Genomic DNA, 144179 nt, shown 5'->3' on the forward strand with positions numbered 1-144179 from the left:
CATGGTCAGCATCGCTATAGTCTTTGTTATATATATTCCATTATTGTGAAACACATTAAAAAATCACACAATTTATACATAGTGTAAGATATATGGATGATATTCTTAGCTTAAACAATAGTTTTTTCAAAGCACAACTTATGGACATCTATCCCCTAGATGTACTTAAAATAGAAGACACGGGTGACACAATTATTTTACTAAATAGAGAATCTTTTACAACTAGTACAACTTATCTAATGTTAAAAATTACTCTACTAGAACCATATACATGAGAATTTTCAACAAGATATAGTTGAAAATGAGATAAATTTCAATTTACTACCATTGAATTTGTCAAAGAAAAAAGTTACTGCTCTTACAAAAATGCGATTAATACTTGCTTAGAAATTCTCTACCTTATAATGTACTCCTCTAGTAACTCCTTCATAGCATATGAAGAAATCTCTAAACTGATTAACAAGTTTATACACAACGGGTTTCTAAAACCTAAATTAATGAATATCATTATTCAATCTCTCAATAAAAGTGATTGGCCTGAGATTATATCAAACAGAAATACCATCATTTCTTTGATGAGATAGTATGCCCCACTCTATGGGTCTATTGTCTCATAGAGTAAGTGTGTCTGGGTTTGGGCGGGAACACACACACACACACATTGTTCATGGACAAAATATTAACTCCTATTGCCTCACATTGTTTCTGGACACTGAGCTAGGGAGTTAAAACACGGGAACTTACCTGCTAAGTTATTATCTAAACCTCTCCTCATTAACAACAGCTCAAAGCCCACCTTGGCACTATATTCTAGCTAGGGACAAATCTCTAGTTATATCGAGTTTATTTGTTTTTTTACAAAGACCAAAAGATAGTTACAAGTTTTTTATAGCGAAAAGCTTCATAAAATTTGAAAAAAAAGGGAAAAAATTTAAGTTTTTTCCCCTCCCCGCGATAAACCTTGCACTGAGTAGTTGAAAATCTTTTTCTACCATTTCTTTTTTGATAAATCTCTAACCCCGACAGTGAAGATTTGCAATGAGAAACATAGTTTATGTTTCGCTTTGACAAATATCTTTATGAAATCCCTATTGTGGTGGATACTCCTACTCAAGGTGGGAGCCAAAACTAAATTAATTAAAAATACTCTAAAAATAAAATGATGATGATGACAGCATGCAGGAAATAATTCTACTCTGCAAAAAGCAACTCCAAAGAAAACGACTTGTGTGGAAAGATGCATAACAAACAAGCGATCCTACTAGGCTCAGACAAGCTCACGTTCTGGGCCTTTCCTCACTCCTCATTGAACACACACACACACACACACACACACACATTCATAAAATCTAATATCTAACCAACCCAAATGATTTTCTCATATTAAATTGATCATAATGTGGGAGAATAAACGGGAACAAGGGTTAAGATATAGACATGTGCTTATAGATCTATCTCAACACGGGGCCAATAGTAAAGGGGCCCAAATGAGAGATGGTCTATCAAAGAGCAAGGCTAATCAATGGAGCATAAGACCTTAGGGTTAGCTCCATTGAAGACCTCCAATAATTAGTGTAAAAGTCCTTTGACCTTAGGTAAGCTAGGGCTAAGCTTGAGGTGGGAACCCGGCCCAAGCTTAAGGTGCTTGTCATGCCTGATGACTGAGATGCTTGAGGTGCTTGATGATTGAGATGCTTGTCGTGCTTAAGATGCCAGGGTTGTACTTGAGGTGGGAACCCGGTCCAAGCTTGAGGGGAATTAAGGGCCAAGCTTGTGGTGGGAACCAAGCCCAAGGTTGAGTGGATTGAGGTGTGCAAAATTCAATGTCAACCCTACAAGGAGGGGGCGAGACCTACATGAGGGGGGATGAGAGAGAACACACACACTCACACAAGGCATGCCTAGTACAAATAAAGCAAAAGGGACACTTGTCAAGTTCCTTGTTATGTGGCCCTCATGGTGTGCTTGAAGCCTATTGGTTGGACACCCAAGGGGTCCAATGATAATTTAGAAGATTTAAGTAATTATTTTTGCATTTATTAAGTCCTCTCTTTCAAAGGGGAAAGGGGGACACTTGTCCCAAGGCTACCCTTGTTGCTCGTAATGCCTCTTGCTTGTGATTGGCTAGGCCTGAAAGGGTCCAATGAGCTACAAGGATGAGCTACAAGGGGGGGTCAACCAAGGAAGCCAGGGGCTTGCTTAGGGGTATACTCTCCCACACACACTCTCATTGTGCATTGTGCAAAATGCAAGAGCTCCCTCTCCTTCCCCAAGCAAGTAGATGTTGAGAGCCTACACCAACACTCTTGGCTATGGAGTGCAAATCCAACCAAGAGCCATGCTTCAATGCTTAAGCTTGCCATCTTCTTCATCTTCATTACTATACTGTTATGTATGCTAGCAAGAAGAGTTATGATAAGTGATGAACTAATTCTTTCTCTTATAAATGTTTCTTCTTCCTCTTCCCTACCCTCATTCCCTGCTAGCTCTCTCCACCTTCGAAGGTGTTTGAGGTCTTGGGATAATTAATGCTTTCCCGAAAGTTTATGTTATGCTGGTGATGCATGAAGTTTTCCATCTTCATTGCATCACCTAGGTCACAAGGAACACAAAGATTGTATTGTAACAAGTCTCTCTTGATGGGAGAAATCATAATACAAATGCATATTGGAGGGGGACTGACTCCACATAAATCCGGTCCTCAGCTGTTGTCATGTTCTCTAAATTCTCTCTCTTGCAAAAGTATCGTTCATGCCAAGTTAACTAATTGCTATGTTTATGTTGCTATCTTCGGTTATGTTCACCCGCTATGCTCACAAAGTAATTTCTCAAAAGTACTCTCCTTAATTTCCACTACTCTCAAGTTAATAGGCCAATTCTATTACACACACATAAGCGCTATTGCGTTATTTAAAGCCTCAAAGAGCTGTAGCGAACAAGTGCTCACCAAAGCTACACTCACTCGCACATTCAAGGTATTATGGCTTGCTTTTCTTTTAGTTATGTGCTATTGCCGAGAACTTCACTCGAGCCCTTTTGCCGTTAATTCGCCTGCAAGTAGTAGCCTAAATCTAGTTGCGGTTACATTAAACATATATACACACACAAGCTTACATTTAATGCTTAGAAGCATGTTCTGCTGGACGGCACATTACATTAATCAAACCACCATACCTACAGGTATTGGAAGGAACACAGAAAACACGCAATCTACTTCGTACAAATGGCAAAAAATTCAATAACCTATGATAACAATGCATCGGCCTCGGCTACCCAGGTGGTTGTCAAAATTTTTATTGCTCTCCAAGGCTTTACTTTTACTGGTTATTTTCCAACAGATTTCTAGTAAGCATTCATACTTGCATTGTGCATTTGAATACTATTGGCCAAAAGTAGAAATTGCCCCTTTAGTTGATAGCTTTGTTAGTTTTTTACATGTTTTGCCTTCCATTGCAGAAAAAGTAGCATAGTATTTAGTAAAAGTGATAATTAAAAGTCCTTTACTTTTTATTGCCTCAATGAATTTTTCTTTTAAAATTATATATCATTGAGGTCAACTTTGAATAGATTGCAAAGTGTCATAGTAGTATCAATTTTTTGATTATGAATAAGCTAAGTAGCTTGTTGCCTAACCATACTACAAAATGTTTGATCACCAAAGCTTCGATTAAGGAGTGACAATCAATGCTTGTTTACTGGAAAGAGATGGTCAAGCAAATAAAGCACTAACTCCATTTAACATATTACATAAAGCACTCTAATAAACATTTTTTCAAAGTTTGTTACTATAATCACGAGTACTTCTATCTATCTATTAGCTAAACATTATGCATGACACTAAGCATAAATGGTCTACTTCATAGCTATGTGTGATAGAGTATATTCCTACCCTTAATCGTGGTATGAAATATTTCAGAACAGAGTTTGTTTACACATCATTAGAGTATCTCCTCTAGCCAACCATAAGCATATATAGCTCTAGATAAGAAATTTTTGTCTTCTTCAAACATATCTGAATGCATGGATAAGAGGGACATGAATAACAGTTGTTGGGTCCATCCTATACCTGCATTTCATGCGTAAACAAAAATGTTGACGATTTTTTTGTTTGCATGATGGTTGTAGGTAAGGATTTTGACTTTTATTTTCTTTGATTCAAATGCTGTTCGACCAAATTAAACAAGAAAATATGTACTACTGCTAGTTCATTTTTTTATTCTCAAATGTAATAAAAACATCAAAATTCTATTTCAAATGTACATATAGTTAATGGAAGAAATGTATGTACTCATTTTTATTTACCTTTGTCAATTCTCTTTTTGAATCATATGGTTCAAGTTATGAATAAGGTATATAAATTAATACTCCAACACACACACACACACACACACACACACACACACACACACATAGAATATACTTGATAGTAAAAGATTGTAAGAGAAGGAGATGTAGACATGATTTGAGAATACACAACATAACATAAGAGTGGAGAGAGAGGAATCTTCCACTTGAATGGCTTCAAGATTGTAGCCCCAAACTCCGCGACATCTCTTATGGCGTTTGGTATTTTAATTTTTATTATTGTCTTATTGATGCAAAAAATTGGAGACCCTTCTTTACATTTAGTTCCACTTTAATCTATGAGTGGTGGCTATTACTTATTGCACCACCCTCTATGGGGTGAGTTCTCACTAATTATTTATAAGGGAGCCATAATGGTTTATTGACAAAATTAACAATAACACTATGTAAATGAAAATGACCGAGAGAATTATTTATTGCCGGTGCTTTCTCCTCAACTCCCAAAGTTCCAATTTAGATAACAGAAACTCACTATTTGTAAAAATAAAAAGATAACATAATAATTAACCATTACATGCCAGCTATCCCAATTGTAGTTAACTACATATAAGGCGAGGCTGCCCAAACTTGTAACATCGATGGTTGAGGGTGGTGTGTAAAGCATGTGAGCGTTCAGGAGGGTGAATGGGGGGTTGATGGAGCTTATAGCCCCCTCTCCATCTGAAAGCTTTGAGAGCCAACAAGGACTTAGAACCCAATCTCTAGATGAGATTTTTAGGGAATCTTGCACACTTGGTTATGATCAATTGGATCTCCCATGGTCTGAGACTATAGTGGATTGTGAGGTCAAGATCCGAGATCCAATGACCTCTTTCATCATCCCATATCTCTCCCTACAACTTTATACCTTTACAATGTAGTTTGAGTGCTAGTCGAGCATACCCCTTTTTGACCTCATTAGTGACTATAGAAGGCCACCAAATGGAGTCAACTTTCGGGATTGTGATGCTGTCGTGAGAGTCCCAGTTGATGCTGAGATTAACCTTGTGTATGTTCCAGCGTTCCAAGGCCACCAAATGGAGTCAACTCTTGGGATTGTGATGCTATCGTAAGAGTCTCAATTGATGCTGAGATTGACCTTGTGTATGTTCTAGCTTTCCATAGAGAGCACATTAAGTCAAATCCTCTGGGAGAAATAGGGTGGTTGCTAATGAAAATGGTGACGATGGGAAGCCCCTTCCATGTGTGAGCAGATGCCAAGTAGAACTTGTCCACTTTTCTCAATAGGGTGTAGCCAATTCTTCCTTAGGGTTGAGGATAGCAGATATCACTGTTTCAACTGCCAACTTGTTAGCAAGGCTGTTTAGTGCGCGATTGTTTGTCCTCCTTTCTCTTTGGAAACGGATAAAATACTTTTCCCCTCCTCTAAAGCCTAAAGCGTTGCTTTTCAGAACTCGTCGCAGGGATCGAGAAAAATCTCTCTCCATTTCCATTGGGCGGCCGGCCATTTGCAAGCTGAAGTGTAGATCCTCCTGAACAATTTTGGTTGTGTAGGGATTCTGAGGAGCACAGTAATCGAGCGCGAGAGTTGAGTTTCGCCATTGCTGTCTGCGCCTCCCAGGTCAGCCCCCTTTCAAGATTTTCTGCTAAAGCTAATTCGATCACCGGTGGGTATGCTTTCAAGAGCTTTCCCCGCACATGATCTTAACTTCGATCAGGCCTGAGCACCTTTTGCCTTTCTTCTCTTCTTTGTCATTTTTATGTTGCTCAGAAGTGAGAAGTGTTGAAGACGATGGCAGCTCCGTCATCCTTTCAGTTTCTTAGCTCTGTTCGTTCATTCCTGCATTTACGTTGCTAGAAAAAAATTCCCTAATCCGGTATGCGGCAAGCTTGAAGCTTTCTCGTTATTAGGTCTGTGTGGTCTTCAGAGGAAGACCTACTACTGTCTCCTGTGTGACTTTGCAAGATTGCGCCTCATTTGTGCCATGTACATGACAAGTTTTACTTAAGGTGCAACGTGCATTGTGCAGCATCAATGTGTTAGTACTCTTGAATTGCTTCAGTCTTTATTGTTAATGTGGTTTGCCTTGCGCATTTTGCTATGTGATCTGAGCATTGATTTTCTTTACAATCTGACGCAGTGACTGACATACTTTATCTCATCTAGATCAAAACATGGGTAAAGGTCCTGGGCTGTTCAGTGATATCGGCAAGAAGGCAAAAGGTGGGTTTTTATGCTGAAGAAAGTGACACTTAGCGTCTCATTTTTTCCAGTTGCACATAGGCTTCAACTGTACCTATGCACTGCTGTTTCAAGGGATAGCCTGGGGGTGGTTTTTTTTTGGGGGGGGGGGGGGCTAATTTTGTCTGTCTTCATACTTATTCTATGATCATTCTCCAAGCGTGGAGCAAGATTCTATTTCATGGACACTTTCTTGATATGCTTTGGAAGCTGAAAGACTTCTGTGAATCAATTTGCATGTCTTGGGAACTCTCAATAGAAAATTTCACTATTTGTCGAGAAAATGCATAGGTATGTGTTATGCAATCCACGGATTAGCAAGCGTAGCGGAGGTTTTCTTGCATTCATTTAGGTACATATGTGTTTCTTTTTTATGAAAGAAGTTGTTTCTCTTAGGATAGAACATGAGCTTTTGCTTGAAATTGTCATTTCTGATGTGCATCAATTTTTGTTATCTTAATGTCAATCCAACCAAATTTTGAAGAAGTTTCCATACTTATCATGATCACCCTGAAATGTATTCTGGCGTGTTCGAACTTTGGACAGGAGAAATGTTTCGAGCTTTGAAACGTTTCGCTAATTGATTGAAACACATGCGGTTTCGCTAACAAGCTACCACACTTGCTAACAACAAGTTATCGTAGTTGGAGATTTAGTACCCCTTAAATTTGTATATGCACACTTTGATCGCATGTTTCATTGTGCTCTATCATTAGACTAAAATATTTTGTGGTCAAACACAACGCTTTGAGGGTGAAACGTCTCGCGGTGACGCTGAAGTTATATATTATTATTACTTATGAAAGCTGCTTTGCAAGTGCACCTTAATATGGCTTGGGAGGAGTGGTATTAGAGCATATCGCAAGAGCAAAGGCTAATTGCAGGGCTTTGTAGGAGTGCCTTTAAATCTTGCATGTTTGTGCATGACTCTCGCACATGTGATAGAACAAGTATAGGATTGTTGGAGACTTTAGCATAACCTAGTTCTCTAACTCGGCCAACTTGAGTTTTAGTAGATCAAGACATCTGTGCAAAGATCAACGCGGTTTGGATGTGATTGCTAAGTAAGTTACAATGATCATGATTCTTATCGAAGATCTCAACGGGGATAGTGATGTGAATGTTCAGCGACTGTCGTCTTCATGCAAGTGCTCGATGTATGTGATTTATCTAATACGTTGGTAAGTGTTTACTGAACTAGTTTTTGTCTTATGTCTGTATTGTAGGCGTAATTATTTCTTTCAAAAGGGGGTTATGCTACAAAGTGATTATGCGGCATGGCCTTAAGATAGAGCCGGATAGAAAGGGGTCAAAACCCTAGGAAAAGATATAGAAGTTTTACCAACTTGTAGATTATGGCCGAGTGGCCAGAAGGGAGTTAGGCTTGAAAATGTAACCTATTCCAACTTACGGAGAGATCCACTTTTTGAGACACATAGTCTCTACGGAGGGTTGTCAAAATGGATCCGACCAAGGTTGAGACCATTCGAGTTTGGCCACATTTGAAGAATGTTCACGAAATTTGAAGCTTCTTGGTTTTGTGCTCTTACTATCGTTGTTCATTCGAAAATTTGAAGAGATTGCTATTTCTCTACATGTTTTTAACGCAGAAAGGGGCTCCTTTCACACGGGGATCATTTGAGATTGCAGCCTTCAAGACTCTCAAAGAAAAGTTGACAATTGGTCTAGTGTTGGTTTTGCTAGACTTGCAAAATCCATTTGAGGTATATTGTGATGCTTGTGGTTGCAGTCTAGGAGCGATTCTAATGCAGGAGGGTGATGTTATAGTTTATGAGAGTAGAATGTTTTCAAGGCGAGATCGGGTTGCAGAGATTTATGAGAAAGAGCTTTTGGCAGTCATCCATGCTCTTACTCAATGGCGACACTTTTTACTTGGAGCTGATTTTACAAGGTTCACCGATCACCAGAGTTTGCGATACTTCTTGTCTTAGAAACAACTTTTGGACAAGCGGATGTGGTGGGCAAACATTTTGTCTCAATTACATTTTCAATCTGTGCATGTGCAAGGATAGAAGTATGTGGTGGCAGATATCATGAACTTGGGCACCCAGAGGTATTGGCCTTAAAACTTGGCGCCCCTTTCAGTATTTCTTTATTTTATTAAATCGTGAGCAAAGTACAACTCCCGTAGGTGACGTGGGATCTCAGACTTTGCGTCCAGACGCTTTGAGAAGTGAGGCCCTTAGGCCCTTTTTATTCTTACAAAGGGATGCTAAAAGCAGAGCTTCCAAAAGCAGTGAAACTTAAAAACAATTGTCCCAAAAGCAACTGGCTCAAAATTTGCCAATAAAAACAGCCAGTTCAAAAAGCCGAATTTCGTACAGCAGGCCAGCAGCCTGTCAACTCCATTTGCGGATGTTTGTATCGTCTACCATGTTAGTTGCCATGTCACATGTGCGTACTGTCTGTCCACGTTAGCAACCATGTTAGCCATTTTGCTCGTTGGCCATGCCACGTCATCACTTTGTGACATACCCCCCTCGTGGAAGAATTGTAATCGTCCTCGATTACGCTTGCAAAACAGACAGAGGCCATAAACCGTTTCAGTAGACATTGATTTTAAGTATCGACACTAGACACGACACATCTAGCACTTGTAGATAGACGACAGTCACATGACTGCACATTACATCACAGGACAAATTGATCACATAAAAATTCATTCCAAATCTCAGACCACGTCTGTCAGCAACGTATTTAGTAAATGCATCTAGATCCATCTCGGGCCTTATTGATGTCGGATTAACTAATCCCATATTGCGGTCACGTCTAGAGATTTTTGACTCGAGCAGTGCCGTGTGCGAGAAAGGGATCCCAAGTCGAAGTGCTTCTCTAATAAAGTCATTCAATAGAATACTATCAGTCCATCAGTATTCTTGAAACCCATAGGAAAATCAGTTACCTTATTCCATCGAGGTAATTTGTGACAAAGACGTGGAGTAACTTTCCTCTTGTGCAGTCTCGATTGCACCACAGATTCAACCCGCTGATCTTTGGGAACTCTTGGAATAGCCATTGCTAGACCAAAAGTGCCGAGATAAAGTTCCAAATTTGAGGAGGTCCTTCTCCTCCATTTGTAACAAACTTGGACACCCCAAGTCTAGATTCTGGCGCGACACAATAGAGATTGACTTTAAATACTTCATAAATAAAGATTCGCCACGGCTTGGCGTAGTTCCTTGCCAAGAGAGATCGGCCCCAAAGACTGGCGTCCCTTGTGGTATTTCTTTTTATATTAATCTTTGAGCGAAGTACAACTCCCGTGGGTGCTCGCTCTCAGACTTGGCGTCCAGATTCTCTGAGAAGTGAGACTCCCTTGGGCTTATTTATTCTTAAGGGATGCTAAAAGCAGAGCCCCAAAGGCAGCAAACTCAAATGCAACTTGATTCAAAAGCTGCCAATAAAAGCTAGCAGCGCCAAAAGTGGAATTTTCGTACGGATCTGCCACGTCAGCAATCAGCGCGTTTTATGGCCGTTCATACAGGAGTCGGTGCAAATCATGACTGTCCGTACAGCAGCCATGTTAGCAGTTTTCTTACGCTTCATTTTAAAGCCTAGTGTCCCTTTGGCTCCTCAACAATTGTGTATAAGTTGGAACAACTTGATAGTTGGTCATGCCATGTCATTAGTTTGTGACACCATGCATTTCGCATTCAATGCAAGATGGTTCTTGTCGAAGATCCACTGTTCACTTTCAGTAAACATTCCTGGGACAGGAAGTTTCTTGATTGCCTGTTTTATTGGTGACTCAATGGCTTTCTGCCAATGAGTATGCACTTCATCCATTGGGTGCTGGGTCAAAAATTTGGCATTTTGTGGATCCTTGGCATATGGAAGCATCTGCTTTGTGCTTTGGCAACCTGTTGTTGACGTTGCATCTCCATGAGTTCATACTGTTAAGGCCAAGGTGGCCCGTACTCGTTCTCTGTTAATCTGCTTGAATCTTTTGTATTGCCTCTCTCGCTTTGGAGATGGCAGATGGAGTCATTTGATTCTTTCGAAATCCATTTGTGCCGCGAGAAGAGGGATCGGATTTTCTGGTAGAAGAGAAATTGGCCGTGCTCTGATACCCCTGTCTCCGTTGCGACACGAGAGAGAGATTCACAAAAAAATACTTCATAACTTAAATTACAGTTTAATTCGAGACATCACGACACGACGTAGTTCTGTGTCAAGAGGTATTGGCTCCCAAACCCGACGTTCCTTTCGATATTTCTTTATTCTATTAAAATCTTAAGTGAAGTACAACTCGTGTAGGTAACCTCTAGGTAACCTTCGGTCTCAGACTCTACGTCCAGAGGCTCTGAGAAGTGAGGCCCTTGGGCCCTTGTCACAAAGTGATAACGTGGCGGACAACAGAAACCCTAAAATTCTTGCGAACCCTAATTTTTGCCAAAACCCTAAATTCCGGAAATCGCGGAGGCGGATAATTTATTTATTTATTTATTTATTTTTTTTTGGGAAAATGATGAGCGACGCGAATTTTGCTTTTGCTTTTTTTTATAAAAAAAGAGAAAAGACTCTCTAAGAGAGAGAGAGAACTGATGCTTTTGATTTTAAAAGCTTTTGGGGCTCTGCTTTTGGGCATCCCTTGTAACCTTTAAATTAGTGGTGAGGGCCTCACTTCTCAGGGCATCTGGACGCAGAGTCTGAGAGTGAAACCCTAACCGCTCTCTTGTACTTTGATGATTGATTAATATAAAAAGAAATACCGAAAGGGGCGCCAGTCTTTGGGGCCAATATCTCTAGGCACGGAACTCCGCCGGGCCAGTGCAAATCTATTGTGATCTGTGAATTGTTTTGAAGTGGTTATTTGGTGCTGTCGCGGTTGATTCTTGACTTGGAGTGTCCAAGTCTGTTACAGTGGTATCAGAGCACGGCCGATTTCTCTTCTACGGGAAATCCGATCCCCGAATTTTTTTCCGCGGCACCTATGGCTTCAGGCAATGATCAGTCGACTCCCTCTGCATCTGGAGATGCGGGCTGGGATCACAACGAAGATTCAGATAGAGAGTATGGCCCGCCTCGGCCTACTCAGGCAGAGCAAAGAGAGATGGAGCGTCGTCAATTGATTGGCGATGCAACAAAGATGATGCTCAATTTTGCCAAGGACTCGAAGATGGCAAAATATATGAACCAGACCTCTTTGAAAGAGGTACAGATGGAGTGGCAGAGAACCACAACACCACTCCCGAAACCCGCTCTCAAAAAACCTTGCCTCCTGCATTTGATGCGAAGTGGATGGAGGAGGAGGACCTAGCAGATACTCCTCGGATTGTGAAACTTTACCTCGATGTTTTGGGTTAGCAAGCGACGCGAATTTTGCTTTTGCTTTTTTTTATAAAAAAAGAGAAAAGACTCTCTAAGAGAGAGAGAGAACTGATGCTTTTGATTTTAAAAGCTTTTGGGGCTCTGCTTTTGGGCATCCCTTGTAACCTTTAAATTAGTGGTGAGGGCCTCACTTCTCAGGGCATCTGGACGCAGAGTCTGAGAGTGAAACCCTAACCGCTCTCTTGTACTTTGATGATTGATTAATATAAAAAGAAATACCGAAAGGGGCGCCAGTCTTTGGGGCCAATATCTCTAGGCACGGAACTCCGCCGGGCCAGTGCAAATCTATTGTGATCTGTGAATTGTTTTGAAGTGGTTATTTGGTGCTGTCGCGGTTGATTCTTGACTTGGAGTGTCCAAGCCTGTTATAGCCCTTTTCTTACTTACAAAGGGATGCTAAAAGCAGAGTCCTCAAAAGCAGTGAAACTCAAACACAACTGCCTCAAAAGCAACTGGCTCAAAATTTGCCATTAAAAACAGCCAGTGCAAAAAGCGGAATTACGTACAGGAGGCCACGTCAGTAGCCTGCCAACGCGTTTTACAGGCTTTCTATCAGCGCCATTTGCGAACTTTCGTACTGTCTGCTACGTCGGCTGCCCGTACTGCGTGTCCACGTTAGCAACTATGTCAGCCTATCTGCGCGATGATCATGCCACGTCATCACTTTGTGACGGCAAATGAACTGTCTCGCAAGCCATTGGTTTTGGCTATTTCAACAGTTCATCACCACAGCTTCGAGGATATGGTAGACCAGTATGCAATAGATCCAAATTATGCAAACATAGTTGATCGATTACAGACCGGGGAAGTGGTTGTAGGCTATTCTCTCAAAGAAGGCTATTTGATGCGGAAAAACTTGTGTGTTACACAAGCGTTGCGGAATAAGGTTTTGACAATGTCACTGTCCACCTTTTTCGGGCCATCGCGGCATAAGGTGTGGAATGGTTTTTCTATTGGTGAGGCTCAATAAGGATGTGGACGAGTTTGTTCGCAGTTTGTTTAGTATGCATGAAGGTCAAGTTTGACAGGCAGAAGGCCCCTTCCTTGTGCAACCTTTACCTATACCAAGCCGACCTTGGGAAAATATAGCAATGGATTTCCTTTTTAATCTTCCCAAGACTTATAGTGGGCATGATGACATTTGCAAAGTTGAAATGAACACGAGGAGTGGATCTCTCCCGGCTACACACCGTCTACAAACACGCGTCGGACAAACTTCTTGACCATAGCCACCATCCGGTAGCTCCCTCGTGCTGAGGCCATCGCGAGGACGTAGGCTTGTACCTGTAAGACCGAGCGTCCCATACCACCCGATCTCACCTCCTCGAGGTGACCTCGTGCACTCCTAGCCTCGGGCTAACCACTGGCACTCTGCCAGTGGGGATCGATAATTGCAAATGAGGCCTTGGCCTCCCTTTTATAATAATGGTCGGCCACAATGGCCGTGTTCACACTATGTCCGCCCGGACATTGGACGTCCATCTCGACGGCATCTGGGGCTAGATCCCCTCTCCTGTGAGCGGGACATAACATACTTCCCCCTTTAAGAACCATTGATGTCCTCATCAATGAAGTGGGGATACTGAGCTTTCAAAGCTCTAACTGGTTCCCAAGTAGCAAACCTTTGAGATTGACCCTTCCATTTAATTAAGTACTCGTCATAAGCCTTTTGGCTTGAATGATGGGTACGATGATCTAAAACTGCCTCTGGTTCTTGAGGAATATACTCAGTTTGCATATCTTGCCATACATTTTCCTGGATATGCACAACAACGTCGGCTTCGCCCTATTTTACTTTAAGGCTGTTGACATGAAACACTGTATGTACACTAACATCCAAAGGAAGAGCCAGCTTATAGGCAACTTGGCCACTTTTCTTTGTGACAAAAAATGGACCACAATATCTAGCTGAAAGCTTATAACGCTTTTCCGTTCGCATGGTCTTGGAATCCTTGGGTATCTTCAGATAGATCCATTATCCCACCTCTAGAGTCCTGGGAGATCTCTTTTGATTAGCATAAGTAGTGACTCGATCACGAGTCGTTCTTATACTATCCTTAGCCAATTCAAGTATTTCTTGCATGTCATACAAGACATCACGAGCCTAGCGTTCTTTGACTTTTTCTAAGCCAATAGGAATTGGGAATTTAGGCTCCATACATCAGCATGAATGGGCTAAATCCAATAGCAGAATTCTTGCTACTATTATAGGTAAACTCTAATTGTGGAAGATACCTTTCCCAATCAGACTGCCTGTGAGAGACATAGGCTCTCAACATGTCCTCTAACGTTTGATTCATCGTGTGAGTTTGTCTGTCGGACTCAGGATGGTCAGAAGACGACATACTCAACTTCGTGTGAAGATGAGCAAACACATCTCCCAAAATTGGCCAATGAACTTAGTATCTCGATCACTGACGATATCCTATGGTAGACCATACAGCTTATAAAGCTGATTGACAAATAAAACCGCCAACTCATGGCTTTTTATTGTCGACTTCATTGGTATAAATTTCGCCATTTTTGTAAGTCTTATCGACCACAACCCAAATGGCATCATTGCCTCGACTAGTATTTGGCAAACCAACGATGAAGTCCATGGAAATACTTTGCCACTTGGCATCTGGGATTTCCAATGGACGTAGTAGGCCAACTTTCCTAAGGCACTCTGCCTTACTGACGTGACATTGAGCGCACCTCTTCACATAGCTCTCTATGTAAGAGCGTATTCTTGGCCAATAGAAATATCGCTTGACCAAAGCTAAAGTTCTCTGGATGCCTGGGTACCCAGTGTTAGGAACATCGTGGCATTCAAACAACATCCTTTGTCGAACCTCATCGATTTCCGGCACGCAGACTTTTCCATTTTTGAACAATAGTCCACCATGAATGGAATATTGTCGCTGTCTCGTCTCTCCAGCACGACTCACTTGGGTCTCCGGACCACCCAAGCCTGTACACGAGTCATGCCCCGCTTTTCGACCTGGTTCCATATCTTGCCAAAATGGTTATCGGAACGACATAGCCCTCGGAGAGAGAGAGAAATTCGTTGAGATTCAGTCATAGACAAGGAACGGTGGAACCTTCGCAACACTTTCAACAATCTCAAATGGCGTCTTCCCCGTTTCCACCAAAGGTAAGTACTTTTCCCTTTGAGTCTTCTGATCCGAGATACGAGACTTCAATAAATCTAAAACCACCGAATTGGCAATCTCAAATTGCCCGTCAGTCTGCAAGTGGAACGATGACAAGGACTGCAACTGCGTGCCAATGTTCTCCCAAATTGCCTTTCAAAACAAACTCATAAATATGGGGTCTATGTCGCAAACAATCGTCTCAGACATGCCATGTTATCGGAAAATTATCGTGACCATTCTGTGTTCTCGACAGATCAAAAATGAATTCCATTGCAATACTTTCCCAGGGGTAGGTGGGTATGGGTAAAGGCTGTAACAATCCCTGTGCCTTATGCCTGTCAAACTTGACCTTTTGGCATACTAAGCAACTGCGCACAAACTCTTCACATCCTTTTTGAGTCTCGGCCAAAAGAAGTATCTCTCTACCCCCTTCATGGTGGTAGCAATGCCACGGTGACCCGTAAAAGGTGGACAATGGCATTCAGTCATAACCTTTTCCCTCAACGGCTCTTTAACGCACAACATAGTCTTTCTCATTAAGTAGCCTTCCCGAAGGGAGTATCCAGCTACTGTCTCCCCATCCCGTATCCGTGTGAAAATATCTGCAAAATCTGTATGTGTGGCATACTGATCAAGCATATCCTCGAAGCTCCTATGATGTATCGCGGAAATAGCCAGAACCAACGGCTTCCGAGACAAGGCATCTGCCACCACATTCTTATGTCCCTGCACATGGACAATCTAGAAGTGAAACTGTGACAAGATGTTCGCCCACTGCATCTGCTTTTCCGAAAGCTGCTTCTGTGACAAGAAGTAGCGCAAACTCTGATGGTCTGTAAATACAGTAAAATCCGCTCCGAGTAGGTAATGCCGCCACTGAGTAAGAGCATGGATAACCACCAAAAGCTCTTTCTCATAAATCTGTGCTGTCATCTCCGGCCTAGAGAACAATCGGCTCTCGTAAGCAATGACATGGCCTTCTTGCATCAAGACTGCACCCAAACTACGACCACAAGCATCACAATATACTTCAAACGACTTCTGCAAGTCCGGCAAAGTCAAAACTGGTCCCGTAGTCAATTTCTCTTTCAAAGTTTGAAAGGCAGTCACCTCTGTGGGTCTCCACGAGAAAGGGACTCCAAGGGGAGCAAACTTTGCAAACTTTCGAATGAACCGTTTGTAACACGAGCACCGTCTCAAGAAGCTTCCAACTTCATGGACAATCTTCAAATCGGGCTAATCATTGATATTGTCTATCTTGGCCGGATCCATTTGCACTCCCGGCGCGATTCAGATCTGATGATATCCACGTTTCAAGTCAATCCTGCTAAAGCACGAGGATCCCTGTAACCTGTCGAGTATATCATCGATCCTAGGAATTTGAAATCTGTTCTTGATGGTGATTTTGTTGAGAGCTCTACAATCGATGCACATCCTCCAAGATCCGTCTTTCTTCAAAACCAACAACACTGGAGAGCAATACATTGAAGTACTAGGCTAGACAAGACCCTTTTCCAAGAGGTCTTGCACTTGGTTCATAATCTTTTCATTCTGTACTCGGCTCACACGGTAAGGTGGCCGGTTCGGTGGCGTGCTTCCAGGTATCAGATCAATGGTATGATCTTCAGGCCCTCTCAAAAGCAATCGGCATGAGTGTGGAGAAAAATCTTGGCGTTCTTTAGATCAGGTCAAAACATATTCAACCTTTATCCATCGTTCAGTTCTCTCCCAAAAGAACGAGTAAGAAACTGCAGTTCATCAAGTACAATCTCTGAGCCCTTCATTTATCAAAGTCGCTTTCTCGGCCCGGTAGTCAACCACGGTGTAGTTCTTGTGGTACCAAGGGATTCCGAGTAGAACGTCACTCGCGTGCCCTAAACACCCCTGTCATTGCAAGCGAAGTTTGCCAATGCTCGGTGTAATGGCAACACCCCGTCCGGGTGCCAGTCGAACTACCTCCGCCTGTGGCGTCAGTCTGTTGGGTGTAATTCCAAATCGAGCCGCCAATTCCAAGTGAAAAGAAGTTGGCCTTGGCTCCTTCAAAAGAGCTTCTTGATCCTTCACTTTGCCCCAAAAAGGGGCAAAGTTTGTACTTTCATTCATTTGATTCGGTGCATGTCCCATGTGGTACCAGTTCTGTTTTTCTATTTGCCTTTTCTGCCATGTTCCTCAGCTACTCTCGAACTCTCAGGCCTGTCGTCATCTTTATCATTCTGTTCTTTCTGTGCCTTTTTAGGGCACTTCGCGGAGATATGTCCATGTTCACCTCATCCAAAGTACTTCCCCTCTTTGATGAAGCGAGCTCTCTTCTGCTCGGCTCGTTGTGTCATGGCCTCATTTGTGGGGTAGGTCAGACTGCCAGAGTGAATGGCAAAGCCCCGCTTCGCATGACTCATCAACTCCTGAATAGAAGCTGACTTCTGCTCCAAGCAATGATCTCGGATCTCTGTTGGTAGACCCAAGGTGAACCGCTCAATCTGTTCTCTGTACGAGATCTTCTTGAATGAAGAGGCGGGTAGAAAAGAGCTCCAGAATCTTTTACAATAAGCATTGATTGTATCTTTCTTGGTCATCCGAAGATGGTTCCAAGCAGCTCATATATCTCGTTCATACTCTTGCATCAACCAAGAAGAAATAAAAAGCTTCTTAAATTTCAGCCATTTAACTGGCGCAGTCTTGTTTAAAAGAAGCGTGGACCACCAAGTACGAGCATTCCCCTAAAAGTAAGAGGCAGCTCTCTGAATCTTGGAGTTTTCTGAGTAGCTTCCTCCCGTGAAAGCGATGTCAAACTATTGTATAAAAGACAAAGCCTTCGAAGCATTTGAGTATCCTAAAAATGTATCAAACTTGATCGACTGGTTGGCTTTGTAAAAATTCTTCTTGTTCGCATAAAAGTTTCCGTCATTGGAGTCTGAGCTGTATGGAGACGAGTCCTCAGTAGAACTGTCAGTCTCTGGGCGAGATTTAGCCTTCTTTGCCTTTTTCTTGCCCTTTTCGAAGCTTTGTTTCTTGCTTCGCTTTTTACCTTTTTGGTCTTCTTCGCTCGAATCTGAAGAGCTAAAAGAATTGTCAGAAGAAGAAGAAGAAGAAGAAGAAGAAGAAGAAGAAGAACTGGGTACTCCTTCAAATCGAACACGCTTCTTCTGTTTCTTTGCCTTGTCAAATGTCGATTGACGACCCAAATGTCCCGGAAAGTCAGTGCTTGTCTTCTGCTTTTTGCCGTGCTTTTTGGCTTTCTTTTGCGCGTCAAAAAGCTGAGCAATCCGTGCATCAACCACCTCTCGTAATTCCTTCTCTGAATACTGTTTGTGATCAGAAGGTTTCTTGAGAGCGGGTTTCAGGGGTGGTGTAGTGGTTTTCTGCCATTGCGCATACATTTCGTGAAAAGAAGTCTCGCTCATATATTTTGCCAATTTCGGATCCTTCACAAAATTGAGCATCATCTTTGTTGCATCGCCGATCAATTGACGACGCTTCATCTCTCTTTGCTCCGCTTGTGTAGGCCGAGGCGGGCCATACTCTCTACCCGAATCTTCGAATGATCCCTGCCTGCATCTCCATATGCAGAGGGAGTCGACTGATCCTTGCGTGAAGCCATAGGTGCCGCGGAAAAAAAATTGGGGATCGGATTTCTCGTAGAAGAGAAATCGGCCGTGCTTTGATATCACTGTAACAGACTTGGACACTCAAGTCAAGAATCAAGCGCGACAGCACCAAATAACCACTTCAAAACAATTCACAGATCACAATAGATTTGCATTGGCCCGGCGGAGTTCCGTGCCTAGAGATATTGGCCCCAAAGACTGGTGCCCCTTTCGGTATTTCTTTATGTATTAAATCAATTGTCAAAGTACAAAGAGCGGTTAGGGTTTCACTCTTAGACTCTGCGTCCAGATGCTCTGAGAAGTGAGCCCTAATCCGTGAATATAAAGATTACAAGGGATGCCCAAAAGCAGAGCCCCAAAAGCTTAACATCAAAAGCAGTTTCTCTCTCTCTCTCAATGAGAACAAAGCAAATTCTCTCTCTCTCTCTCTCTCTCTCTCTCTCTCTCTCTCTCTCTCTCTCTCTCTCTCTCTCTCTCTCTCAATTTTCCCTTGCGTAGCAAAAAGCCAACAAAAATTGCATCGCTCATTGCTTTTTTTCAGGCTCCGCAATTTTCGGGATCTTCCGTACACGGCTGCCACGTGGCACTGGCGCCAGCTTTTAGGGTTTTTCAGCCACCTAGGGTTTCAGCCAGCAGTTAGGGTTAGGGTTTCAAGGTTTCTGAAAATTAGGGTTTTTGCTACCGATAGCCACGTCATCACTTTGTGACATACGAGTTTAACATACCACTCGTAGTTGCCTTTTGTGGGGGACAACGAGCAAGGGCTTTTGAGAAGTACCGCTTAGTTTCATCTACGTGGATAGGCTCCTTGGTAAACAAGAAGCCTAAGAACTGGATGACAAGAACCCAGAACTGGATGAATAAGGATATCCCAACGGTTGACTTTAGCTCCGTTAGCTACCACGCATTGGACAAGTGGGACGAGAGGCATTCGTGCCTGGCGTTGGAGCCCTATAAGGAGGCCGGCTTTGAACAAACACGTGGATACCTGTTGCAGCTCAATAGGAGCACTATAGTGAATAGGAAGGAGGAGAGAATGCTGGCTCTCGCGAGAGTAGGTGGGCTCAAACTGTCGGATAGCTACATGCGCGGACACAACATTTGCACGCTGTGCTCCCAGTTAGAGGGTCTTTCGCTTTCGCATTTGCTGATGAACTATTCGGCGGTTGATGAATCTAGGGGGAGATGGCTGGACCGATTCAACTCCACCTTCAACGTAATCGGCCCTTTGTTGGACCCTGAAGAAAGGACCATTATCCTCCTTGATGGGGAGGCTCGCGGGAAGCGGATGCCCTTTTGGGTACGTCGTGATCCGCACTCGAGGGACGGAACCGCAGGGCACGTGCCTGTGGCGAAGTTCCTCAGTGAAGTTGTACCCCGATGAAGTTATCTCCCCATCTGCATAGGCGGATGGGGAGATAATGCTCCCCTGCCTATGCTGTTATTTTGAATCTGATCCCTTCCGCGGGAAATGACAAAATTCTCCCCAAGCGAAGCCAGATGAGCTACAAGAGCGTCCAAGTACCATTCCCTCCCCGGGGGGGTCAACTTCACCTAAAAGGGGTTGAGAGGTGCAAAAGGGAGACACCACCAACCTCAGCGGATGCCACCTGTGAGCCGACGCCTTCCAAGCGGGTATGGCATTTCCTAGGGGAAAACCATCGCGTTTCAAAGGCAGTTTAGTTAGGTGAGCGATAAGTTACCTGAAGGAGGCAACTCCAAAGGGATGACCGAAGCAAGTCTTGCAGTACCTGGGTCTCTGAACAGAGGTACTTGGTCGTTGTCACGCCCAAATCAAGTTGGCGAAATGGGTCTCTCATGGCCCTAAGAGTGTAAATAATTCTGGCCTCTCATAGTCCAGAGGAAACTAGTGACAAAAGCGTTTGCCTTCGGTTTCTGGGTGCATAGTCTTGGTTGTTCTTCTTGTATACTTTTTTGGTGTATGAGGGGAGCGGCCGGGCTCGATTCCGAAAACAAAACAAAACAAAACTTGTTCAACCCCTTGTAATCCACGTAGAAGCGCATAGTGTTATCCTTCTTTTTAGAAAGTAACACTGGCGTTCCCCACGGGGATTTACTTGGCGGAACAAAACCCCTGTCGAGATAATCTTTCAGCTGCCGCTGAATCTCGTCCTCCTCGGTGTTACTAAACCGATAGGGTTGCTTTGAGAAGGACTGACTACCAGCCACCAACTCAATGCCATGATCTACTCCTCTCCAAGGCGGTAAGCAAGGAGGTAGATCATCAGGAAAAACATCATTGAAATCAGTCATGATTTCTCGGATTGGATTCGTCGGAATCCCCAAGTTCAACAGAAGAACACATTTTTACGAAATTCAGTGACGGAAGTACCAAGCTCTAATGAATCAAACCAAGCAGATGGTACACATTGATAAACGTCACATCAGAAGACTTTTTATCTTTATACATTTCCAAGGTAGTAACAATTGGTATTTCCAAACCATTATTTACAGAAATCTGATTACAAAGCGACACAGATACATGAGGCATGTCATGCTTAACAAAAACAAGAGAGTGATGTACATAATCTATATACAATGAGTCTTGTTTATCATAAAACCATGAATTCCTAAAATGACATCTGCTCTATCCAGGCGCATGATGTGGAAATCCACGTTCTCTTTGTAATCGGCTAGCTCGAGCGACAAATCTGGAACCATCCGATTCCATACATCCGTATCCTTTCTACGAGCCATCGTCACACGATACTCATGGTCACTTCCCGCATCCGTAGGCTGAGTTTTTGCACCAATTTTGCATCCACAAAATTGTGTGAGCTTCCATAATCAAGGAGTACGGTCGTGTCGTGACCATTGATCTTCTCGAGGAAACAGAGAAGATCGTGCTTATCAAACACTTTGGTGCTAAACTTACAATTTGCGCGTGAACTGTGCGCTAAATGATGGATTTCAACTTGAATGACATCAGAGTTACCTGAGATCTCGTGAATCTGAAGCGAAGGACGACCTTGCGGTTTCTTTGTCTTCTTCTTGGGGCAATCCTTGATTTGGTGACCTGTCTGGCCACATCCGAAGCAAGCCCCCTTTGTTCACTGCATCAGCATCTGATGTCACAAGTTGGTGAGGTGTCACGGCCTTGGACAATGGGGCAACAGTGGACATCCGGAAAACAGGCCCGGAAAACCCGCTAAATTGTTGACGTGGCAGTGTACGAACCTCCGCGATTTGTGATGTGAATTGCGGCAGCCTGCTGACGTGGCCGAGCTTACGGAATCCCGCTTTTTGCGTGAGAAAAAGCAGGTGAAATCCTACGCAAGCATTTGGAATAGCTTGGGATAAGTTTCTTTATTTTTAAGTTGTTTTTAAAAGATTGGCAGCTATTGGGGCTCTGCCTTTGGGCATCCCTTGTAATCAATAAATAGGCGGGTTGGGCTCTCACAACTGAGAGCATCTGGACGTAGAGTCTAAGAGTGAGAACCCTCCCACTCCCTTGTACTTTGAACTCAGATTAATACAAAAAGAAATACCCGAAAGGGGTGAGTCTTTGGGACCAATATCTCTAGGCATGGAACGCCGCCGAGCCGTGTCGAATCAACTGTGAACTGTGAACTGTTTTGAAGTGAATCTCTGCTATGTCGTAGTAGAATCTTGACTTGGAGTATCCAAGTTTGTTATAGTGGTATCAGAGTGGGGCCAATTTCTCTTTCACTGGGAAATCCGATATTTTTCTCGCGACACTTACGGATTCCAACAGAAATCAATTGACTTTTTCTGCATCTGCGGCGGCAGGAGATCGCGGAGAAGATTCTCATGAGCAATCAGAGGAAGAGTACAATTGGTTGACAACGCAACAAAGATGATGATTAACATTGCGAAGGATCCAAAACTTGCAAAATTTTTGATTGAGCAATCCTTCGAAGAAGTGCACACCCAGTGGTAGAAGGCCACAGAGCCACCCATCAAACCAGCACTCAAGAAACCTCCTTCTCCGAGGAGTTTTACAGAGGAAGAATTAGAAGAGGTGGTTCAGACCAAGATCAGCCGGCTTTTGGACGCGAACAATAAAGCCAAAAAGCACGACAGAAAGCAGAAGAAAGGAACGGACTTCCCGGGTTATTTGGGTCGTCAATCTACTTTTGCATCGACAATAAAGCAGAAGAAGCGTGTACAATTTGAAGGACTACCTAGTTCTTCTTCTTCTTCTAACAGTTCTTCTAGCTCTTCTGACTCGAGCGAAGAAGACAGAAAAGGGAAAAAGCGATGCAAAAAGCAAAGCTTCGGAAAGGGTAAGAAAAAGGCAAAGAAGCCTAAATTTCGCCCGATGGTCGCAGTCCGAACTATGTGAGGATGAGTCCTCTACAGGACTATCAAAAACTACATGTTTTACACAAAGAAGAAGCATTTTTATAAAGCCAACCAATATGACTTCCTCGAAGATAAAAGCAAGAAAGTAAGAGAATTCAAAGAAGATGGACAATCAATCAAGTTTGACTCTTTTTTAGGATTTCGAGATGCTCCGAGGGCTTTGGCCTTCATACAACAGTTTAACATTGTAACCGGCCTGTACAATCCAAAAAGGGCGGTAGACTTTACTTCAAACCTTGATTTAGCTTTCACCCATTATTAGTCGTCTATTATACCTGCGCTATAGTGACACAAGAGAGGGGAATGGGATACAGATGCTAGAATGCACCTGTATGAGAAGACCGACACCAGATTGGCCCCTAACTTAGGCGCCCCTTTCGGTATTTCTTTATTCTTTAAAAGAGGGAATAAATGCTGTGGATCCCTACAAGCTGCCCCGCACAAACTTGGCTGAATTTCAACTGTTCCGGCCTGATTTCGGCAGCATAACTGTACTAGGACCCTTCACAGTCAGTATTCCCACGCATTGACTGACTTTCCCGACACATACGGGCACTTTGCAAAACCTGGTGAGAATCTGCAGCACGCTGAATTCTCTGTTTTCAGCCCTGAAAATGCGCCATATCACCTGTACAGCGGTCCCCTTGCGTCCTCGAACCTCTTGGGGGTATAAGGGTCCGTTTAGGGCCAAAACCCTAAACCTGCAAAAATACACAGCAGGCTGTAATTTACTGTTTCGGGCTCCGTTTCGCGTGCCGGTCGCATCCGTAGCAAGTCCTCGAGCTCCCGTACCTGTAGGGCTACTTGCCCTTTGAATCGGACGAGATTTTTGGCGTGAAACCTCTCCGAATTCACCTGTACCTGCGGGGGGATTAGCCGCTAGCTAATCCAGTACCTGTGCAAGAGGCTCTTGCCTCGGCAATCGCGCATGAACCCACACAACTGTACATTGGTCAAATGAAGAGCCCACTAGAGGGGCATAACATACTGCCAAAGGGGGGAGAGAGGGCAATGCGTAGCGTGCAGGGCATCACTCCTGGCACCGCACTGTGCATAAGAGGGAAAGCAAGCACTCCATAGCTCTTAACCTGTGACAAATCTGAAAATGAGGCTCTCCCCCTCCTAAATTCAGCGCCACTTCTTGTTGCATGAGGCAAGTGCACCAGAAGGTGCCACTTGGCACATTTATAAGCATTTTCCCGTTTCGGGGTTGCCGTCTAAAAATATCCCAACCGGTTGCCCAGCCGACTTCACGGCAGAGTAAGAAAATGTTCCCCTTGTCATTCTGGAGGTAATGACGTCAACACATTTTCAGGTCCCAAAATAGCAGTTCCCTAAATTTTAGGAGATGCTGCCATTGTATCTTTCTAGGTCATCCGACCCTCTTTGTACACTGCGGCCACATCCAGAACTGAAATGTAGCCTCTGTAGCAAAGGATTCCACTTTGGCTAGTCAATGACCCCACTTGGCTAACCATAGTCCTTGTCCAACCTTAGTGCTCTCTTGCCCTCAGGCCTGGACTCCCTCTGAACAGTTCCACACTAGCTATGCAATGCAGGGCAATTAGATTTCTCGAGGGGTGTTTCCAAAAAGTGAAAGTAAATAGATAATAAGAAAGAAATCAACAAAAAGGATAGATAGTAGTCACACGTTGGTGACATACCCCCCTCTTGAAATCTCAAACTTCCTCGTTTGCATCTATGTCGTACATGCTTTCTGTCAACACTGATGTATTCAACACCTGTCGACACATATACGACACATACATGCTCATTGTCAACCCTGGTGTATTCAACACCTCGTCGACTCATGTATTGCCTGCGTGTGAACCCTGTCCCAATGACATAGTGGTAGCTTCGCACTGTGCCATTGCTTTGAGTCACTAACTTTCCAATGACAAAATGGTAGCTGCACATTTTGCCACTGTCTTATAGTACACGTTTGATCCCGTAACACTTTCGAGCATACCCAAACCGACAGTTTAAGAATGCAGTTACACATGTACTCTTCAATAGAAGTAATTACTGTATCCTTGACAAACTGACAAGAAATACTCACTTCTATAGCACTAACGAAACTTTTGGACATTCCATAAGAGCAATTGCCAAACTGACAATTTGTACAGCTCTAACATTCATGTAACAGGTATTTGATTTGAGCTCACTTTAAATACCATGTACATCATTTGTTTCAGAAGCCATTGTCACACTGACAATCCATGTAGCTTTGAAACTGAAGGGGTCGAGGTAGGTTGCAAATCGAAGGCTTCCAAGTAAAGTGATAACACAGTTGGTGACTCTGCAAGTTCACCTTCTTCCATCCACTTAGCATCCATTGGTGGATAGTTTCTGAACTTTACCAAGTAACGTCTAGCAACCTTGCCTTTGACTTTCCTTTCTTTGTGTGCCAAAATCTGTTCAGGGACCAAGATCTCGTCAAGTTCCTCGACTTCCGGTTGATCTTCAGTTGGCATATCTTTTGGCACATCACCCACATAGGGTCTCAGAAGACTCACATGAAACGCATTGTGAATCTTCCAACTGTCAGGCAATTTCAGCCTATATGCAACATCACTGATTATGTCGCACACTTGAAAAGGCCCATAGTAACGCATGCTGAGCTTTGGAAACAGTCTTTCCTTGCCCTTCATCTTCTTTAACCTTGCCTTTTCAAAGCGTAAAAGCACCCAATCACCAAGTGAATATACCACTTCACGACGGTGACGATCAACTGCTTTCTTTTGCTTTGCTTGAGTCCTTTCTAAGGCCACTTTGACCTTCTTGTACATTTCATCCATGTCTTGAACATACTTATCTGCTTCAAATATCTTGTCCTTTGTATGCAGTATGGGAGGAACTTTCTTGCCACCTTCAACTATCTCAAAGGGTGCCTTGCCAGTTGATGAATGCACTGTATTATTGTATGCATACTCCACCAATGGCAAATACTGCTCCCACTTTCCTTTATGCTCTGACACATAGCACTTCAACAGATCGAGGACAATAGAATTTGCCTCTTCTGATTGCCCATCTTTTTGAGGATGAAATGACGAAGAGAATTTGAGCGTGGTGCCCATATTCTCAAACAAGCCTCTCCAGAACAAACTTGTCATGCGTGGATCACGGTCGCTAACAATCGATTGTGGCGTGCGATGATACTTGAAAATATTGCTCATAAACAAGCGTGCCATCTGATCTGGCTTTATCTTCTTCCTGACAGGAATAAAATGAGCCTGTTTGCTGAATCTGCAAATGATGGTCCAAATACCATTGTTTCCTGTCTGCGTTCTCGGAAGATCAAAGATAAAATCCATAGCAATACTTTCCCATGGTTTATCTGGAATAGGTAGTGGTTGCAATAATCCTGGTGCCTTTTGCCTGTCAAACTTGACCTCTTGGCATATTAGGCATTCTCGCACAAAGGCATCCACATCTCTTCTCAATGTAGGCCAGTAGAAGAATGTCTCAACCGCTTTAACTGTAGCATCAATACCACGATGCCCTGCATACGGTGGGACATGACTCTCTTGCATAATTTTGCGTCGCAATGGCTTTGTGACACACAATCTGCCATGCATCATCATGAACCCGTCTTTAAGAAGATAGTGTTCATGACGTTGTCCATCCATTAGTTGCTCGAAGACCCTTACAAAATCTTCATCATTTTCATACTGTTCTCTCATATCATCAAGTTCATGATGATAAGGAATTGACACAGCTGGAAATTTGTGGCTTCCTTGACAAGGCATCAGCCACAACGTTCTTCTTGCCTTCCACATGCACAATCTGAAAATGGAACATGGACAAGATATTTGCCCATCGCATATGCTTCTCAGATAACTTTGTCTGTGTCAAGAAGTATCGCAAGGTTTGATGGTCCGTTTGGACAACAAAGTCTGCACCTAGCAGGTAGTGTTTCCAACTTAAGAGTGCATGAATCACAGCCAGTAACTCTTTCTCATAGACCTGCATGGTCATCTCTGGCCCTTGCAAAATTCTGCTCTCATAGGCTACTACCCTGCCATCCTGCATTAGCACTGCACCACTGCTACTACCGCAGGCATCACAGTGGACCACAAATGACTTCCTAAGATCTGGCAACACAATGACTGGATCTGAAGTCATCTTTTCCTTTAAGAGATTAAAAGCTGAAATCTCTTTCTGTGTCCATCTAAAGGTGACTGCTTTCTTTTGAAGAGCATGTAAAGGTGAAGCAATCTCAGCGAAATTTCGGATAAACCTTCTATAATAGGAGTATAGTCCAAAGAAGCTCCGGACATCATGCACCGTCTTCAAATCTGGCCATGACTTGATCGCTTCAACTTTGGCAGGATCCATTCTGACACCATCCTTTGAGACAATGTGTCCCAGAAAGTGGATCTCTTCCAGAAAAAATTCACTTTTCTTTGCATTGATGAGCAACCTATGATTGCGTAGCTCTTCGAATACAATGGCCAAGTGATGCCTATGCTCCTCTTCATTCTTTGAGTAGACTATCATGTCATCAAAGAATGTACCAACAAACTTCTGGTGTGGACGGAAAATTGTGTCCATCATCCTATTGAACGTAGCAGGAGCATTTGTGAGACCAAAGGGCATCACTAAAAATTCGTAAAGGCCAAACGTTGTTCTAAAAGCAGTCTTGTGCACATCCTCTGATCTAATGCGGATCTGATGGTACCCACTCTTTAGATCTATCCTGCTAAACATAGCTGCTCCTTCTAATTTGTCCATAATATCATCAATTCTAGGTATAGGGAACCTATTCTTGATGGTATTCTTGTTCAGTGCACGGTAGTCGATGCACATACGCCATGAGCCATCCTTTTTCTGCACCAACAACAGTGGAGAACAGAATGGAGATGAACTGGGCTGAATCAGCCCCTTTTCTAATAACTCCTGAACTTGGCCCATTATCTCTTTCTGCTGAGCCCCACTAACCCTGTATGGAGGCTTATTTGGTGGCTACTGCCTGGCACCAAATCTATCGCATGGTCCTCGGGTCTCTCAGGCGGTAATTGAGATGGTAATGAATCGGAGAAACAGTCACTATACTGTTGTAAAAACATTGACCTTTCTTTATCTAGCACAGATAAATTTGATTCATCACAATCTGACACTTCATGTGCAAAAACCAAGTACGCAGAAAGATGCTTTTTCATTACAGAAGTAATAGCAGAAGCTGATACAGTGGGAATAGACTCCCCTTTAAGCTTTACATCCAGAATATGAGTCTTTCCCCTGCACTGTACAGTGATCTTTTTGTTGTAGGCATCCATGATTCCTTGTACACGAAACAACCAAGGAATACCTAACAACACATCACATCCGTCCAGTGGCATGATGTAAAATTCTTCAGCATCTACATAGGACTGGATATGTAGACGCAACTTTCCAATGATGGGTGTCACAGTCTCTGTATGGCCAGGACATGCCAAACCTGCCTCTGCTGTATACCCCATCTCTTCAGGTCTGATTCCCAACTTTGAAGCCAATTCTGGGGAAATGAAGTTGGCTTTGGCACCTGGATCAAAGAAGATAAGCACTGTTTGATCCCTGACCTTTCCCCATGCTCTGCAAAGCTCACTTGCTTCTAAATTTGGCTTGTCGCCCACCATATCTGGCACTAGACCAGCCATGGGCTTCTTTCCTTTCTTGTCTTCCTTGTCATCAGAATCAGTTGGCCTTTTCTTTGTAGGACAATTGTAAGCAATGTGGCCAGGCTGCTCACATATAAAGCATTTGTTCTCTGTCCTCAGGACCTTCTTTTGCTCTTCTGACTTGCGAGGAAAACGTCTTTTCCATTTCTTTGCTGGTCCTTTTTCTGATTCAGCCGTAGCTTTGTCTTTCCCTGCGTTGGCTGACTCCTGAGTCCCTTTACAAGCCTCATTGGGAACGTGCTTCTTGGCTGAATTTTTCTTGCCTGATCTTGCCTTGACGCCAGTGTTAAATTCACAATCTTCTCCCTTGAGCAAACCATTGCCAGTGTTTGCTACCTCGATGAGCTGCGTCAAAGTAGTGACTTTTGTCTTTGTGCAGTATTTTCTCAGTCCTTTGGGTAGGCCACAACATTATTTTTCAATCTGTTCTGTCAATGGCACAAACCTATAGGAAGTTACTGGAAGTAGAGCTTTCCAAAACTTCCGATTGTAATCATCCAGATTTTTGCAAGTGGCAGCATTTAGTTGGTGCCATTCTGTCATGATATCTTCTTCAAAGGCATCAGATAACCATGCTGCTGCAAAAATCTGCTTGAAGTAAATCCATGTGGACGGAGCTTGCCCTTGAAGCAATAAAGTTGTCCACCATTGTCCCGCATTCCCTGTCAAGAAAGTGGCTGCCTTGCGGACCTTTGAAGCCTCTGTAAAGTTTCCCCCTGCATAAGCCTTGTCAAACTGCTGGAGGAATGAGAGAGCCTTCTTCCTGTCATCAAACCCTGCAAAGGTCGTGAAAGTCACACCTTTGCCACCTTCTTTGTACAGAGTTGGCCTCTCCAGCGGCGTTAAATTGTCATATGGAAGTGACTGAAACATGGGAACACTATTAGGGTTCATCTTTGTTCCTTGTCCGCTATTAACTTGACCTGGAAATGCCATATTTGGCTGCTGATTTGTAATTCCAGACATACCAAAATTTGCCTGTGGCATCCCAAATTGGCCCTGAGTGCTCTGAAACCCTGGTAGCATGCCCGTGACACCATACATGGGGTTAGGCATCATCGTTTGAGCACCCCCGAACACTGTTCCTGGCGTGTAAAACTGATTTCCAGGTGCATGACCAGCCATGCTCTGGAATACGGATCCACCTCCAAAATAGCCAGGGTGTATTGAAGGTGGTGGGAAGACCTGTTGCATAGCCTGTAGGTTGCTTCCCTGCCCATTAGAACCAGCTATAGGCTGCTGAGAGGTGGCGGGCTGAACTGGTACAGCTTGAAAGACTGGCATCTCAGCCACCTGTTCTTGCACCTTAGGCATAGGTTGTGGAGATTGCATGTTCTCCGTCAAGTGTACAGGTGTTTCCATTGACTGTGCGGTATGAATCACCTGTGCTCGAGCCTTAACAGGCTTTTGAATATGATCCAGTGACCCAACTTGCTGAGACGGAACAGGAGGTTGCAGAAAGGCTAAAAGCCTCGGGTTCTGCATTACTTGTGTGAACATAGCCACAGCAGTAGCCAACTGGGTCCTGAATATATTGTCATCTGTCTGTGGTGGTCTTGAGGACTCACCCACTTCATGTGTCTGTTGACCCTGTGAAGAGGAAACCTCTTCAGTCACATCATCTGGTCTGTCAGCCATAATTGCAATTCCTTGTGTCTGGTCTATGATCCCCTGTGTCTTCAAGCCCAAAACTGACCAAGGTTCACTTCTATGGGAAAAAGTGATTTAATCCCGTCGATGGAACCATGTAACCGGCCTGTACAATCCAAAAAGGGCGGTAGACTTTACTTCAAACCTTGATTTAGCTTTCACCCATTATTAGTCGTCTATTATACCTGCGCTATAGTGACACAAGAGAGGGGAATGGGATACAGATGCTAGAATGCACCTGTATGAGAAGACCGACACCAGATTGGCCCCTAACTTAGGCGCCCCTTTCGGTATTTCTTTATTCTTTAAAAGAGGGAATAAATGCTGTGGATCCCTACAAGCTGCCCCGCACAAACTTGGCTGAATTTCAACTGTTTCGGCCTGATTTCGGCAGCATAACTGTACTAGGACCCTTCACAGTCAGTATTCCCACGCATTGACTGACTTTCCCGACACATACGGGCACTTTGCAAAACCTGGTGAGAATCTGCAGCACGCTGAATTCTCTGTTTTCAGCCCTGAAAATGCGCCAGATCACCTGTACAGCGGTCCCCTTGCGTCCTCGAACCTCTTGGGGGTATAAGGGTCCGTTTAGGGCCAAAACCCTAAACCTGCAAAAATACACAGCAGGCTGTAATTTACTGTTTCGGGCTCCGTTTCGCGTGCCGGTCGCATCCGTAGCAAGTCCTCGAGCTCCCGTACCTGTAGGGCTACTTGCCCTTTGAATCGGACGAGATTTTTGGCGTGAAACCTCTCCGAATTCACCTGTACCTGCGGGGGGATTAGCCGCTAGCTAATCCAGTACCTGTGCAAGAGGCTCTTGCCTCGGCAATCGCGCATGAACCCACACAACTGTACATTGGTCAAATGAAGAGCCCACTAGAGGGGCATAACATACTGCCAAAGGGGGGAGAGAGGGCAATGCGTAGCGTGCAGGGCATCACTCCTGGCACCGCACTGTGCATAAGAGGGAAAGCAAGCACTCCATAGCTCTTAACCTGTGACAAATCTGAAAATGAGGCTCTCCCCCTCCTAAATTCAGCGCCACTTCTTGTTGCATGAGGCAAGTGCACCAGAAGGTGCCACTTGGCACATTTATAAGCATTTTCCCGTTTCGGGGTTGCCGTCTAAAAATATCCCAACCGGTTGCCCAGCCGACTTCACGGCAGAGTAAGAAAATGTTCCCCTTGTCATTCTGGAGGTAATGACGTCAACACATTTTCAGGTCCCAAAATAGCAGTTCCCTAAATTTTAGGAGATGCTGCCATTGTATCTTTCTAGGTCATCCGACCCTCTTTGTCCACTGCGGCCACATCCAGAACTGAAATGTAGCCTCTGTAGCAAAGGATTCCACTTTGGCTAGTCAATGACCCCACTTGGCTAACCATAGTCCTTGTCCAACCTTAGTGCTCTCTTGCCCTCAGGCCTGGACTCCCTCTGAACAGTTCCACACTAGCTATGCAATGCAGGGCAGTTAGATTTCCCGAGGGGTGTTTCCAAAAAGTGAAAGTAAATAGATAATAAGAAAGAAATCAACAAAAAGGATAGATAGTAGTCACACGTTGGTGACATACCCCCCTCTTGAAATCTCAAACTTCCTCGTTTGCATCTATGTCGTACATGCTTTCTGTCAACACTGATGTATTCAACACCTGTCGACACATATACGACACATACATGCTCATTGTCAACCCTGGTGTATTCAACACCTCGTCGACTCATGTATTGCCTGCGTGTGAACCCTGTCCCAATGACATAGTGGTAGCTTCGCACTGTGCCATTGCTTTGAGTCACTAACTTTCCAATGACAAAATGGTAGCTGCACATTTTGCCACTGTCTTATAGTACACGTTTGATCCCGTAACACTTTCGAGCATACCCAAACCGACAGTTTAAGAATGCAGTTACACATGTACTCTTCAATAGAAGCAATTACTGTATCCTTGACAAACTGACAAGAAATACTCACTTCTATAGCACTAACGAAACTTTTGGACATTCCATAAGAGCAATTGCCAAACTGACAATCTGTACAGCTCTAACATTCATGTAACAGGTATTTGATTTGAGCTCACTTTAAATACCATGTACATCATTTGTTTCAGAAGCCATTGTCACACTGACAATCCATGTAGCTTTGAAACTGAAGGGGTCGAGGTATTTTCTCCACACTCATGCCGATTGCTTTTTAGAGAGCCTGCCGGGCGAGTTGCCACCAACTCGTCGTGAGGATTATACTATTGATCTCATACCTCGAAGCACACGAGCGAACCGACCACCTTACCGCGTGAGCCGAGCCCAGAATGAAGTGATTACGAACCAAGTGAAAGACCTCTTGGAAAAGGGTCTTATATCCAGCCGAGTACTTCACCTGTACTTCACCTTACTACTCTCCGGTCTTGTTGGTTTTAAAGAAAGACGGATCTTGGTGAATGTGCATTGATTATAAAGCTCTCATTAAAATCACCATCAAGGACGGATTTCCAATTCCGAGGATCGATGATATTCTTGATAGATTACAGGGATCATCTTGTTTCAGCATGATCGATTTGAAAAAGGGATATCATCATATCCAAATCGTGCCGGGAGATGTCTATAAGATAGCTTTTCGGACGAGCTTTGATTTATATGAATTTTTGGTGATGCCTTTTGGCCTTACCAATGCTCCAGTTACCTTTAACCGAATGATGGACATGATTTTCAGAGAGTACAGATCTTTTGTTTGCACTTTCTTTGATGACATTATAGTCTTCTCCAAGGATGAGGCAGAACATAGACAACATCTTTTACAGGTCTCTAGGCATTGCGAGATCACAAGTTGGTGATCAATGCCAAGTTGAGTGAATTTTTCCTACCAGAGATACACTTTTTGGGACACATCGTCTCAGTAGTAAGAGTGCAGATGGACACGGCCAAGATAGAGACTATCCGTGATTGGCCCGATTTGAACAATGTCCTTGAAGTTAGAAGCTTCTTGGGCTTATGTTCTTACTACCGCGGTTCATTAGAAAGTTTGCAGAGGTTGCTTTCCTATTGCATATTTTGACACAGAAAGGAGTCCCTTTCTCGTGGGGACCCATAGAGGTGACTGATCTTTTGTTGGCACTTTCTCTGATGACATTATAGTCTTTTCAAGGATGAGAGAGAACATAGACAACATCTGCTACAGGTCTTTCAGGCATTGCGAGATCACAAGTTGGTGATCAATGCCAAGTTGAGTGAATTTTTTCTACCAGAGATGCACTTTTTGGGACACATCGTCTCAGTAGTAAGAGTGCAGATGGACACGGCCAAGATAGAGACTATCCGTGATTGGCCCGATTTGAACAATGTCCATGAAGTTAGAAGCTTCTTGGGCTTATGTTCTTACTACCGGCGGTTCATTAGAAAGTTTGCAGAGGTTGCTTCCCCATTGCATATTTTGACACAGAAAGGAGTTCCTTTCTCGTGGGGACCCACAGAGGTGACTGTCTTTCTGACTTGTCAGTAGGAGAGCAACTTGCAAGCCAACACTCCATTTAGAGGATCACCACACATAGTCCATAGGCATAGCCTAGTCAGACATCCCTTACGAGATCACCTCCTCGATCTCTGCCATGGAAAGCTTGCATTCTTCCTTGTCTCATGTAGCACGATGATTTGCTTTCGTGCATCTCTCTCTTCCCTTCGCACATATGGTAATGCCCCACTAGTTGTAATAGACTTAAACTCTCCAAGCCAAAGATCTAGTGCAACACATGGGAGAGAAAGTGAAAGAATCGAACAAAAACTGAGAGAAAGAGACGATGCAAGTACAAGGTCCAAGGGTCCTCTCTCTTCGGAGTGCTGCTCAAGCTAATCTGCCGATAGAGGAGGCCCTGGCACCCTTTTCAAGGCCCTTGGCTTGTGAAAAGCCGTTACATGAAAAGTTATGGTCCCCGAAAGCTTAAAGTCCCAAAAATCCCAAAAGCATGCACCCTCTAGGACGTCCGTAGAGTGCCAAGTCAGCAGTGCGATTCGCGGCGCAATTTTTGGGCCGTCCACACAGCTTGCCACGTCAACTGCTTCTATGCAATTTTGGTCCTCATATTTAATTTTTCAGGGTTTAGGCCCCTGTGCTGGGGTACCATAAGTTGGTAGAACGTATTAATTTTGTCCTCTCTAATTTGATTCACTCGGGTAGGTGCCATAAGTTGGTTTAACTTCTTCCGTCTCTTTTGCTAGGGATTTCGCCATGCCACGTCATTACTTTGTGACACTAGTTGGGCTTCTCAGATGACCATGTACAATCTGTGGGTTTTATGCGCGTTTGCCCAAGCAAGAGCCTTCTGAAGAGGAACTCGATTAGCTAGTTGCTAATCCCTCATAGTTACACACAGCAACAAATTGCGAAAATAGATAGTTTTCTCTTGTGAAAACTCGCCCAAATCAAAGGGGAAGTGTCCCATTGTGTTGGGCGCTCCTGAGACACACATAAACATGTTTGTTCCGCTCAAAATGATCCGAACCCAAAGAATTACAGCCTGCTGTGTTTAGTTGCAGGTTTAGGGTTTCACACCTAAACTGCCAGATAACACCAAGGAAGCATCGGGGAAGCCTTGAGGTTTTTAGAGAGGGGTTTGGGTTTCCGACAGTGACCAAAACAAGAAATCACAACATGCTGGAACGGAGCTACAGCTCATCGGAAAGCTTTAAAATGCAAGGGAATCCGGCATAGATATGTACTTTTGATGTATGCCCATGTGTGCGGTGTATGTGTGACGCCACATCTGCAAATCTCCTGTGAATTTGGGGTTCTCTAGATTCTTGTAGACGTACATCAAAAATTGTATTGGCTACTGGAATTTTTTGTGGTTTCTCTGGTTTTATTAGGCAGGCCAAGTTATTTGGGTCTTAATTGTTGATTAAAGAAGAGTCGTGTTCGTAAAGTGGGGAGATTTGTTGAAGTTTTTTTGACTTGCAATAGGTACTTGTGTATATTTCAGATCTTTTAACCAAGGACTATTTGGAAGATCACAAGATAACGATTTCAACTCAGTCAGAGACGGGCCTGGTATGTATTCTCACATTTTTGTTATTTGTTGTAGGGCTTTGACATATTCTTGTTCATTGAAGTGTATGGAGAGCTTATGGGATGTGAATTCCTGTTGGTGTGTCATGCCCAGTTTATTTTTGTTGAAACATGATGGTTCTAGGAGTAAATGTCGGTAGTGGTCATTGACAAATGAATTTCGCATCAAGTAGTTTATGATCTTAAACTCATAGACCATGAGTTGCCAGTGCTTGCCACTCAACTACGAGTTGCCAGCTGCAGTGTGCTAAGTTCAAGTCCCAGGAATTTGTAACCATGAGATGTTAGTTGCAAGGTTCAAATTACAGTGTCCTGTCTTCACATAGAGCATAGAATAGAGCTTGTGGTGTGTTAACTGCTTAGATGCATGCTTTTTGGAGCATCTATTTAGTACTTTCCTTTAGCCAGCACTACAGTGGTGATTATTAGGTTTATGCTGATGATAACTTCTTGACGTTGTATATCCTCTAATTCTATCTGGAGGTGTTGGGAATTTTCTGCTGTAAATGCTTCTGTTTGGGCTATTGTTGCACCTTTGACTGGGTGAAAGCAAGTTGCACCAGTAAGTTTTGTTTTTGGTTCTGTGATTAGATCAGAAATATCGCTTGACATTGGTGTGAAAGTAGTCTTAACAAATGAATGCTAATTTAGCCTTGAGGTCTTACTTGTCACGTTCTCTCTATTTTTTGTGGCAGGCCTTCACTACAAGTGGCGTGAAGAAAGGAGATGTTTTTGTAGGTGACGTATCCACTAAGCTCACCAAGAATAATGTCACAACTGACATCAAGCTGGACACTAATTCCAATGTATATCTTCCTAACTCAATGCTTAATTTAGTCATCACAAGACTTGATTACCTGTTGAAAACATTTTTACATCTCTAGCATGTTTGTGTCTCTATGTGAGACTTGAGTACATTTGTGTGTGCATATATTCTTGTCTTTTCTACGTGCACATGCACGTGGAAAGCTTTCTTTACGTGTGAGTGGGCTACTCGCTTGCATGAGAGAGAGATTTGATTTGATTTGGTATTAACGTCCGCGGGGGGCCAGAAATGACCCATGGGACCTCAAAGTGATACATAGTCTCCCCTCACGGGGGTGTATGGTGTGTAGAGAGAGAGAGAGAGAGAGAGAGAGAGAGAGAGAGAGAGAGAGAGAGAGAGAGAGAGAGAGAGAGAGAGAGAGAGAGATGAAATGCAATATTAAAGGCCAAAACGACCTATGAGACCACAAAGCTACAACATGGTGGAATCTAGTACAATGTCTGGGTACAAAAGATAAAAAGTGGGGTGCTGAAAAAAATATCAAAAATCCCTACCTACTAGATGGTAAGTGGGGGTTTTGGGGGGGGGGGGGGGGGGGGGGGCGCTCATACAATATCTGATACAAAGGCTGATACAGGGATGAGATTGAAGTGATACAAGGGCAGATACAAGAGTGAGCATGATATACAATCCCCATCAGGATCACAAGAAGTCCATCATCGGTCGCCTCCATGGTCAGTATTCTGATCGGGCGTCTTGGATATCGGGCCAGGGTGACCCGAATCGGTTGATGTAGTCTCCGCTGATGTCATGTACTGGGTGCCTGGATCTCCCGAGCTCAGTCGCTCTGTCGATCAGGGTGCCTTTGGTGTGAGGAGAGTATGAGCTCTGCTGTGGTTATTACACCTCTGGTTGCACAATATCCGCTCTACAGAAGAAGTGTGTGATGTGTCTCTAGACTGGCTAGCCTCACCTCTCAACTAGCTCTCTCTGTGTCTTCGTAGCTCCAGTATGACAATCCCAGACATCTCTGGTCCTCATACCCCATGACTCTAGAAAGCGGTCCAAAACCCTCTTTGAACAAGCAATGGAAGTGACCTCGTATCTCATAGTAAGCCGGGCAATGGCATACATAGTGCAACTTTGTCTTAGCCTTCGTATGACATAGGGGACATGTCCTGGCCTCTGTTGACACTCCGATGTATCCGCCAGTCTCAACCCGCAGCTGGTGTGAAGATGTGTGTATTTGGCCAATAGCACACCGTATCTCGTGGGTGTCTATGTATCTAGGCCTCACCACAAATCTGTCTCTGGGAATATCTGTTAGTGGGAAACGATAAGCGCCTCAACGGCTATGGGGGGGGCAGCTAGCTCTGCTCAAATAATGTCATGTGCTACTGAAGCCTTGGCTCTAATAAGCCGTGCAATCATAGAGACCAGAGGCTTCTCCATATCTCCCCATCCATCAGTGCGGACTTTCCTTCCCCACGCATAGCTGAACTCCGTATAACAATGCAGAAGCCACTAGAGTGTCAAAAATCTAGAGCTTCGTCCGAGGCTCTTGAAACTGGATCTGTGAACACATCCTCTCTAATCCACCCAATGCTGCATATGCTTTGGTCAATCTAGTCTCTGCTGCTCTCCTCAACAAAAATATAGGCCTAGCAAAGATCACCCCCAAATAAGTGTAAGCATCTGTATACTTCCACTGTCTTATGACCCTATGCTAATGTCGATGCTGATCTCCTAATCCACTGTGGGGTGGTGTTAAACAACTTAAAGCATGGTTTTGCCAAGGTTGAGAGACAAACCACTATCATAAGCAAACTTGTGCAACGCATCCAAGTGACGTTGCATCCCCTCTGGAGAGCCAGAAATTAACACTATCATCAGCATATAACAATAGTGGAATCCATGTCAGTCCAACTAGGCACCTCTGTCACCATCTCTCTCAATGTAGTCTGAAACCTCATCCACATACATACCAAATAGTGTAGGAGATAGTGGGCAACCCTGTTTCACCTCGACAGTGGAGTGAACTTGTCACAAAATGATGACGTGGCAGGACTGCTCGGACAACAGTACGAACAAATGGTGTGGCAACATGGTGGCGTGGCATGTTGTATGGTGTGATGACGTGGCAGAATTGTACGGACACCCAGATTTCACATCGACATGATGACATGGCAAACTGTACGGATATCCGTGTTTTGTGTTGACTGTTCACGTGGCAGTTGTACGGATTTTCGTAAATCACGCTGGTGCTTTTTGCTGGCAGATTTTGGGATCATTGCTTATGGAACAATTTGCTTTTGAGTTTAACTGCTTTTGGGCATCCCTTGTAAGAATAAATAAGCCCTAAGGGCCTCACTCTTCAGAGCATCCTCTAACAGAATGACCCTCAAAATTTTTTTGAGCTAACCTAAGTTGTTTTACAAATATGTTGTAATCGCGGACGGTTACTTTCTTTCAAGAAGGGGGGATGTCACAAACTGTTGAAGTGTCAAGCCACTGAAGAACGGAGCCAACCTTCAGATCCCGGCCTAGGGGCCAAAACCCTAAGAAGAAGAAGAAGAAGAATTTTGAGAGACTTACAAAGTCTTGAGGAGTGGCCTATTTTTAAAGAAGAGTTTCCACCAACTTATGAGACCCCGTTCTGTCACAAAGTGATGACGTGGCGGACAATAGGAACTCTAATTTTTGCCAAAAACCCTAAAATTCCTACAAACCCTACATTTTACCAGAAACCCTAATTTTCGGAAATCATGAAGGCTGAAATTTAAAAAAATAATAAAAAAAAAAAAAAACGACGCGAATTTTGCTTTTTTTATGAAAAAAGAGAAAAGACTCTCTAAGAGAGAGAGAACTGATGCTTTTTATTTTAAAAGCTTTTGGGGCTCTGCTTTTGGGCATCCCTTGTATCTTTAAATAAGTGGTGAGGGCTTCACTTTTCAGAGCATCTGGACGCAGAGTCTGAGAGTGAAACCCTAGTGACACTCTTGTACTTTGATCTGATTAATATAAAAAGAAAAAACGAAAGGGGCACCAGTCTTTGGGGCCAATATCTCTAGGCACGGAACTCCGCCGGGCCACTGCAAATCTACTGTGATTTGTGAATTGTTTTGAAGTGGTTATTTGGTGCTGTCGCGGTTGATTCTTAACTTGGAGTGTCCAAGTCTGCTACAGTGGTATCAAAGCACGGTCGATTTCTCTTCTACGGGAAATCCGATCCCCGATTTTTTTTTCCGCGGCACCTATGGCTTCAGGCAATGGAGTGGCAAAGAACCACAACACCACTCTCGAAACCCGCTCTCAAGAAACCTTCTGCCTCCAAGAAATATACGGAAAAGGAACTCGAGGACGTGGTTGATGCACAGATTGCTCAGCTTTTCGACGTGCAAAAGAAAGGCAAAAAGCACGGGAAAAAGCAGAAGAAAGGCACTGACTTCCCGGGATATTTGGGTCGTCGGACGACATTTGACAAGGCAAAGAAATTGAAGAAGCGCGTCAAGTTTGAAGACCTACCCAGTTCTTCTTCTTCTTTTGACAGTTCTTCTAGATCTTCAAACTCGAGAGAAGAAGATAGAAAAAGCAAAAAGCGAAGCAAGAAACAACGCTTCGGAAAGGGCAAGAAAAAGGTAAGGAAGTCTAAGTCTCGCCCAATGAGTGACACTTCTACAGAGGACTCGTCTACGGACAGTTCAGACTCTGACAATGGAAACTTTTATGCGAACAAGAAGAATTTTTACAAAGCCAACCAGTATGACTTTCTCGAAGATAAAAGCAAGAAAGTCCGAGAGTTTAAAGGAAGGTGGCCACTCGATCAAGTTTGATAAAAAGGCAAGGAAGTCTAAGTCTCGCCCAGTGAGTGACACTTCTACAGAGGACTCGTCTACGGACAGTTCAGACTCTGACAATGGAAACTTTTATGCGAACAAGAAGAATTTTTACAAAGCCAACCAGTATGACTTTCTCGAAGATAAAAGCAAGAAAGTCCGAGAGTTTAAGGAAGGTGGCCACTTGATCAAGTTTGATATCTTTTCAGGATACTCAGATGCTTCGAAGGCTTTGTCTTTTGTACAGCAGTTTGACATCGCTTTCGCGGGAGGACGCTATTCAGAGCACTCAAAAGATTCGAAGAGCTGCCTCTTACTTTAAGAGGAATGCTCGTACTTAGTCGTCCTCGCTTCTTTTAAACAAGATTGCGCCAGTTAAATGGCTGAAATTTAAGCTTTTTATTTCTTCTTGGTTGACACAAGAATATGAATGAGATATACGAGCTGCTTGGAACCATCTTCGGATGACCAAGAAAGATAAAATCAATGCTTATCGTGAAAGATATTGGAGCTCTTTTCTACCCGCCTCTTCATTCAAGAAGATCTCGTTCAAAAAACAGATTAAGCGGTTGACCTTGGGTCTACCTACAGAGATCCGAGATCACTGCTTGGAATAGAAGTCAGCTTCTATTTAGGAGTTGATGAGTCATGCGAAGCGGGGCTTTGCCATTCACTCTGGCAGTCTGACCTACCCCACAGATGAGGCTAACGAGCCGAACAGACTTCTGGGAATGAAAGTAGAAGGAAAAAGAGCAACCTAGAGAAAAAGGATGCACGACCCAAGCCTACTCCTCAGGAGAAAGCTCGCTTCATTAGAGAGGGGAAGTGCTTTGGATGCGGGGAACATGGACATATCTCTGCGAAGTGCCCCAAAAAGGCACAGAAAGAACAGAATGATAAGAACGACGACAGGCTTGAGAGTTCGAGAGCAGCTGAGGAACGTGGCAGAAAAGGCAGATAGAAAAGCAGAACTCGTACCACATGGCGTGGGACTTGCACCGAATCTAATGAATGAAAGTACAAACTTTGCCGCTTTTGGGGCAAAGTGAAGGATCAGGAAGGAACCAAGGCCAACTTCTTTTCACTTGGAATTGGCTGCTTGATTTGAAATCACGCTCGACAGACTGACGCCACAGGCGGAGGTAGTTCGATTGGCACCTGGATGGGATGTTTCCATTACACCGAGCATTGGCAAACTTTGTTTGCAATGACAGGGGTGTTCAAGGCACGCGAGTGACGTTCTACTTAGGATCCCTTGGTACCACAAGTACTACGCCGTGGTTGACTACCGGACCGAGAAAGCGACTTTGATAAATGAAGGGCTTAGAGATTGTACTTGATGAACTGCAGTTTCTTACTCATTCTTTTGGGAGAGAATTGAACGATGGATAAAGGTTGAATATGTTTTGACCTGATCTAAAGAACGCCAAGATTTTTCTCCACACTCATGCCGATTGCTTTTGAGAGGGCCTGAAGATCATACCATTGATCTGATACCTGGAAGCACGCCACCGAATCGGCCACCTTACCGTGTGAGCCGACTACAGAATGAAGAGATTTATGAACCAAGTGAAAGACCTCTTGGAAAAGGGTCTTGTCCAGCCTAGTACTTCACCGTATTGCTCTCTAGTGTTGTTGGTTTTGAAGAAAGACGGATCTTGGAGAATGTGCATCGATTGTAGCACTTTCAACGAAATCACCATCAAGAAAAGATTTTCGATTCTTAGGATCAATGATATACTCGACAGGTTACAGGGATCCTCGTGCTTTAGCAGGATTGAGTTGAAGAGTGAATATCATCAGATCAGGATAGCACCTGGAGATGTCTACAAGACAGCTTTTCGGACAACTTTTGGGTTATTTGAGTTTCTGGTGATGCCTTTTGGCTTATCCAATGCTCCTGCGACATTTAACCGGATGATGGACAGGATTTTTCGAGAGTACAAACTATTTGTTGGCACTTTCTTTGACGACATCATTGTTTTCTCCAAGAATGAGGCAGAACACAGAGATCATCTGCTTCAAGTCTTTCAGGCATTACGAGATCACACGTTAGTGATTAATGCAAAGAAAAGTGAATTTTGGCTTCCAGAGATACACTTTTTGGGACACATTGTGTCAGCAGAGCAGGAGTGCAAATGGACCCGGCCAAGATGGAGACTATCCGTGATTGGCCTGATTTGAGGAATGTCCATGAAGTTAGAAGCTTCTTGGGACTGTGTTCGTACTAAAGGCGGTTCATACGAAAGTTTGCAGAGGTTGCTTCCCCTTTGCATACCTTGACACAGAAAGGAGTACCTTTTTCGTGGGGACCCATAGAGGTGACTACCTTTCGGACATTGAAAGAGAAATTGACTACGGGACCTATTTTGACTTTACCGGACTTGCAGAAGTCATTTGAAGTCTATTGTGATGCTTGTGGTCGTAGTTTGGGTGTGGTCTTGATGCAAGAAGGCCATTTGTTCACTAGGCCGGGGATGACAACACAGATCTATGAGAAAGAGCTTCTGGCGGTTATCCATGCTCTTACTCAGTGGCAGCATTACCTACTCGGAGCGGATTTTACTATCTTTACAGACCATCAGAGTTTGCGCTACTTCTTGTTACAGAAGCAGCTTTCGGAAAAACAGATGCGGTGGGCGAACATCTTGTCACATTTCCACTTCCAGATTGTCCATGTGCAGGGACAGAGGAATGTGGTGGTAGAAGCTTTGTCTCGGAAACCGTTGGTTCTGGCTATTTCCATGATACATCATAGGAGCTTCGAGGATATGGTCGATCGATATGCCACAGATACAGATTTTGCAGATATTTTCACACGGATACGGGATGGGGAGACAGTAGCGGGATACTCCCTTCGGGAAGACTACTTGATGAGAAAGACTATATTGTGCGTGACACAACCGTTGAGGGATAAGGTTATGACTGAATGCCACTGTCCACCTTTTACGGTCACCGCGGCATTGCTACCACCATGAAAGGGGTAGAGAGATACTTCTTTTGGCCATGACTCAAAAAGGACGTGGAAGAGTTGTGCGCAGTATGCCAGAAGGTCAAGTTTGACAGGCATAAGACACAGGGATTGTTACACCCTTTTACCCATACCCACACGCCCCTGGGAAAGTATTGAAATGGATTTCATTTTTGATTTCCCGATTACACAGAATGATCACGATGATTTTCCGATTACATGGCACGTCTAAGATGATTGTCTCCGACAGAGACCCTAGATTTATGAGTTTGTTTTGGAAGGCAATTTGGGAGAACATTGGCACGCGGTTGCAGTTCTCGTCATGGTTCCACTTGCAGACTGACGGCAATCTTAGATTGCCAATTCAGTAGTTTTAGATTTATTGAAGTCTTGTATCTCGGATCAAAAGACTCAATGGGAAAAGAACTTACCTTTGGTGGAATTTTCCTACAATAACACGATACACTCTTCGACGGGGAAGACGCCATGTGAGATTGTTGAAAGTGTTGCGAAGGTTCCATCCTTCCTTAGCACGAAAGATTAGATATTAGAAGCGGATGAATATTCGCGAGATTTGGAATACAGCTTTTGCCAAGGCTCGCGAGACTTTGCAGGAGTCTCAAGAACGACAGAAAAAGCCAGCGGATCGCCATCGTCGCGACTTGAAATTGAAGGAGGATGATTGGGTGCTCTTACGTTTTGAGAAGGCACGCCTACGAAAGAAAAAGGGAAAGGAGAGGCTTATTCCAAAGCTTAGTATGCGATACTACGGACCTTTCCAAATCACTGACAAGATAAATGATGTCTCCTTCCAATTGAAACTGCCAGATACTTGGAGGATTTACAATCCATTGCATGTGAGTCTCTTGAAACCTGTTAAGGGTGATGTGCCTGATGATGGGGAGCCTGATGAGCAACCCGAAGTGGAAGAAAACGAGGAGATCCTTGTTCCTGAACAGATTTTGGCACATAATGATACGAAGAAAGGTAAAGTCCGAAGGCGGTTCTTGGTTAAGTTCAAGATTTTCCTGCATTTGCTGCGAAGTGGATGGAGGAGGAGGACCTAGCAGATACTCCTCGGATTGTGAAACTTTACCTCGATGTTTTGGTTTAGCATAGTCTACTGCAAACGGAACCCAGAAATTCAGCTTGGCCGAAGATCTGGTGCAGTGGGATGCACAAGAGGGGAGTTAATCTGCTCCTTTGTCAATAGATGCCTTGATTTTGATACTAAATTCACTGATGTCTCTTTGAGCTTCAGGGATACTGAGAGTTGACAGTATTCTGCTGGATGACTTTATGAAATGGAATTCCTGATAATGTTACTGATTTGTTCTTGGCTTCTTGTGAGTGCAAGAACCGATAGCCGAAATGACTGTAGCATTTTGGTCTGATTGATCTCGAATAGACATGGTTGCAATAGGGGTTTGTCAATCTGACATCGATGAGGTCCCGATTTGACCTAGATGTGATTGCTAGCTATATTACCGATAAATCATGGTCTAAGATCCGAATGAATGTTGAATGTCATGTGATGTCCTGTGATCTCTGTTGATGTCCTGTGATGTCGTGTGATGTGACTGTCGATTTTGTACATGTGCTAGATGTGTGTTCCTAGTACGTAGGTACTAACAGTCAGTGTCTGCTAAGACGGTTTATGACTTTTGTCGGTTTTGCAGGTGTAATCGCTATCGATGACAATGCTTTCAAGAGGGGGGTATGTCAAAGTGATGACGTGGCGGACAACAAAAACCCTAATTTTTGCCAGAAACCCTTAAATTCCTGCAACTCCTAATTTTTGCCAAAAACCCTAATTTCCGAAAATCGCAGAGGTTGAATTTAAAATAAATAAATAAATAAAATAAATTATGTGCGACGCGAATTTCTCTTTTTATAAAAAAAGGGAAAAGACTTGAGAGAGAACTGATGCTTTTTATTTTAAAAGCTTTTGGGGCTCTGCTTTTGGGCATCCCTTGTATCTTAAAATAAGTGGTGAGGGCTTCACTTCTCATGGCATCTGGACGCAGAGTCTGAGAGTGAAACCCTAGCCACACTCTTGTACTTTGATCTGATTAATATAAAAAGAAATACCGAAAGGGGTGCCAGTCTTTGGGGCCAATATCTCTAGGCACGGAACTCCGCCGGGCGAGTGCAAATCTGTTGTGATCAGTGAATTGTTTTGAAGTGGTTATTTGGTGCTGTCGCGGTTGATTCTTGACTTGGAGTGTCGAAGTCCGTTACACGTTCGATGGGGCTTAAGTGACATAAAGACATTAAAATAAAGGAAGCCCCCAGACACACGCGCACGAAGAAGATGATGTGGCAATTGTACGGATTCTTGAAATTTGTGCAGACAATCTGTACATATTTCGAGGATTTCACGTTGACATGTTGACGTGGCACAATTGTACGGATTTTCGCGTTTTACGTTGACTGTTGACATGGCAGAGTTATACGGAATTTTACTTTTGTGCTAGCAGCTTTTAGGCATCTGCTTTTGGGCTAATTTCTGTTAATTTTGAAGGCTTTTCATGTAAACTGCTTCTCATAGTCCAAAGGCGTGAGGCTAGGGCTCATTCTCTGACACTCTTTTGGGAGAAGGTGCAGAGCGTGGAGTGCCGACTTGTACTGTGCTGATGCCATATAAAGAAATACCGAAAGGGGTGCCAAGGTTTGGTGCCAATACTCTATGGGGTGGAATTTCGCTACAACTCCGTGTGGTGTGACGTCTCTCTTTCAGTTCAGTTGTTATTGAAGTGCTAAAAGTCTGTTCACTCTGTTCTTTTCTATTGGCACATGGTCCCCGTCTTGTGACAGTGGTATCAAAGCATCAGGCGTGTGCTTTATTGAAACTCCTACAAAAGAGCAGAGAGAGCAAAGCAGAGCATTGGAATTTTATTTGAAGTATCTTCGAGTCCCGACATCGGACTTAGTAGCCACTCCCACCCTTACTTCATCGCGCATCGGGCGCGCTCATGTCTTCATTGCTCATGTCTTACAGAGCACAAGCCATAAAGATCACTTGCAAGAGAGGGTTCCAATATTTGTTTCGAGCTGTTGTTTTTCTCAGAGGCAATGCCATATAGTGGTGGAAGTGTATAGCTACCAAGCTGCACACTCCAAGGACTTGGCAAGCTTTCAAGAAAATCTTTGCCCGAAGTTATATGGTTTCTGACATCTTCCCTCGGAGTGCAACTTTTGGCAGAGTGGGGTATCCTGAAATGCTTGCCATGAAACCCTAGCAGATTATAACTTGAAATTTCTCTACATCTCAAAGTAGGTGTCTCTTTTCGAGCTAAAAACCTTGGAGGTTTGATGTGATTGCCAGGTCTTGGGACTACCATCACCGCCATAGGAACATCGCTTGTCGAGGCTTGTTTCGACGATTCAAGAGTTTGTGGATCATGTTGCGGTCGACTACGACCTTATGGAAGGAACCTAACCCTAATTTTTTTGGTGCAGGTTTAAGATGGAAAGTCAATCGACTTTTCGAGCTTTGCTGATGTCGAGATTGCTTTATACGTTTGAGTTCTGTTTGAGAACTTGTTTGGTGATCCTATTTGGAGTTTGTTTGAAACGGATGGTATCTGTTTTGAATTTGTCTTGGTGCCGTTTTGAATTGTTCAACTCTGGTTTTAATATTGGTTTCAATGATTGGTGATTTTACTCTCGGGTGGAGTAGTGAGAAATGATGTTTGAGAATGCTTGTTCATACTCATGGCTCGAAACCTTGTGGCTATTCGTAAGTGCTGTTTTAATTCATGGCCCGGATCCTTGTGGTTATTTACGAGGAAAGTATTAAGAAGTCTGACCAGTCGTTACTCTCAGGACCTCCAAACGACGCAGGTTGCGGGTGCGTTTGATTGTAAAAGGCCTCTATATCTCATGGCCCGGACCTTATTAGGTTATTTGTGGGAGGAGTGATGAGGGAGTTGTTGAATAGCTGATGGCCCGGACCTGGATGGTTATTTGCGGGGGGAGTGTTCATCGGCGACTTTATGTTTATATGTCTTGTAACATGCATATGTGAGCATTTGTGTTGCATTGTGATGTGCCAACCACTCAGTATTTTTAATTGGATGAGATTGCATGCGTATGTAATTTTAGTGCATCAAGACACCCGTGGAAGATGAGTGCGGTTTGGGTGTGATGGCTGATTCTACTACGGCGGAATATCAAGAGTTCCGATCTGGACGAAAGGAGAAGCCAACTCCTTAACAAAAAAAGAGCAAATTGATTGTCTGTCGGAAGGACCCTCAGAAATGTTTGAGCTAACTTAAGTTGTTTTGCAGATATGTTGTAATTGCGGACGGTTACTTTCTTTCAAGAAGGGGGGATGTCACAAATTGTTGACGTGTCAAGCCACTGAAGACCGGAGCCAACCTTTAGCCGGCCAAGGGGCCAAAACCCTAAGAAGAAGAAGAAGAAGTTTTACAGACTTACAAAGTCTTGACGAGTGGCCTATTTTTAAAGAAGAGTTCCCACCAACTTACGAGACTTCGTTCGATGGGGCCCAAGTGTCAAAGACAGTAAAATAAAGGAAGCCCACACACACACGCACAGAGAAGATGACGTGGTAGCTGTATGAATTCTTGGAACTCGTGTTGACAACTTGTACGGTATTTTGGATTTTACGTTGACATGTTGACATTGCACAATTGTACGGATTTTTGCGCTTTACATCGAGTGCTGACATGGCAGAGCGGTACGAAATTCTGCTTTTGCGTTGGCAGCTTTTGGGCATCTGCTTTTGGGCCAATTTCTCTCCAGTTTGAAGGCTTTTGATGTAAACTGCTTTTCATAGGCCAAGGGCCTTTAAATATATGAGGCTATGGCTCATTCTCTGACACTCTTCTGGCAGAAGGCGCAGAGCGTGGAGTACCGGCTTGTACTGCGTTGATGCAATATAAAGAAATACCGAAAGGGGCGCCAAGGTTTGGGGCCAATACTCTCAGGGGTAGGATTTTGCCACTCCGTGTCGTGTGACGTCTCTCTCTTTCAGTTCAGTTGAAATTGAAGTGCTAAAAGTCTGTTCAATCTGTTCTTTTCTCTTGGCACATGGTGCTCGCTTTGTGACAGATTCTCAATGCTCCAAAATTGTGGTGATGAGAGCCACAATGGAGAGCCCACACTGTGGCTGAGAGAGGAAACTGTGTAGATCTAAGTCATAGCTAAAAATGTAAGGGAAGCAAGTTCGGATGTGACCAAAAGCTGAGCACTCTAGTAGTGTGTGGTACTCAGACTCTCGAACTTGCAAAGAGCATAATGTGCACAATCGATTTGACTCTTCTCCATTGCCCCAACGCCTTGTCTCGCATTGAAGGGAGTAGAAGCTAAGCGAAATGGTTGCTATATATATATATATATATATATGGATGGATCGACATATAGATAGATAGACGTAGCACGCTTATACGCGAACCCTAACCGTTGCGCGTCGCCTGTTTGTGAACCCTAATCTTTGCACGCCTTGTTGAGCAAGAGAGAGTGTGAAACCGGCCCGTGGGGCGGCAGGCGTTGGCTTTCACCCGAAATTCTTTTCTTTAGACACACACACAAAGCACTTTGCAAAAAAAACCTGCGACGGGAATTAACACTTAAGCACACACACGGCTCGGAAGCTAGAATGCTCCGAGCAGACGCCGACAACCTGTAGGCCCCAAAATTGGCGCCCCTTTCGGTATTTCTTTATTCTTTAAGAGGGTAAATTACAAAGTAGAGTCCTGCGAATCCTTTGTCTATATCCAACTAGATACCACTTGATTTGGCCAAATTTCGGTAGCGTAACAGTCCCAAAACTTTCCCGAAACCAATTCCCCTGCTGGAACTCACTTCCACTGGCATAAACCCTTTGATTCCTGCCCAAAAACAGTAAATTCAGCCCGCTGTATTTACTGGTTTTTGCCCTGTTTTCAGCCCCAAACAGTCCCCTAACCGTCCTCTGCCAGTGGGGCACTATTCCCAATGGTTGTGGCGTCCGTATGGCTGAAAAACAGTCAATTTACAGCGCATAACAGCGCTGAAAACGCACCTGTACGGTGAGGTTATGACCCTCACCAATGCCTGCTTTGGAGTAGCAGTTAGCTACCCCTGTTTCTGCGCAAGGAGGCTCTTGCCTCAACACAAAAGCATGAAACCACACAGCTGTACATCAGTCAAATGAAAAGCCCTCTTGTGGGGCATCACATAACTGCACGTAGGGGAGAGAGAGAGCAGTGTGTAGCGTGCAGGGCATCACTCCTGGCACCCCATTGTACATAGAGGGAAAGGAAGCACTCCATAGCTCTTAACCTGTGGCAGATTCTCAATGAAGCATCCCCCCAACATAAATCGAGCGCCCCCTCTTCTGCCCTTAACCTGTAATGCATCTGTGAACAAATAGATGCAAAAAGGGAAAGATTTCCATGGCCGTGAACAGATTTCATGGCCCAAAATAGCAGTTCCCTAGATTTTAGGAAATGATTCCGTTGGGCTCCCACTGGTCATCTGACCATCTATCCTCATTGGGAGCGCATCCAAAAGTGCAATGTGGCCCAGCTGTCGGATACTTTCTGTTGGTAGTCACACCTTGACTTTAGGCCTTTATTGAGTTCACTTCCTAGTATCCACCAACTTGCTAAGTGCGACGGGGGGACCTATATGATCTTGCCCTGAGCCTAGACATCCTCTTACCATACGAATTCCAGTGCCGACCACTACCCATCTGCGGGTGAAACTACCGTTCACTTTGGCCATACAATGTCGGACCGTTTGCTACTTAAAGAAGAGGGTCTCAAAAATAAAACAAAACCCATTGGAAAGAAACCAACTACTAAAATTAGCAGTTGCCACGTCCTCGTGACATACCCCCCTCTTGAAATCACGAACGTCCTCGATTGCATACTATAAATACATGCATAGATGATCTTGTGTGGTAAGCACCCTTTTATCATCGCATGTATCCGCAAGAAAGACTTGTCAAAACATATGTACAAAGGACTTAATGAGACCTTCATACTTTTGTCAAATTGTACACTGCTGTTGCACTGAATCCATGAGTACATTTTGTTGGGTTAAAGACCTAAATAACCCCTTTTTGTACATTTTTATACTTTGGACACATTTTTTAAAGGTCACTTATAATAAAAGTCGGAAAACCCAAAACTCACTTATTGAGTTTTTTCCAAAAACGTGAGCTCTCTCTCTCTCTCCCTCATCGTTCTGCTAGCGCTTCCTCTCCTATTGGCTTTCGCCACCCCTCTTTGCACACACATTGCACATCTTCGCGTGCTCTATCACTTGCACACACCGCTGCGCGCTCATCAACTGTTATCAGAGCCAGATTAGGGTTTCAGAAGCTTTGCGCAGGTGGCTGGACAGCAGGCGAAAGGCTTCTCGCGCGTCAAATTTCCGCTTTCATCGCGAAGCCCCTTGCTTCCGGTGTTACCTAGGTGATTAGGGTTCCCAAAACAGCCTAAAACAGGCTGAAATTAGGTCAAAATAGGTAAAAGCCAGAAAATTACAGGTCAAATCAGCAAAACGTAGGTGTTCTAAATCAATTCCTGTGAATGCCCCTTGCTTTTCCCATTCAAAACAGGTCCATTTGATGCAAATTGATGCGCCAAAACAGTAAATTTGTAAAAAATTCAGAATTGGATTGTTTTTATGTACACAAATTGAGGTTTATGTACGCCTTTTGTGGGTTTATGCAAGTACGCATTGGGGATACTTGTTAATTGTTGAAATTTTCAGCACATTGTATGCAAAGTGCGGTACATTGTGATCACTGAAAATTTATAGATTTTGTGTAGACACTTTCTGTTGCATTTTTATCCATGCAAATGGTCTCTACTTCCTCGTCGTCTGATGCCAAGAGCTTGATGGAAATCAAGCGATTTGACGGTACAGGTTTCGACCTATGGCAGGATAGGATGCAAGGGATTTTGTTTCTCAAGGATTGTGAGGATGCTCTTTTGGCTGTAAAGCCTGAGGATATGCCGGATGAGGATTGGGCCAAGCTCAACAAGAGGGCAAAGGCCTATATCAAAATGGCTGTGACCGATGACATTCTGGTGGACATAAAGGGCTTGGACACTGCACATGCAATTTGGCATAAGTTGAAGGCCACTTATGAGAATGCCACCCCTGTGAATCAAGTGCATTTGATGCGCAAACTGGTGAACATGATGCTTGACGAAGCCAAGTCGGCTTCTGAGCACTTAAGTGCTTTCACCAGTGTTATGAGTCAGCTACAGGATACTGGGCTTTAACCTTTTGATGACAAGTTGAAAGCCATATTTTTGTTGATGACTTTGCCAGACTCTTGGGAAACGCTTGTGGTTTCTTTGAGTAATAGCCCCAACCTCACATATGATGGAGTGCGAGGCTCCATCTTAAATGAGGAAATTAGACGCGAGTCTAGTGGTGGGGAAGGTGGCAATTCTGCTTACAATGCGAGAGGCAGAAGTCAGAAGCAAAATACAGGTACCAAGACTCAAAACAGGAGCAAAAGCAAGTCTAGGGATAAGGATGTGACTTGTTACCAGTGTGGCAGAAAAGGCCATAAGAAGCCAGATTGCAGGTATTTCAAGAAAGAGCAGGAAAGAAAGAAGGAATCACAGGAGAAGAAGAAGACAAAGGATAAGAAAGGGGAAAAATCAGCAGGTACCTCCTCCAAGGATTCAGAGACTGTCAATGTATCCTCTAGTGTGGTTATCAGAGAGTTATCCGACAGTGAGGAGATCTTGGTTGCAGCTTCATGCCCCTCAGATTTTGTTGTAGCAAATGCAGAAGACATGCTTATCTCACGTAGAGATGTCATTGATACATTGCTAAGTGCAAATGATGGCCTTACACAGTCTTGGATAGTAGACTCGGGTGCCTCTTTTTATGTGACTCAAATCTGTGGAGTGTTTTGCTTCTTATCATGCAGGCAAGTATGGCAATGTTTACGTTGGGGATAACCATGCTTGTGACATTGAAGGAATAGGCACTGTGCGCTTGGCACTAAACAATGGCCAAGAGTTTATGCTTAAAGATGTAAGGTATGTACCAGGCATCACGAAGAGTCTATTGTCTGTTGGCCAGATGGATGCACATGGTTATACAACCATTTTTGTTGGGGGTTCATGGAAGTTGCTTAAGGGATCAATGCTCATTGTGAAGGGATGCAAGAGTGGTACATTGTACTATTTACATGGCAAAGCTTTGCCTGGCAAGTTTCTTGCAGTGGCCGAAGTTGCTTCTCATTTGGAGTTGTTGCACAAAAGACTTGGCCATATGAGCCAGAATGGACTTGATGTGCTCTCCTCTTTGAAGAGGGTTGATGTAAAGGGCACCAAGTTAGATTTTTGTAACGATTGTTTGTATGGTAAACAAAAGAAGTCTTCTTATTATTATGGTGTCTCACGCAAAGCTAATGCTCTTGATTTAATTCACTCCGATGTATGTTCAATGCCTGTTAAGTCTTTTGGTGGTGCATTATACTTTGTTACATTCATCGATGATTGCACTAGGAAAGGTTGGGCATATTTGTTAAAGAATAAGAGTGAGACATTTAATGCATTTAAGAGGTTTCATGCTTTTGTGACCACGCAAAAGAGTAGTAAGCTTAAATGTCTGAGATCTGACAATGGGGGGAGTACACGTCTGCTGAATTTCAACGTTATTGCGAAGAATATGGGATTAAAAGGGAGTTGACAGCCCCTTATAATCCATCTTCTAATGGTGTGGCTGAGAGGTATAACCGTCATAGTTACCAGGAACGGCAGTCGGAACGCGGAACGGGGAACGGGAACGCCCATGAATTTGCCATTCCCTGTTTAGAGCACTCACGTTCGTAACACGAAACGGGGTTCGAAACGGGAAATGGGAATACGGAACGGGGCACGGAGTCATGAAAACTGCCATTCCCTGTTACTATGATAACCGTACTTTATGTGAGAGAGTGTGTTGCATGTTGTCCACGGCTAATCTCCCTCATGGGTTTTGGGGAGAGGCTTTGAAAACTACAGTTCATGTATGCAATCGCTCTCCTAACAGTACGCTGAAAAATGACATTCCAGAGGAGGTTTGGTTTGGCAAACCTGCCTCTTATGATCATTTGAGAGTGTTTGGCTGTGAGGCTTTTGTCCATGTTCGTAATGACTTGAGGACAAAGCTAGATGCCAAGTCCATCCAAGGACTCTTCCTAGGTTATGGGGAAGAGGGTGAAATGGGCTACAAGATATGGTTGCCTCAGTTTAAGAGGGTAGTACGCAGCCGAGATGTAGTGTTCAATGAGGCTAAATTGCTGAAAAAATGCTACATCTTCTGAAATTGACAAGAAATCGGTCAAATTTCAGCCTCTCTTGCCACTTATTGATGTTGAAAAAGAGCCTCAGGATGCATTACCGCAAGCTGAAATTGATAATCAGCCGGTTAACCTTGAGCCAGAAGAGGTAGGACATGATTTAGATGCTCCAAATGAGGATGGACAACCACCTGTCATGGCTGAAAATGATTTTCAGCAGCTTGAGCATGCTGAAAATGAGTTGCCTCTTGATGTAGAACCTGCGCCTGAGAATGTAGATCATTGGGTACGCAGGTCTACTTGTGTCAGACGGTTGATACAACGCTTTGACCCCTCTTTGCATCATGTTATGTTGACAGATGAGGGTGAGCCTCTTACATATAAAGAGGCAAAATCATGTGAGTTAAGCAATAAGTGGGAGCTTGCGATGCAAGAGGAAATCAAATCTTTGCATGCAAACAATGATCTTGTGCCATTGCCTAAAGGAAGAAAGGCTCTTCCTAACAAATGGGTTTACAAGGTCAAATGTGTTGATGGAAAGCCTAAGTATAAAGCAAGGTTAGTTGCCAAAGGGTATGCACAGAAAGAGGGGATTGATTTTCAAGAGATCTTTTCTCTTGTTGTAAAGCTTACGACATTGCGTGTCCTTTTTGCTCTTGCTGCAGTGCTTGACTTAGAATTGAATCAAATGGATGTAAAAACAACTTTTCTTCATGGTGACATTGATGAAGATATCTACATGAAGCAACCTGAGGGTTTTGTAGTTCTTGATAGAAAGGAACTTGTATGCAAACTAAGAAGGGCACTGTATGGTTTGAGGCAGTCATCACGTGAGTGGTACAAAAAGTTTGATACTTTTATGTTGTCTCAAGTCTTTAAACGCAGCCATTCAGGCCATTGTTTGTATACAAAGAAGGATAATGATGGAAGTCCTATAATCCTTGTGCTATATGTAGATGATATGTTGATTGCTGGGAAGCATAAGTCTACCATTGATGCTCTTAAACGTCAGCTGAATTTAGCTTTTGCAATGAAGGATTTGGGTGATGTTGAGCACATCTTGGGCATGAGAATCAAGAGAGATAGAAAGCTGAAATTGCTTTTCTTATCTCAAGAAAAGTACGTTGCTAAAGTACTTGACAGGTTTAACATGGCTGAAGCTAAGTCACTTGGAGTACCTTTACCTCCACACACAAAACTTAGCAAAGCCGATTGCCCAAAGGATGACGTGGTAGTGAATGCTATGAAGGGAATCCCTTACGCATCAGCTTGTGGTTCTCTTATGTATGCTATGGTTGCCACTTGTCCTGACATTGCCCATGCGGTGGGAGTTGTTAGTCGATACATGTCGAATCCTGGCAAAGCGCATTGGGAAGCTGTCAAATGCATTCTGAGATATTTGAAAGATACACAATCAAAGTGTATCTGTTATGGCAAAAGTGACTTGAAGTTGCAGGGCTATTCTGATGCAGATATGGCAGGTGACTTGGATTCCAGGAAGTCCACTAGTGGCTATGTGTTTGCTATTGCTGGTGGTGCTGTCTCTTGGTGTTCACGACTGCAGAAAATTGTGGCATTGAGTACTACTGAGGTTGAATATATTTCAGCCACTGAGGCTTCTAAAGAGGCCATATGGTTGGGTAGACTTGTCAAAGAGCTTGGTATGCCTGCTAGTACTCCTGTCTTGGGATGTGATAGCCAAAGTGCTGTCTATTTGGCCAAGAATGCCATGTTTCATGCACGGACATCGCACATTGATGTGCGATACCACTTCATATGACAGGTATTGGAGGATGGTCTAGTCACTTTGACTAAGATTCACACACAAGATAACCCTGAAGATGTTCTCACCAAGAGTCTTGCTAAGGCTCAACATGAGCATTGCATACAGCTGGTGGGAGTTGGTTAACTTAAAGTCGTCATTTATGCTTTTAAGTGGGAGGTTGTTGGGTTAAAGGCCTAAATAACCCCTTTTTGTACATTTTTATACTTTGTCTCGGCTCATATTGAACCTGGACACATTTTTTAAAGGTCACTTATAATAAAAGTGGGAAAACCCAAAACTCACTTATTGAGTTTTCCCCAAAAACGTGAGCTCTCTCTCTCTCCCTCATCGTTCTGCTAGCGCTTCCTCTCCTGCTGGCTTTCGCCACCCCTCTCTGCACACACTGCACATCTTTCGCGTGCTCTATCACTTGCACACACCGCCGTGCGCTCATCACATTTGATGTGCTAGCTCTATCATTACCCCTCCTTTGCAGACATTGGGTTGGGGCATACGTAGGTTGTAACCCAAAGGCCTCAAGGTAAAGCTGCAATACATTTGGCGACTCTGACAGTTCATGCTCTTCTATCCACTTTGCATCCATAGGTGGATGGTTCTTGAACTTCACCACATAGCATCTTGCAACCTGTCCCTTAACTTTTTACTTGTGCAAGAGGCTCTTGCCTCTGCAAACGAGCATAATTCCACAACATTGTGACGTACCACCCACGACCAAATAAGCTCAAATTTCACGATGATTTATCGATGCGTCAAAGAATCCAAGCAATCGCCTCAGAGAATCGGCAAGCAGCGTGTCACCTGGCAGACCCACATCACTCCCGTAGCAGATCTAGTGTCCAATCTACCACCGTGAGACCTCTCCCTATCTCATCTTGGTTCATACTTGCAAACCCTAAAACGCAGCAGAAAATCAGCCCTAATTTGATCACTTTTTAGCAGGGCGTACATGCGGAATTTCCTGTTTGTCCTGTGAAGAGGAACCCTCTTCCATAACGCCCTTCCCTTTGTCGGCCATAGTGTAATCTTGCGTTCCTGTACTCTGTGTCTTTACCCAAAACAACCGGGGCTCACTCTTTGAGGAAAAAGTGATTGAAGTCCCGGCAATGGAACCATGAAACCGGCCTGTGGGGCGGTAGGCGTTGGCTCTCACCCGAAATTCTTTACTTTAGACACACACACAAAGCACTTTGCAAAAAGAACCTGCGACGGGAATTAACACTTCAGCACACACACGGCTCGGAAGCTAGAATGCTCCGAGCAGACGTGGACAACGTGTAGGCTCCAAATTTGGCGCCCCTTTCGGTATTTCTTTATTCTTTAAGAGGGTAAATTACAAAGTAGAGTCTTGGGAATCCTTTGTCTATATCCAACTAGATACCACTTGATTTGGCCAAATTTCGGCAGCGTAACAGTCCCAAAACTTGCCCGAAACCAATTCCCCTGCTGGAACTCACTTCCACTGGCATAAACCCTATGATTCCTGCCCAAAAACAGTAAATTCAGCATGCTGTATTTACTAGTTTTGCCCTATTTTCAGCCCCAAACAGTCCCCTAACTGTCCTCTACCAGTGGGGCACTATTCCCAATGGTTCTGGCGTCCCTATGGCTGAAAAACAATCAATTTACAGCGCATAACAGCGCTGAAAACGCACCTGTACGGTGAGGTTGTGACCCTCACCAGTGCTTGCTTTGGAGTAGCAGTTAGCTACCCCTGTTCCTGCTCAAGGAGGCTCTTGCCTCAGCACAAAAGCATGAAACCACACAACTGTACATCAGTCAAATGAAAATCCCTCTTGTGGGGCATCACATAACTGTACGTAGGGGAGAGAGAGAGCAGTGTGTAGCGTGCAGGGCATCACTCCTGGCACCACACTGTACATAGAGGGAAAGGAAGCACTCCATAGCTCTTAACCTGTGGCAGATTCTCAATGAGGCATCCCCCCAACATAAATCGAGCGCCCCCTCTTCTGCCCTTAACCTGTAATGCATCTGTGAACAAATAGATGCAAAAAGGGAAAGCTTTCCATGGCTGCCAAAAACTGCGTATCGTTGAAAACGCAGCAAAACAGCCTTGTAAACACGCATCTGATGCCTTCCAATGCTGAAAATGAGCTTCTTGGTCCAAGGTAAAGTCATGGGAAGCTAAAAAATGCAAAGAAATGGTTGAAAATCACAGTTATCAGCCTCCAAAACTGCTCCTAAATGTCAGTTACGGGTTCTGTTCTCCCAAACTTGGTAAATTGACCAAAAAGTGCCACTTGGCACTCATACATGCAAGTTTCCCTGCATTGGGCTTCCCGCTTTAAAATCTCTCAACTGGTGCATCAATTGACTTTGCAGCAGACTACTAAAATGTTCCCCTTGTCATTCTGAAGCTAATGACGCGAACAGATTTCATGGCCCAAAATAGTAGTTCCCTAGATTTTAGGAAATGATTCTGTTGGGCTCCCACTGGTCATTTGACCATCTATCCTCATTGGGACTGCATCCAAGAGTGCAATGTGGCCCAACTGTCGGATACTTTCTGTTGGTAATCACACCTTGACTTTAGGCCTTTATTGAGTTCACTTCCTAGTATCCACCAACTTGCTAAGTGCAACGGGGGGACCTATATGATCTTGCTCTGAGCCTAGACATCCTCTTACCGTACGAATCCCAGTGCCGACCACTACCTATCTGCTGGTGAAACTACCGTTCACTTTGGCCATACAATGTCCGACCGTTTGCTACTTCAAGAAGAGGGTCTCAAAAATAAAACAAAACCCATTGGAAAGAAACCAACAACTAAAATTAGCAGTTGCCACGTCCTCGTGACAGAGTGACAAGTTGAGGGTGCTTAGTGCTTTTGCTGCTCACCCAACACACTTGTTCACCTGGTTTGTGCGACCTCGCTAAAGGTCTCCAAGAGGTCTAGATTTCAATAAAATTTGTGGAGAGAGAACCTAAGATCTTCCTTGGATGCCCTTGGTCGGCTATGACCAGTTTGGCTGTCTGTAACCCCAAGCTGCAAGTTCTGTGCTCTATCTTGTTTTTGGATTGCATTAGTTGCCTAAGTTAACTTAGTCATCGGTTCTGTTGCCTTGGCAAGAGTTGCTCGAGAGAGAGAGAGAGAGAGAGAGAGAGAGAGAGAGAGAGAGAGAGAGAGAGAGAGAGAGAGAGAGAGAGAGAGAGAGAGAGTCTATTAACGTCCATCAAAAGGTCGAAATCGACATGGGACCAATCAACGTACAATAGGTACCTCCTCAGGTGTCAGCAAAACAAAAGAAAAACAAAAAAAGGTAGTTCACAGTATCTCAGAGCTTCATGGTCATGAGATTACCGTTTTTACATTGTGGCTGTTACTACTCCTAAAAGCTCAAATTGACAAATTCCAAAAAAAGGGGGAGATAAGTAGATAACTATTGATAAGTAGATAACTACTTATCGCTGAGGCTCGCCGATTTGCCTTCCTTCGTCGTTGGGCACGGTCCACACTCTTCTTCACACTTACAGGTGGATAGATTACGTGGCATTATGCCCCTCCTCGATGGTTTCTCCTCCACTCGTCACACTGACCACCATGAGATTGTTTTAGTTGAGTTGTCACTTTAGTTTCTCTCCTCCTTACATTCAGCTTGTACACCCCACGTGATAGGCTATTTTGGCATCCGCTGGGGATTATATTGTACTCAGTAATATACAGCCCTGACTTTTTCCCAAAAAAAAAAAAGTAGATAACTACTTTGGGGGTATGGGATGTTTGCTTTCAGAAGAGCAAAGCTCATTCTGCACTTTCTTGAGTTCTTGGAGTTGGTAATTCTCCCAATGTGAGGGTGTCGACAAAGGTTGCTGAACCGGTGGCGTTTTCGTCTTCATAGCAACTGAAAATGATTTCTTCTCCATGTTAATAGATTAGGGTGGCAGCCACCACACCTGCAGTGAGCATCACAAGGACTGTCCTCGCACCCTTCACGTGGACATACAACTTGACTACGGAGGACCTCTTCGATATTGAGACGGCCACCAGAAATTACCCTAGGCCGGACACTAGTTGGGCACATGGTGGGCCTCTCCCCTTTACGCGGCACTGTTTGAGAGTGGCTTAGTCTGCCCTCGACGGCTCTTAAGGCACCATCTTGGAGCTCATCATGCTAGGCCATGAAATTTTTGAGGTGCAGTTTTCAGATGACCGTTGAGTCTGTCTATAGTCGCTCTTTTATTGTTGCAGGGACTCGGGTGTTGGTTTTAGAGCGTTGGACGCGAGACTTTGATGTTCAGGAGTTTGATCGCAATCAAAGGATTCTTGTTTTTTTGTCACTCTTTCCTTTCCATTGCTCCCAGTCAATCTTTCTAGTTGTGTTACTGGTGTAGCCTCTAGGTGGGTCTTGGTTATACCAGGTTCATTGGCTATAGAGATCCGCGCACCACGGATACAGGTCTATGAACCTGGGGACACCCATTTCCCGGATGTAGTATGACTTCGCGATCCCACCATAGAGGAGGTCTGTCTATAGAGGTTGGTCACAACTGGTCGCCCGGATCAGGGTCTTAGATGCCATCAGTTTGGGCACATGGTGAGAGATTGCACTTCCCATCCTCCACGTCGCTCTGAGCCACAACATCCCACCCCAGGGTGCAACGTGCGGTTGGCAGAAGGTGAAAGCGCGAAGCAGAGGGTACCGGTAGGTGCGCGTCGCGATGTAGTGCATGATTGGGACAAGAAGCAGGAGGCGGAGTGCAGCAGAGAGGAAGTGTTAGGGATCGAAGCAGGGAGAGAGAGAGAGAGAGAGCTCACGTTTTTGGGGGAAACTCAATAAGTGAGTTTTGGGTTTTCCCACTTTTATTATAAGTGACTTTCAAAAAACGTGTCCAGGTTCACAAAGTATAAAAATGTTCAAAACGGGGTTATTTAGGCCTTAAACCCAACAACCTCCCACTTAAAGGCATAAATGACGCCTTTAAGTTAACCAACTCCCACTAGCTGTATGCAATTGCTCATGTTGAGCCTTAGCAAGACTCTTGGTGAGAACATCTGCAGGGTTATCTGTGCATGGGTCTTAGTGAAGGTGACGAGACCATCCTCCAATACCTGACAAATGAAGTGGTACCGCACATCTGTGTGTTTGGTACGTGCATGAAACATGGCATTTTTGGCTAAATAGACAGCACTGTGGCTATCACAACCCAACACGGGTGTATGAGCACGCATGTCAAGTTCTTTTGCAAGTCTGCCCAACCAAATGGCCTTCTTTGAAGCCTCTGTGGCTGAAATATATTCAGCCTCAATAGTACTCAATGCCACAATTTTTGCAACCTAGAACACCAAGAGACTGCACCACCAGCAATGGCAAATACATCTCCACTGGTAGATTTTCTAGTATCCATGTCACCTGCCATGTCTGCATCACAATATCACTTTTTCCATAACAAATACACTTCGATTGTGTACCTTTCAAATATCTCAAAATGCATTTGACAGCTTCCCAATGCGCTTTGCCAGGATTCGACATGTAATGATCAACAACTCCCACTGCATAAGCAATGTCGGGACGAGTGGCAACCATAGCATACATAAGAGAACCCCAAGCTGAAGCCTGATGCATATGGGATTCCCTTCACTGCTTTCAATGCCACCTCATCCTTTGGGTAATCTGCTTTGCTAAGTTTAGTGTATGGAGGTAAAGGTACTCCAAGAGGCTTAGCATCAGCCATATTAAACTTGTCAAGTACTTTTGCCATGTACCTTTTTGAGATAAAAACAACAATTTCAGCTTTCTATCTCTTTTAATACGCATGCCCAAAATATGCTCTGCATCACCCAAATCCTTCATAGCAAATGCTGAATTTAGCTTACGTTTCAGAGCATCAAGACTAGTTTTGTGTTTTCCGGCAAGCAGCATGTCATCAACATAGAGAACAAGTATTTTGGGACTACCATCTTCATCCCTTTTCGTATACAAACAATGATCTGCATGGTCGCGTTTAAAGCCTTGAGTCAGCATAAAAGTGTCAAACTTCTTATACCATTGCCGTGATGATTGTCTCAAACCATACAAAGCCCTTTTCAGTTTGCATACAAGTTCCTCACGTGTAGGAACTACAAAACCTTCAGGTTGTTTCATGTATATGTCCTCTTCAATGTCACATGCAAAAACACTGTCTTTACATCCATTTGATTCAATTCCAAATCAAGCATCGCAACGAGAGCAAAAAGGACACGTAAAGTTGTAAGCTTTACAACAGGAGAAAAGATTTCTTGAAAATCAATTCCTTCTTTCTGTGCATATCCTTTTGCAACCAATCTTGCCTTGTACTTGGGTTTTTCATCCACAATCTTAATCTTGCATACCCATTTGTTAAGAAGAGCCTTTCTCCCTTTAGGCAATGGCACAAGATCCCAAGTATCATTTGCATACAAGGATTTCATTTCCTCTTGCATTGCAAGCTCCCACTTACTGCTTGACTCATATGTCTTAGCCTCTTTATAAGTGAGAGGCTCCCCTTCATTTGTCAACATAATATAATGCAAAGAGGGATCATATCTACTCACATTCCGCCTTGGACGAGTAGAACGCCTCATCTAATGATCAACATTATCTGGAAATGGGTCTACATCAGGTTTAACAATGATATCATCAACAAAGGGTTGCTATACATCATTTTCAGCCCTGTTTTCCACATTGTTATGTGGCTGCACATGCCCTTCAGGAGCCTCATTTTGCTGTCCAACATCATCTGGCTCAAACACCACTGGTTCATCAACATTTTGAGCCATATGTGGTGCATCCTGATGGTCAAAATTAGGCCTAATAGGTGGCTGTACAAGCTGAAATTGGACCTTTTTATGGTCACCATTAGAGGCACAATTGTTTTTAAGCAGCCTTGCCTCATTAAAAACAACATCCCGGCTGCGTACAACTTTTTTGAGCTGAGGTAACTAAATTCTGTAGCCCATTTCACCTTCTTCACCGTTTCCATTAAGAGGCCTTTAATGGACTTTGCATCCAACTTACTTCTCAACTCAGGTCTTACATGCATAAACGCTTCGCAACCAAAGACGCGTAAGTGATCATATGAAGCAGGTTCACCATACTAAACCTCTTCAGGGATGTCACCTTTCAAAGACATGTGAGGGGATCGATTACATATATGCAATGCAGTTTTTAGAGCTTCTTCCCAAAATCCATGAGGGAGATTAGTTGTGGACAACATGCATCTCACCCTTTCACATAAAGTCCTATTGTATCTTTCAGCCATAGCATTAGAAGAGGGGCTGTATGAAACCGTAAGCTCCCTCCTAATGCCCAAATTTTCACAAAATTTGTTAAATTCACCACTTGTGAACTCACCTCCATTATCCGTACGTAAGCATTTCAGCTTTTTACCTGTCTGGGTGGTCACAAATGCATGAAAAACGCAGCAAAGGCTTCATTCTTAGATTTGAGCAAATGAACCCAGATTTTTCTAGAATTATCATCAATGAAAAAGACAAAATAATGTGCACCCCCCATAGATTTAGTGGGCATGCTACAAACATCAGAATGTACAAGATCAAGCACATTAGATTTGTGAGAGACACGGGAGTAATAAGAACTTTTCACTTGCTTGCCATATTGACATTCATGACAAAAATCAAGCTTTGTGCCTTTAGCATCAGCTTGTTCAAATTACAAAGCTTAGTAAGGCCTTTTTGGCTCATATAGCCAAGCCTCTTATGCCACAACTCCATATGTGAGTTTATTTCAACCAAAGCAATAAATTTTCCCAACAAGGCCTTTCCATGCAAGCAGTAAAGTGTCCCTTTCTTTGTACCTTTTACAATCAGCCTTGAGCCTTTTGTCATCTTCCATGATCCTCTCTCAAACAAAATGCTGTAACCATGCATATCCATTTGACCAACAGTAAGCAAACTCTTCTTTATTCCTGGCACATATCTAACATCATGCAAGACAAGTTAATTTGTGCCATCTATAGAAAGATGCACGGTGCCAATACCCTCAATGGAACATACATGATTGTTTCCAAGGTAAACATGGCCATGGCTGCTTGCAAGAAAAGTAGAAAAGCACTCCTGAATAGGAGTCACATGAAATGAAGCATTGGAATCAACTATCCAAGTCTGGGATAATGTCACAAAGTGATGACGTGGGACGGATAGCAGAAACCCTAATTTTTGCCAGAAATCCTAAAGTTCCTGCAAACCCTAATTTTATGGAAATCGTGAAGGCCATTTTTTTTTAATAATGATGAGCGACGCGAATCTTGCTTTTTCTCTACGCAATGAGAGAGAGAGAGAGAGAGAGAGAGAGAGAGAGAGAGAGAGAGAGAGAGAGAGAGAGAGAGAGAGAGAGAATGCTTTTGCTTTCAAGTTTTGACTCTCTGTGAGAGAGAGAGAGCAATTGCTTTTGATTTGAAGCTTTTGGGGCTCTGCTTTTGGTCATCCCTTGTAACCTTTAAATTAGTGGTGAGGGCCTCACTTCTCAGAGCATCTGGACGCAGAGTCTCAGAATGAATTCCGACCCACTCTCTTGTACTTTGAATTGATTAATACAAAAAGAAATACCGAAAGGGACGCCAGTCTTTGGGGCCAATATCTCTAGGCACGGAACTCCGTCGGGCGAGTGCAAATCTATTGTGATCTGTGAATTGTTTTGAAGTGGTTATTTGGTGCTGTCGCGATTGATTCTTGACTTGGAGTGTCCAAGGTTGTTATAGTGGTATCAGAGCATGGCCGATTTCTCTTCTACGGGAAATTTGATCCCCAATTTTTTTTTCCACGGCACTTATGGCTTCAGGCAATGATCAGTCGACTCCCTCTGCATCTGGAGATGCGGGTAGGGATCACAATGAAAATTCTGGCACGGAGTATGGCCCGCCTAGGCCTACTCAGGTGGAGCAGCAAGAGATGGAGTGTCGTCAATTGATTGGCGATGCAACAAAGATGATGCTCAATTTTGCCAAGGACCCGAAGATTGCAAAATATATGAACCAGACCTCTTTGGAAGAAGTACAGACGGAGTGGCAGAGAACCACAACCACTCCCGAAACTCGCTCTCAAGAAACATTTTGCCTCCAAGAAATATACGGAGAAGTAATTGGAGAACGTCGTTGATGCACGGATTGCTCAGCTTTTTGACGTGCAAAAGAAAGACAAAAAGCACGGCAAAAAGCAGAAGAAAGGCACTGACGTCTCGGGATATTTGGGTCATCGGTCAACCTTCGACAAGGTAAAGAAACAGAAGAAGCTTGACAAGTTTGAAGGCTTACCCAGTTCTTCTTCTTCTTCTGACAGTTCTTCTAGCTCTTCAGACTCGAGCGAAGAAGACAGAAAAAGCAAAAAGCGAAGCAAGAAACAAAGCTTCGGAAAGGGCAAGAAAAAGGCAAAGAAGGCTACATCTCGCCCAGAGACTGACAGTTCTACGGAGGACTCGTCTACAGACAGCTCAGATTCCGATGACGGAAACTTTTATGCGAACAAGAAGAATTTTTTTACAAAGCTAACCAGTAAGACTTCCTCGAAGATAAAAGCAAGAAAGTCCGAGAGTTTAAGGAAGGTGGCCACTCGATCAAGTTTGATACTTTTTCAGGATACTCAGATGCTTTGAAGGCTTTGTCTTTTTTACAGCAGTTTCACATTGCTTTCGCGGGAGGATGCTATTCAGAGCACTCCAAGATTCGGAGAGCTACCTCTTATCTTAAGGGGAATGCTCGTACTTGGTGGTCCACGCTTCTTTTAAACAAGACTGCACCAGTTAAATGGCTGAAATTTAAGAAGCTTTTATTTCTTCTTGGTTGACGCAAGAATATGAACGAGATGTACGAGCTGCTTGGAACCATCTTTGGACGACCAAGAAAGATACAATCAATGCTTATTGTGAAAGATTCTGGAGCTCTTTTCTACCCGCCTCTTCATTGAAGAAGATCTCGTTCAGAGAACAGATTGAGCGGTTTACCTTGGGTCTACCTACAGAGATCCGAGATCACTGCTTGGAGCAGAAGTCAGCTTCTATTCAAGAGTCGATGAGTCATGCGAAGCGGGGCTTTGCCATTCACTCTCGCAGTCAGACCTACCCCACAGAGGAGGCCATGACACAACGAGCCGAACAGACTTTTGGGAATGAAAGTAGAAAGAAAAAGAGAAACCCAGAGAAAAAGGATGCACGACCCAAGCTTACTCCTGAGGAGAGAGCTCGATTCATCATAGAGGGGAAGTGCTTTGGATGCGGGGAACATGGACATATCTCCACGAAGTGCCCTAAAAAAGCACAGAAAGAACAGAATGATAAAGACCACGACAGGCCTGAGAGTTCGAGAGCAGCTGAGGAACGTGGCAGGAAAGGTAGATAGAAAAACAGAACTGGTACCACATGGCGTGGAACATGCATCGAATCAAATGAATGAAAGTACAAACTTTGTCGCTTTTGGGGCAAAGTGAAGGATCAGGAAGCTCTTTTGAAGGAGCCAAGGCCAACTTCTTTTCACTTGGAATTGGCGGCTCGATTTGGAATTACGCCCGACAGACTGACACCACAGGTGGAGGTAGTTCGACTGGCACCCGGATGGGATGTTGCCATTACACCGAGCATTGGCAATCTTCATTTGCAATGATTGGGGTGTTCAGGGCACGCGAGTGACGTTCTACTCAGGATCCCTTGGTACCACAAGAACTACGCCGTGGTTGACTATCGGGCCGAGAAAGCGACTTTGATAAATGAAGGGCTTAGAGATTGTACTTGATGAACTGCAGTTTCTTACTCATGCTTTTGGGAGAGAACTGAACGATGGATAAAGGTTGAATATGTTTTGACCTGATCAAAAGAACGCCAAGATTTTTCTCCACAGTCATGTTGATTGCTTTTCAGAGGGCTTGAAGATCAAAGCATTGATCTGATACCTGGAAGCACGCCACCAAATCGGCCACCTTACCATGTGAGTCGAGTACAGAATGAAAATATTATGAACCCAATGAAAGACCTCTTGGAAAAGGGTCTTGTCCAGCCTAGTACTTCACCGTATTGCTCTCCAATATTCTTGGTTTTGAAGAAAGACGGATCTTGGAGAATGTGCATGGATTCTAGAGCTCTCAACAAAATCACCATCAAGAACAGATTTCCGATTCCTAGGATCGATGATATACGACAGGTTAGAGGGATCCTTGTGCTTTAGTAGGATTGACTTGAAGAGTGGATATCATCAGATCCGAATCGCGCCGGAAGACGTCTACAAGACAGCAGTTCGGACGACTTTTGGGTTATTTGAGTTTTTTCGGTGATGCCTTTTTGCTTAACCAATGCTCCTGCGACATTTAACCGAATGATGGACAGGATTTTTTGAGAGCATTGTCTATTTGTTGTCACTTTCTTTGAGGATATCATTGTTTTCTCCAAGAATGAGGCAGAACACAGAGATCATCTGCTTCAAAGATACACTTTTTGGGACACTTTGTCTCAGCAGCAAGCGTGCAAGTGGATTCGGCCAAGATAGAGACTATATATGATTGGCCCGATTGAAAGAATGTCCATGAAGTTGGAAGCTTCTTGGGACTGTGTCCGTACTAAAGGTGGTTCATACGGAAGTTTGTAGAGGTTGCTTCCCGTTTGCATATCTTGACACAGAAAGGAGTCCCTTTCTCGTGGGGATCCCTAGAAGTGACTGCCTTTCATACATTGAAAGAGAAATTGACTACAGGACCAGTTTTGACTTTGCCGGACTTGCAAAAGTCATTTGAAGTATATTGTGATGCTTGTGGTCGTAGTCTGGGTGCGGTCTTGATGCAAGAAGGCTATGTCATGGCTTATGAGAGCCGATTGTTGTCTAAGCCGGAGATGACAGCATAGATATTTGAGAGAGAGATTTTGGCGGTTATCCATGCTCTTAGTGAATGGCAGCATTACCTACTCCGAGCGGATTTTACTGTCTTTACAGACCATCAGAGTTTACACTACTTCTTGTCACAGAAGCAGTTTTTGGAAAAGCAGATGCGGTGGGCGAATATGGTCGATGAGTATGCCACAGATACAGATATTGCAGATATTTTCACACGGATACGGGATGGGGAGACAGTAGCTGGATACTCCCCACGGGAAGGCTACTTGATGAGAAAGACTATGTTGTGCGTTACACAGCCGTTGCGGGAAAAGGTTATGACTGAATGCCACTGGCCACCTTTTACGGGTCACCGCGGCATTGCTACTACCATGAAGGGGTAGAGAGATACTTCTTTTGGCTGAGACTGAAAAAGGATGTGGAAGAGTTTGTGCGCAGTATGCCAGAAGGTCAAGTTTGACAGGCATAAGGCACAGGAATTGTTATAGCCTTTACCTATACCCAGCCGCACCTGGGAAAATATTGAAATGGATTTTATTTTTGATCTCTCGAGAACACAGAAAGATCACGATGATTTTCCGATTACATGGCACCTATGAGACGATTGGCTCCGACGATTGTCTCCAACAGAGACCCCAAATTTATGAGTTTGTTTTGGAAGGCAATTTGGGAGAACATTGGCACGCAGTCGCAGTTCTCGTCATCGTTCCACTTGCAGACTGACGGGCACTTTGAGATTGCCAATTCAGTGATTTTAGATTTATTGAAGTCTTGTATCTCGGATCCGAAGACTCAATAGAAAAAGAACTTACCTTTGGTAGGATTTGCCTACAATAACACGATACACTCTTCGACGGGGGAGACGCCATGTGAGATTGTTGAAAGTGCTGCGAAGGTTCCATCCTTCCCTAGCACGAAAGATTAGATATTTGAAGCAGATGAATATTCGCGAGATTTGGATACGGCTTTTGCCAAGGTTCGCGAGACTTTGCAGGAGTCTCAAGAACGTCAGAAAAAGGCAGCGGATCGCCATTGTCGCGACTTGAAATTGAAGGAGGATGATTGGGATCCCTTACGTTTTGAGAAGGCACGCCTACGAAAGAAAAAGGGAAAGGAGAGGCTTTTTCCAAAGCTTAGTATGCGATACTACGGACCTTTCCAAATCTCCTTCCGATTGAAACTGCCAGATGCTTGGAGGATTCCCAATGCATTGCATGTGAATCTCTTGAAACCTGTTAAGGGTGATGTGTCTGATGATGGGGAGTCTGATGAGCAACCCGAAGTGGAAGAAAACGAGGAGATCCTTTTTCTTGAACAGATTTTGGCACATAACGATACGAAGAAAGGTAAAGTCCGAAGGAAGTTCTTGGTTAAGTTCAAGAAGCTTCTTGCTTTTGATGCGAAGTGGATGGAGGAGGAGGACCTAGCAGATACTCCTCTGATTGTGAAACTTTACCTCAACGTTTTGGTTTAGCATAGTCTACTCCAAACGGAACCCAGAATTCAGCTTGGCCAGAGATCTGGTGCAGTGGGATGCACAAGAGGGGAGTCACTCTGCTCCCTTGTCAACAGATGCCTCGATTCTGATACTAAAGTCACTGATGTCTCTTTGAGCTTTAGGGATACTGAGAGCTGACAGTATTCTGCTGGATGACTTTATGAAATGGAATTCCTGATTATGATACTGATTTATTCTTGACTTCTTGTGAGTGCAGGAACTGATAGACGAAATGACTGTAGCATTTTGGTCTACTTGATTTTGAATAGACATGGTTGCAATACGGGTTAGTCAATCGGACATCGTTGAGGTCCCGATTGGACCTAGATGTGATTGCTAGCTACATTGCAGATAAATCATGGTCTAAGATCCGAATGAATGTTGAATGTTATGTGATGTCCTATGATGTTTGGTGATGTCCTGTGATGTCGTGTGATGTGACTATCGATTTGGTACATGTGCTGGATGTGTGTCCCTAGTACGTAGGTACTAACAGTCAGTGTCTGCTAAGACGGTTTATGGCTTTTGTCGGTTTTGCAGGCGTAATTGCGATCGATTACAATGCTTTCAAGAAGGGGGTATGTCACAAAGTGATGACGTGGCTATGGACAACAGAAACCGTAATTTTTGCCAGAACCCTAAAATTCTCTAACCCTAATTTTTGCCAGAAACCCTAATTTTTCGGAAATCACGGAGTCTATTTTTTTTTAATTTTTAATTTTTTAATGACGAGCGACACGAATCTTGCTTTTTCTCTACGCAATGAGAAAGAGAGAGAGTAGTTGCTTTTGATTTGAAGCTTTTGGGGCTCTAGAGGCTTTTGGGCATCCCTTGTAACCTTTAAATTAGTGGTGAGGGCCTCACTTCTCAGAGCATCCGGACGCAGAGTCTGAGAGTGAATCCTGACCCACTCTCTTGTACTATGAATTGATTAATACAAAAAGAAATATCGAAAGGGGCGCCAGTCTTTGGGGCCAATATCTCTAGGCACGGAACTCCGCCGGGCCAGTGCAAATCTATTGTGATCTTTGAATTGTTTATAAGTGGTTATTTGGTGCTGTCGCGATTGATTCTTGACTTGGAGTGTCCAAGTCTGTTACAGATAATGCATCATTAACAGTCAATAAAGCATCAATTACATGATTGTCGGTGATCTGCATATCCTGTGTATGAATATTGAGAGAGGCATCAGACTTATGAGCATCATCAACTGACAAAGTGGCACATAAGATGTCTTCAACATTTGACAGCTCCTCAATAACAACACTAGAGACCACATTGGCCTTCTCTTTGTCCTTTGGACTGTCCTGTGCATCTGTCTTGATCTCCTTCTTCTCTTTCTTTTTGTCTCCGCGGTTCTTGTTCCTTTCTTATTCTGCCTTAGAGTACTTGCAGTCGGGTTTCTTGTGACCTTTCCTGCCACATTGATAGCATGTCACATCACCCTTACCTTTCTCTACTCTTACTCTTACTTCTCTGTGCATAGGCATTCTTCTTCTCTGTTCTGCCTCTAACCATGTTGGTTTAGCCAACTCCTTCTCCAGTTGCTTTCCTCCTGATTTCTTCATTCAATATTGTATCCCTAACTCCATCAAAAGTCAAGTTGGGATTATTTGACAGTGAGACCACCAATGTTTCCCAAGAATCAGGTAGAGTTATCAACAAGAAGATAGTCATCACCAATGTTTCCCAAGAATCAGGTAGAGTCATCAATAGGTAAATAATGACAAATGCTTTGCAGCGCTCTTGGACTCATCTAATTGCATGCCAACAAGTTTCTGCATCAAATGCACCTGATTAACTGGGGTCGTATTTTGATACGTTGCCTTCAATTTCTCCCACAACTCAAACGCATTGACAAGACCCTTGAGATCTACCAAGATCTTGTCAGAGACGGCCATTTTAATGTAGGTAATGGCCTTCTTGTTCAATGTAAGCCCATGCTGCATCTGACATATCTTCTGGCTTCTTTGCTTCAAGTGCCCTGTCACAATCTTTAAGAAAGAGGATTCCTTGAATCCTATCCTTCCAAAGATCAAAACCTGTTCCCTCAAACCGCTTGATCTCGAAGAGATCTTAACGTCAGAGGAAGTCGATGCCATAGTTGCACAAACAAGAGGGCTTAAATGCTGAAATTTTTGGGCAAAAAGCACCAAAAACAGAACATAACCTCACCGCAATGTGCACAACAGCTCCAAAGTGTCACAGAAGCAATTTGAGCCAAAACTGTTCAAGTTTAGGCAAGAATAGCAATTTCTGAATTTTTTGTGCAGAAAATTAAGCAAGCAAATTTTTGCCCAAAACAACAAATGTTGTTGTTTTTTAACTTCAAAGAGTGTACATAATGCAAAAACATAGTTTTGGGAGCATGTATGGACAAAAGCCCCAATTTTTAGCATAAAAGTGCAGAAAATTGATTCGAAAAGGGCATTTTGCATCCAAAACTTGCTTAATGCTCGGAAATTACAGTATTCAATACTTTCCCCAATCCAAATACATCAAATGTACATTTGCATAAACTTGCATAAATCTGTAATTTGCTGTAAACACCTGTTTTAGAACCTGTTTTTCAGCAAATTTGGGTGATTTTGGGTAGTAGGGACCAAGTACAAGCGTTCCCACAACCTAATACATCATGAGAGAACCTATACTTTGCTGTAATAACCTGTTTTTGACCTAAAAACAGCATGTTTTGGGCTGCTTTGACACTCTAGGTATCCCCGGTGACCCTGGAAGTAAGGGGGTTCGCGACAGAAGTGGAGATTGTCGCAAGAAAACACCTTTTGCTTGCTGTCCAGCCACGTGCACAGGTCCTTGTGAAACCCTAGGGCTCTGATACCAGTTGAAAGCGCAAAGCAGAGGGTACCGGTAGGTGCACGTCGCGATGTAGTGCAGGATTGGGGCAAGAAGTAGGAGGCGGAGCAGCAGAGAGGAAGTGCTAGGGATCGAAGCAGAGAGAGAGAGAGAGAGAGAGAGAGAGAGAGAGAGAGAGAGAGAGAGAGAGAGCTCACGTTTTTGTGGAAAACTCAATAAGTGAGTTTTGGGTTTTCCCACTTTTATTATAAGTGACTTTAAAAAATGTGTCCAGGACAAAGTATAAAAATGTACAAAACGGAGTTATTTAGGCCTTCAACCCAACAGAAGGTTCCTCGTTACCATACTCTTGGCAGGCGTTGCCTTCAACAGTACCACACCGACCACCTCCATAGTGTGTCTCCTCGACACTCTCATAGGTCTCACCAACTCACCGATTCCTCGCTACCATACTCTTGGCAGGCGCCGCTTTCAACAGTACCACACGCACCACCTCCATAGTGTGTCTCCTCGACAATCTCACAGGTCTCACCAACTCACCGATTCAGCCGTTATCGGACATGCCCTCTACTTCGCGGCACCCACCCAAAGCTTCCTCGCATTTAGCTATGGAGACAGACTTCCCACCTCCGCCATCTTCATCGGCCCCTTTTTTCCTTCCGCTCCCATCCCTTGACACTACAACACCATCACCCCTTGCCACACACCCCCACCTATGACACACTATCCTCTCCACCTCTAATGTGCGCGCACCACCCCCTCATGTTCCTAGATCCTTGATAGCTTGTGCGCCTCTTCTAGAGCTAAATTAACGGTGCCAACATTGGTCCGTTATTGGTTCGATTGTACATTTTACGACGTGCATAGAGGGCATGCTCTCTGCTAGGTAGTAGGCAGAGTCCCATGCTCTCCTTCTCCCTACCTTTTACTGGCACAGAGACATGGACTGAGGTTTCAGTTATGCATTTTGTTCTTTGCCACACCTTGTAGGCTATTCAGACTTGGGCAAGCTACATTTCATCATGTATTGCTAAAGACAGAGTGACAGAGAGCATAGGAGCCATATAATGGCTCCATACAAAGGACTGATAATGTTTACCCTTGGTCCTATCCGTGGACCATACTACATTGATCCCTCCCACCATGCGAGTATGGTCAGAGTCGGCAATAGTCTTTAGACTGGGGTGCTTTTCTTACTACTTTGGTTCGTGGTTTACAACTGCTCTCTCCTTTGCTCCAAGTCATCTGAAACCGGCCCTTCGGGCGGTAGGCTTTGGCTTTCATCCAAAATTCTTTACTTTAGTAGAGAGAGAGAGAGAGAGAGAGAGAGAGAGAGAGAGAGAGAGAGAGCTCTTTGTAAAGGGAACTTGCAACGGGAATTAACACTTAAAGCTCACACACGGCTCGGAAGCTAGAATGCTCCGAGAGCAAACACCGACAACCTGTAGGCCCCAAAATTGGCGCCCCTTTAGGTATTTCTTTATTCTTTAAGAGGGTAATTACAAAGAAGACTCTTGGGAATTCTTTGCCTATATCTAGCTAGATACTACCTGTTTTGGCAAAATTAAAGCAGCGTAACAGTCCCAAAACTTGCTCGAAACCAATTCCCCTGTTGGAACTCACTTCCACTGTCACAAACTGTTGACGTATCCAATCATTGAAGATCAGAGCCAACCTTTAGATCACGACCGAGGGGCCTAAACACTAAGAAGAACAAGCAACATCAGCAGAAGAAGTCCTTCCAACTTGTGGGGACCCTGTCTGATGGGGCCCAAGTGACATAAAGACTTAAGAATAAAGCAGGACCTACACACACACACGCGTGGATGATGACGTGGTAGCTGTACGGACACTCCGGATTTCCACTGGTTGATGATGTGGCAGACTGTACAGATTTTCGCGTTTTGCGTTGAGTGCTGATGTGGCAGAGTGTACGGAATTCTGTGATTTACGTTGGCAGCTTTTTGGCATTGCTTTTGGACCAAAAGCTTTTGAGCTTGAAGGCTTTAGGGCTTTTAAATATGAGGCCATGGGCTCGTTTTCTGGCATGCTTCCTGGAGAAGGTGCAGAGTCTAGAGTACCGGCTTGTACTGTGTTGATGCAATATAAAGAAATACCAAAAGGGGCGCCAAGTCTATTCTTTTCTATTGGCACGTGGTGCCCATCTTGTGACAACTTTGATTTCTGTCCAAAAACAGTAAAGTTAGCACGCTGTATTTATTGGTTTTTGCCCTGTTTTCAATCCTAAACAGTCCCCGAACTGTCTTCTAACAGAGGAGCATTGTTCCCAATGGTTATGGCGTCCGTATGACTGAAAAACAATCCAATTTCAGCGCATAACCAGCGCTGAAAATGCACCTGTACGGTGAGGTTATCTCCCTCACGGGTGCTTGCTTTTGGAGGAGCAGTTAGCTACTCCTGTTCCTGCTCAAAGGGGCTCTTGCCTCAGCTCCTGCTCCCTCTCAAGTTTCCACCACCCCCTTACCCTCTGCATCTCCTCGCCATTCTTCTTCTTCACGACAGGATCACTTACCTCTGCTACCAGCTCCTCCTTCACCTGCAGTTCCCTCGCCAGCTCCTTCCCCTCTTCACGAGGTCCCTATTCCCATGTAGATGGATCATTCACCGCTACTACCTCTCCCTTCTCCTCCTCTTCCTTTCGCCCTTACTCTCCCCCCTCCGTCTTCTGGTCCTCCCCCTCCCTCAGCAGCTCGTGCTTACGTCCCACGCAGTTCTCTCAGCTCTTGCCCTCTTTCCTGGGGCACTCATCGGGCTGAGATGTGCGGTGACTCGGAAGGGCCATTGCGGGTGCAGCTCTATCTTATGCATCACAAGACAGGTTGTGTTCCCTCTTTAATAGTCAGTCGCTCTCAGCCTACCCATTCCTTTTTCCTTCCATTCCACGCTGCTCAAGAATGGTCCGAGGATCAGGTTCTACATTTTGTGCACGCACAGACTATGGCTCAGCTTCATTTATGGTTGTCTACTTCCGCTCCTGATGTTTTGTCTCCTCACTACCCTTCATGTATTGGTGCTATGGAGTGGAGTGATGTTTATGCTTGCTATTCATTGCCTATGGTTATTCATGTATCCTCAGATGTGGTGCTTCCTATGTCTATGCGCATTTGGGGTGTCAAAGCTGCAGCATTGGTAATGCAATGTAAACAAGCTGAGGTCCGCAGTTGGTGCAATGAGACACCATATCTTAGAGAGGGCTTGCGGGTAGCTTTCCTACCGCTTGAAGCTCACCCTTTGGATGGCCCAACTGCCTCCAAGAAGATGCGCAGTTAGTCAGATGCTATTCAAACTCTTTCATGCAGTCTATGGATTTACATGTAGTTTCTTCGAATGCTAATGGTTTACAGACTTCTGAGGTAAAAGGTTCCCGTAAGCTTTTACTTCGCAGAGATTTACACGCTCATGTAGTGGGCACTGTGGATATATTGCTAGTACAGGAGCATAAGATTACCACTCCCTTTGGCAATCTCATGCCCTCGGACGCCCGCACTCTTTGGGAGCTTGCTCTGGATCTTCATGGACACAGTTGCGGTGTATGCATCTCAGTGGGGCCACGTTACTTGGCCTCAGTTCAGCAGCATGGCACCCTTGTCGTTGGCAGAGCAGGTTATGTTTCTATTCGGATTCGGGAATCTATCATTGGTTTTATGTCAGTCTATGCACCCACTACTCCTCGGGAGAGGGCTACATTTTGGTCCTCTTTGGCTGTTGTTCTACCTTCTGTAGACTCTTGGGTTGTTGGATTCAACAACGTTGAGAGCGACTCTGATTGGCGAGCCATCACACCTCCAGTTCTATCATCCATTTCTCCCGATGAGCAGCCAGCTTGGGATCGATTTCTTCTAGCTATTCAAGGTGTTGACGCCTGGCGCATACACTCTTTTGGTCACCACCCTGCTACACTTCATTACTCTTGGGGGTTTCAGAGACAGCAGGGGAGATTATTAGAGCGACTTGATCGTTTTTTCATTTGCCCTTGGGCAGCAACTCTAGGCGGATTCACTACTATATGGAGAGGGACCAGCCTCTCAGATCATTTACCCATCTCATTGTTTATCTCCTTCACTAGATCCTCTGCTCAGAGACGAGGGTGCCGCATCCCTGACAGTGTTCTCACCACTCCAGTATTGCAGCAGCAGATTCGTGACTTATGGTCCACGGATGCTTCTTATTGTGGACCCCCTGGAGAGTTTGTTGCTCATCGCATTACTCAGCCTAGTATTTACTGCCGTGATCAGATCGCTATTATTCATCGTCAGTTGAGAGTACGCGAGTCTGATCTTCACATCCCTCTTGGTTCCACTCAGCGCTTGCTTGAGGAGTGGCCTCAGGATGCTTATCTCACTGCTAGACAGACAGAGCTCACAGAGGAGATTCGTCGCGTACAGGAGGCTGGGTTTGAGTTCACTCATCATGCTTAAGTATCTCATTGGATAGCTAAAGCTGATCGAATGAATAAAGACTTCTTCGCTGCGCATAAAGAGCGTCTTCCTGGCACCACCCTTCGGACTTTGTGCGATGCTCAGGGGACACTACATATGCATCCTGACGTTATACTTGATATGTCTGCAGATTATTTTGAGACATTGTTCACTGTTGATGTATGCATTACTGAGGTTTTACTTGCGCGTGAGCGGATCTGGCATCACACGCGACACCGTTGTACAGACTTTATGGCAGAGATCTTGTTGGCACCCTTCACACTTGCAGAGCTCCATGCTGCTATAGAGAGTCTTGATCCATCCTCCCGTCCAGGAGAGGATGGCCTCACTAGAGCTTTCTATTTGACATATTGGGATGTATTGCATATACCACTCCTTCGCGGTTATGAGGACATCTTTGCATCCGGATATATGCATCCGGATCTTTGTTCAGGTCTCATATCTCTTATTCCGAAGGGGGGTGACACCACTCAGCTCCGACAGTGGAGACCTATTACCCTACTCCCTTCGGTCTATAAGATATTAGCGTTACTGATCAACCATCGCTTGCGGCCGTTCTTACCAGATATTATTCATACTTCTCAGACAGGCTTTGTCATGGATCGATGTATCCTGGATAATATCTTCACTTTTTATGAGGCAGTAGAGTGGGTCAGATCATCTTCTGAGCCTCTCGCTTTTTTCATCCTTGACTTCGAGAAAGCATACGATCGTGTTGAGTGGGACTTTCTCGAAGGATCTTTAGCCAGGATGGGTTTCCCTTCGAGATGGATCTCAGGCATTTCCGCTCTCTTGAGGATTGCCAGCAGTGCTATTACTATTGGTGGCCGTGTCAGTCGTAGTTTTGAGCTTTCTTGATCTGTTCGTCAGGGATGTCCTCTAACAGCATATCTGTATCTGTTTGTAGGAGAGACTATGTCCGACTTTCTTCGTGCTCAGAGTCATTCATTTTGTGGCTTGACCATGCCAGTACCTACAGCTCTAGACCTTATCGATCAGGAGTTTATTGATGACACTATGCTCATGTTACGCTATTTGCTAGCTGCTCTTGATGCCATGCGGGATGCAGTTCTTGATTCTTCGGTTGATCCACCCCGTCAGCTTGGAGAGAGGACTCACATTGATTGGGCTGCCTGGGACACTGGCCTTGGTGCCTCTATGCGGTTGTTTCATGAGACACGTATGCTGGATGTTGATTTTGTGGCAGAACATTATGACATTGGTCGCGGGGTGACAGACAGACTGCTTGAGATTGATTCCGCCGTTCCTTCACAGTGGGATGTAGTCATGAGAGGCACCGTTCAGATGCCTCTCCATTGTGGCTGGGAAGGCAAGGCCTCTTTGCTCAGAGCACTCTCTTATTAGTTCGTTTAGACACCATGCTGTTCACAGTTGATACTGACCAGTCTCAGGGGATTCATGCTAGATTGACATATGATGCCACCTCTCCGCACCTTGTCCTTCCCGGCGCTCGATGGGAGGCCATCATAGTAGTTGGCTCCCGCGGGAAGCGTCGTTGTGTTGACCCCCGTTTCGCTTCCGCTGATGCTGCACTTTGGAGGCTTTGGGTGTGGGAGGGTTGTGCCCTATCTCAGCTTTATTGGGACCCATGAGAGTGGCATTGGCCTCACTCTGACCCCACCGGTGCGCCTGTATCCTTCTTTGAGTACACTGTCAGGATTGGATGGTTAGCATTGATGAGTCAGCAGCCAGATCAGCCCACTCGTATGCGTTTCTGGTTACATTCAGGCCTCTCCCATGCCTATCTGCAGCAGTTTTGGTCTGCCATTTGGGATTTACATGCGGCTCGTCGTATTTCTTTTTTCATGTGGATGATTGCACATGCGGGACTTCCAGTTGGGACTTGGCTAGCTACTATGGGTCATGATCCGTCATGTACTCGTTGTCCTTTGCGACTACTTGAGTCACTTGCACACTGTCTTTGGTCATGCTCAGCTTCCCATGTAGTGTGGCTTGCAGCTTGCTTTCTACTTAGCAGAGCAGGTGTTCATCATGGATTTCTTACTTGGGGATTTGTCTCATGGTTGATGCCGATGCCTGGCCCCCATCTTTTCTATGAGGGCTCATACACAGATCCAGCCTTTATGCTTACCTCGGCTGGTTATCGGCGAGGGACTTTGGCTATGTTACCACAGATTGCTTGACAGGGGGATTCTTAGACACGTGATGAAGTTTTTTCAGTCATCACTAGTATTACACTATGGAATGTTTGGAGAGCTTGTTGTCTTCACATTCTAAGTGCGGCTCCACAGCTCCTTCAGGATACCCTCACTGCCATTTGGCTGGACATCATTCACACCCTGATTTGGCAGTGGGATTCTTCCTCAGGTACATCTCGAGCAGCCGAGGCTCGCCGATTTGCCTTCCTTCGGCGTTGGGCACGATCCCCACTCTTCTTCACTCTTACAGGTGGCCAGAGTACGTGGCATTATGCCCCTCGGTGGTTTCTCCTCCACTCGTCACACCGACCACCATGAGATTGTTCTAGTCGAGTTGTCACTATAGTGGCTCTCCTCCTTACATTCAGCTTGTACACCCCACGTGATAGGCTATTTTGGCATCCGCTGGGGATTATATTGTACTCAGTAATATACAGCCTTGACTTTTTCCAAAGAGAGAGAGAGAGAGAGAGAGAGAGAGAGAGAGAGAGAGAGAGAGAGAGAGAGAGAGAGAGAGAGAGAGTCTTTGAACAGATTTTTACAACAATCACAATAGACGAGTTCGCATCAGGTTGCAAGTCTATCATCAATATTACCATTCCAGATCCTAATTCGGGAAAGGTGAGTTTTGACTGTTGATGCTCTGTTTTTAACATGTGTTCATTTGCCTGGTATTTTTCTCTTGGGGGTTGTATGAAAAGGGGATTTTTTTTTTTTTGGGATATAGTTGGAGGTGCAATATCATCATGAGAATGCTGGCCTTAGCTGCAGTAGTGGCTTAACTGCCGTTCCACTAGTAGAAGTCAATGGAGTGTTTGGTAATGGACGATTTGCAGCCGGTGGGGAGGCTGCGTTTGACACAAATTCTGGAACTTTCACCAAGTATAATGCAGGAATTGGCTTCAATGAATCTGATTTCACGGTGGCATTACTCTTGTAAGTACCATACATCAGTAGTTGTAGTAGTGTTGTGTCTACCAATGGTCCTGACAAACTGCAATTATCAAGTATGGCTTATGAGAAGAGAGGTGTGCAGGGTGGACAAAGGTGATACATTGAAGGCCTCTTATGTACATAACGCCGCAAAGGATAAGAGGACCACAGTGGGTGCAGAGATAGTTCATAAACTCTCAAAGCATGAAAATACTTTCACATTTGGAAATAGTTTTGCATGGGACCCGATGACTACTGTGAAGGCAAGGATGAACAATCATGGAACTATGGCAGGCCTTGTGCAACACGAGTGGAGGCCCAAGTCAACCGTTACTCTTTCAGTTACAAAGCCTTGGGAGCAGCCTGCAAGGTATGGGCTTGCTTTGGCACTCAAGCCATGATGAAGTTACAACATTATTGGAATTCTGGTAGCAGTGGTTTGGTCTTATACATCCAAGCCTCTAATATTACAATAAGACGCCATAAAGAAAGGTTGAGATCAATTTTGTTCTAGGTGTTACGGTCCGTCACTAAAGCAAATGCACATTTTTTAAAGACCGAGGGACTTGTGTATCGAGTACGATATTTTTTTCGTCCACTGTCTCACGTGTTAGTTCATAATCAACTGCCATACACAAGGGAATGTAAAGCTTGGGGTGGAGTTTTGGGCCCCAAGGATGATTCTTTGTGCTGGTTTTGAGCATCACAGAGTGTTTTATTCGGTGCACAAGAAGCCACTGGAAGGTATACTTGCTTCTCTTGTTGCAGATTTAACATCATGTATCTTGATGGTGTTGTGTCTTTTGGAGTGTGTTTGGGGAGTGTTGGCGTAGCCTCGCAATAGGCCTACATAAGACCATAGTAGAGAGAAACTGTGGACCCTCGGATAGAGCTCATTGATTAGTGCCACATTGCAAGTTAAGGATAGCAAACACTTTTTGATATTCTTGTAGGAGGATCGTTAACTAAGCACTGGAAGGTATATGTAGGGTACTGCAGGAGATAGTTTGACATTTATTTACCTATTTTATATAGAGGGGCATTGAGCATTGGGTCACTCTGTCATTTTTGTAGGCCATTGTAGGTTTTGACCTTTTTTTTTACATGGCATCTTCAGTTTATATTGAGAGCTTTGTCCATTGCTCCAACTCTTGACCGCGTATTTTGGATGTATGTTCCATTTTCCCTTCATCAAAGTGCTTTTCCTATTGCTTATATTAATTAAGTGGTTGTAATTTTGCCTGCCTGAATATGTTGGTGGCCAGGATGATAGGTGCGTTTGCCTCGAATCGCAATTTCGAGATTGTAAGATTAGCGATCGACTGGAGTTCTATTTTCCCTTCGTCAAAACGCTTTTCCTATTGCTTATATTAATTAAGTGGGTTTAATATTGCCTGCCTTGATATGTTGGTGGCCAGGATGAAAGGTGCGTTTGCCACGTATCGAGATCGTAAGATTAGCGATAGAGTGGAGTTAATTTAGTTTGCTATCAGTTGCCTTGTCTACTTCCTCCATTATCTACTGGGAACTTTTTAAAAAAATTCAATTGACGGAAGATTTCCCTCCCCTCCACCACACACCAAACCGTCCTCTCCTCCTGCCAGATTTCCTCTTCGCTACCTATGCCCACCTTCTCCGTCTCCTCTTACCCATCTTCATTGCGTTGTCTATTCCACCTTCTCCATCTCCTCCCCACCCATCTTCTCTGCTCCTAATGGCTATGCCATGTAGATGGGAGTCCTGAAATAGATCGTAGGCAAACACTCAGTGAGAGAGTACCCCTGGCTTCGTCCGCCTGTAGCAGCTCCTGTCTCACCTGTGATGCACTCCCTTCTGCAGCAGACTGCTCCCCACTATCTGCCTGTTTGCATGCATCTGTCCATCTGCCTCTGTTTCTGCGCATATCGACCAAAGCAGCAACAAGCGCTACAGAATCCCTGGCTTCCTGCAGAAGGTTGTGGCCTTTCCTTTGCTTCCGGTTTGTGGTGGAAAAGCTGATATTTAGAATCTTGAAATCTTAAAATATAGCACCTCTATTATAAATTGACCTTTGAAATTTTTGGACCAGTAATGGAAAGTTTGCTTTCATTGATTGGTCTCAAAAATTGTTTTCAAAATCTAAAAAAGGCTTGGGATAGTATTCTGAGTCTGAATCTTTCAAAGCTTTTCAACCTACGTCCATAAATTCTTAATTTCCCAAATAGATTTTTACTAAATGACTGAACAATAGATCTTCTTTTGAACCATACCACTTATAGCTATGCGCATCAAAAGGGGTTATGGTTTTTTGATGGAATCTTATAAACCAAAAACATAATTTTTACCTTTATGAGATAAGGAAATAAAAAACTTAGGCTATGAGAGAAAACACTGTCAAGAATCTCTCAAGATGTTATGGTCTCTTTGTAATTTGTTTTTGGTTAACATTGTTTTAACTAGTTTTTTTTAGGTAAACACCAAAACTAGTAAATTTGTGCTAAATAGAACTGTAGTTAAGCTAAAGTTTTGACATGGATAACAATTGATAGACTCTTTGACGCGCGTAAAACGTATGAATTTATATTCACAACAGGAGAAAATGTTTCATTGAAGTCAATACCTTTCTTATGCAAAAAACCCTTCCTTGACTTGTACGTTTTCTTCCCGTGTTCAGCTTCCTTCAGCTTGTACACCCATCTGTTTTGCAATACGCCGGTTTACTTTTAAGCAAATCAATCAGCTCCCATGTTTTGTTGCGATGTAACGAGTCCATATCTACTTGCATGCTCCTTGGCCATTGTTCTTTGGATTCGTGTTGCATTGCTTCTTCGTATGACTTTGGTTCTCTAAAATCTAAGACCAAGAGATGGCTGAAGGAAGGAATAAACCTTTTCAGGGCTCTACTTACTCTCATAGATCTTTGGGACATAGGTTGAGGTTCTTCATCTGGTTGACATTGTTGAAAGTTGTTAACTCTTGCATTGCTTGAGTCTTCACTGTCCTCGAGCTCTATGTACTCATCACTTGTACCTTTTATTAGTTTTCTTTCCAAGTAGTTTTGGTACATATTTTTTTTTTTTGTAAATCACATCCCTATTGCTAGATACAAATAGCAAGTCTTGTGTGTGAGCCAAATTGAACTAAAAAATTAGATGTCCTTTTAGCTTAATTGCTAGATGGAAGTAGAAATCTTAATTCCGAACAATTACTATATAGCAAATTTGTGTATTTACCAAATAGAAGTAGCAAAATCATAGTTACTTTGAAATTCCTATATAGCAATTAGATGTTGCTAGATAAAACAAGCAATATTGTGTTTCTATGCACTTACTATATTGTAGTTACTCATACTTTAAGACATGTAGTTGTTATTCATACGCATTCCATTTTTCCATGTTATACAACTAGGAGTTTGTGACCCCTCCTATGAATGGAGAGAGAGAGAAAGAGAGAGGCAACGGAGCAGCGTCGATGCGTCTTTCTTCACAGAGGGGCGAGATTGTAAGAGGGAATGGAGCAGCGTCGATGCGTCTTTCTTCACAGAGGGGCAAGATTGTAAGATCTTTTCCATCAAGATCATGGCCACATTACATGGCATTATGCACTCCCATAGTGGTTTCTTTTACGTTCATCATATATGCCACTTTGATGTATATATAGTTCGTACTTTGTTAACCCACTTTTGTACTTCCCCTGGGTGATAGGACATTGTGCATCTTTCTCTCTTATGTATACAAAATACAACCCTTTTTTCTTGTGTGTGTGTGTGTGTGTAAGAGAGAGAGAGAGAGAGAGAGAGAGAGAGAGAGAGAGATATTTAGTCATCATTAACAACATTATTACAACTTGAGCCTATAGAAAAATTACCAAAATACCTCTCTAATTTGTTCAAATTCCCAAAGTACCCCTCAAAATTGAAAAATTCCCAATATGCTTTTGTATTATTTTGGGATGGATTTGCCCCTATTTTTTCATATTCTAATATTTATGACAAGGGGTGCATGGCCCCTCATCAACTTCTGGTGTGCACTGCGACTTGCAAGAACAAGAATATCTGGGTAGACCATTGAAATGCCCCCTATAGCAGCACGTTCAACTCCATCTCTATTTTGGTAGGTGATTAACCAAAGAAAACACTATTTTTACATTATTAGCTGCGAGGGGCGGTTGGCGTGATTCCATTCAGGATGGCATCCTAGAGTGACATTTGCTCAACTTTTGGATGGTTAAAGGAGATGGGAAAGTTGAGGCGAGCACAAGCATAAGGCGCAATAGAAGTTGAGCAAGCAACACCAAGAGGATTTTTGCACTCGAAAAGCTCTTTTCTTGTTCATTACCTCTTAAAAATTTCTTATCTATGAATTTTTAAAGGAATACAATATACCCTTGTCTCTTAAAGTCTGCTAATTCTTTATAATTGGTAAAACTAGTAACTTTATATACATTTCTTTTTGTTAGTTTAAAGGGATTATAATACCCTTCTGCTGCACTACAACACATTGATATAAACTTAGCGCACCTTTTTTGAGGCATCGTAAAAAAAACTTACAAGACATTAGGACTATCGAGACTCATGGCTTGCATAAGCAGTCAACACCAAATCGGAGAAAGGATGTACGATGGGGGACAATGCCATCATTTTTTAAAGCGTCAAAAATACTGACACTGTTCTTGCGGATGCCAGTACTTTTGACGTTCATGTACGGGATGTCAATGGTACCAACGGTCAAAGTAAACAAATGTGATTCCATTGCTTTATCTCCCGCTTTAAAGAAGATCACAACAGGATACACATATATTCTCCAAATTCGCTCTTGTATGTATTTGTATTGTGATGTTTGTAAATACATAAGAATAGTTCATTCCATCAAAGGAGACGGATTATATGTTAATTTTTGTCAACTTTTAATTTTCTTTTCACTTACATATTGCTTGGGGATTAACATGATGATAATTGCAGATAGATAATTGGGAGGCACTTTGCTTGTGGTGGGAATCATTGTTTTTATAACCATTGCTACTTGTGGATTTTGCAAGTAGTGCTTAAAAGACATAGAATCGCCAAAAGAAGTGGCCTAACTTCCTCTCCCCCTCTTCCATGTCAAGGCGCTCGTCAAAACTGGACATGAATACTACACGTTTGTTGGTGGTTTCCAGCGCTTAATTATACTCTCTTATCCTTTTATCCTTTACTTATCCTCTTTCCAGTTGGCCTCTACTCTCATTTTGTAATCAAATAATGTAATAATCTCTTTTGTATAATGAACTGAAGAAGAAACACTTTTTTGTGTCTCTAATTATCTCACTTTTGTTTAAATTGTTAATTGCTATCAATTTTGAAATGTAAATTGGAAAGATTGTATATCAATTTGGGTGTTCAACCCTTCCAATTTTTTGTCATGGCCCGGATAACGATAGTACCGACACATACAAAAGCAGAATCATACACACGTCTCGTAGTATTGATAAAGACCATGGGGTCATATTGTACACATCAAGTGGTATCGATGACCTTTACATAACATGTTACAAATGGTACTATTGATGTCTCCCAGGGAGAGAATTATTGCACAATTAGTGGCACCAACATCAAGGACATCAAAATGACAATCGATACCACACAAATTGTTGGCTTTGGCAAATGCTAGTAGAATTGGTATGCACTACACACTTTTCATAGTACCTAGATAGTAACGACAAACTTTCATTACCAATAACAAAGCATTGTTTTTTATGCATAAGATTTTCTTTTAATTTCCAAGAAATTATCAATTTAAATTCATGAATTAATCAAAAACTCCAAACCCTATATTCTACACCTTAAACTTTAAACCCTAAACACTAAACTAGGTGATGGTAGAGGTCAACAACAACAACAATGCTAGGTGGCACTATTCGATAGCGGTCGAAAGACTGGACAAGGGGATCGTAGGGTTGTTTTTTTATTACTGAAAACAAACCTCGCAAGCAATGCAAGTGCTAGCGTGAGTGGCTTAGTTGAAAGGTCCTTGAATCATGGGTCCAGAGGGTCAGTACAAGAAAAAATTGCCTATCACGGGAGTTCAATAGTAGGGATTATTAATTCTATATATTCTCACATTTTTACATACAGAAAGGTATTGAAAAAATTATCTTGAAAGAAAATTTATAGATTGAATAAGAAAAAGGTCCCTTTTATTCGTTAAAAATTTACAACTAAGAGGTTTGATTAATAGTCCTTGAATGCACTATATAGGTTTTACATATAGTAAATCTTCTCCCTCCACTAGTCATAGGTATATCTGCGCGTATTCAATGCTTGACATTGAACTCACTCACATGGAAATTTAAGTATTTAGCTATGTTTCATATGAAAAGGAATCCTAGATTCTCATAAGATTTGGTATAATGAGAAAACAAGTGAAAGGGCCACGTGGCTTTCTAAAACAATTAGAAAGTGATAAAATCATTAGGTTGAATTTAATTAGAATTATAGTGAAGCATTTTTCGGGAATGCCTCTTTAATTAAGCGACCAAGTTTCTTTCTCGCAAAGAAGGAAACCGAAAATACTAGCATTTGTTTTGAAATTTGCAAGGTCTTTGAACTAAGTTCACATATTTTATCGATTTTCTTTCGTTTACTGTAGTTTGTTCATATATATATATATATATATATATATATATATAATTATGCATAGTGAAGCTTCACTTTAACATTCTAGTATAATAAAATGGAAGAGAAGTCAAGCCATGTGACGATGTGAAATGAAAGATGAAACAAAAGGATTCATTTAATATTTTAAAATCGAGATAACATTAAGATAAGTATCAATCATCGCTGAGAACATTGAAAGTATAGCTTACTCAACTCTCCTCTAAGGCTTCTTTTAGAAAGCCAAAAATGGAGCCAATATGTGTAGCCGCACATGCACAAGGGACATGTAAGAGTAGTTGCAAAGTGACATTTGATGCTCTCCACTTAAGCAAGCCTTATATCTACACATCTTTTGTAGATTTAAACGATCCAAATGCATTGATCAAAATAAGTCTATGAAATTCCTTGATTTGGCCTTATCACTTTTCAAAAACACATTACAAAGAGTTCTGGCTTTGTAGGCTTACCCAAATCTTAGAACGCATGAAAAAGCTTCACTTTAACATTCTAAAAGAATAGAATGGAAGAGAAGTCGAGCCATGTGACGATGTGAAATGAAAGATGAAACGAAAGGATCCATTTAATATTTTAAAATCGAGATAACATTAAGATAAGTATCAATCATCACTGAAAACATTGAAAGTATGGCTTACTCAACTCTCCTCTTAAGGATTCTTTTAGAAAGCCAAAAATAGAGCCAATATGTCCGTCCCCCTTTTACATTAGTATAGATGCAACGCTTCAATCTTGCAACCACTTTTCCATTCTACATGTGCTGAAAAAGATAACGCAATACATCACAGTACCCTCAACAAATGTACACAAATGTATATCCATATTCTCACCTACATAAAAGCGAATAATAAAGCTTACAAAAAGAGCACACACACTACCATATATTGTAGGACATACAAAACAAAGCATAACTTCCAAACTACATTCTTCACAAACATTTGACTTTGAAGAATGGATCAAAAGCCATGTTCTTTTTGAACCTGGAAAAGAAAAAGGGGAGAGTCCATGTGCATAAAGCATTTCAATGATTAGTAAATCATTGTTATCATTGTTTCCCTCATTGCGATATAAATCTTCTTGATGTACAATATGGCCAATAAAAATATTATACTTGTCATTAATAGCAGTATTTATTGGAAACTTTTTTGATTCAAAACTCCTACATGGCTAGACTCCACCAATCGCATTCTGCATTCATCAGTCCTTAACTACTCTTCCAAATGAGCTTTTAAGAGAATCAACTTCATGATCACATCTAATGTTGTGTGAGCAGAACCTCCTACTTCAATGGTGGCTTTCGTAACTTCCTTTAGTTCTTGAGCTCTCTTACGCATTTCCTTGCCACTGTCATGCACAAGCAACTCTTGTATAGATTGTGAGATGTGACTTGCAAAGACAAGTCCATCAGCACTATTCCTTTCAAACCGTAAGCCTATCTTCCACACGTCAACAATCAACTTACAATGAAGAAGTTGGTCACTAGCAAAGGGTAGACACAAGGCAGGCACCCCGCAGCAAATAGTTTCCAATGTGGAGTTCCAACCACAATGACTGAGGAAAGCCCCGACAGAAGGGTGATTCAAAATGTGTTTTTGTGGTGCCCAATCTAAGACAATCCCTTTGCCTTGACATCGCTCTAAGAAGGAACCCATAAACTCTTGCTTGCTTTCAATATCATCTCCCGTGGGTTTTGGGTACACCCAAATGAAAGGGTTACCTGAGTTGAGCAATCCATTCGCTAGCTCTTTCACTTGAGCCAATGAAAGTTGTACTAAAGTACCGAAGGCCACATAAATTACACTTTTTGGGTTTTGCTCATCTAGCCAATCCAAGCACTCTTTGCCTTTCTGTTCCTTAATCGGGGTTGCATTCTTGCTCTCCTGATATGATTTCTGTACATTGGAAAGCATACTTGAACTTGAGAGATGCCAAGTTGTTAAGAGGAGAGAGTCTACGGTGCATGTGTGGGTGTGCAACAGAGAGAGAGAGGGGGGGAGAGACTTACATGCTTCTTCATAACTACTTCTTCCAACATGAAGAGGGGACCAATAGCATAGGCATGGACTCCTTGCAACCTCAAGGTCTCCAGGAGATTTTTATCCAAGGTCTCAAATGTGTTGAAAAGGACCATAGCCGCTTGCACCCCAGTCTTGACATGTTCAATAAAAGTGAAGAACATCTCGTCAGACGAGTCCTCTATTTGTAGGAAGGTAGGAAAATCACTACGATTCAAGGTCGGAAGCCCATCTATTGTGACCTTCTCCTCCTCCGAAGATGCCCCATTTGTTCGATGATAGATAGGGAGCCTTCCACCATAACCCGGTATCATGATGTCGACATCATTTGCTCCTCTCCCAAGTGGAGCTGCATGAACATGCAATGCCTAACTGATTACGTCTCTCTCTCTCTCTCTCTCTCTCTCTATATATATATATATATATATATATATCACACACACACACAACACACACACACAAATGTACACATGAGAGAGAGAGAGTCCATTCACAAAAAGTTTTGGACAAATTCTCACAATAATTCTCACATTGTGACTTACCTCAACATCGTGAGCTTCTGCGAGGGAGGCACCGCATACTTAGCTGGTACGTTTGGGGGCAGGAGATCGCAGGCCCGGTGGTCCCCTGCCCCCAATCGTACCTAGCTAGGTATGTGGTGCCTCTCAAGCAGAAGCTCATAATGTTATGCATTGTATGAAAAACACTGAAAAAGACTCCATTTTCCTACATGAGAAAATTTCTAAATCTTCTTGTGATTCTATGCAATTACCTTTGAAAGGTAATACTCCAACTTTCACTAGCTCCTTTGCATGAAAGTACACCTGTGAAATGGACATTTAATATTATAATGTATTCACCTATTAACTTTGAATTTCGCCTCCAAGATGTACAACGTACTTGAAATTCAGCAGGGGCGGAGACCCACACAGCCAGACGAGGTACACCAAGCTGGGCAGCAACGTCCTGCGTCCAGCTGAGATAAAGATCGGAGATGACGCACACCAAATGCCCATCCGACCGGAAGCGATCAAAGTGTTGTGCAAAAAAGCAGCGCGGCAGCACAGTATGGATTGCAGTCACATGCTGCCGTCCGATATCCCATGATTCGACGAGTGAAGAAGTTGGAAGAGCATCCGAGATGGGCAGCACCATCATGTTGGACTCGTACTTATCCGGAAGAAGCTTGCACAAGCCTGCCACCGCCTCCTTAGCGCACGCTATCGTCACCCTGCATCCGGCCCTTGCTGTCAGAATGTTGCACAGCTGCACTACTGGAGTAATATGCCCCATCATGGGATATGGTATCGCCAGAATGTGCGGCCGCACATCCACCTGCACTGCTAATTTCGACTCACCATCTTGCCCTTCCATTTCCTTTCTCTACTGCAGCGACCGGTGTGAGTGCACGTATGCGTTGGAGGGTGCGTGCGCGACGCTGAAAAAAATTAATACATGTTACTGGACTGTCGTGTACGACAGATCGGAGAAGAGTGTGTGCGAGCGCGCGCGACTCGGCCGTGTCTCGACTCTGTGTGTGTGTGTGTGAATGTGTGTGAGGGAGAAGGTTGATACTGGCTGTGAAAATGTACAGCAACTTGCTAACCAGTACAAAATGCTATGGCTTTAGGTCAGGAAAGCTTTACACATTTTTTATTTTTGGCTTTCTAAAAGAAGCATTACTGTTGAGTTCGGTTATCCACAATGATAGGATTTGAAGGGCTACCCCAAATGTCTAATGACAGGCATGTGCAGCTTATGCCCTTCTACAATGAAGGGCAAATTTTACATTTACCCTTCTAATGAACAAAAGGAAAAATTTGCACCCTTCTTCATCAAAATTCCAAGAAAACTAATATTTCACTTATTGTATACTCCCATACATTAATATTTCACTTATTTCACACTCTTCCATGCATTTTAACCATCCTTTTAGTATAACTTTGACAAAATTCATTATTTAAACAACGTATTCTCAAACCACAATCCACGGACCACAACTTGGCAAAATTTTTGAAATTACATAGAAATAGAGAAAATGAAACCAATGACATAATGAATATGAATTCACTGTTATCATTAAAGTACAAAATTGGAGAATCAAAACTGCCTTGAAATAAGATTAGAAGTCCTTCAATACCAATACAATGCAAAAGAGCCCTCGATACAAAATCATATCGCTTGGCTGAATATCTAAGCAAATAAAATTCCATAGTAACAATCAATTTGTTTCCAAGCTTGCTATCCTTCGTTTCCTCATAGATTTTCACATATCAAAGCATTCTTCCCACAATACATCTTGAGGACATGAAGCCTTCGGAGTATTGAGTCCAACAAACATTGCTAAGCCCAATGATGGAAGAGACAATCTATTACGAAACTTGTTTTTTATCTTATTCATTTTTGAGAAGCCTCTTTCACAGGCAACTGATGAAAGTGGAAGTAAAAGCAGAGCTCTCCATAATTTCATGGTCCATGGAAAAGAAACCTCCCATTCTTCATGGTTGCAACAATCTTGCCAAGCTGAATGCATACTCTTACCTTTGAAGCAGTTACGAATTCGTGTGATAAAAGATCTGCGTTCTCCTTTGCATTCTTCTTCATTAATGAAATAGTTGGCTCCTTTTCCAAACTGTTTGCACAATACATCTAGCCACCTTATCGTAAAGAAATCTAGTTTCTGCAAGTCTTGATCATAATCCTTCGGGCTAAAGTACTTTGCCGCTTCAAAGAGATCAAAATCAACCTTAAAACGATTTGACAATGACTCCACCAGGCCTTTGATGTACATAATTGCCATGTAAGCCAGATTATTCACCACCCCGTGCAAAGTTTCATGTGGATCAAGAACATCCTCGTCACACATAGGGCCAAGATGTAGTTGATGAGAATGTGAATTTCCTGAGGAATCAATGTAATCAATGATGCCATGTTGATTTATCGCCTTTGTCAAAAAACGTTGAGTGTACATAGCCTCACACCCAAATACATTCCCTAGAAAAGCCATTTGCAAAGACTCTATAGAAGCCTTCAAATGGTTACCAATAGCAGAGATATCAATGTGATCCTCTTGAAGTTTACAACTCAAGACATTGAGCTCTCCAAGGACATCTGCAAAGAAGTGTAAAAGAAACTGTATTTTGTAGTTTGTGAGGTATACATACAAGTCCGCTTCTTCTGCCTTCAAGACAGTCAATAAAGCCGGCATTAAGCGCACTATCCTTATCATAACTTGCCCTTTTGAGAGCCATCGAACATCATGCATTTTTAACAACTTCAGTTTTCCATTGCGACCAAGATTGAAGTCCTTTACAACTTCTGCCAATGATAGATGTCGCTTTGCGGATCTGGAAGCCCATTCATAAAACTTTCTGGCCACTTTGTCCACAAATTTGAATTCCTTGTATAGTTTGAATGCATCACCTGCAGCTAAAGACTCTCTATGTGCAACACAATGAAAACTCAAAAGATGCGGCACAACCTTCTTCAATCTCGAAACCACACCATTATTAGCACCTATCATAACACTGGCACCATCAGTTGCAATGCCTATCATTTTATGCAATGGCAGCTTCATTTTGTCCAGAAATGCTATCAAGGTAGAATACAAGCTTTCAGCTTCAGTATTTTTGACATGCAATAAATCCACAAATGACGTGCATATACAGCCATTGCCATTTTTCCGCATATAAGTAACATAAAGAATCATGTATTGTTGAGTGCTTACATCTGTACTCTCATCAATCTGCAAAGAATAAAAGGGACTAGCAACAATTTCCTCTTTTAATCTCTCCAAATAGACTTGTTTGATGGCATTTGCAAACTCTTTTCCTGCACTTGTGCTCGTATAAGCTGAATATCCACTTGCAATTGGCATATTTGGTGTCCGCATGAAACGCTGGAAATTGCAAAGCTTTGAAAACTCATCAAAAGGCAAATTTCTACGAACCACAAACCACAAAGTTTGCATGACTGAGATGATTCTTTCTCTCTCCTCATTTGTTAGCACTTCAATGTGTTTCTCTATGGGAATTGTGGTTTTTTTAGTGTGAGCATTCCATATTGCCTTCGCATCTGAATGCGGACCTGACGTCGCATGCTCATCTAATGCACACCTTTGCAAGGTTGAAGATCCTTCTCCACTAAATTGAGTCTTTTTATGTGCAAAGATGCACCACCTACATTTGACTCTCTCTTTTCCATCATGATCAACTGTTGGAAAAGCCCAAGGGTGAGGTATCCTCCAGCTTTCTATCCATCGTCGAGCATACTTCTTTTTGCTTGAGCTACCTTCAGCTTCAGTGTTACCGAAAGCTATAGTAGCCGCCTCACCAGCCTCTTTGTCAAGAGAGAGTTGAGGATCATGCAAGCCAAGGACTTCTTGAATGGTCCTCTGCTTTTTATTTTTCTTAGGTCGTCCAAGAGGAGCCATCTACCAATAAATTTCAAAAACATAGCATAAACTATCTTCGCGACTACAAAAGATATATTTAAAATATACAAAATAAAAACACTTGAGATACATTAATTGAAAACAAATGAAATACATCTTTCAGGGCCAGCATTTGGTGTCCAAAAGAAAGTTACATGTTCGATAGCCAATATCCTATTACAAGGAAACTTCACTTTAACTCAATAAAAGGCTGGCATCATTTCTACCAATGGCCGTAGACATTTGGTCCCATCCAATTGCATGTGGCTTAAGTCTACATACAATTCTTCAAATGACTTTCTACTCTTGTCTTGTAGAAGATACCGAGCTCTTATAATCTCCTGAACATGGTATGCTTCACTTGCTGAACGAGATGCTAGCCAATCGGTTCTGTATTCCATAGAAAACTCCCGACAGAAGATGACCATTTGATCAATAAGCCAGGCTAATGCATATACATCAACCTCTCTGGTATACACATGGTCATTATGTGTGTCCTTCAATAGCTCTGGAGCAATCCAAGGTTTAGGCTTATGGGCTTTGCTTTGACAACAATTGAGTGATTGACGTCTCTCTGATTCAGGTCTCATGGCTAATCCCCAATCAATGACGCCAACTCGAGGATCTGAATCCTTTGTAAAATCCAACATAATATTGAAAGGATGCAGATCACAATGAACAACACCTACTTGATGGGTATAGGCCATTGTGTGTATTAAAGTAGCTATAATATTTGGAAGACTGTTTGCAAAAGCCACGACTCGAGTTAGTTCTCCTTGATTCAGCTTAGCTGCCTTGCCTTTACTTGAACCTGCACCATCTTTCTCTTCTTTTTTCACAATTTTGTTGAAGGTACCTTTCTCAAAAGATAGACTATGCATCATTTTTCCAATACTTCCTCCATTGAAGTATGGAAAAATAGCTATCAAAGGCTCATAGCAAGTATGTGCAATACTACGTACAATCCCCCTGTGTCGAAGATCAAAGCTGACATTGTCCTTGAAGGTTTTTAATTTCTGTCCTGGCATTCCTCGATACTGCTTTGCCGCATAAGTATTTTCACTTGGAAAGTACGAAATGCCATCAATTCGTACTTGGAAGCATGTACCAAAGGAGCCGACACCCAAATTCTGTAAATAGTTGATGGCATCATGTGGTATTCCAAGAGTCATGGTACACTCCGAGTTCCTTGCAGATCTCTGGAGAGGGTTCCCAACTGGATGCCCTTGGTAATCTATCTTTGACTCCATCTTCTCTTCCGCATGGTTGACTTGCTCCCTTCGTAGCTTTTTAGATAGCACAAATTGTGTATCTATATCTTTGGCACGCTTACTCTTCTCTCTTTCAGCACGCCAAGCCAAATTCCAAGCCTTGAGCTTTATCAATTGAACGCCTTCGGGAAGAGCTTCATATAAATCACAAGCGCACTTTTCCATATTACCAATGATGCTATAAGCAGACTGGTGAGCTTTGTCTTTACTTATAACAAAGGTTTCCTTGGAAACCGCACTTACAATTGCTTTTTCAAGCATTTTTGATATAAGCGTCTCGTTCTGCACAATACTCTGCACTTGCTTCTCTGATAAGTCACTTATCGTCTTGCAGAGAGTTGACCTTAGAGATTGAAGAAATGCCTTCTTCTTACCTTCTGCCATAGTGACTATATATAGATGGCCTATAAAGAAAGAGAGAAGAGAAGTCAACCTACATATGAGACTATATTTGTAATTATATACGAAATAAAGACATTGCGTATGTGTAATACACACTCCCAAGGTGTCTGCTACCCTTGTTATTGTAAGAAGAGACATAATCTATGTTTTCGTAAGAAATTAAAGCTCAAGATAACACACCCGATCAAGCCATATGACCATATGGAAAATTGAGACTATAGAATTTGTAACTGCATAGAAGAACTAAAGGCAAAATTCGATAGCTCAAGATGGCACACCCGATCAAGCCATATGACCATGTAACAAATTGAGACTATATTTGTAATTATATACGAAATAAAGACATTGTGTATGTGTAACACACACTCCCAAGGTGTCTGTTACCCTTGTTATTGTAAGAAGAGACATAATCTATCTTTTCGTAAGAAACTAAAGCTCAAGATAACACACCCGATCAAGCCATATGACCATGTGGAAAATTGAGACTATAGAATTTGTCACTACATAGAAGAACTCAAGGCAAAATTTGATAGCTCAAGATGGCACACCCGATCAAGCCATATGACCATGTGACAAATTGAGACTATATTTGTAAATATATACAAAATAAAGACATTGTGTATGTGTAACACACACTCCCAAGGTGTATGTTACCCTTGTTATTGTAAGAAGAGACATAATCTATCTTTTCGTAAGAAACTAAAGCTCAAGATAACACACCCGATCAAGCCATATGACCATGTGGAAAAATGAGACTATAGAATTTGTCACTGCATAGAAGAACTAAAGGCAAAATTTGATAGCTCAAGATGGCACACCCGATCAAGCCATATGACCATGTGACAAATTGAGACTATATTTATAATTATATACAAGATAAAAACATTGTTTTTGTGTAACACACACTCCCAAGGTGTCTGCTACCCTTGTTATTGTAAGAAGAGACATAATCTATGTTTTCGTAAGAAACTAAAGCTCAAGATAACACACTCGGTCAAGCCATATGACCATGTGGAAAATTGAGACTATAGAATTTGTAATTGCATAGAAAAGAAATTAACAATAGGAAAAAGAGGCACGAAGTATCATTTGGTAAGAATGGATAGCTCAAGATAACACACCCGGTCAAACCATATGACCATGTGGCAAATTGAGACTATTCTAATTTCTTCTGCATAAGTTTCTTTCATTTTGGTATGCACACAGAATGACCACTTTTGCTGCTTCAAAAAAACTTGAAAAGAAAGAAATCTTAAAGTCTTTGATAGAAACCTACGACGTCACACACCTAGCTTGAGACTTAATATACATGAGTTAAAACCACACTATCACTGAAAATTGCGAGTATGAAAAAAAAAGATTGAAACAGTTTCAGACTTAACGCATAAAAACGCTTCAAACCCGTTGGATGTACATTTCAACTTTTGAGTTGAAACTTGCCTTGAAAAAAGACGACAAAATATAGCAAGATTTAAATTTATCGCCAGCAAATGCTTCAAATTATGATGTAAAAACCCGAATAGTTTTAAATATATTGTTTGCCCCTATTTCCTTCAGTTAAGAATATAAAAACCCGAATAGTTTTAAATATATTGTTTGCCTCTATTTTCTTCAGTTAAGAATTAGTAATGATGTTGGCAATCCCTGCAAGCTATAGCAATATGTAATGTGCATTGTGCACCACCCTTAAAACCAATGTTCGGGAAAAGTGTGTCTCAGCTTAGCCTTGAGCCGGTTGCAAAATCAAAGTAGCCGTTGAGCCCCGAGGGGAGGGTTTCAAGGAGAAAATTCCGCTTTAAATACATGTTAAATAGTGTAATTTTGCAAAAATAATTGCTAGTTTTGTAAAATTTCGGGTTTAGATTTGTCTTGGAGGACTTTTTGTATGTTTGTGAAAATGATTTTTCCCTAACACTGCTTCAAACTAACTGTCTAAAGTTTAAACTCTAAAGCCCAGGAGCTACTGTCTAAACTCTAAAGCCAGTAGTTACTACTAACTAGTCTAGACTCTAATGTCTACCCCAATAATCACTTTAAAGGCAAGCCCCAAAAAATAAAAATAAAAATCTATCAATTCTAATTTCTTACAGTCTCTGTCGAGTGCGTAGGTCGGGAAGCAAGCGAACAGACAAAGTCAGCCTGCAGGTGGGCACCTGGTGTGTGAGTTGAGGCCACTGCCGGTCGGAGACGCAAGCGGCAGGCCGCAGCAGCTCTCTATCACCCAGGTCTGCAGGTCGCAGCAGGTCGGAGACTCGGAAACGCAACAGGTTGAGGCAGCAGGTTGACGCAGCGTGAGTGGGGAGTTCGGACGGCATCAGGCTACAGTAGTTCGGGCCTCGGCTGCTCAAGACTCTAACGAGGGCAGGGAAATGAAACCTGCGCAGCGTGAGCAATGGAGTACTGAGGTCTGAGTGCAGTGAGTAGATAACGAAACTTGAAAGTTGAAAGGCCCGTAACTTGTAAGTTCGTAACATTTCCTTTTTAGGGATGTACGATGTACATGCGTTCACACCTTCAGTTTCACATGGCCAAATTTCAAATTAAGTGCAAATTCACGAGTCACGACTCATTGCTCACTGCTAACTTGCAAGTTGAAGGCACAATATCATGAAACTGCAACCCATGACTAAACTTGGTCTAAAGCACTTGTAAAATTTGAAATAAATTTTTGAAGGGCAATTGGATGGCCGGCCCTTCTAATGTCAAATCATAGCAATTTTCTTCCTTCGCAATTGAAGGGCAACTTCAATTCGATCCCTTCAAATGCAGGGTTCTTCACGACTCAGCCCTTCCTACGCAGGGTTAACAACCATTTGAAGGGCAGAAGAGCGTCAAAAACTATCGTTGGTTATCCATACTTTCATTGTTTTCAGTGCCGTGATGGAGACTTACTTTAATAGTTATTTTCATTTTAAAATATTGAATGAATCTTTTTATTTTACCTCTCTGCATTATTGGCGGCATGGACCCTCAATTGGAGTGTCTGGGAAAAATAATTTTTCCAAACATACAAAATTACTTTCCTTGAATTTTCCAACAAGAAATTTTAGAAAATTAAGTAACTTTTTTAGGTTTTTACACTATTTTTTTTTATTTTGGGGTGGAATTTCTCCTTTTCCCCTTGCCCTCAACCGGCATTTTGGAAATTGAAAACGGCACGATATTAAGCTGAGACACATTTTTCCCGAACAGTGCTCAACTGCCTCAAGCTCCTTCCTCTTGACAAATTTCATAATCTATACTACAGATAATAGGGGAGGGGATTCCGGCTCCCTCCTCCCCCCTGACACGTGGCGGAAGCAGGAGATCCGGCAGGTGTTCCCCGGCGCGGGACAGTGGACAGAGCACTGCACGAAGAGAGAGAGAGACGGCGCTCCGTGGACGTACTGCCCTGCACGTGGCTTGCGCGAGTCAGAGAAAGAGAGAGAGAGAGACCCTGCCCCTCGCGCGACACACACACACACACACACACACACACACACACACACACACACACACACACACACACACACACACACACACACACACACACACACACACACACACACAGAGAGAGAGAGAGAGAGAGAGAGAGAGAGGACCAGAGAGAGGACCAGTGTTCAGGAAAGAACGTTTTCCAAACATACAAAATTCCTTTTCTTAATTTTGTCAAGAGGAAATTTTAGAAAATCGGATCATTTTTTTGGGTTTTTATACTATTGTTCTCTATTTTGGGGCGGAATTTCTCCTTTTCCCCTTGCTCTCAACCGGCACGATATTACACTACAAGAGGTTGTGTGCTCTTGTGACGCTGTTAGCGACGGAAATACACTGGGTTTTTATAACCCCCGGCGTCGCTAAAACCGTCGCTAGTAGCGTCGCTACGAGAGCGTCACTATAACCGTCGCTATAGGCGTCGCTATGAGCGTCGCTATATAGCAACGCGTACAGCGACGCCTATAGCGACGGTTATAGCGACGTTTACACAGAAGACTATAGCGACGCTCATAGCGACGCTATAGAGCCATAAATAGCGATGGTTATAGCGACGACCGAGAGAATTTTTTTTTAGTGACAGGGCATTGAATGCCCTGCCACCCATCAACCATATTGTACTTGATTCACTTTTTAAAAAAAGTGCAAGGGTAGATAATAGACCCAAAATAGTCATTCACAAGACGCATTGTTTGCAAAATTGACAAGCGTAAAATTGACAATTGTACACATCATAGGCAAAATGAATTGATTGGCAAATGTAATAATGACAATTGTACAACATCATAGGCATAAAGAATTGATTGGCAAAAGGAAATGCGGTGACAAATGTAATAATATACATGGTTCAAAAAGACGTATAAAATCCGTCTCATGATACATAAGCTATGAGAAATCCTAAACTAATGCTATCTAGCTACGGCTAAACTGACGTCGTCTAGTCAGACGTCTCATCGCGTCCAAGCGGCGTATCTGTCGGATTCTGCAAAAAAAGACAATAAGACAGCTTTCAGTAAGTATAAACATATAACGACATTTATAAAACAATACAAAAAATAGAAAAGAGTAAACTCTAATACTAACCATGCCGCCGCGAGAACTGAGAATGTCCATCAGGGCGTTTAAGCCCTCCCTGCCTGCGTACTCGCGCTCGTACGGTGTGGGATCACGTCCTGTCATCGACCACTGTCAAAACATACAAAGATATCATTATGTTAGAATTAAAAAACTCATAAACCATAAACTATCGAACATAAAGAGCAATGCGAAAACACTTACAAAATCGGCCTCAAATGATGTCCATCCACCGCTCCCCAAGTGGTGCGAGCTCCCTGCCTCTACTCGCGCTCTGGCTGCATCCTTTTGTTGCTTCCACTTGTCGAGATTCTCGCGCGCTGCTTTCTTCGCATTCTTCCAATCTTCTTTGGCCAGCCAATCTGGCCTGTTCCACCCATTTTTGATTGCTTTTTGCACTTCGGAACGCTTGTGTTTGCAGTATTCGCGCATTCGAATCTTCATCAGGTCTTCATTGAAGCGCTGATCCCGTGTTGGAACGGGAAACTCATCATGAAGTATGCTGATGACTCTGTTTTTTAAATCACTTGGTACTTCACTCCATTTGTTTAGTATGTAGTATCTAAATAGCTGAGAGCAAAGACCACGCATGCGTGAGATCACCTTCTTGCCGTCATCATCCATGATGATGCCGCCGCTGAAGTCAACGGAGTAAGGTAAGCCCTCTGGCCGGTGACGCGTGAACCTGGGTGTCCCGGCAGGGGTCTCTAGCGGCGTGTCGATAGGGGTACGGACGTCAGGTGTCTCCACCGGCGTCTGGGCCCCGAAGCGAGGAGTGTTGAGTGGGGTGACTCCTGGCGGAGTAGGTAGAGGTGTGTAGCTGCTAGGAACAGTCAGCCGTGCAAAACCTGGCGTAGATGGCGATGCTGTGGCTGGTGTGGGGACGGGCAAAGAAGGGGAGGGTAAAGAGCCTCGTCGAACACGAGGCGGTGTGGAGGCATCGGCGACGGAATCCCCACAACAACCGCCACCGCCACCACTAGAGCGCCGGTGTCTAGATGAGTGTGAAGATCGTCTCGTCGACGCCGAAGCTTCGGAGCGCGCCGAATGCTCCGAAAGAGAGGGAGATGCGGATGGAGTAGAAACGCGCGATGATGCACCAGAGCGATGACGCTCCACGTACCACTGTCTCTGTTGCGGTGACAAAGAAGAAAGAAACTCCTCATCATCCATACCTGCATTAGTAGACAATGACGAATATTTAAACTTAATATTGAATGAATAGAGTAGACAATGACGCAAAGACCATTAAATACAATGACGTAATGACGCATATAAATACAATGACGCAATGAATTGAGTGATAGAAGAGGCAAGTCGAAAACTTAGAATTTTCAATCACAAGATGTGAGCGCGAGTAGAAAAGAGCGTTATACACCATGGAAGGTACTTAGAGAGCCAGAGCTTTTACAACACGGAGCAAAATTGTTCAAATACAATATTTGTGGCTTTAAGAGATCTCTCTCTCATCCTTGCATAACTCAGCATAACTTCCTATATCTATATAGAGCTCTCCGTTTAAACACATATCCTCTGTTTCATTTTGTAGCTCCTCTGCATGCACCCCATATAGAGTAGTAGCATCTTGATGCTCGTCTGGCACCACCGCAGCGGCTTCTGATTGAGCATCTTCTCTGATCTCCTCCATTGATGCCGTTGTGATTGGCACATGGTAGCCTTCATACGTCCTTGCACTACGAGGGGCTACCTCTATGACGTACCACCAGTTTGATGTAGACTTTGTAGGATGAAATATTACCTGCCAGAGCCATATAACTTACATGAGAGCTTTCAAGCACATAACTTGTAAAAGGGGGATGTTAACTATTTACATACTTACTTGTTCACAATGCTCTGGTAGTACGAAAGTGTCTCTTAGGTCAGTCCATTTCTTAGTAGAATCCACCTCAAGAAAACCAGACTCTCCTCTACGCACAGTAGCGTTGCGACCCTCCATGATTATCTTGAACCATTGCACGTCGAACAAGTCGACAAAAAATCCTCTGTAATCGATCCTCAAAATCTCTTGCAGCGTGCCGAAGTAAGTGAGTTCCGCCACCACAGGATCTGCATCAGAGGAACGTCGTCGACTAGACTGTTCAAATTTTGCCATGATTCCACAATCTTGAGTAAAACGCTTTTTGTCGATCCGTTCCACCCTAAAATGTCGACCTTTACACCATGCTGCTGTGTATGACTTATACTACAACGAACAAAGATTATGAGTGGCCGTTCAAACGTTTAGAAATAAAGTCACTAGCATGTCGTACATTGCAAACTTACCTTGGTCGCGCAACCCCGAGAGTACTCCCACTCTTCCTCAGTCACTTCGTCACCGCATTGTTGTGCGCTTTTCAATTGGTTGTGCAATCATCTTAAGCTCATGAAGGTTGGTAGGCTCTCCAGACCCGTCGGATAGTGCATCGGTGGTCGTCTTCCCCGTCTCCACTCGATTCGTGCCCTTTGTCGCTCTTGCTTTGCATCCTCAGATTGTGAAATCCACTTTTGCATCACTGGATTGTGAAGCATGCAAAATCGGTTGATTTTAGCCTCTAGATCTTCCGTCATCTTCTTCTCAACACCGAGATTGAACATGACAATCCCAGATATGCTGATTGACGATGTTGTAGTTGTCAATGACAACGGGCCATACACTGTAAGATGTTGATCTTTGACCAAATGGATTTACGCCATCCATAGCGTGGCCTAAGCGCAAATTTCGAGCTTCCCTGGCAAAATCCGACCATGTTCCATCTATATGTTTCCAAGCTGCGCAATCTGCAGGAATTCGTAGCACACCATCCGAAGATTTATTCTTCTCATGCCATGATGCTAGGGCGGCCATGGACTTACATTCGAAGAAATGCTTGATGCGAGGAAGCAGAGGAAAATGTCGCAAAACCTTTTGTGGAATTTTTGTCCCGTGGAGATCTACTCGATATCTTTCGGAATCACATTTCGGACACTTCTCCATGTCTATGTATTCCCCTCTGAAAAGAATGCAGTCATTAGGACAAGCGTTGATAGAATTGTAATCCATCCTCAAGTTTCGCAAAATCTTTCTTGCTTCATCTCGGGAATCTGGCATCACATTGTCAGCTGGTAGTATGTGCTCTTTAAGCAATCTACACAACATAAAAATACGATACAGCCGTGTAAAAATCTATCAGATCATTATACATTTAGAGTTTTATTAAAGTAAACTAATTGTAATAGATCACTTGAAAAGCGCTGTGACGCTAGTGTTACTCCATCCAAACTTTGCCTGCATGTTGAGAAGAACCTGGAGTGCTTTCAATCTAGACATACGTGCTCCATTATACAATGGCGTATCGGCTTCACTTTTTATATCATCATAGATAAGCCTTTCTGAATCCATGATCGTCTCGATCATTTCATCAATCTTGGGCTCAAACATTGCCTCGTTGGGAATGTGCTCTGCATGATCATCCCCCGAGCTGTCAGAGGCTACATCTTGTGGCCTCACATATGCTGCTTGACCAAAGCGCCTGCGAACACGTCTATTGGGTTGCAAAATTGCTGCTTGTTGGCCAGCGTCAGAGTCAGACGAGTTATAATTGGCAACAACTCGATCTATAATAGATGGATCGAACTCGCCAAATTCGCGAACGTGCTGCAAAGAAACACGTCTTGTCCGTCGCACAGCATGCTTGCATTGATTACAAGGACATAAGACCCTTGTTGAGAGATAGGTGTTTCGGTTGGACGGTCCCACATCCTCGTCACTACTCATAATGAGGATAAAAATCTTATAACCTGGACAACAAATTTAATATTCTATTGGCATTCTTCGTCTTATCTCTCTCTCTCTCTCTCTCTCTCTCTCTCTCTCTCTCTCTTTACCTCACATTCTCTAGTCATGTCCAATCCCCGCACACCTCAGTCTAGAGGTGCACGGAGATCAGAACCACCGGGTTATAATCTCGTCTTTATTGGTCAATACCTATATTTGTGGGTACAAGAAATCTACAGACCCACGTCTACATGATACTGCATGTAGTGGAAAAAACCCCTTTGCCTCTTCTCTAGCTGTAGCATTTCACAGCATCTTAACATCTTTTCACAGTAGATCTTTTCACTGTTCGTCTAACTCTAAACCCTAAACCGTAAGTAATTCTTGCGTGGACTCGATCTAACGTAAATAAGCGTAAATGTAAATAAACATAAATCTAACTAAAAATAAACCTAAATCTAATTTAACGTAAGTCTACATCTAACCTAATCTTTAACGTCTTTTGGGATAGTTTCCTACGACGTTAAAACTCTCTTCTTCTTGTGTGTGTGTGTGTGTGTGGGTAAACCTAAATAAACCTAAGTCTAATCTAATATAACATAAATCTAAATCTAACGTAAATTATGTTATATTAAAAACAAAGAACTAAACTAACAGGGATTATAAGAACCTTAAAACTGATTTAACACATAATTTTTCACATAACTCGGCAAGAGTTGGCATTCTCATCACTAAAGATGTGAGACTTCCGGCGGTGACGCTGCCTCATCTCCATCCACATCTGACGACAGCAATTGGCCCTTTAGATCGTTCTTGCTCTTGTTACTAACTTTGAAGTTGTTGTTGAATGACTAGAGGTTGTCTAGATGGTCATTGTGTCGGGGATGTAGTGACTCTTGCCGCCCTGAAGATCCACCTTCTTCCCTATCTTCTGAAGACATTTCACCAGTACTTTTGGATCGACGGAGCCCACCATGAGTGAAGGCAGCAATACCCTATATTCCATTGAGGGCTTTCTTCACCCGCTTCATGCAGGCATCGCAGTCTATGGAGACCTAAATCTAATATAATATAACGTAAATCTAAATCTAGCGTAAATAAACGTAAATCTAATTAAAAATAAACCTAAATCTAATCTAATTTAACTTAAATAAACCTAAATCTAATTTAATGTAAGTCTACATCTAACTTAATCTTTAACGTCTTTTAGGATAGTTTCCTACGATGTTATAACTCTCTTCTTCTTGTGTGTGTGCGCGTGTGGATGTGTGTGCCAATAAAAAGAGATAAATGGTATAACCTTTCTATCACCCATGCCAAGTATGATAGATTGGTTATGCCATTTCCCTCTTGAATAATAGGTTCAACTCCTCGTCGGCTAGATGTTTAGGTCTTTTAATTTTAATTAGTTTCCTACGACGTTAAATTAGTTTCTCTCTCTTTCTCTCTCAATGTGTGTGCGTTTTTTTTGGATCGTATGCATGTTTTCTCTCTCTTTTCCTCTCTCAATGTGTGTGTTTTTTGTTTATGCATGTTCTCTCTCTCTTTTCCTCTTTCAATGCGTGCGTTTTTTGTTTATGCATGCTCTCTCTCTCTTTTCCTCTCTCAATGTGTGTGTGCATTCTTTGTTTATGTATGTGTGTGTGCGTTTTTGTTTATGTTTGTACTCTCTCTCTCTCTCTCTCTCTCTCTCTCTCTCAAAAACACTATGTGTGTGTGTGTGTGTATGTGTGTGTGAGAGAGAGAGAGAGAGGGAGAGAGAAAGAGGGGAAGGGAACATGAGAGTGAGGAGAGGGAAGGAGCATACCTGGCTCTCCTTCCTCTCCTCGTGTGTGTGTGTGTGTTTGTGTGTGTGTGTGTGTGTGTGTGGAGAAGAAAAAGAGAGAGAGAGAGAGAGAGAGAGAGAGAGAGAGCATTACCTGCTCCTTGCTTGAGGGCGCCGAAAAACTCAGATCTGAGATCTGAGTTTTTGGGCGCGCTCTGTTATTTTTTTAGCCTAGTCGGCGTCGCTATGAGCGTCGCAAATTTCTTTGGAAATTTGCGACGCTCATAGCGACGCCGGGATTTTTTTTTTTGAGCGTCGCTGTGTGAGCGTCGCTAATATGAATAGCCTCTTGTAGTGTTAAGCCGAGACACATTTTTCCCGAACATTGGACGGGACTGCCCCTCTAATTCATAGGTGGCGCTACGCAGCACAGGCGCCCACTGCTAATTTGTGGAAATTCCTAAAATACCCCTCAAATTCCTTTGCCTTAAATTTCATTGCCCTTCAAATTTTCCAAAGTTCCCAAAATACCCATGATTGTGAGATTAAGCAGATTGATTGTCTTTGGAGATGCTAAAACTAAAATTTGAGTTGGTTATGTAGGCTTTGGAGATGAACCTATCTATAAAGAGGGAGGCCGGAATCCCCCCCCCCCCCCTTCCATGTGTCACTGTTTGCTTAATCCCGACGCCCTCGCGGCACTGGCCTCTGAGCCAAACGCGCTATTTCTCCACTGTTCGTGCTGAAGCTTGAGAGAGAGGGGACGCGAGGCGGGCCGCTGACATTGCGCACTCCTGCCTATTCGTGCTGAAGCCTGAGAGAGAGAGGACTGCGTGCATGTCTAATTTTTGAAGGCTTCGACTCCCTTCGAAGGCACTTTTACCCTTCAATGAAGGGCAAAAATATTTTTACCCTTCAAAAGAAGAGTAGAATATTGAAAAATCTATGATTAGCCCTTCTAATTTTTGCCTAAATACAGGTTAATGAAGGATAGGTAAAAATTTACCCTTGCCTTGACTGCGTGCAGTGCAAGAGAGAGACGGGACGCGAGGCGGGGCCCTGGCACTACGCACTCCTGCTCCTACGTGCTCGCGTTACCAAACGGCCACACGTACAAGAGAGAGAGAGGGGAGAGATAAAGAGCCAAACCCAATGCTCTCTGCGCGCGAACACACACACACACACACACACACACACACACACACACACACACACACAGAGAGAGAGAGAGAGAGAGAGAGAGAGAGAGAGAGAGAGAGAGAGAGAGAGAGAGAGAGAGAGAGAGAGAGAGAGACACTGGGGAGATAGAAAGAGAGGGGAAGAGGGAGAGCAAGACAGAGAGCTTTAGAGAGAGAGAGAGAGAGAGAGAGAGAGAGAGAGAGAGAGCAGACTCAGTAAGGGCGGCCAGGCAACATGCTCCCTGAGCGCGGACACACACACACACACACACAGAGAGAGAGAGAGAGAGAGAGAGAGAGAGAGAGAGAGAGAGAGAGAGAGAGTTCTCTATTTTGGGGCAAAATTTCTCGTTTTCCCCTTGCCCTCAACCGACATTTCTAAAATTGAAAACAACATCTATATACTAAAGATAATGGGGGAGGGAAATCCCCCCCCCCGGTTAAGGGCAACACGACGTTCATCCGGCAGACACAAAGGCGGGCTGAGCACGAAGAGAGAGAGAGAGAGAGAGAGAGAGAGAGAGAGAGAGAGAGGAGAGACGCTGCCCCTCGCGCGACACACACACACACAAAGAGAGAGAGAGGAGAGAGAGAGAGAGAGAGAGAGAGAGAGAGGAGAGAGAGAGAGAGAGAGAGAGAGGAGAGAGAGAGAGACGGGACCAGTGTTCCAGAAAGAACGTTTTTCCAAACATACAAAATTTCTTTTCTTAATTTTGTCAAGAGGAAATTTTAGAAAATCGGGTCATTTTTTTGAGAGAGAGACAGCGCTCCGTGGACCGTATGCCCTGCGTGTGCTTGCGCGCGCTGCGCGCGAGAGAGAGAGGAGAGAGAGAGAGAGAGAGAGAGAGAGAGGAGAGAGAGAGAGAGAGAGAGAGAGAGAGAGAGGAAGAGAGAGAGAGAGAGGAGAGAGAGAGAGAGAGAGAGAGCTTTAGAGAGCTCCGTGGACCGTACTGCCCTTACCGGGGGGGGGGGGGGGGGGGGGGGGGGGGGGGGGGGGGGGGGGGGGATTTCCATCCCCAATATCTATTGTATATAGATGTTGTTTTCAATTTTAGAAATGTCGGTTGAGGGCGAGGGGAAAAGGAGAAATTTTGCCCTAAAATAGAGAAACCCCCCCCCCCCCCCCCTCCTCTCCTCTCCTCTCCTCTCCTCTCTCTCTCTCTCTCTCTCTCTCTCTCTCTCTCTGTGTGTGTGTGTGTGTGTCCGCGCTCAGAGAACATGTTGCCTAGCCGCCCTTACTGAGTCTGCTCTCTCTCTCTCTCTCTCTCTCTCTGTGACTCTCTCCCTCTAAAGCTCTCTCTCTCTCTCTCTCTAAAGCTCTCTGTCTCACTCTCCCTCTTCCCCTCTCTTTCTATCTTCCCAGTGTCCCTCCCTCTCTCTCTCTCTCTCTCTCTCTCTCTCTCTCCCCCCCTCCTCCTCCTCCTCCTCCTCTCTCTCTCTCTCTCTCTCTCTCTCTCTCTCTCTCTCTCTCTCTCTCTCTCTCTCGTACGTGTGACCGTTTGGTAACGCGAGCACGTAGGAGCAGGAGTGCGTAGTGCCAGGGCCCCGCCTCACGTCCCGTCTCTCTCTTGCACTGCGTGCAGTCAAGGCAAGGGTAAATTTTTACCTATCCTTCATTAAGCTATATTTAGGCAAAAATTAGAGCTCTTTGTAAAGCTCTCTCTCTCTCTCTCTCTCTCTCTCTCTTCGACATATTTGAGAAATGCTTTATTATAGCAAATCTTGGAAGATGCTAGCTTTGGGATTCAAAAGAAAACAGGCTCGCCTGCAGTTCTCTCTCTCTCTCTCTCTCTCTCTCTCTCTGCGCGCAATCAGGTGCTTACCTGTGGGAGGTTGACAGCTTGTAGTTTTGTATCTGTTTCGAGAGCTCGCAAGAGTTCTCTCAGCCTCTCTCTTTCTCTCTCTCGCCTATGCATGGCTCAACTCTCTCTCTCTCTCTCTCTCTCTCTCTCTCTCTCTCTCTCTCTCTCTCTCACGTACACTCGTGGCTCGCCCGCCTGCCTCGGAGTTTCTTAGGAGGCCTAGGTTAGATTGGAGCTAGTCTACAGTAGGGGCAATGCTCATTGCTCAATGCTTGTGCACTGTGGAAAGGATGTTGGCTATGAGGGTTCAAAATAGTGGCCACTGCCACTGTCTAGTGTCCACGCCTCTCAACGGCCCAATCACCCCCTTCCACACTCACGGTCCCACAGTGGACCACACAGACGCACTTGAATTTTCCAAGAGGAAATTTATAAAATTACGTTATTTTTCTCTATTTCGGGGCGGAATTTCTCCTTTTCCCCTTTCTCTGAATCGGAAAAAACAACACAATGTTTTGGGGTTCCGTGTTACTTTTCTCTATTTCGGGGCGAAACTTCTCCTTTTTCCCTTGCTCTAAACCGGCGAAAACGGCACGATATTAAGAGAGAGACACATTTTCCCCTAACACTGGGACTCCAAACTACAAAGTTATGGGGACCCTCACCCTCTCTCTCTCTCTCTCTCTCTCTCTCTCTCTCTCTCTCTCTCTCTCTCTCTCGTCATGCAGTGCCGACATTTTTTAAATTGAAAGCGGCACGATATTAAGCTGAGACGCATTTTTCACGAGCACTACTCTCGAGTCTTCTCTCTCTCTCTCTCTCTCTCTCTCTCGCCATGCAGTGCCGACATTTTTAAAATTGAAAGAGGCACGATATTAAGCTGAGACGCATTTTTCACGAGCACTACTCCCGAGTCTTTTCTCTCTCTCTCTCTCTCTCTCTCTCTCTCTCTTCTCGTCAATGGTCATGCAATCTCCTGTCTCTCTTACTCCAGGACCGACGTCCAAGTTGCTCGCACACACTAAGGCTCTCTCTCTCTCTCTCTCTCTCTCTCTCTCTCTCTCTCTCCCCTATTGCACGTGCGCGCTGACTCATGCTTGCTATCGGCGCTCTACACTATCCGCTTGTGTCGCTAGGCTCTAGGGGACAATGACCGGATCGATCCTTGCTGACATGTGACCAAGGGAGGCGGCCAAAATCCCTTCCTCTATTATTATTAGGGAAAATTACCAAAACACCTCTCTAATTTGTGGAAATTCCCAAAATACTTTTGTATCTATTTTTGTTAAATTGTTCAAGAATTCCTAATCTTTTGCCGTTTTGACAGTCGAGATCCGTTTCTGAGTTGAGTGCTTAGCATGTAATTTGTCACAAATTACATAAAAAAAGGACAATTATGTCTGAAAATAATGAAGTAATTCAGTTCCACAGCCTACATAACCAACACTCAAATTTTAGTTTTAGCTCTTGTATTGATAAACAATCTGGTCAACATTGCGAGAAGGAAAGAGTTAAAAACTGACCCATGCGCTTGAGGCAATCGTGAAAAGCGCAGGTGTAAGAATGAACGGGAGAGGAGGATCCTCTGGTAGCGGAGGAGGAGAAACACTAAAATCCATGGAAGCTGAGGCGCCAAGAGGGGAGCTCGCAGCCTGCGCAACCACTTTCTAGCAAAGTTTGCTCCTCATCTTCTTCTTCGTCACGGCTAGCTTGGGGTTGGGGCTGCGTAGTGAGGTGAAGCTCAATTTCCGGCTTGTGAGCTGCCATGGAATCTCAGTCATCCCCATAAAACGCAGAGCAGGGACGCACACACACAGACGTGCCGAGTCAACACATTGCATGAACTTCAATGATAGTACCTTTAGCTTTTTTCCATTTACTGCTTTTGGTGCTGCAGGCGATGCGTGGAGGGGTTGAAACTTGAAACTTGAAAGAGTGAGGCTGTACACGAGTACCTTTGTGTGTGTGTGCGCGCTATTTTCTATGCGATCTCGATTTCTTGAGTTTGCAAAGAACATTCGCACAGTCTCTCTTCTCCTTGAGCATGCTCGACACGGGCTGGACTGCAAACGCCACCCGCCAGACTCAAGAGGAAGCAACACGTGTGTGGGGGAGGGGCCGGAATCCCTCCCCCTTTTATTATAGTATAAATACATACATACATACACACATACATATATTTCTTTATTTTAAACTTACACACACACACACACACTAAATGAACAAACCATAGCAAAGGGAAGAAAAATTGGTGAAATATATGAAAACTTAGTTCAAAAATCTTGCAAATTAAAAAATTCGATTATTATTTCAGGTTTGCTTTTTTGCAAGGAGGAGACTCAATCCCTTTATAAAAGAGATATTCTTGAACAATGCTTTACCTTATATAATTCTAGTTAAACTCAACCTAATGATTTTTCTTATTGTTTTAGAAAACCACCGTGACCCTTTCACTTGTTTATTATTAAACCATAAGCGCGAGTGAATTATATTAGAGAAGCAAAAAATTTAGATGGGGACTGCCACAAAGACAGTTGTATACAAAAGTCAGGCATACATAACCATACATCATCATCATCATACATAGCAAATATCCACCAATTACATATTGGAAAGGTCATCAATCTCAGCTTGTAATTTCCCTAGATAGTAGTGGCCCTCATGGATCCTCGCCTCTAGATGTGCAATCTCGATCTCGATCTTTTTCTCCCATTGATCTCGGGTGAGTTCCTTTCCCTCAAAGTAAGTTCCTCCGGCACCCCTATACCTCGGTCATAGTAGGCTTTGGAGTCCTTCAGGATGTCCTTTCTGGTATGATAAATTGTGACGTGATCTGCCGCAATTTGCATATCGTGCACATTTATTGAAGAAAGGAGGGTTCTCAAACTACATCCCTTCAAACATCATACAACTTCGCTGATGCCAGATGACCCATAAAAATTCAGCTCTGGATTTGTTCCACAAAATGCTTAAGATGCCTACATAATCCCCTAGCATTAGTTATTTCCAGGAGGGAGTAAATCCCACCGTTTTGATCAAAGGGGCCAAAATCTGTGAGTTAGTCGGGCATGCCACAAATAGGTGGCTAATGTCTTCCACCTCTCTTTGGCACCTGGAGCCGACTGATCCTGTAATTAAGTTAGTTTGAAGGGCCCACTTTCCAGTCCAAGTTGCCTTGTGCAAGATGAGCCGAAGGAGGACTGGTTTATTTGGATCAATAGCCATCAACCATAAGTTCAAGAATTTGAACTCCCACTGCTTGGGTGAGAAGTTAACTTTCCATCATTTGTTAAGAGTAGAGGGGAGGGACCGACTCGAGGAGTAATCCTTACAAACTGGGTTCCCAAGTTTGAAGCGACCTCTCCATGTGAAAGGCCTGAGATCTAGAGAAGAGGGGGGTTGAAGAGTCCATTTGAGGTCGGAGTGAAAGAGAGGATTTTGGATGAGAGTGCAATCCCACGGTTTGATCGTGTATTGAAGAGAGAGGTCCACGTCACTCAGCCAGTTCTGAGTCTTGGGATTCCAGAGCTGAGACCTGGTTTTAAGTCCTTTCTTGTGGAGAAAAAGGGCCTTCCTATATAAGGAAGGTGTGATTTCTAGTATGTCCATGCAGGGCCACCAACAAGAGTCGTCAGGAGGGACAAACAAACTATGTTTGGATATAGAGTTGATGCACAACCTTTCAATGTGCCTATTCCAAGCTTGAAAACTAGATCTCATTAGATCTGAACCGCTCGGAGATATGTTCTTTTTACCAAAGAAAATGACTATGAGAGGGAGGTTGGTCCATCCTTTTGCTTCAGTAAGTTTAAACCTATGGGTCTTCCTGAGGAGAAGACTTGGCCATTCTTCATCTGGTTGCTGTAGAGCTATCACCAACAGCTTGATTGCCATTTTGTTTGCAATGGAATCGAGGTCCTTTATTCCCAACCCACCCATCGCTTTGGGGAGAGTACATATCTCCTAGGATACTTTAGCCCCTCTGTGAGAAAAGGCATCTCATGCCCACAGGAAAATCTTACAGAATTTGGATATTCTGAGAAGATGGCACTTTGCTGGTCTCCAACAGCCAAAGAAGAACAATACATATGCATTCAAGGAATGATTAATGACTACCACCCTTCTAGCTAGAGAATGTTGGAATCCGATCCATCTGTTGAGTTTTCCCTGAAATTTGTTACAAACCCAGTCCCATCGAGCCTTAAGCGAGACGTCGAACCCCATAGGGATTCCTAGCAATTTGAAGATCTCGCCTTCCTTGATAATTATACATCCAGCTTGCGATATCCACTCCGTTTCCCTGAAATTTGTTACAAACCCAGTCCCATCGAGCCTTAAGCGAGACGTCGAACCCCATAGGGATTCCTAGCAATTTGAAGATCTCGCCTTCCTTGATAATTATAAATCCAGCTTGCGATATCCACTCCGAGATGGAGTGATAGGAAAACACTCCTGTTTTACTATGGTTAAATTTGGATCATGAAGCTAGGCAAAAGATCTTCTCCCTGAATTCAAAAAGAGTTCCCTCATCAGTGGCTAAAAGGGTGTTTGTATCATCAGCGAACTGAGATAGACATTTTTGTTCCTTAGTGCCAGGAAGGGAGATCCCTTTGATTGATCCCTGAGCCATGTTGTCCTTAACTAGACAGTTGAGAGAAGCTGCATCAAATGCAAATAAAGGAGGAGCAAGAGAACACCCATGTCTAACGAACCTTGAAACCCAGTAGGTGGCCAAAACGAGTTGTTTGGGGTCTATTAGATGGTATCCAGGGAGATACCTTGTGAAGCTAAGTGTTTAGGGGTGGTAAACACTTAGGTTGAACCATTGGAAAAAAAAAAAACGGGGAAAGATGCCGCGTGGAAGAGAGATTAAAGGGAGAGAGATGCCGCCTGTGAAGGAAGGAAGGAAGGAGAGAGAGAGAGAGAGAGAGAGAGAGAGAGAGAGAGAGAGAGAGAGAGAGAGAGAGAGAGAGAGAGAGAGAGAGAGAGAGAGAGAGAGAGAGACATCCACTATAGAGCAGGGCTGTGCTTTGCTCCGCACCTTGCTGCGGGCCTTTGCAGGCCATTATGTGATGCAAGTTAGTCATGGCGGAGATAATTCTCTCTGCGTCTCTGTCCATAGCAGAGCAGGCGCGGCACTGAGGACTCTGTTTGCGGAGAGGGTGTTGCTGACGAGGCATCCGAGTTTTGCCTTTGGACTTTTCATTCCAAAAGGAATCTCGCCTTGAAATTAATTAATGAGCATGAACAATAGACCCATTAGGTCTCACAAACATGTGACAAGAAGCCATTCACTAATACTCTTGCCCTTGTGTTGCCAAGAAGAGTTTGAATAAAAAGAATCATCATTGAGCCAAATCCCATTGCTTCCATACATCTCATTATAAATGATTATTCGGGGTGGTCATGTGCCTTGTCAAAGTTGATTTTCACAAACACAAATTCTTTCCCGAATTCAGTTGCATGTTCAAAGCCTTCCTAGAGTGAAATTACTGCCTCTACTTCATACTACCTACTGGCTCTACTTTTACTTTCCATTACGTAGAATCTTTCCAAGATGCTTTAGCATCTCCAATTAGCATCTCCATTCAACTCACAATTTAAAATCAATGCTAATGGGTAGGATTTGACCTCAGCACGTAGGAGAACAAAGGCTCAACCTTAACCACTAGGCTATGTGACGCCCTCGTTCGGGGCGTCGCGGAAAAGGGGCCGCGCCGGCTCACCTGCGATGCAAACAGGACCTGCAGGCAAGCAAACGCATACACAAGAACGCAACTTGAAAATTGAACGCAAGAGGGACACGAGAGTGAGGGACGCTGTCAGGAGTTTTTTGGAGCAAGGGATTTCGCATATGTACATACACATGCATGGTGCATCAAATAAAGGATTGCCCATTTTCCTTAGCCAGGTGGTTATGTGGGGCCCACATGTGTACAGGTAGGACAACATGTACATAGTGCAGTGATTTTCACTATTACCAGTACCATTGTGTTTTTCTACAATAAGGAGGAGTTGGTAGCGCGTAAAAATTCTCGAGGAAGCTATCCGCGGGCCGACGACGTGAGGTCAGCAGGTGCGTCAGATGGCATCTAGTGGCGTCAGGAGGGCGAACGAGGTCAATATTTGCACGCAGATGAGGACGGACACAACGTGGGTGTTTGCTTGTGAGAATTATGCAGAAAGGTCATCATGAGGACCTTTTTTTGGGGCCACTTCACGTGGTGGCGAGATGCATTATTGGAAAAAAGCTGAGTGCCAGGTGTGCGAATGATGCAAAAAGGTGACAACTATGCACTGTGAGGTCAGTTTTTGGCCTGTTCGGGGTCCGTTTGAGGTCATTTAAAAGGCCAAGGGTGCCCAACTAAGAAGGCTAAGTGTGGGAACTGAAAAAACAGAGAGAAGACCAGAAAAAACGTGGAGAAGAGAGGAGGAACAGCCGCAGGTGTGTTTTTGCCCATTTTGGAGCCTGTTTTGGCCCTAAAACTGCTCATCCGAGGTCGGATTTGAGCACTTTGACATTGTAGACTGGGGTTTTGGGCCGTTCCGGACGCGATGGCGCTGTCCATTTTGCCAAATTCCTCACTCTTTTTCTGCTGTTTTTCTGTGTAATCTTCTCCGGTGAGTGAAGCTTCTTCTCCAATTTGTGATTGTATCTGGTATCTTGTACCCATATTGTGTGAGCTGTTTGCCCCATTGGTGTTGGCCCAAGCTCATTTGTATCTAAACATCAGAATTTCTTCTCTTTTGAGCTGAGTTTTTTGTGTGTGTGTGTGTGTGTGTGTGTGTGTGTGTGTGTCTCTGTGTGGAGTGGGCAAGTGGATAGTCTCTCTCCTCTCACTCCAGAGGTGTGTTCCCTGTCTCGGCCAGGTGTGTTGTGTAAGCCGAGTGGTGCCCCATAGTGTGTGTGTGTATCTTCCCAAGAGTGTGTGTCGGGTCGTTATAGAGGCGCTGTGTGTGTTTTCATCCCGCTCACATTCTTTTGGCGCCCCCACGGAGGATCTTCTTCGAGTACCTTCTGCTTCGAGCTTCGAGCTTCGAGCTTCGAGCTTCGAGCTTCGGGATTACAGGTTACAGGTTACAGGTTACAGGTTACAGGGACAGGTACAGGTGATTCACACAGGTACAGGTAGCTGGAGTACAGTGATGTCACTTGCAGTTGTTGTGGGAATGCATCACTTGGCGCCTATTTGAGCGCATTGTCTGTTGGATTGTACGTTACTTGTGGAAACTGCCATTGTACGCCTTTGTGGAGCCATATATGGTTTTATTTGGCAGTCCCAGCCATTTCTGAGATTTGGTTTGGAAGATAGTCATTTCTGAGACTTGACTATACGCGATTTGCATTAGCTTTCGTGTGAGGGTCGATAGCGTGAGGTTTTTATTGAGCTGGGGGATTCTCAAATGTGGAGATCCTTTCGGTGATACAGGTAGCTGGAGCACCCTTTTCGTGACCTCGCCATAGGCTATGTACTAGTGAGTCCTACTTGATGCTCGGGTTCTATTGTTGACAGTTTATGCATACATAGACAGTCTATATTTTGGGTTCCTACTGCTCTACTTCTGGGGAAACTCTGTCGAAATTTTCCCAAGTTATGATGGCTGGTTTTTTGGTATTTTGAGCCATTTATGCTGTTATGCTGCTGAAATTTTGGCAAAATCAGAGGTTGAGTCAGGTGTGCCTTCTTGGGAGCTTCATGGTTGGCTTTAATGGATGATCAAAATGGCCCTCAGTTCACTCCTTTTCATTTAACGCAAAGAATTCAGATTAATGTTCATGTGTCCAGGAAGATCTTTTTCCAGCAGCGCATAGTCTTTATGTTTGGGCCAAGAAGATTGAGAGAGATCCTGGAATGTCCTTTGCCTGTTGTCATTCCGATGATCAACTATGAAAACTCATTTGATGTGCATGTGTTTGTCCTTATCTAAAGTTGAGCTCCATTGAAGTTTCTAGGGATTGGGAAGTGAAAAGTTTTGGGTTCTTGCACGTGTGTTCGAAGGGGTTCTCAAAGCATCATAATTTGGGTAGCCATGGCTTTCTCTTATCCCGAGTTTCATGGAAGAAGTGATGAAGATGTGGAAGAATTTTTGGAAAAGATGGAGGTTGCCTGCATTAGCAACCAGATTCATGACCCTACGCAAATGTTACGCCTTCTCCAAATTTGTTTGAAGAGTGATGCACGAGCTTGGTCCAAAGCATTTGAAGAGGAGTTGCGTATGGCTGATCCACCTATAAGATTGAGTTGGGACAATCTAAGGCATGGATTGGAAGTGGAGTTTGTGAAGATAGAAGACCTGACAAAGTGTGGCAAGAAGTACAGGCTTTGGTGCAAAAGGAAGGTGAGCCAGTAGATGCGTACATACGTAAGTTTTCATTGGCATGGGAGCGAATGTGCAAGGCTTTAGCACCACAGGTACCCCCGCCTGACATGATGAAGAAGGACAGGTTCTTGGCTGGTCTTTGGGAGAATATACGTTGGAGAGTGGAGCTAAAGAAGCCTAGGACATATGAAGATGCACTAGAGGTAGCAAGGAACAAAGAGTGGAAGCTGAGGAAAATGAGCCAGTTAGGGGTGGAGTCTTTGCCAATGAGGTCTGAATTTCAGCCTATAGAGTCTTTACAAGGGCGCATGTCAGGGGTTCATCATGAACCAGTGGTTCCTGTTACTACTCAGGTTATGCCAGCAGTGGTCACTACAGCAGTGCAAGATGATGGCCTAAGGCAAGACATGAGGCAAGTGGTTGATTTGATGAAGAATCTCAGCCTAAACATGCTAGGTCAAGTGGGAAATAATCGAGGTCGAGGGCGGTTTGCAAATCAGCCAGGAGGTGAAGAAAGACCTAGGAATGGTGCTGGACAAAGTAATAGTAGGTTTTGGAGGCAGACGCCCACATGTTATAATTGTGGAGAGTTGGGTCACATCAGCCCGCAATGTGATAAGCCACCAAGGATGGGGGGAGACATGTATCCATTGCCAAGACAGGTGCTAACTAGGTCAAATGATTATGGCATCGAAATTAAGGGAGACGAAGGAACCAGTGGACTGACCCAGGAGGAAAAGGGAAAGACAAAAGTGCTAAGTGTAGTCACCTTGGAGAAGGCATCAAAGCTAGAGGATACATTAGTGATGCCTATTGGGAAGAGGACCACAGAGGATAAGGAAGGAAGAAGTGCCCCAGGTCCTAGTAAGAAGAAAGGAAAGAGCCATGAAGGCGAGGATGTCAAGGCCAAGAGGAAAAGGAGAGCTCGTCGAAAGTTTCATGTTTCAGATTTTCCACTAGGGGATGGGCAATTAAGCTATGACTTGAAGGAGGATCTGACGAGCAGGAAGGCAGATGTTACTTTTGGGCAGCTTATAGAGATGGTGCCTAAGCTAAAGCGACAGTGGAAGAGGATGGTTAACCCAATGGAGAAAGAGCCAGAGAGAGGTTCAGTGAAGGTGTTGGCAATGGACGAGCTACCAGACATTTGTCCAATAGTAGATGTGTGGCATAAAAGGAAAAATTTGGGACAAGGTTATGTGGATGGCGGAGCCCAAATATGCGTCATAACACACTCATGCGTTGAGAAGATGGGTCTCACAGTGGCTGGGGTGTCAGGTTTTCGGATCAGATTGGCAAACCATCAAAAAGTAAAATGCTTGGGTGTTGTAAAGAGCTTAGAAGTGGAGGCATATGATGCAAAGGCAGTGGTTGATTTTCATGTGATGCCAGCAGGGTTGGGAGCATATCCTATTATACTGGGCAGACCATGGTTACGTGCAGTGGGAGCTGTTCAAGATTGGCGACATGGTACGATTAGCCTCTATGGAAAGACAGGTACCAAGAAGCTTTATAATATGGACACAAGGAAACGATTAGAGGAGCTTTATGAAGATGAGGATGAGTCTAGTGATGAAGACTCTTCCACGGTGACAGATGAGGACAGTGATAGCACTACCAGCAGTGATGAGGATGCTGATGTTGCATTTCTTTTGATGGACAAAGAAATCCAGGAGATTGGTTTAGTCGCATTTGCGAATGAAGTTGAAGATGAAAGTGAAGGGCCTTATGAAGTGATTGAAGGGCTGATGCAAACCAAAGTTGAGTTGTCAAAGAAGCAGGAATTAATGACGCAAATGATTAGTGGAGACCTCTCAGCTATGGAGAAGGATATATATTTGCATATGCTGGCTAGTTTTCCTGATTTGTTCATTACTTCATATGAAGAGATCAGAGGGTTCAAGGGTGAAGAGATGCATATAGAGCTGAAAGAAGGTGCTAAGCCAGTGCGGCAAAGGCTAAGAAGGATGGGTCAAGAGCAAATGGAAGCCTTGCGGGTAGAGGTGGACAAGTTATTGAAGGCAGGGTTCATAGTTCCAGTGGAGACCACAGAATGGGTGAGTCCAGTAGTAGTCAGTCCAAAGAAGGATGGGAAGTGGAGAATTTGTGTAGATTTTAAACCCTTAAACGCAGCCACTAAGAAGAACCCATATCCTCTTCCATTCATCGATCAGATCTTGGATTCAGTGGCAGGTTATGAGAGGTACAGTGTGTGTGATGGTTTTTCAGGCTATTTTCAATTGAAGATTGCTCTTAAAGACCGCACAAAGACAACTTTTATTACGCCATGGGGCTGCTATTGCTACACAGTATTGCCATTTGGGTTGTCAAATGGACCTTCCTTCTATCAAGAGAGAGCAAATTGGGTGTTGGAACCATTCATTGGTAGTTGTGTTAAAGCTTTTATGGATGACTTCTGTGTCTATAGCAGTAGGGCTGAACACCATGAGAAGCTGCAGATGGTATTCGCTCGATATGATGGATGTGGAGGACAACTAAATCCAAAGAAATGTCATCTAGCACAGCCAAGGGTGAAGTTATTGGGCCATATGGTGTCAGAAAATGGCATTGAGGCTGATCCAGATAAGGTGAAGTCTATTATTCTTCTTCCATCACCTATGAGTACGAAGCAATTGGCAACCTTTATACACAAAGTGAAGTACATGGCACGGTTTATTCCATTGTCTTCGCAGCTTCTTTATCCATTACAACAAGTGGCAAAGCATGATCCATTGCAATGGGATGACAAGTGTGAAGAAGTGTTTCAAGAGGTGTTAGAGGGGTTGTCAGCCATGCAGGCTCCTGATTGGGAGAAAGTTTTTTATGTAAATCCATCAGTAGGGGATGATGCCATTGGAGCCATGCTATTGCAAAAGGGGAAGGGCAGCCATTATATGAGGCCAGTGTATTGTGCAAGCCGAGTGAAGTTGGTAGCGGAGAGAAAGTTATCGGAAGTAGAGCTAGTGATGGCTAGTGTAATATTTGCTTGTCGACGATTTCGTCATTACTTGCTACCACGGCCTTTTGTTTTCTTGACGAGTTATGCCTTTTTGCCACAGTTAATTAATGGTATTAACATGTCAAATGTGGTGAAGAAATGGGTAATTGAGCTGCAAGAGTTTGAGTTCTCTTTTCTAGTGGAAGATAGTACAAGGGCTACCCTAGCTGATTTGTTGACCTACAAGGAGAATCCCCTTATTGTTAAGGAAGAGGTGGTGAGAAAGGTAGTTGAAGAAGTGCCACAGATCAGCAATGCACATGTGTTGTTCTTTGATGGTTCATACAGAAAGAGCCATGATGCAGCTTCAGGGGGTATAGCACTTTATGATCCAGAGGGGAAGCTAGTATGCAAGAGAGGGTTCAAATTGGATGCTCATAGTAACAATGAGGCTGAATATGCTACATTGGAAGCCGGATTACACATTTGTTTGAAGCATGGGGTTCGAAGGTTGAGCATAAAAGGTGATGCCTTGTTAGTGGTGAAGCAAGTGTTGGGTGTGTGGAAGAGCAAGAACACCTCATTGAAGGAAATGTGCTTCAGAATTAAAGGCCTGTTAAAAAAGTTTGAAGCATGGAGTATCAGACACATTGAACGTGCTCTAAATGGAGAGGCACATGAAGCAGCTCAAGGCATGATTGGGGAGCTATTTGTGTTGAGGACCACTTTACCTCTTTATCATGGCCGGGAAAGTTTGGCTCAAGAAGAGGAGTTTTTGCTAACAGGAATCATTCCAAAGGAGATTCAGAAGTCTAAGAAGTATGGCTTTGTGCGTAGAGCATACAGGTACAAATTGATTGGTGATGTCTTATACATGAAAGGGGCTGATCTCGTGTTGAGACGTGTACCTTGGCGGGAGGAGCTTTACAGAGTGTTGGAAGAGAATCATGAAGGCGCATGTGGTGGCCATTTTGCTCTAAAGATCACCTTGCATAAGATTTTGCAAGAGGGGTATGTATGGCCTAGTTTGCACAAGGATGTTCACCATTGGTGTAGGTCTTGCAATAGGTGTCAAGCATTTGGGAAGAGAGTGTTGAAGCCAGAGCTACGAAAAACCATTATGGCGTTTGATGTGTTTGAAAAGTGGGGGATTGATGCAATAGGCCCGTTACCTATCACAAGCAGGGGCAAAAGCTATATCTTGACGGCAGTGGACTATCTCTCTAGATGGGCAGAGGCTATAGCAGTAAAACAGATCACTGCAAAGGATGTGGCAAAATTTGTGTATGATGAAATATGTTGCAAGTTTGGGGTGCCACTGGAGTTACTTTCAGATAAGGGGCCTGGCTTTAGAGCTAAACTGCTAGATTTTTTATGTGCAAAGATGAAGATTAGGCACCAGCATACCACTCCTTATTACCCGCAGTGTAATGGATTGAATGAAAGATTCAATGGTGAGTTGGTACAGATTCTTTCGAAAGTGACAGAGCACCAAGGAAAGAATTGGGATTTGGAATTGCCTAGTGCATTATGGGCTTACCGTACTTCGGTGAAGACAGGTACAGGGTTTACTCCATTTCATTTGGTGTATGGAAAGGAAGCACTATTGCCTGTGGAGGTAGAGTTGCCTGCGGTCAAGATGTTAGAGAAGTTGCTTGGGCCGCCTAGTGATGCATTCAAAGAGAGGCTCTTGCAGTTACAAGAGGTCCAGTTGGATAGGATGAGCGCTTTGGAGCATTATGGGCAGAGGCAGGATAAGGCTTTGACAAAGCTAAATGAAAAGGTCAAAAGTAAGGGTATCAAGAAACATGACTTGGTTTTGCGCTACAATAGTACGCTGGACAACACCTTCCAAAAGAAGTTTCAGATTAAGTGGGAAGGCCCTTTCAAGGTAGTGGAGTGTTTTCCAAATGGCACATATCAGCTGGCTAACCTAGATGGTGTTCTACATAAGTCAAGGGTAAATGGATTGCGTCTTAAGTTGTATCATTCCAGGTTGATGATGGTGGAGCAAGATGAGCTGTCTGTGGATCAAGCTGTGTTGGTGAGGGATGAGGAGACCTGTGATGCGGCGAGTCTCATATCTCTCTTTGCTGCTGCTGATCATGAATGATCTAGCAGGCTAGGGGATGGGCAAATTATGTCAGGAGTTTTTTGGAGCAAGGGATTTCGCATATGTACATACACATGCATGGTGCATCAAATAAAGGATTGCCCATTTTCCTTAGCCAGGTGGTTATGTGGGGCCCACATGTGTACAGGTAGGACAACATGTACATAGTGCAGCGATTTTCACTATTACCAGTACCATTGTGTTTTTCTACAATAAGGAGGAGTTGGTAGCGCGTAAAACTTCTCGAGGAAGCTATCCGCGGGCCGACGACGTGAGGTCAGCAGGTGCGTCAGATGGCATCTAGTGGCGTCAGGAGGGCGAACGAGGTCAATATTTGCACGCAGATGAGGACGGACACAACGTGGGTGTTTGCTTGTGAGAATTATGCAGAAAGGTCATCATGAGGACCTTTTTTTGGGGCCACTTCACGTGGTGGCGAGATGCATTATTGGAAAAAAGCTGAGTGCCAGGTGTGCGAATGATGCAAAAAGGTGACAACTATGCACTGCGAGGTCAGTTTTTGGCCTGTTCGGGGTCCGTTTGAGGTCATCTAAAAGGCCAAGGGTGCCCAACTAAGAAGGCTAAGTGTGGGAACTGAAAAAACAGAGAGAAGACCAGAAAAAACGTGGAGAAGAGAGGAGGAACAGCCGCAGGTGTGTTTTTGCCCATTTTGGAGCCTGTTTTGGCCCTAAAACTGCTCATCCGAGGTCGGATTTGAGCACTTTGACATTGTAGACTGGGGTTTTGGGCCGTTCCGGACGCGATGGCGCTGTCCATTTTGCCAAATTCCTCACTCTTTTTCTGCTGTTTTTCTGTGTAATCTTCTCCGGTGAGTGAAGCTTCTTCTCCAATTTGTGATTGTATCTGGTATCTTGTACCCATATTGTGTGAGCTGTTTGCCCCATTGGTGTTGGCCCAAGCTCATTTGTATCTAAACATCATAATTTCTTCTCTTTTGAGCTGAGTTTTTTGTGTGTGTGTGTGTGTGTGTGTGTGTCTCTGTGTGGAGTGGGCAAGTGGATAGTCTCTCTCCTCTCACTCCAGAGGTGTGTTCCCTGTCTCGGCCAGGTGTGTTGTGTAAGCCGAGTGGTGCCCCATAGTGTGTGTGTGTATCTTCCCAAGAGTGTGTGTCGGGTCGTTATAGAGGCGCTGTGTGTGTTTTCATCCCGCTCACAACGCGAACGAATGATCAATATCATAAGAAAGTGCCGAATACAAGGGACGCAAGTAATCACATGAAAACGGGGCTGGCAAGTTGGGAGAAGTGGCACATACTTCCCTTATATACACCCCCGGGTTGAGAGAGCTTGACGCCCACGTCAAGCCGGGGTTTTGAGAGGTGCCGATACAAAAGTTGATGTCGAGGTTTTGGGGCAGATATTTACAAGGGGGGGAGTGAAGTGTTGCCAAAAAATGTCTAGCTACCTAGGGTGATGCTAGTTACAAGTGGGGGGGAGGACTACTCTATGTTGTTGTCATGTAGTGTGTTGTCCTCCTCTTCAGTAGGCATGTTGTAGAAGCGCAGCACAAGGGGTCTTCTGAGTCGAAGCATGATTTCTTCAGGTACCCAAGTGCATTCTGTCATGGGGCGATTGCGCCATTTGACATAGAAAAGTTGTCCCCGGCGCCCAAAACGCGACTTTAGGATGGCCTCCGGCTCATGTGGCGGGCCATCCTTTACATATTCGGGGAGGCTTCTACCATAGGTGTTATCCGGCACAAACCTTTTGAGTAGACTTACATGGAAGGCATTGTGGATGTTGATGTGTGATGGGAGGTCGAGCTTGTAGGTGATGTCGTTGTAAGACTTGAGCACTTTGTATGGCCCATAGTAGCGGTGGTTGAACTTCGGGGAGAGGCCTTGAGGGAGGGTGATATTCTGGGAGCTGACGAGGACTAAGTCACCTTCTTGGAAGAGTCCGGCAGGCCTTCGCTTTTGGTTGGCGTATTTGGCGATGCGTACCTTCCTATGCTTGAGACTCTTCTTTGCCCTTTGCATGCGGGTTTGCCATTGTTGAAGAAACTCTTCACATTCCAGATCCTGGGCATGCACGTCGCCGGTTGCCAGTGCAAGAGGTGTGATGACTTCTTTACCTGTGGAGAGCTCGAAGGGAGTGTAGCCAGTGCTGCTGTGGATGGAGTTGTTGTAGTGGAATTCTAGGACGTCCATGTATTCGGACCAGTCCTTCTGATCTGCCTTGACGTAGCTGCGGATGTAGTCTTGAATGCCTTGCTTGACTCTTTCGGTTTGACCATCGGTTTCTGGGTGGTAGGCGGAGGAGAAGCGGAGCTGGGTGCCTAGCAGCTTGAAGAGCTCGCGCCAAAGGTCGCTGAGGAAGCGGGTGTCGCGATCAGAAACTATGGCTAGGGGAAGGCCGTGGTATTTGAAGGCTTTGGCGAAGAAGTGTTTGGCGACTTGGTAGGCGGTGACGGGAGGCTTTGCAGGTATGAAGTGAGCTTGCTTGGTGAAGTAGTCGACGACCACCATGATGGTAGTGTGGCCGTGGGAGGGGGGGAGGTTGACGATGAAGTCCATACTTACCATGTCCCAAGACCGGGAGGGTGTTGGCATTGGGTGGAGGAGGCCAACAGGCTTGACTCTTTGAGCTTTGACCAGTTGACAAGTTGGGCAGGTGCGCATGTAGTCGATTATGTCGTCCTACAGGCAAGCAAATGCATACACAAGAGCGCAACTTGAAAAGTGAATGCAAGAGGGACACGAGAGTGAGGGACGCGAACGAATGATCAATATCATAAGAAAGTGCCGAATACAAGGGACGCAAGTAATCACATGAAAATGGGGCTGGCAAGTTGGGAGAAGTGACACATACTTCCCTTATAGGCTACAAGCCTACGGTACCCTTGGAGGTACCCTTAAGCACTTAAAAAAAACAATAACACCCCCCCCCCCCCCCCTCCCCCGTTTTCTTTCTTTTCCTTTCCCCCACCCTTCCCTTTTCCTTTCTTTCCCCCCTCTAAACTAATTAATGGTTTCTCAAAAAATCGTTTTGGGGACCTATTAGTTTCCTTTCTTTGATAAAAGCTTTTTGTTCCTTGGAGATCCATTTCATCATAAGAACACAAATCCTATTAGCCACTTGCCTTGGCAAAAAAATTATATACGATATTTAGCATGGTCAGTGGCCTCAATGGCGGTATTGCCACAGACTAAGCAAAATTGCCATATTTGATCGACCAAGCACAAACCAATGACCCATAAGCCATAGAGTATCAATGAAATGGAAAGAGGAAGTCAATGTAGACCATGATAAAAAATCCATCTCTCTCTCTTTTGCCTCACCATGATAGATGACATCTTTCTCCCTCCCTCCCTCCCTCTCTCTCTCTCTCTCTCGTCCATGTGCCATCCTCTAGATTTTTCCCTTGGGCGACCTACGAGCATCTTCGTAGATTCTTAGTAATAGAAGAACCTTAAAAATGTTTGTACCCCCCACCTCCACCGCCTGCTCTGTTGATTGATTACACTCCTCAACATCACCAGAAGAATGAACTATCTCCCACCCCGCTCGTGACCTAATCGCCATCACCTTCAAGATGATCTACTGTAGCACAACACCTTGTCGTTGTCATCTCCATGGTCGTTGCATCTACTGCTATAGGATATATATATATATATATATATATATATATATATAGAGAGAGAGAGAGAGAGAGAGAGAGAGAGAGAGAGAGAGAGAGAGAGAGAGAGAGAGAGAGAGAGAGTGTCGGTACCATACACACAAGAATTAGAGAGAAAGGTGGCATGATTTGCACCATAGAAGCCAGACAACCCGTCATGCTTGTCATTTGAGTCATGATATAATATTTTTTAAAAATCTAGTCTATCCTCCCCAAACGCTACGCCCTCCTACAACCGCATAGCCATAACCCACTAGCTACTTGGTTTCCTCTTGCCTACTTGCTCCCATGCAGTCTCCTTCCTACATGCTTGACGCAGTGTTCATGGAAAACCAACCTTTAGTGTAGTTTTAAAGGCCAAAAATTGAAAATTCACGATTTGTTTGGATGGTCACCTTAATGGAAACCAGCTGAATTTGGAAGACTTGGTAAAAGCCTTAAAGTTTTTCAAGAGATTTCCAATGCTCTCCTTTTTTCCATTGGCTGCTAAAAATGTTTAGGGTCAGCACTTCCCCGACATCTGCTTCTTCGTGTGCTCATCTGCAAGTTGCATGCACCACATGAGGCAGCCTTTAAATTTTCTTATGTTCCCCATTTTCACCCACTTTGCTAGTCCAGGTCTGCACCAATCAAACAAAATTGAACCACCCTATTTTTCCATGTTGCTCACTTATTCTTAAAAGTCACAAGATACCTTGAATATTCTCAAAAGTTTTACATCCTCTCCCCTAACTTTCTCTTTTGATCCCTCCCCCCCCCCCCCCCCCCCCCCCCCCCCCCCCCCCCCAAAACAAAAAACAAGTCTATGTTTGTGGGCCATCAACATTGGTTGCGTTTGCCACCAGCTGGTTGGCCTCATACTTGATCTCATCAATAATTTAATTGACATCCACATAGTTTCTACTTTCTAGTGGTCTCAAAAAGGCAATTAATTTGCCTTGAAGTTCAATCTCCCAATCTGAAGCATGTCACCATCTTCCCTTCTGTGCAAACACTCTCCCCTCGGCCATCGCGTCTAGCCTTGTTGCCAACAAGGATGGCCTCTCTCTCTCTCTCTCTCTCTCTCTCTCTCTCTCTCTCTACGGCCATCCCCCTCTCTTGCCATGCACCCGCCTTGCTTGGATGAAAGCGCACACAACACCCCTCTTTGCCTTGGTGTGTAGTAGATTGTCTTGCCTCCCTTGCTCGGCTAAAAACGCATAGCACACCCTCCTCTGTCCTCGTGCACAGCAGGTCGTCCTACCTCATTTGCTTGATAGAAAACACAGAGAATATAGCACCTTTACTGAACAAAAGAGAGCACCTGCTAATCGCCTATACCACCTCCTAACCACCCGCTCTTTGTTTTTTGTGGCATCTAACCCCCCCCCCCCCCCCCCAATCAATCCGCATCGCCGTGGACTGCTTTGAAGGGGTTTTGGGTATGTCGTCTTTCTCTTCCTCACACAAGACATTGCTCTCGTACCCTTACAAAAGTGAGAGCACGGACTCGAACCCATACCATGGGATCACCCACATTGGATGGTTTCTTGTAAGCAAGTAATCATGCACGTTCAGCTGCTCGAAAACGGCGACCTTTGCAAAAAAAAAAATCGTCAGTCGACCCCTCTACACATGGCTGCCTGCGCGTCGCGTCCTCCTCTCTGCACGACCCCTGCTTGTTTTCGAGCTGCCTTCCCCGCACGACTGACTGCCGTGATGCCCGATACCTGGCATTGGATCTCGTTTGATTCCGTGCAATTTTTGTGATTGGGCCGCCTACTCGCGACGTCCTTGTCTCCGTAGATTCCAATCAAAAGAAATACACCTACTTATGTGGGATCTAACCCCCCCCCAAATCAATCCGCGTCGCCGCTGACTGATTTGAAGAGATTTTATGTTCTCAAAAGATATTTTTGTGTACACACATTGGTGGCAAAACGAGATTGAAAGCTCTAGGGTAAAGGGGCCAATAGCGTGCTAGGTTCCAATCCAAAACCGCGGCATGCCCCTTCACTTGTACAAGTTTCCTCCAAAAGAAGAACACAAGCTAGCGGATGGTGTACTAGTTAGCCGAGAGTTGGGTGCAATCCTGATTGTCCGATAACAAGATCGAGCCTTGTTGGCCACAATGCACTATATACACCCCGCGGCGTCTCCCTTTCCATGGTCGTTTTTGTTACACATGGAATGTCGAATTGTGTCGTACCGCTTCTGTGTCGCACCATTCAAGTTGGCCTTACTATCCTAGATAGCCCTTGTGTTGAGCTTTTGATCGCGCCCTCCCAAGCTGAAAACTGTTCTATACACTGAGTGCAATTCTTCGCCTTCCTTAGGTAGCCTTATATTGGCCCCTTTACCCTATGATGTTTTTACCAAATGTAAAAGGAAGGCCTTTGACTCCTTTCACCTAGAAGGTAGGTGACCGTAAGCAAGACATTGCAAGGTGAGATAATTCATGCAGAGAGCTGTGTCGAGGTCATCGAATCTCTAGGCGTGGGATTGTTGTAAGACAATGGAGGTGCAAGGGCACACATTGGCACTACCCCACAACACAAGCATGACTAGAGAGCTACATAGCATCAGGTGAAGTCGATGGGGGTCCAAAGGGCTAATTATCCTTGTGAACAAGGTTTGAATTCGAGGGTGTGAGAGGGGCACCGAAGGTAGTGTTCAGGAAAAATGTGTCTCAGCTTAATATCGTGCCATTTTCAATTTCCAAAATGCCGGTTGAGCACAAGGGGAAAAGGAGAAATTCTGCCCAAAAATAGAGAAAAGTAGTGTAAAAGCTTGAAAAAGTAACCTAATTTTTAAAAATTTCCTCTTGGCAAATTCAAGGAAAGGAATTTTGTATGTTTGAAAAAATGGTTTTTCTCAAACACTAAATGGCGGGCAGTTGTTGTGCACGATGGCCAGAGATAGTGGCTTGGGGATTCTGGCCCGAGAGGGATCTGAACCAAGGTGAAGGCACATTAGAGGCAATTGAAAGTACAGGATGTCATGAGAAAAAGAGAAAATGGCACTCGGAGTTATTGCAGTAGGGTTGCACTTAGAAGCTGCTAAGATATGGTTGTCCAAGAAAGATGGAATCTTAAAAAGAAATGATTATTTAAAAAGATGTGCCAATATGTCCAGGAGGTCAGTAGGGTGTCCACTTCATACATTAGCACGTTGTTAAGAGGAATCCTACATAATATAATCTTCCTCTCCGGTGTATTCTACTACTTGGAATAGACATACTCCATCTATTTTGCCAAAATTCAATTAATTAGCCTCCCAGATTCTTCGGCTTCTCTTCATATTATCATAAAGCTATTAGGATGCTATTTTTTGAAAGTAGTATAAATGAGAGAGTTGCAACTTCTCTTCTCACTATCGTAAAGCTATTAGTGGCGTGCAAAAAAACCTATAAAAGTGCAGAGTCCTACTTGCACGGACACGCGCGTGCACGAGAGAGAGAGAGAGAGAGAGAGAGAGAGAGAGAGAGGAGGGAGTCATTCGACTTCTTTGCTGCCTCCTTGTGGCTTGTCTCCTCACCTTGTCACGTGGCTCTTTGCTCATGACCTTGTCTACCACCTGCCCTACACATTTCCTCAATTGCCAATTAGCCCTTCTTTTTCCCCTCCCCTATGTTCCCTTGCTCTACTAGATAGCATCTCATGAGATTCTCCTCAATAAAACCATACCAAAAATTTTTGTTCACATATTTGCTCAAAATGTGGGCTCTTAAAAGCCCCTAAATCAATTCGGCTCTCCACGAACTGATTTGAAGGGGTTTTGGCCTTTCAAAAGATGATATAAGAGGTATAATCTAAGAGGTGTTTTGCATGGGCGGTGTTGTAGTTAATTGGCAACCCCTACTCGTAGTTAACTGGCAAGGCCCATCTAACCAACATTAAAAATATGCTATAAGGGAAAATATGTTGAGGGGTGTGTGTGTGTGTGTGTGAGAGAGAGAGAGAGAGAGAGAGAGAGAGAGATTCCTTTATTGTTCTCGAAGTCAAATACAACCTATGGGACCAAAAGAAACATATCATGTGAGAGTGCAGAGCTGATTATTAATGACTCTCAATGCTTGTATGAGAGAGAGAGAGAGAGAGAGAGAGAGAGAGAGATACATCGAATGTGCACACCTATAAAAATTTGGTTTTTCTTGCATATATGTGTATACCTCCAAATGTAGAGAAATATAATGAGCAAATTTTATAGTGCTTGCTAACTTGATGAAATTTTACATGAAATTAAGTATTGTCAAAATGTACCAAGAGTTGATAATGCTATGTATAATCTCCTCTTGCATTGGCTAGTTTTGCTCGATTTTTGGTTCGCTTGACAAATCTTGCTCGGTCTTTGGAATTCCTCCCACTGTCATACATTCCAAGCATAGTACAATCCATGTGCTTAACACTAGTTCTGTAATTGGACACTAAAATGTCCTGAGACACTAGAGTGTCCTGTTTTTCTACCAACTTGTCATAATTATTTGGTGAATCTAGAAAAACAATTCATAGGTCACGTTCATATCTTAGGTCAGCTATGAGGTGAAGAACATAGCCAAATTTTACTTTTGCTGAAATTAATACCAAATTAAGATTATAATGATAAGATTTAAAATGAAAAAATCATAGAATTTAGTGCAATTTCAACAAAATTTTCATAAATTGAATAGAACTTCTCATCAAAATAAGTTTTTTCATAGATTTCAAGGTGTATGGATAGGAAAAAACTTATTGCAGCAAAAAATTGAGCTTCATAACCTAGTTATGGGACAAGATTTTTGTTAGAATCAAAAGACCAAAATCTTGAAAATGGTGACAAAGAGGAAAATTTTGGTCTTTCAAGGCCTCTTTCATTAACATGATGAGGTTATGGGACAAAACCTAAGGTGTGTAATGTATCTATAGGTCAATACCCATCAACTAAGCATTTTTCAAGGGTTCAAACTCATAGGCATCTTGTAATTTAAGCTCATCTAAAAAAAATTGTAGTGTGTAATTTCTTGCAAAAAAAATATTGCTATGGAAAAATAATAAAACTGTGTATATAAATCTCCCAATTGTGTCCATATGAGGTATTTTGTATACAAATAAGTGAGATGAATAGAAAAATCCAAAAGTGGACTTTATTTTAAGGCTTATCTTTGATAAATAAAAAATCATAATTACAACATGCGCAGTTTTTTGGATATTCCATAAATCACCAAATGTGGCTTGCATAACCATTAAAAATTATCACCTTATGTAATGGAGATATAGATCTAGTATACATGCATCATAAGACATTGTAAATTTAGATGAACTAAAAGTTTTTATGTGATCGTTAATTGAATTTGTGAACGATGTATATTTGACCCACAAGACTTTATGTATTTAATTCTAGTCACAAAGGATTTTTTTCCTCACATGAAAATTGCAAAAATATCAACCACATAGATGAGTAGTTACCACGGATTATTGCATGCACCTTGCTCATTTTTTTTTTAGGCTAGAGTATGAGTTTTAATAAAACATTGAATGCTATGTTGCGTATGTTCTTTTCACGAGTGTAATTATTATTGAAGTTATGATTAAAAGTGAGGGATTATAATTTCTATGAGTACTTTGAATAACATTTTATAAGTTTGCAATAACATTTCTTGAGATATGTTCTAGATTTCATGTACCATTTATTTAAATCCGCAAAAAAAGGACACTAAAGTGTCCTTTTTGGTACCAAACTAGTGTTAAAAGCATGTCAATAATATTTACATAGCTCAATCCACCTATGATAAGTCAAATATCTTTATCACTATTTTGCACACTGTGATAAAAATTCATAATCTCCAATACCGCCATTACACTTGTTGTAAATAGCAATATATATTGGGTAAATTGGAAACCTTTTTTATTCAAAGCTCCAACAAAGCTCAACTTATTAATCTGATTCATTTGTCATAAGACCTTGATTAATGTTCCAAAGAAGATTTTAAGAGAGAATCAACTTCATTATCACATCTAATGTTGTGTGAGCAGAACATTAGATGGTGGCTTTTGCAGCTTCCTTTAGTTCTTGAGCTCTCTTACGCATTTCCTTGCCACTGTCATGCACAAGCAACTCTTGTATAGATTGTGAGATGTGATTGGGAAAGATAAGACCATCATCACCACTCCTTTCAAGCCATGAGCCTACCTTTCACAATTCAACAATCAACTTACGATGAAGAAGTTGGTCACTAGCAAAGAGTTGCAGGCACCCATAGAAAATAGTTTCCAATGTGGAGTTTCAACCACAATGGCTAAGGAAAGCCCCAATAAAAGGCTGATTCAAAATCATGTGTTTTTTGTGGTGCCCAATCTAAGACAAGCCCTTTGCCTTGACATTGCTCTGAGAACACTCCCATAAACTCTTGCTTAATTCCAACATCATTTCTAATGGGTTTTGGGTACACACAAATAAAAGAGTTACTTGAATTGAGCAATCCAATAGCTAATTCTTTCAATTTCAAGATCCAATTAAAGCTATATTAAAGTACCTAAGGCCACTTTAAACACATTTGGAAGACAAGGAGCAATTGGATCTTTGAGAACTCTTTGAAGTATCTAAGTTCATGGAGATAGTCCAAGAAAGTAGGGTAACCATCATCGCCATTGGAAAGAAAAGGAACGTAGAGGAGTGGAACAGGACTCTAGGTGCCACAATAACATACGTGCAAAGGTCAAAGTATGGGCTCATCGAGGTTTGTGGGGTGGCTCCCCCCATCAGTCAATGTATCTATGATTCATTGAAGTGGTCATGCACGTCATGCGCATGAATGAAAATGTAATTTCTTGGATCTATTAATATAATTAACTCACCATTATGAGTTTTGCAACAAAAAAAAAGTATCGAAGGCCACATAAATTACACTTTTTGGCTTTTGCGCATCTAGCCAATCCAAGCACTCTTTGCCCTTTCATTTCTTTGTCAGGGTTGAATTCTAATTCTCTTGATATAATGTATATACATTGGAAAGCATAATTGTACTTAAGAGATTCCAACACTATGAAAATCTCCAAGTGTTTACTGCGCTGTTTTATCGCGTTTTATAGAGAGAAGATGCAAATTCAAATAGAGAAACAAGAGAGAGGAGGGCGGGCGATTTTTTCTTTGTGTTTAAAATATTGCTATGACTATTTCTGCTATTATTATCGCGTTTATTACCGCTATTATTATCGTGCATATTACCGTTGTTATATCCGACAGCCAAATTTAGCGCCTAAACTTTCAAATTTTGGCTTAACCCCTCCCCCCTTCAAATTTTGGTGTTTCCCTCCTCGCAATAAAAATTAAAGAATATTGTATATAATTTTCAAATTTAGAAAAGAAGAGAGAGAGAGAGACACACACACACACACACACACACACACACACACACACACACACACACACACACACACAGAGAGAGAGAGAGAGAGAGAGAGAGAGAGAGAGAGAGAGAGAGAGAGAGAGGAGAAGGAGGCGGGGGGTATAAGATTACACTTGGTTACAACTAAAATACATTATCAATTGATAAACATAATTGAACATATTCTCAAATTTAAAGAGAGGAAGAGGGGGCAGAGAGAGATAAATGGATTACACGACCAAAAAACTTCATAACTACAAAATGTTTATGAATCAGCTTCCAAAAGATCTCTACATGAAGCATCATCCAATTCTAAGCCCATGGCTCCTAAATCAATAAAGAGAGAAATGGAATTGTTATTTGTGGATGCATTGCCTTCATCATCTTTGAGTTCGTCATCCTCCATCTCATCATCTTTATCATCATGACAATCATCCTTGCTAAGACTTGCTACCGTCGGACTTGATTCATCGACCTCCCTCTCCTCTGTTTCCACCTTATCCAAAGTTGGAGGTGGAAGAGGGTCAAAGATAGTCTCCACTTCATTAGTGGAAAAAATGGTTCTCCCCTGAGGTGTTACTGGAATTACGAACCAAAGTTTTGGTTGGTGGATTGCTGGGATATAGATGATCTATAAAATAGAAGCTCAAAGTGAGTAACATTGGTATAACTAACACTACAAGCAAATACGAATAGAAAAGGTACATGTCACTCACCTGCTCACAATTGCGCGGTAAAACTAAATTGTCATACTTCCCTGTGTGATGCATACTAGAGTCCACCATGTAGAGGCCATTCTCATGTTGTCTAGACACGTTTGCAAACCACTTGCACTCGAAGATGAAGGTATGAAAGGTTCTAAAATTAACCTTTAGTATCCTTTCCATAGTTCCGTAGTACCTGGCTTCATCACCGTGTGTGTCAAAGTTGCCCATGATGGCACAATCCATGGTGGTTCTACGCTCGTCAATGTGGCGCGTACGAAAGTGACGACCCTTTGACCACACAAGTTAAAGGAAAGGCACTACAAAATAGAAAAATATATTAATTTATCAAATACATATTAAAGATAATTTCAAGTTAGGTATATGAGTACTCTACCTTTCATACGCAGCCTCGTGCATACTCCCATTCTTTTGCTGGTGATATCTTCCCCTTGCGCTTCTGCCTCGGTCATTCTCTCATGAATCCACTCTACACTGATGAGATCTGGGAAACATGCAAGATGTCTAGTCACTGGGGGTGCCCTCCTCCCTCCATGTGCTTGTTTTCGTGCTTCCCTCTCTTGCAAACGCCTTGCCTTTGCCATTGTCCACAAGTCCACCCACTTGGTCATAATCTTTGCATTGAGAATGCAAAAGTTATCGACCACTCAGGATAGATTCATATCCATGTTAAGTAGTTTCCCCTTTCCACTTGGCAAGTGTGAAGTCATCCTTGCATCTTCCTCGTCTGACCACATGCGAGGCATTGAAGGATCAACTTGTGCCAAATACTCTGATATGTAAAAAAATGCCTCTTGAACGATCCACCCTTCGGCCATACATGCCTCTAGTTGAGACCGTAGCCGCACAAAATCTTTGAGAGTCTTTAAAAACCTCTCTAAGAAGTACATCCATCGTGCGTGCACTACTCCACATATAGTGATCTCCTCCACCATGTGAACCAAGAGGTGAATTTGACTAAGCAGGACCGATCGAGGAAATGCATCTTCAATGGCACACACAGTTTCTGTTGCAAGTGTTTGAGCAGCAAGGATATCATCTATTTTGATTTCCTTGGAGCTCACAAAGTTGCAAGAAAACACACAAGGATATAGATAGAAATTATTGTGTACATAAAAAAAGTGTAGTTGAGTGGAGTCTTGTGATGTACCTTACTAGCTCTCCTAGTTTGAAAATAGCGTCCCTGACTTTCTTGTCCCGACATATACACATACTCACCGGCAGAATAGACTACAATGTAAATCAGAGAAAGGGAAAGTGAGTGATGGTCATACACACAAACTATAGATAGAATAGGTAGTATGAAGATTACCTGAAGCATCTTGTGCCAATCATGGGACTTTAACCCATACAATTGAACGCTTCCACCCTTCTTCGCTTTTGTGAAAGCTCCCTTTAACGACCTCATGTATCATGTTGGTGCGCGAATAGAGGCAATGGTACCCTTCACCTTGTCTAATTCTTCTTTGGCTAGCATCCATGGTGCTTTAGGAAGGACAATATTTCCATTTGGGGCAGGCCGTGGAGTAGCAAAGGCGGGGAGGCATTTTAAAAGCCTCAAATCCTCCCTTGCACCCAAAGAATCCTTCTTGCCAATAACGTGGTCACATAGTGTTTGGGCTACATTCTTGAATATGTGCATGGGATCCAAGAGGTGTTGTATTTTTAAGTCCTTCCAATATGGAAGCCTTAAAAATATGGAATACCTTGACATACCTTTTGGTGGAGGACACAGAGCCGGATTGTTGTTGTGGTGTTCTTCCCAAATGATTGCCCAATTTGCCATCGTGAGCTTTAGAGGTGTTCCATTTGTTGGAGCCTTGTGCTTGTTATGCCCTTGGGGTAAGAAAAAATGATTGTTTGGATAGATTACCTTGCACAAGGAATCGGGCCTCTTCGTCACCATGCGGTGCACCCAAATCGCCCAGTCGCTCTTGCCTTTGCCGTTCAGCCTTGCGTGCCGGTGCACCACCACCAAACACAGACCAATGGGGCACCTCCTCAAGGGATGGGTGAGTCGCACTATCATCTCTCCGTTTGTTTTTTGAGAATGCCAATGCCCTTCGTTCTTCATGTGCTCCAAAGCAATGAGCCTCAAGCAAGGGATTGCCCTTTTGCACTTGGCGCAAAGACAAGGGAGTTTTTCCTTGAGCCAACGATCGCGCTCAGGGCCTCCAAGGGGACCACGATCATCCCAGTCGATGTTCTGCACACGTAAAATGTTGTTTATTTAGTTATGTGTCCTAAAAAATAAATAATTAAAAAAGCACTTAATTCCATTAGAAAAATTACATATAGTTAAAGTCAAAGGAAATAAATAACAATGAGTACTAAAATTATTTTTAACTAAAAGAGAACTTAAAAATGTAATTAATAAACATTTAAAAGTACTACAAAATAAAGTATCCATAAAAAATGAAAAATCTTCATAAAAAAATTCAAAAGGATAAAAAATGAAATAATGTATAGCTAAGGGTAGAGGGGGTGGTTTGTACCCCCCCTCCCCTGCAACCTCGGATTCGCATGTATCCGTTTGAAATGACCGACCGCGATAATATAGGCGGTAATGGACGCGGTGATAACTGGCACCTAAAATAGGCAAGAAGGTAGATTATGCCGCGTTTTTGCTGCATACTCTGTGTTCCAACTCTCCGCCATCGCTCCCAAGATTCCTTCCCCCCCCCCCCCAACTCTCCCTTCCATCTCTCTCCTTCTCCAAGCTTCCCAAGTTTTGTCGAAGGGGGTTTCGTCCAAGTTTCGTCGAAGGGGGTTTTCCGCCATCTTCTTTGGAAGATCAATCTAGCCGAAGCTCAACCGCGCTACAAAGAGAGAGGTAAACACAAAACAAAGCACATCTTCCCTCTTTTCCTTTTGTTTCTACTACACACACACACACACACACACACACACACACACACACGCGCGCGCATAAATCCAAAAAAAAAGAGAAAATAGAGAATCCATAACATACCTCATTCATTTGGAAATGGTTGCTTTGCACGGCTTGTTTGAAATGGTTGCTTTGCTAGGCTTCTTTGAAAATGGTTGCTTTGCTATGCTTGTTTGGAAATGATCGCTTTGCTCGGCTTGTTTGGATAGAATGTTAATTAGAAATGTTAGATAGAAATAGAGAGAGAGAGAGAGAGAGAGAGAGAGAGAGAGAGAGAGAGAGAGAGAAATTTAAAGAGAGGGAGATAAATGGAGAAGGATAAATAGAGAGAGGAGAAGGAAAATACATAGAGAGGGAGAGAAAGAGAAAGAGAGAGATAGACAAAAAGAGTGAGAGAGAAAGAGGGATAGAGGTAGATAAAGAGAGAGCTAATTAATGAGAGGAGGATAAATGGAAAGAGAGAGATAAAGAGAGAAAGAGAGAAAGAGGGAGAGAATTAATGAGAAGGAGATAAATGGAGAGAGAGAGAGATAGATAAAGAGAGAATGAGAGAAAGAGGGTAAGAGAGGGATAGGGATAGAAATAGAGAGAATAAGGGATAGATAGAGAGAGAGAAAGAGAGAGAGGGAAGGGATAGAATAAGAGACAGAAATAGAAAGAGAAAAAGAGAGAGAGAGAGAGAGAGAGAGAGAGAGAGAGAGAGAGAGAGAGAGAGGAATAGATAGAAATAGAGAGAGAGAATGGGAGAAAGAGTGTGTGAGAGAGATAGGGATAGATAGAAATAGAGAGAATAAAGAGAGAGAGAGAGAGAATGGGAGAAAGAGTGTGTGTGAGAGAGATAGAGATAGATAGAAATAGAGAGAATGAGGGATAAATAGAAAGAGAGAGAAAGAGGGAGAGATAGAGAGGGAATGGGAGAAAGAGGGATAGAGAGAAAGAAAGAGAGAAAGAGAAATAGAGAGAGAGATAGAGAGAGAGAGAGAGGGAAAGAGGGAGAGAGGAAAAGAGAAAGAGATGGATAGAGGGAGAGATAGAGAGAAAGAGAGAAAGAGAGAGGGAGAGATAGGAAAGAGGAAGGGAGAGAGATATATAGGAAGAGAGAAAGAGAGATAGGAATAGAGAGAGAGAGATAGGAAGAGAGAAAGAGGGAGAGATATAGAGAAAGAGAGAGGGAAAGAGGGGGGCGGGGGGGGCGAGAGAGAGAAAGAGGGAGAGATAGAGAGATAGGAATAGAGATAGAGAGAAAGAGGGAGAGAGAGATAGGGAAAGAGAGAGAGAATGGGAGAAATAGATAGGAATAGAGAGAGAGAGAGAGAGAGAGAGAGAGAGAGAGAGTGAGAGAGATTGGGATAGATAGAAATAGAGAGAATGAGGGATAGATAGAAAGAGGGAGAGATAGAGAGGGAATGAGAGAAAGAGGGATAGAGAGAAAGAGAAAATACAAGATGTCAGACGAGAGACCAACTGGTGAGGAGCAGCTAGCTGGATCTTCTTTGGAGGTGGGCTCCCACCCGTTGGGGCTCCCACCCGGGTTGGACATCGCCTCCAGTGGACCCGAGTCGGTGAGAACAAGCAAAGAAATAAAGAATGTTTCTACGTAGTTAACCCTAAACCATGAGTGTCATAGGTTATTTTTGTTATTTGCATGCTTGGCCATCCTACACCTACCCTTCTCCGGTTCCTCCACCGATCATAGATCCAGACCTACAACGGGCTATCTCTTTACGAGAGCAGTACCTCCGTTCGGCGGAGGATTTAGTTGGCCGCTACACTCCGTAGCAGCTTGCGACCCAGGATATTTCTCCGCAGACTACACCATGGGGGAGTAAGGGGGCCTCCTTACCTACAGAGCCTCGCACCGATGGCACTTCCCTGTACTCTCCCTTTCTATCATCCTACTCTTATTCGATTGCAGGGTCCTACTCCCCTTGCATCGCAGGGTCCCACTCCCATGGCATCACAGGGACCTACGCCACTTCATTCCACTTCTGCTTTGCCAAACATCATCGATGGACTTTCTCTAGCAGCGTGCATTGACGCTCGTCTTAGGGTAGCGAGCGCCATGAGAGACGAAGCGGCGGTGGATCTTGTGGTTTCACATGTTTTGGTAGTGGCGGGGGAATGGAGTCCCTACTTTCAGAGCGTGCCACCCTTGACGTAGAGGATGAGGATACTAACACACCCGTTCCAGACACACATGGATGCTACTACAGGGTTAAATATGGCGGGGAGGTGGACTTTGGTACAACATAGGGCAGGGCATTTGGACGCCATCTACAGCTTCTTATACATTCAACGTATAAGAACTGTTTTATAAAGTTTAGAGACCAACTGCCTGATCATGCACGGTACATTGAGGATGCTCTGTTAGCTAGATTTTCAAACGCCCCCGATCAATGTTTTTCACAACAATGGTTGGAGGGCTACATAAAGACATTTCTAAAAAACAAGTAGTACAGTGTGCGGCGCACAATAGCCAACCAAGTCAGAGATCCAGACAGGAGTTACCGCGGTGGCAGCATGGCAGACGCGGAGTGGGAGTGGGCAATTTAAGAGAAGAGTGATCAAGCTGCCGACGGGCTCATCATACAGACAACAACGCGAGGGTTGCGCAAGACAAACTCCCACGCACTATGGCTGAGGAGGCAAGGGAGCTTGGAAGGATAAATATGTAAGATTTTTTTGAATTATAACGTCAATCGGTGATTATAAAGATTGTAGTTTGATGATTTGGTATTGTTATTGCTAACTTAGGAAAATATCACTCTCTCTCCACCAACCAGAGAGATGGTATAGAATTTGATACTTGGTGATGGTTGTTCAAAAAAACCACATCTCTCGTGAGCAATTCCACAGGGAAGTTGGACCACTACAAGCGGTAAGTTTAAACAAGTAATTTTGTATCAATTCTTTTGAGCTGTTGATAATTGTTTAATTTGGTTTGGGTTTATGTAGAGTCGAAGTGATCCATACGTGCCTCTGGACGACGACGAGATAGAGGAGGATTAGATAGAAAAATGTTTTGTCTTAACTTTTGTAAAGTCCTAATGTGGCACAATGTATATACAACTATTTACTTTTTATTGTAACTTTTTTAAATAGTTGATCTTCTACATTTTAAATTGTCAAGGTAAAGTAAATTCAATTTCAATTCTTTGGTATTTTTTATACTCTTCCAAAAAAATTTGATATTTCATTGTTTTATACAGGTAAAAAATAAAGGTGCTAATTTGGGCCATCCAAAATTGGGTGGCCCAAATGAGCACCTTTATTTTTGAATAAGCGTGTAGAGGCAATAAGCGCGGTAATAAACGCGACAACTAGCACGGTAATAGCAGCAGGTATATTACCGGGACTATTACCATGCTTATTGCTGAGAAACCACTACCATGTCCATAGCCGCAATTATTGCCGTCCCCACAAATTTTTCTCTCTCCTTTTTCCTTTGTTTTTCCGCGGCAATGCTAGCAGTTATAGACTACTCCTCTTATAGTGCAAGTAACTAGAAGCAAAGAGTTAGGGTACGTACGTGTGTGTGTGTATGAGAGAGAGAGAGAGGGTACGTACGTGTGTGTGTGTGTGTGTGAGAGAGAGAGAGAGAGAGTGAGTGAGTGAGAGAGAGAGAGAGAGAGAGAGAGAGAGAGAGAGAGACTTACATGCTTATTCATAATTACTTCTTGCAACATGAAGAGGGGACCAATAGCATATGCATTGACTCCTTGCAACCTCAAGGTCTCTAGAAGAGTTTTATCCAAGGTCTCAAATGTGTTGAGAAGGACCATAGCCGCTTGCACCGTAGTCTTGACATGTTGAATAAAAGTGAAAAACAACTTGTGAGACAAGTCCTATATTTGTAGTAAGGTAGGATAATCACTAGGATTCAAGGTTGGAAGCCCATCTACTCTCACCTTCTCTTCCTTTAACGAACCCCCATTTGTTTGATGACAGATAAGAAGTCATCCACCAATACCCAGTACCATGTTGTCAACATCATTTTCTCTTTTCCAACGTGGATTTGCATGAGCTTGCAATGCCTTGATTAAGTCTCATTGATGCCTACCCCTAAGCTCCTTCAAAGAATCCTCTCTCTCTCTCTCTCTCTCTCTCACACACACACACACACACACACACACACACACATAGAGAGAGAGAGAGAGAGAGAGAGAGAGAGAGAGAGAGAGAGAGAGAGAGAGAGAGATTACCTGTAAAAGAAAATAATCCAACTTTTACTGGCTCCTTTGCATGAAAATACACCTACAAAATGGATGTCCACCTCGAACTAATCCTTTAAAAACCCACATAATAGTATTATAATTCATTACACCTATTAACTTTCGGTTTTACCTTGAAATTTTAAAATGGAAGATTAGAAAATATACAAGATGAAATTTGGCAAGAGGAGAGACCACACAGTAAGACAAGGTACACCAAGCTCGGTAGCAACATTTTGGCACTTGGCTACACAAGGGGCGTGCATGGCCGACTCTCTTGCATGAGAGAGGGCAGCCCATAGACACTCCACTTACATCTATTAAGTAGGCCATCTCCATGAGCCATTACACACAAACACACACACAATTTTATCAAAGGATAGCCAACCCCTTGCATTCCTACTTGCTCTAGTTGTCTATATAACCGTTTAAGATTTACCTTGAGAGTGCATGGAGGAATGATGCCATCACGTTGTAATAAGTGCTAATCAAAACTTTGATTTTCTACTAAACTACTTTGCATCATATCTCTCTCTGCTCTCTTTGCTACAAGCTCTTATATTCCGCATTTCTAAAACTATGTAGGGGCTAGTAATAGTCTAGTGGCACCTCTTTAGATATCACAATCCCAATCGAGGTAAAACTAAGGGTACATTGTAGTAATACATATATGAGTGGATGAAGGACCATAACGCCATGATTAAAAAGGGACTATACCCAAGAGGAGTGATCAATTATCGGGCTATGCTCCCTTAATTAGTGCATTACATACATGTATATACACACACTCGCATAGATACATATATACATGCATACATATATATGTACATTCACCTATTTTTATCTCTCTATGCTTCTCTTTTTCTCTCTCTATACCTAATATCTACCTAATTTACACACCCCTATCTACACCTCAACGCTACCTAATCTACACACCTCTACTTTTCTCCCTTATCAAAGTAGATAGAGAGGGTGTAGAAAGAGAGGTAGAGTAGGTGTAGGCTAAGTACAGAGAGAGGGGTAGAGAGATTTTTATGTCCTTCTATCTAACTCTCTTTCTACGGCTACTATGCACCTAATCTACACACCTCTAATCTACCTAATCAAGGTAGAGAGAGGGGACGTTCAAGAGAGGTAGAATATGTGTAGATTAGGTGTAGAGAGAGAGATGTAGATAGATTTTTATCCACCTATCTAACTCTCTATGTACACCTGATGCTGGGTTTTCAAGACCATTACTTGTGGGAACATGCCCTGTGGTATGCATGCACAATCAGTTTTTAGATGGAGATTGCATGGCAAGTTTTTGCCTTTATATATGTTAGTTTTTTTAACAAATTAATATACAAGAATTCTATTTTTGGTGTCGATCTTCTCTCTTTATCTATCATTGCTTTCTTCCCTTGCTTTGCATGCCCTACAGATTCCATGGATCCTTGTCGCTACCATCCTCCCTAACCATCCTCACCTTAAAGTGCTATCACATCTCAATACGCTATCATTTGGCACAACTTATTGGCGAATTTGGATTTTCATTGGCAAGCCTTGGTGGATTACTTTTGCAAATAGAGGTAGTGCAATGTTTGATAGGCATTTGAAAACGTCGTTGGTGATTGCAATAGGAACCTTGGCTTCAAACTATGTTTTGGTAGGCATCTTGAGATGATGTCACATTTGTTGAGTTAATTGCATCCCTTACTACAACAGCTTATTGAAACACTATCTGCTACAATGGTGCAAAGCGAGTGGACTACAAGCATCTCAAAAAACCCTACAGAGTAGCTAGTGCAATTGGTTGAGTGTGGTGATTTTGTGAGTGTTTCAATATGCATTCTAAAGTTGGTCGATGAGCATCCCACAACGCACCTCGTTTTGAGTTACAAGTTAATGTTTTGCAATGCCCTATGGGAGACATATGAGAAGTTGTACACAGATTTTGAAAACGCCCCTTAGGGTACACAAATTGGCAAATACAACTTTTGAAAACAACAAGGTGGTGCAAGAAATATTCAAGACAAGTTGTTCTCACAATATATCAAAACGCTTCAAGGCTTAAGTCAACAAGGAGGAGGAAAACAAGTTTGGTAAGGGAGGGTGGGGTGCTTCTACTCAATGTTTCAAGTGGTTCAACTCTTCCATGTTTTGTACTTAGCCATTGTCAATAAACCACTTAGCTTCTCATGAGGTTATTGGGTAAACATAAACTCAAGGTTTGGAAGTAACTCATGGTTAAGAGTAAACATAAATTAGAGTGGTCAATTTAGTTTGGGCTTGAGGGGAGGATTGTTTGGTTTTCAAGCCAATACCCATGGGCACATGCCTTATGGCATGCACATTCAATTTTTAGGTGGAGTTTGCATGGCAAGTTTTCATCTTTATATATGTAAGTTTTTTTTACAAATTAATATGCAAAATTTCTATTTTTGTTGTCGATTGGCTCTCTTTCTCTGTCATTGCTTCATTCCCTTGCTTGGCATGCCTTGCACCATCCACATCTCCTTGTCAATACCATCCTCCCTAAGCCTTCTCACCTTACACCTAATCTACACCTATTCTACAAAAAGAGGTAGATTGGGTGTCTACACACAAGCTCTCTCATATACACACACATATATATATATGTACATACATATAGACACACTCACATAGATTTGAATATACATATGTCTACCTGCACACACACAAACACACACACACACACACACACACACTAGTAGGGTCTAGTATGGTCAAAGGTCTAGTGGCACCTCTTTAGATTTTATCACCATGCCAATCATGGCAAAGACAAGGGTACATTGCAATAATCTGGGCTACATTTACACGCCCGTACCAAAAAATATCTATGTAATTCAAAATCTCAAATAATCATCGAATAGCCATATTTTTTTCTTTTTGATCAAATTCTTTTCCGATCGAAAAATATTTTGATAAAAAAAATTGCTTATAGAAAGATCGTCGCCGGTTTCGATCGAAACCAACGAGTGCAATTGAGAGTGCAACATACAGCTAGAGCTTATTGAGGTATACATTCAAAGTTGTTTACATTTTTTATAGCTTGCTTTTGTGTGTTGTGCTAGACTCTTGTGGTGCAATATTTTTTCTCTCACCACAGAGTTGGCTTGCAGGTTATAGGCCACTTCGTGGTGTGTAGCCATCCACCTCACTCTAGAAGTGAGTAGAAGCTCGCCTCTTTTCTCGTGCTGTGTAGCCACTTGGCTCACTATAGAGAAGGGTTTTAGGATAGAGTTAGATTCTCACTCGTGTGGCGTAGTAGCATATCTCTCACCACAGAGCTGATTTAGAATTTGACTCGTGGAGTGTAGTAGGCATGATGATACACCTCTCACTTCAGAGTGACCTATAGGTTTCTCAATTTTAGATTAGCTCAAATCATCGTTTGTACCACATAGAAATGAAAGATTTTTGCTCGTCAAACAGAGACTGGAGAGATGCATAGTTTATGCCTTCTTCATCTCTATGTGATGCATTGTTTACTCTTGTGCTTCAAACTCCAAAGACACGTCATTTTTCATCACTAGATGACTTGGTGTTCTCTTGGATATAGATGCATCTAAGATTGTTGAGTTGTCTGCTGATGTTTGTGTTGTGAGTTCCACACCCTTCATCAGGGATTAGATTAAGTCACATCATCGTTCTTACTACATAGAAATATGAGGGATATGTTTGTCTACCTTAGAGTGGACAGATTCATACCTATGCCCTCTTCATCTTAGCATGACACACCTTGCCTTTTTACTTTTGGATCCGTAGATATGTCACTCATCAGTAGATGATTGGTGTTGTCTTGGATGTAAATATGTACGATGTTTGACCACAGTCTGAGATTGTTAAACTGTCCACCATTGATGGTTGTGTTGTGCATTCCACATAGTTCATCAGGAATTAGATTGATTAAACTATCAATCAACATTACAACAACTTCATGGACTTGTGTTGAGTGTACCTCACACAAGCTAAGTTGTTCACATGTACGTTCCAATTGTTTATGTGTATTATGTAACACATATAACAAGGTTCAGTTCTTGTGATGAGCGTCCCTCACACTCCTAGCCTGTTCAACTCTCTCCATCTCTCTCTTTGTGTGCTCTCCTCTCTATTGTACAATGTATGGATTGCAATCATAATATATCATTGTTTGCTATGAATTATGTCAACTGTTTATGGATTAGGGCCATGACACAATTTTGATAGTTTCCCCTCTCCTCTGACAACGTTTATGTTTTAAAATTATATCTTGTAGATATGGCGGATACTAAGCTAGAAAACAGCAACAAAGTTTGCCTTTGAAGTGATACTATGTCACTTTCATCACATGTCAGAGCCTGAGCTTCATTGTTGCCTAAACCCCACTACTCCATAACATTATTACCGATTCACAGAGGCCTTAGTGAAGTCTGTAATTGAGCAACTTTAGCTCGCACTTATGCCCGCTTCTTTTCACATCAGATCCATTATTAAACATGGTCAAGCAATCTATTGGATAGGTTGCAAAGATTTTTTCGTGATCTAAAAAATCTTGAAATCATTATTTACCAGGCATAGCTACAACAACTTGTGCAACAGTTGTATACAGAGTTCAAGAGCAAGGAGAAGCTGGAAAGAGCAGCAAAGTGCATGAGAGTGGAAGCCAACTCTTCTATTGCTACTGAAGATCAAGGATCTACCGTTAGAATAGAGTTTGCTGCTAGTGCTACTCTCGTTCTCGATTAGTCTCAACTCCCCCTTGTATTGCATATTTTACCAGAAATTGCAATCTTCAACATACAGGCTCCACAACTGGGAGAAGGGAGATGGACACACGTGAAGCATGTAGGTGTCACACATCCTACATTTAAAGAGCCACTGTATGCGGAAAAGCTCTTCAAAGTCCACTTGTATGGACCCACAATGGATCAGTATGTTAAAGATGAAGCCACAGTTTTGGACACCGCTCATCGCGGCATTATTTATCCACTTGCCATGGTCCACCACATAGAGCGTCCAATGCTCATTTCACATTATTGGAATGGCGGTCATGTAGAGCACTGGATAAAATATTGCACTGTAGATGGTAGTCAACCTGCCATTCGCAATTATGTAACCAGTGAAGGAACAATATAGTTGTTCCAAAATAACATGTTGTAGATAATAAAAACTCTTCTTCAGACCCTAAAGCATCTACATGCACACGACTATCTCCACAATGACCTTTACTCCCGCAACATGATGCTTTACTTTGGACAGAAGGGGGTGTATGCAAGCATTGTGGATTGGGGGTCATGTACAATGACCAAAACAATGACATGCTTTCTTCCTCTCCGCAACTTGCAAATAGAAACTAGAAAGCAAACCGAGAGAGAGTTTCCATGGGATGCCCCAGAATGCATATTTACTAGTCTCCCTCCCTGGATCAAAGCCATGGATATATTCTCTACGTGTCATACTTGTAAATGACTCTTAAAGTGCATGTCTGTGCCACAAGAGCAAACCAAAAGGGATTTTTTAAGTTATATACTGACGCACCCTGAGAGTGGCAA

The 144179-nt window shown here is 43.3% G+C and overlaps 1 protein-coding gene and 3 pseudogenes across 4 annotated transcripts; 1 reads left to right on the top strand and 3 right to left on the bottom strand.

The window, feature by feature from the left end:
• Positions 1 to 5775: 5775 nt before the first annotated feature.
• LOC147434569 (mitochondrial outer membrane protein porin of 36 kDa-like) lies at positions 5776 to 79441 on the top strand. Of its 4 annotated transcripts, none has more exons than XM_086491034.1 (8): positions 5782 to 5926; positions 6077 to 6182; positions 6473 to 6529; positions 35263 to 35330; positions 36044 to 36154; positions 78269 to 78355; positions 78462 to 78670; positions 78771 to 79441. In XM_086491034.1, the coding sequence occupies exons 3-8, from the start codon at positions 6481 to 6483 to the stop codon at positions 79066 to 79068; spliced, it is 822 nt and encodes a 273-aa protein (XP_086347160.1). In that variant the 5' UTR covers positions 5782 to 5926; positions 6077 to 6182; positions 6473 to 6480; the 3' UTR covers positions 79069 to 79441. The 4 variants fall into 4 exon arrangements, with proteins under 4 accessions (XP_086347158.1, XP_086347160.1, XP_086347162.1 ...); XM_086491035.1 differs by lacking the exon at positions 5782 to 5926 and adding an exon at positions 5951 to 5972; XM_086491032.1 differs by lacking the exon at positions 6077 to 6182 and having other exon boundaries at positions 5776 to 5926.
• LOC147434570 (uncharacterized) lies at positions 36182 to 61994 on the bottom strand (annotated as a pseudogene).
• Positions 79442 to 86503: 7062 nt separating the features above from the next.
• Positions 86504 to 87205, bottom strand: LOC147434571 (flavonol 3-O-glucosyltransferase UGT76E12 pseudogene; annotated as a pseudogene).
• A 2326-nt stretch (positions 87206 to 89531) lies between these two features.
• On the bottom strand, positions 89532 to 91280 carry LOC147434572 (uncharacterized; annotated as a pseudogene).
• Positions 91281 to 144179: the final 52899 nt, after the last annotated feature.

This window comes from Adiantum capillus-veneris, chromosome 19, assembly GCF_014529385.1.
Source record: "Adiantum capillus-veneris isolate H3 chromosome 19, ASM1452938v2, whole genome shotgun sequence".
NCBI classification, from domain to species: Eukaryota; Viridiplantae; Streptophyta; class Polypodiopsida; order Polypodiales; family Pteridaceae; genus Adiantum; species Adiantum capillus-veneris.

Excerpts from the sequence above, each read along its gene's own strand:
- LOC147434569 (XM_086491032.1), top strand. The coding sequence starts at position 6,481 with ATGGGTAAAGGTCCTGGGCTGTTCAGTGATATCGGCAAGAAGGCAAAA. Across the intron at positions 36,155-78,268 it reads AGCTGGACACTAATTCCAAT|ATTTTTACAACAATCACAAT; the intron begins GTATATCTTCCT and ends GTCTTTGAACAG. Across the intron at positions 78,671-78,770 it reads TTCACGGTGGCATTACTCTT|GGTGGACAAAGGTGATACAT; the intron begins GTAAGTACCATA and ends AGAGGTGTGCAG.